The sequence below is a fragment of the Thunnus albacares genome, chromosome 19 (genome assembly GCF_914725855.1).
Source record: "Thunnus albacares chromosome 19, fThuAlb1.1, whole genome shotgun sequence".
NCBI lineage: Eukaryota > Metazoa > Chordata > Actinopteri > Scombriformes > Scombridae > Thunnus > Thunnus albacares.
This window is the reverse complement of record NC_058124.1, coordinates 6,243,631-6,354,763: the sequence shown is the minus strand read 5'-3', so window position 1 is coordinate 6,354,763 and position 111,133 is coordinate 6,243,631. Positions and strand designations below refer to the sequence as shown.

General features: G+C 39.4%; 4 protein-coding genes and 1 long non-coding RNA gene across 9 annotated transcripts; 1 reads left to right on the top strand and 4 right to left on the bottom strand.

The window, feature by feature from the left end:
• Window positions 1–7,524: 7,524 nt before the first annotated feature.
• Window positions 7,525–24,407, bottom strand: LOC122969873 (hippocalcin-like protein 4). Of its 2 annotated transcripts, none has more exons than XM_044335888.1 (4): window positions 24,327–24,407; window positions 9,596–9,771; window positions 7,859–8,074; window positions 7,525–7,722 (listed from the first exon to the last, which is right to left on the bottom strand). In XM_044335888.1, the coding sequence occupies exons 2-4, from the start codon at window positions 9,755–9,757 to the stop codon at window positions 7,525–7,527; spliced, it is 576 nt and encodes a 191-aa protein (XP_044191823.1). In that variant the 5' UTR covers window positions 9,758–9,771; window positions 24,327–24,407. The 2 variants fall into 2 exon arrangements, with proteins under 2 accessions (XP_044191823.1, XP_044191822.1); XM_044335887.1 differs by having other exon boundaries at window positions 24,187–24,377.
• Window positions 24,408–25,950: 1,543 nt separating this feature from the next.
• Window positions 25,951–36,625, bottom strand: LOC122969916. The gene is made up of 3 exons (XR_006399116.1): window positions 36,413–36,625; window positions 33,278–33,398; window positions 25,951–28,497 (listed from the first exon to the last, which is right to left on the bottom strand). It is a non-coding gene; the product is annotated as an uncharacterized LOC122969916 (long non-coding RNA).
• A 3,769-nt stretch (window positions 36,626–40,394) lies between these two features.
• Window positions 40,395–43,183, bottom strand: LOC122970502 (heat shock factor-binding protein 1). Its single transcript, XM_044336655.1, has 3 exons — window positions 42,937–43,183; window positions 42,791–42,857; window positions 40,395–41,603 (listed from the first exon to the last, which is right to left on the bottom strand). Exons 1-3 carry the CDS (start codon window positions 42,979–42,981, stop codon window positions 41,509–41,511), a joined length of 207 nt encoding a protein of 68 aa, XP_044192590.1. The 5' UTR covers window positions 42,982–43,183; the 3' UTR covers window positions 40,395–41,508.
• A 1,906-nt stretch (window positions 43,184–45,089) lies between these two features.
• On the top strand, window positions 45,090–79,945 carry LOC122969571 (solute carrier family 66 member 2). 3 transcript variants are annotated; one of them, XM_044335387.1, is made up of 6 exons: window positions 45,090–45,355; window positions 45,582–45,831; window positions 47,739–47,872; window positions 50,998–51,048; window positions 61,079–61,295; window positions 76,619–79,945. In XM_044335387.1, exons 2-6 carry the CDS (start codon window positions 45,629–45,631, stop codon window positions 76,827–76,829), a joined length of 816 nt encoding a protein of 271 aa, XP_044191322.1. In that variant the 5' UTR covers window positions 45,090–45,355; window positions 45,582–45,628; the 3' UTR covers window positions 76,830–79,945. The 3 variants fall into 3 exon arrangements, with proteins under 3 accessions (XP_044191322.1, XP_044191321.1, XP_044191323.1); XM_044335386.1 differs by having other exon boundaries at window positions 45,090–45,433; XM_044335388.1 differs by lacking the exon at window positions 50,998–51,048 and having other exon boundaries at window positions 45,092–45,831.
• A 2,186-nt stretch (window positions 79,946–82,131) lies between these two features.
• kcng2 (potassium voltage-gated channel, subfamily G, member 2) lies at window positions 82,132–108,746 on the bottom strand. Of its 2 annotated transcripts, XR_006399047.1 has the most exons (4): window positions 108,294–108,746; window positions 100,415–101,300; window positions 83,719–86,393; window positions 82,132–83,678 (listed from the first exon to the last, which is right to left on the bottom strand). XR_006399047.1 is itself a non-coding variant. In XM_044335385.1 (3 exons), the coding sequence occupies exons 2-3, from the start codon at window positions 101,186–101,188 to the stop codon at window positions 85,566–85,568; spliced, it is 1,602 nt and encodes a 533-aa protein (XP_044191320.1). In that variant the 5' UTR covers window positions 101,189–101,300; window positions 108,294–108,746; the 3' UTR covers window positions 82,132–85,565. The 2 variants fall into 2 exon arrangements, 1 of the variants encoding a protein (XP_044191320.1); XM_044335385.1 differs by having other exon boundaries at window positions 82,132–86,393.
• Between the last annotated feature and the right edge of the window lie 2,387 nt (window positions 108,747–111,133).

Sequence of the window (111,133 nt, the reverse complement as noted above, 5' to 3'; positions counted from 1 at the left end):
CTTTATATCTGACCCTTACCTGGTCTTTGCAAGGCTTTTACAGTTAAAAGGCCAGTAGCATGATGTTGTGATATAGTACAGGGACCTCCGAGTGTGACTGAGCATACAGCCCCACCCTGTGGCAGCTCTGCAAACTGCATGTCTTTAAAATGACCTCTATTGCTGCAGTGTGATTCACTGTTGTAAGCTTTCTCTCTTTCAGCCTCTGTGCACGCAAATGTGATGTTTGGTTTTCCACTGAGCTGAAGCCTGATACAGCGAGGCTCAGAATAGATTTATATTGATCCGTGGTGAACAGCTAGAGAAGGGGCATAGGGAAAAAATGGGTTTAGCCGAACACAGTTTAAACAGGAAACCAGGAAGCTAAGACCCAAAAATGAGGTGTAAAATCTGGATTTTATGATAAAGGTCAGTTGTAAACCTTCAAATAAACCTATGAAGTATTCAGTGTTTCTGGGGTGTCCTATGGTACCAACTTTTTGATGCTCATAAATATTGGCTGAGTCACACCAGAAAAAACAAAACATCAACTCATATGAGAGCTTAAACTGAGTGGTATTTTCCTTTGACAAATAATGTTTTTTCTGCACAAAATGTGTCTGATAGTTTCCATCTCTCATGAGAGGGCATTGTCTAAAAGTGAATGCCCATATTGATCCATAAAGTCAAAGCTCAATCTTCATGAGTCATTTCATTGTGTTCAATTATTTCTCCATCATTGTCCAGCTGAGTAAATGAGAGTCCGCAGATACCAGAGGCAAAATTAATTTCCGCAGTCATTAAATTTCCCTGTGGATTATGACTGTGTGTGTGTGTGTGTGTGTGTGTGTGTGCATGCTTATGTATAAATGTGTGTAGCTATGTAAGTGTGTGTATATGTTTATGTCCGAGTCTCCCTGCCTTGTGGCCTCAGCATGGTTACCATGAGAACAGCATGGTGACATCACTGCAGTAATGTGACATCATTGCTAGACGGTGACTCATAATCTTGGCTCACTCACTGTGTGTGTGTGTGTGCATGTGGGGTTTGACTGTGTGAAGACGCTATCAGAGGAAACACAGGAACTAGAAGCAAAACGACAACAACAGTCACTCCTGACATCCATGTGTTTTATTCTATGTAACAAAAATAATTACATTGTCTTTGTTCTAATAGCCTAACAATATTGAAATCAAAAAAACAAAAAAAAAAAAAACAAACAAAAAAAAAGCAAAATCATAAGACGGGACAAATAGACATTTACATGAATATCATAGAGAAATGTTGAAGAATAGAATTATATTGCACAACCGAGCACAAATGATTCCCTGTCCCAAAAAAACAACAACAACAAAAAAAAAAACAGAATATCCATGTTCATATTCATGTATTCATGTCACCCAGCTCAGTGCATCTGTCCAGAGCTTTCTGAAGACTGACGGCTGATGAACTGCATGATCAACACAGCATCACTTCATGTTCAGCTCAACCTGATACATCCATAGCAATCAAACATTTTAGGTTCCACACGTAACACAATCCTGTCTTTGGCACATAAAATCTACAGAGTAAATGTTAAATTCTGCCTATGTAATTTTGAATTGGATACAGTATAAAGAAAACATCACATGACAAAGCAATCCAAACAACAAAACAAAAACCATTTGTGTCTGGTATCTTGGGGAGCAAAGTCAAAGAGGCTCTTTTGTCTAAGCCGGCGCTAATTAGGATGGACACAATCTAATCAGCAGAGGAGTGTGGAGATCAACACATTGTGGAGCCACTTTGTGAGCCAATCTGTTCTAATCAAACTGTCTTACCGCATACCGCCCAGTATTATGATTAACCAAGCCTATGACAATATTATATTGAGTCAAAACAAGAGGCAACAAAACACATGGGGCTGTAAAATGTGACTGTTTGCAGATAATTTACATGATCTCAACTCTCTTAGTTTTTCTTAATATAAGAGCAAAATGTCTGCTAGTGAAGTGAGATAACTGTACTGTACAATTACCCCAAAGCCCCTGTGTGTAGATTTTCTTATGTTTATATGCATCTTTGAAAATACTCTGATTCTGGAGTAAGTTTTTGTTTTGACAAAAATGAGACAATCCCAGTCCAATTCAAAGTTGTTCTAGTGAATGTGTTAGCAAACAGTTGCCTATTTACACATCTAGCAGACAAGGTCTTATTTGTGGCCATATGACAAATTTAAGTCCAATACTCAGTGTACTTTTAGCTCTGTTCTGGTCTCCAAACTTTTCTGAGGGAAATTCTTAGCTTGTTATTGTGCCAATATGTTCACCAGCTAGTGGCTAACTTTGTCTGTCTTGTGTTTGGTGCAGAGCAGGTGGTGTTGGTGGGTTCATCAGAGCTCTCTGATTGATAACACCTGCTTGCTGCGGCTGGAAATGGAGCAAGCAGCTCCGTTTCCAGAGTGGAGTTATGGGCCGTAAAACCAAAACAATGCACGAAAAAAGGCTAAAAGCTCTGTAGAGCTGAGGGGGAAAACAGCATTAGGTGATAATGCTCTGTTGTCTCAGTTTGTCAAACAAAGTCATTTGATAAATTATTGTAAAAAAAAAAAAAGAAAGAAAAAAAACAGTTTTACATATTTTGGTTTATTCCAATAGTTCACTTAATAACATAACAAAACCTGCATAAAACAATTTGTTGAAAGTGACCAAGATGTCAAACACATTGAAGGCTTTTGTTTTTACTCCAAGATGCTGTTCTTCCTTAAATTTCGCTTTCACATCTCTATTTCAGCTTTCTGTACATTTATTCCAGTAACTTCAAGATGTCACAATATGACTTGATTCAAGAAAATCAATGAAACAAGCTCATGTACTCTAAAAAGTGAACATTTTCTCACACCACTTTCAGATCCTAGCACTTTTTTCTTGAGAAATGTAAGACTGTAAGACTGTCCTGATCAAGTCATTTGCATCCTATAACGTTGTCAGTTTTGATCTCCAGGCATGTTCATTACAGAAAGAACAAAAGGGAGCTGTACAGTAGTTGAGTTGTTGTGAGGTGTGACATTATGTTTCCATCCACTGGGTGACACTGTGACATAGGACAGCTGTTTTTCTTCTTCTTTTTTTTTTTTTTATATAATTTTCATCACTGACACCCTTCCACTCACACCTCAGACTTCCCCTGCCAACAACCTCTCAACATCAACCTCCATTTCAAAAGTCCCCCTCGCTGGCTACTGAACTGAACTGTCAACTCTGCCATTTTGTGAAAGCTAACCTCTATATGTGAGTATTACTTGTAGAACTGCAACAGTAGGCTACAGCAAACGAAACGACACGTCCCATATTGGAGACAGTACATACCGTATACCAGCGGACCACAAAAGCAAGTGTATGTGTGGGTAATAACACTCAGTGCTTCGGTGTGAGGGTTTACACTCAAATTTTACAAAGTTAAACTAGACTGAGGCATCTCCTGTTACACAAATGATACAAATACAAAACACATGTGAACACTTGCAAAAGTGTCCAGACATACAGCACACACTGACCTTTCACAAGCACTCACACTTATTCAGGCTCCACTCTCTCTCTCTCTCAAACACACACACACACACATACATACACACACACACACACACACTAGCTGTGTCATCATATGAAATTAGGTCTAAGCTAGTGGTACATTTACATTTACATAATATATTTGTTTATATCCATAAATACGATTACAGTCGTATTATAATGTACATACAGTTTTATCGTTACATTATCGCACAAAGGAGGCTCATTCTGTAGCTTTTAGGGAGGGAGCATGTTCATTGGCTGAGTGAGAAGAAGGATATTAATCTGATTCGCTGACAGGGGAGAAGCCACATGTTTTCTGCTGCTTTGAAGTCAGAAATTGATCTGTTGTGAAAAATGCAATGGTCTGGCTCCATTTGTCAGAATTCCTAATGCAAGTCTTGTGAGATAGAGTAAAAAGTATTTTCCTCACTGAGGTAAATTAACTAAAAGTATGTAGCAACTTATAAACTTATTCTCAAGGACAAATAAAGGTGCTTCATTGCCTCCTTTTCTAAATCCTAAATCCTTTTACCTATAGTACACAAGTACATTCTTCACAAAAGAAAGGAGATCTCATTATCCCTTACTCTAAAACATCATACACAGTCAAGGCTTTGCCGCCTGACAGTGTATGATTATGCAACCTCTTGTACTGTAACTTTAGCCAGATTCTCTTTGCACAGCAGTTATCTTGTAAATTCTCCATCATTTCTTTCCTTGACCTATCAATTTCTACCATCCAGGTCAAGAAACAGCAGTTTCTGAACATTTCTGAACCAGTCAGATGACTAGGTCTGTCCATTGTTCATTACCTTCTCCTGTACTCATAGTCAGAACATGACTGCAAGCAGAAAAAAAGTATTTTTTCAGTAAACACTGGGTTTATTTGAAACTTTTTTGCAGGCTAATAAAGGCAACATTCAAGACTGACGATGATTACAGTGAAATGGATGAAACTTCCATTAAAATGAATGTTTCGGCATTGTGGTAAAGGCATGTATTCACCTTTTTGCTGAGAGTTGAACTCTCATATCTGTCAGTTTAATATCAAGCTAGAGCTAGGAGAGTTTGCTTAGCACAAAGACTGGAAACAGCTAGCCTGGTTCTGTCCAAAGGGGGAAAAAATCCACCTACCAGTACCTCTACAGGTCACTAATTAACTTGTTATATCTGGTTTGTTTAATCCGTACAGCTTCCTGTCTTTGTGCTAAGCTAAGCTTACCATAAGTGAATTAACATATTTCCCAAAATGACAAATTATTCCTTTAAACACTGCATGATTATGAAATACCTGTGGCTAATGTTAAATATCTAAATTTGCAATGACATCTTACAAGCAACATTTACGTACATTTAATGAAAACTATAACTGACACAAATGTCAGTACAATATTTTATGAATTTTGTTCACCCTGATTGTTCATACTGATCTTCAGGAACACACAGAGGTTGTGATTCTAATATAAAAGTTGGGGACTTCTGACTTTTTTACTGTAATGTACAGGTGGTCTTCCACTTGCCAGTTATCTGCTTTCATTCACATTCACCAACAGGTGAGCGCACGTATATGCACACACGCCACCTGGGCTTCCTCTTCAACCTTTTGCTCTTTTTCGCATTGATTTTTAGATCTGAGCTGAGTTCAGCAAAGTTCCTCTCCCTCCACCTATTATCAAAGCGCTTCCTCTCTGACATTTAGGAAGGAAGAAGACAAAAAGGGGCGAGAGCAGGACAGTGGGAGAGGAAGAAGAGCGATGGCTATTTCAGCTTTTCATGTGAAACAACAATGAATCATAGAGGCAGGTTTGGCCTTTCCAAGCAATACCGTTTCTGTCATATGGTCTGTCATTACTGTTCTGAATATCCGCACTCCACACTGTTCTTGTGACTCCTTCTGTTGCTCAAATTGCTGGTCTTTGAGAAGCCAGAACACATTTTATATTATTGTGTATGTTTGCCCTATTTTTGATTCTGCTTAAATCACATACTACCAAAGCCAAGACTTGAATTGACTTGTGAAACGGCACAATTATAATAACTTTTGGTTAGTTTGGTTTCCTTTGAAATTTAAGCTGTTAATTAAATAAATTCCCAGCATAGGTAATAGCATAATTTTAGTAACCACTATTTGTTAAAACCATTAGATGTGATCTATAAGAGCAAATTCATTTCATGCAGTAAGTACTAATGGTAAAACTACTTGTTAGTGGTTGCATTAATATCAAGTCATATTGATGATCATCATTAATTACAAAGGTAACATCTCTAATATATTAAAGCCACTATGTGTAGGATTTTAAAAACCATCTTTGACGCCCCCTGGGAGGAGGAAACATACAGACCAAAGCAATACTGACAGACAGCAATGCAAAACACATAGCCTGCCACTGCCACTCATGCCATTATAAGCATTTGAAAGCTAATATAATCAAATAAAATTATACACACAGTGGCTTTGATAGTGGCCAAGTTGATGTAGTGATTCTAAGCTACTCTTCTTTATCAAATTATTGTCATATACTATCAGTAATGTGATGCTTTCTGTTGAATATCCACATTATCTGTTGCTTCAGACTACTGAATGCATGCAAATGTTACTTTATACAATCACTAAGACAGCCATGCAGGGAACACATTCACCTGCTGGAGAAGATCCAGATTACATTATGTGGAGGACAAGGCTCAGTTCTAACTTAATTACATGTCCTTTTAATAAAACACATGTAATCATTTGGATGAGATATTGATTTTGTTATTGATTTAGTATATGTGGAAAAAGCTTTAGGCGCAGCCTGAAGTCATTGAGCAGCCTCTGTGGTTCAGTATGCTTCACTATGCCGCCGCCTAACACGCTCATCACCTGCCTGCCTCATACCTGGAGAGTAAAGCATGTGGACATCAGGCTGTAATCTATTGGAAATGTTCTCTTTAAGTGCCGTATAACTGGGTGGGGATTTGGCTGAGGATAAACTAATAAGTACAACAGTACATACGCACAAACAAACACATGCAGAGGGGGCAGTGTATTAAATGTGTTTTCCCATTTCCACACACACACATTCTCACATTCATACCCACACAAACTCACACACACACGTCATGGTATTGTTCATTTACATAATTCTGTCTCATAACATTTGCTTCTCTCTCATCTCTCTAAATGGGCCATGTGGACCACACAGCAGCCCCTTGGTTGGTTTGATGTCATTCCTTTTTTCAAACTATCCCACAGTGCACAGAAAACTACTGCTGGGTTTGTTAAGAAATCGTCTTTCTGTGGTGGAGATATCTAGTGATTGTGCATGTTATATATTTTTTAAGAACCACTGAAATCAGGGATTCCATGTTAACTTACATAAATTGGAAAGAACCTGCTTTGCAATTACCGCTTATTTCAAGATCATGGAGAATGTGAACAAGTTATACTATATTATGCAAATAAGAAAGTTGGGTAAGATACACGTAAGAAGACTGTAAAAGCAATCTAGAAAGATAGCAGATGTTTGTACCCTGCAGGCTTTACAATCTCACATGCTAGGCACAGAGTCTGACAGTGTAAAAGTGCAAGTGACACATCTCATATTTCCTCTGTAAATCCCCACAATTTTTTTTTTGTTGGTCTGTGCCAAAGGAGGTGGAGCGATTTCCACTTCTTACACATGATCAGACAGGATTTATAAAGACACCCTGCTACGCTGAGGCAGAAGTGCTGCAGGAGTGTACTGTACAGCAGGGCTGCCTGGAAGAAAAGAATGGCATCAATCAGGGGTCCTGTGTGTTCCAAACATGGCTCATTCCCAGTCATCACTGCCTCAAAGAGAAAAAAAGAGACAAAGCTTCTCTACCTCTCTTCTCCTCCTCCTCCTCCTCCTAACAGCATCCCTCCCTTTCTTCCCCTGCCTTTCTTTTCTCTCATCCTCCTCCCTTCTCTAGTTTCAGTTCATCTCTTCCCCCATCCCTCCCCTCCCTCCCTCTGTCTCCACCCACCGCTCTCTACTTCTGCATGTCACACTGCAGCAGTAGGACGATGGAGGGGTCAGACTTGGCGGCCTCTTTAAACTCTTCCAGGGTGATCTCGTCGTTGTGGTCCTTGTCCATCTTGGAGAAGATCTTGTCCACGCGCTGCTGAGGGGTCAGCCCGTCCTCGTTCATACGCATCATGATCACGGTGCCGACCATTTTGTAGATGGCCTGCAGAGGGAAAAAGGAAAAAAATGTTAGATCTTGTTATAAAAATGTATATTAACATGAATCATTTCTATTTTCACAAGATGACTCCTTGGGCACACGCTGCTCTTTCTGACTCACTGCCGGCTCACAAACACACCTCGATGATCTCCAGCATCTCCATGCGTGTGATCTTGCCATCCCCGTCCAGATCATACATGTTGAAGGCCCAGTTGAGTTTCTGCTCGAAGCTGCCCCTGGAGGTGATGGACAGGGCGCAGATGAACTCCCTGAAGTCGATGGTCCCGTCACCATTCTTGTCAAATGTCCGAAACGCATGCTGGGCAAACTTGGAGGCATCACCATATGGGAAAAACTGGAAGATTAAAACATAAGGTGGCATAAACAATGCATCAGTTGCATCTTGCATCACTTCCTTCTTTTAAATGTTAGTAAACAGAGGACAAAGACCAAGATGGTTGATCATGTCTACATTTTATGACAGGAGTAGCAGTGAATCAATTACCTGCAAAGTACAAAGTGGAATTGTTGTTAATTTCCTGCATTTACCTACTATTTTGTATTATAATTGTATAATTTTATATACATTTTTGCATTTACATTGTGATGTAACATTACATTTTTGTAACTGTATTATTAACTGTTTAGCCCTAATGTTCAGTATTAATTGTGTGAGATTGATTCCCATTTTTAACCCTTTAGCGTATATACCGCTCTTCTATTTCTCAAAAAAGGTCATTTTCAGTCATTTGAACAATTTCACAAATTTCCGGTGTCAAAATGATTCTTTTTCTGTTTCTAATGTTTTTCTACATAAGTTTATAGGGTCTCAAAGTATATCATAGTTATCATAGCATAGCAATATCAGATAACGTTTTCTTTTTTTGCCTCATTTTTTGTCACTGATTATATGAATTAACGCAGACTCGAGGATGAAGAAGCTTCTTTATGTTAATTTTCTGTCACAGTAACATAATGGTGCAGAATTTGTGTCAGTTTCACCGCGAGGAAGAACATTCTGTGATATGGGAAGGCTGTGGTGACAATAACACATAATTATGACAGTGCTAGCTCAGAGGACATCAGCTTGACAGCAAAACAGTGGACTGCTACATGCAGCGCACACAGCCATCTTGCAGTGATCACAACACAGTGACTCATACTTGTGATAACTGTGCTGACTAATGTCTGTTTGGTTAGTACCAGTCAATGAGAAGTAAGTCTCTGTGTGTGTAAAACAATACAATATGTATATAAACATGAAATACAATGGGCTCTGTTGAAAGACATCAATAATTGCTGAAAACATTTTTTGGCATTGAAAAAACAAACAAACAGCAAATATGTGTTATCAGATTATCAGTGTCAATACCATGTTCTGAAAAGTTCACAACAATGCTATTTTAATTTGCAGTTTAATCTGTGTTACAAACAGTAACTATTTATGTAGGTGGAACTTTTAAAAGTAAAATAAAAGTTTACAAAGCTCAGTCAGCCTCTCTCTGGACCTGTGTGGCCTCTGAATGTTCTGATGGAGTTTCAGGCAGTAACAGAGACGCTGGCATTATTAGAGGCTTCAACTCCTCTCAGTGCCCCAATAATAGGACTATTAGTCAGCCACAGTAACATAAGCTTTCTACATAACAGCTCAATAATGTTGTGAATGAGTCATTAAAGAGGTAACTTTTTATTTTATGTAACTATGGAAAACTATAGAGTACATTTTCAACTGTAGGCAATCCAAGAAATGGAGATGAGAAAGATTATTTTATCCATGTCAGTAGACCCTACTCCTCCTCACTACTGCAAAATCAGTTGCCCACTGCACCTAAAGCTACCATTCGCTTTCTCCTGCCTTTCCTGTGCGCCACCTCACCTTAACATAGAGCTGCTGAAACTCCTCCAGGTTGAGGATGCCTGAGGGACAGTCTTTGAGGAAGCCTTTGTACCACTGCTTGAGCTCCGCCTCGTTGAATTCAGTGTTCTTGGTCAGATCATCCAGGACCTCTGGGGCCAGCTTGCTGTTGTGTTTCCCCATGATACTTCACCTCTCTAGGAGGGGGGGGGGGGGCAATACAGAGAGAGAGAGAGAGAGACAGGGTGAACACTTAGGTGAGGAGGTGCTAGACAAAAAACATCAGCAGCGGTAATGTCCTTGTGTTGTTGAAATAGCACAGGTCTCTGAGGGCCGATGCAAACAAGGAATTACCTACACATTTAAACACACAGATGCAAGCTGCATTGACTTTGAGTGTCTAAATATACAGTAAACTAATGACAGCTACTGTTGTTGTTACAATAGCTGCTAATGATGATCTAAATTAACAAACAAACAAATGTTTCTTCATAATTGTAGTGACATACTTTATCCCGGTAATTACAAACATATTTTGATTTTTTTTTTTGGTATTGCTGAAGTATTTTAAAAATGTATTTAAATTCCATCATCACTAATTATCATCTTAATTTCAAATTTATTTTGGATCAGTTTTTTTCCCCAACTACTGCACTTACAATTCAGTTATGATGTCATCTCAGTTATGATTGATCTCACTAAAACATTTAATCTACTGGATCACTGTCCCTTTTTTTTAGATAAGCTACATGCTGTTGGCTTTTCCCATTATACACTGTAACCAACCAGTATACCTTCATAACAGAAAGCAATGTGTTGTTGCCCATGGGTGTAAATCAGATTTGTTAACTCAACAAAAAGGTGTGCCTCAAGGTTCTACTTTAGGACCACTTCTGTTTTCTGTTTTATTAATGATCTCTCTTTAATTTCTTCTGATTGTTGTGTTCAATTAAATGCAGATGATACTATTATACACACACCAAAACTTTATTTATCATAAATTTAAGAGGCAAGTGCAAGTATGTGGAAGAGGACCCGCTCTTTTTGTAAGGTAATGAAAACACAACGATTCTTATTTTCAGGTGATTATACACTATTTAAAACATAATCCATATATCATATTCCATTTCTGCCAAGTCCATTCCACTAGATGTCACTAAATTCTGCATACTGCACCTTTAATATCAGAAAGAGACTTTGAGAAATTTGACTACAGTGTTGTAGTCAAATGTGTGACTTATTTTACTGTGATTTATTTTACTGGTAAGGTGAAATAATAATGCCTTAATTCAAACTCACAATAGTGTAGACACAAGTGTAAAATATTTAAACAGAGTAAAGCTGTTAAGCAGCACTGAACAAGTGGGATCTCCGAGTTAAATGAGTGGCTGAAATGAATAGTTTTACCTTTGTCCATTTATTATAGATAAAATGTCCACACCACAAAAGACTTTTCCATTTCCATAATGACTCATATCATTCTACCTCCATAATCACTATCTATAAGTAAAACCCTTGATAGCATTTGCTGCTATTTTGGCCATAAAATGGGCCATTACCCTGACTGATAAGCCAGTGACCTCACCACACACATATTCACATAGCTGAGGACCACTGCAGTGCCTTCGTGACGCCATCCCTGACTCATAGCCCCGTCTCACAGCTTTCGCACTTTGACACCAGGATACAGCCAACACATCTGAGCCAAGCGGCCACAAATCCTCCTCTGAATTGCAGGGAGAGTGTGAGGACAGTTTAGTGGCTGAAATATCATCCTGTCCAGCTTTATGGCGAGTGAGTCATGTAGAAAGAGCCAACAAAACGTGAAGTCACTGCAAACAGCACAAATATTCTAGACTTTGTGTTCCCATGACAAGGGGAAGGCACTGTAGGAGACCCAAGAGCTTAGAGGAAGACGCTAGGAAGAGCAATAAAGGATATCAATAGGAGACAGGCCATTCTAGCATTAACTTGCTTTGAAAAGGTCACCAGTGATCTTATCAAGTTGAAACACGAAAATGAATGTTTTCCCTTCTCAGAGAAGAGAAAGGGCACTGTTCAGGAAGAAAATGAAAAGAAATGTGCTTGTAAGATAGAAAAATATAAAAGCAACTACTATCAAAGTGTCAATGCTTTAACTCTTAGCGGGTCAGCTGGATGTTCATCTGTTCACTGCAGTCCTGTTACAACACAATTCAAACATATTTAACTTCTTTCAGTTGCTGCCGGAAAATAGCGTTAGCATGTTTATAATAGAACCCAGCATGTGTCAGCCATAAAAGACCAATTGTACGTGTTTCATTTCCACAAAAGTGTATTTGTGCGGCAACACAAATGAATCCATTCAGAAGTGACTCAGGGTTTTTGAGGTTAGAATGGCGTCTCATGCTTTGAGTGGCACACCACAATTTTTCGAAACCTTTTAAAGGTGAACCTAACGCATTATTTAGACAAACAAGCAATTGTCTTGGCACAGGCACGAATACGTGCTTAGGCACATGCACACACAGTCTCACAAGGTTAACTGCTACATGATGGATGCAGACAGATGCTAAGAACAACAGTGTGGAGAACGAGCACATAAGGGGAGTCTTGTCGTGGCAGCAACACCTCTAGCGCCATTTCCCCCTGAGGGGGAGAAGGTCAGTTTGGAGAGACCACCATTAAACAGAGATTTTAGACTCATAAATGTCCCCTCTCTTTCATTTGCCCATTCTTAAATCCATATGTCTCAAAGCATTGCACTGCAAGCAGACATTTATAGTGAGAGTTTAACTAATCTCTGAATTATTGACAGTGTCAACTCATGGAGCTCTGTAAATCCCTGACTCTATCAACTAACACTCCACAAACACACCAACTTGCGCCACAAACATTGAGTTTACCTCCGCTTCTACCCTCCTGGACACACACATATAAACACAAACTCCACAGAGTTGTAACGTTTCCCGCCTCCGACTGAGGCAGATGAGATTTTATCCCTCTGTTAGGGAAGCAAATCTAGCAGATAATGGAGTTTCCTGTGGAAGACAGTCAGAGGCGCAACTAGCCAAGCGAGCAAACACATCAGAAACTTATCCCATCTAAAGGAATCAAAATAAACACCCCTCACCCCGGCAAGATGGGCAACCTGTAGGTTAATTGTAATGGTTCCCGGGTCGGATGCTGTCTTCCAGTCAGGTGCTCAGGTCTCTGCCAGCACGTTTTACTGAGGCAGAAATCTGTTGTAATATTCAGATGTTGTAGGTAATCTGTAGATAACCTCCAACCTCCTTGCTGTTTCTCTTCTCTTTCTCTCTCTCTAAGATGTCTTTCAGAGCTAATAAGTCAAATCTCTGTGGAATAAATGAGATGGTTTCAATACCGTAATACAGATGAACCAGCTTCTATGCAATTTTCTCATTTTGGTTTCCTTTGAGAAAGGTGATGCTTATCTGAGTGCATGCACATGTGCATTTATGTGCCCATGTATGTGAACAGATGTCGACTTCCTGCACCTAAGCCAGAAAAATAGTGATAGAAAAGTGTGTGGATGTGATCGTCGCAGCTGTACAAGTTGTTGCCAGTCAACTTACAACAGAAATAGCAACTCTAAAACTGCACTAATCAATGTGAAAGGAGTCGCTCATATGCGCAAAACATACAGAGAATTACCTGAATCTGCAGTTCTCATCAGCATCCAGCACCAACCACAGACAGGCAATGTTAGAAACTGGTTTGAATATAGTGTATTGCTCTGTGTTTGACGATTGTGTAAAAAGGCAACTTTTTGCTAACAAATTAGCCACTTTACACAAGGATAATCTGTTAGTGCAAAACAAAACAACATGACCCCTTCTCCCAAACAGAAATTAGCCAACATGAGCACGATGTGAGGCTGAATAAATGTAGATCTCTAGAGATAGTGATGAGTTTGGAATGAAGAGAAGAAGAATTTGGAGGTTAGCAGGAGCAGGACAAGAAAATGGACAAAGAAAATAGTTCCACCTTCAGAAACTCAGAAAAGGAGGCCACGGTGTCACTCACATGGTTTCACACACACACACACACACACACACACACACACACACACACACACACACACACACACACACACACACACACACACACACCATTCAAACAACAAATACAAATATCAGTTGTGGCTTCCAGAAACCCTTAACAGCCTAACAAAGATCCCAAGAGGCACCCATTTATGTGCTGTAATCCCAGTGCATTTAAAATCACTCCCTCTGGTGCTAATATGAATAGCTTTATTCCCAAAATGCTGCAATTTCTCCCAAATTTACAGCCGTGAACACCTGCTCTGAACATCACGCCAAAGGGATCAATTGGTCTGACAGTGGCAACATGCTGTTGCTGTGCACGATGACGTCTTTGACAGTCCGTTCACGTCAACACACGATGGAGGCCTCAGCACACACATTCAGACACACATACAAACATGCTGGCTTCAACCAGCATATTAGTCCTTTCACAAACAGGCTGACATTCTTACACATATAGACACTTATACACTGAGATGAAAATGATTTTTTTTTTAAAAAGGAGAAAAAGCAGCAGGACAAGGTGAACAAGCTGTGTGTAGAAGAAAATAAAGAAGAAGATAAGAGAGAGGATGACTCAATCTGGATTCACACGTCTGAAGGGGAAGACAAACAGACAGGGAGTGAAAAGGCGATGAAGATGGAAGGATGAGGAGAGATGGGAGGTGGCGGGCAGATAAGCAGATCTTGTAGAAAAATTGCCCCAACAGGCGTTCAATAGAGAAAGACGTGTATCTTACCAAGTCTGAAGGGGCCTTAATGCATGTTCATTCCAGCTGTCAGACTGATAGTAAACACAAAGTCTAATCTGAGTTGTGGATGCGTGGGAGACTGTGTGGATGTGCGTGTGTGTGTGTTTGCCAACCCAGCTTGATCTAGCTGATTGAATAAGCTAATTAAACATGTTTGCATGCCAGAGTCAGCTGTAATAAAGCTTACATTTTGATGGCCGATTTCACAAACTCACGGCACTTGTTATTAGGCTGATGGATGGCATGGGTGTTACACATCAAAGGCAGTGGTTCTAATGACAGGATCTGAGGACCAACAAATACCAATTTGATTTCACTCTTATTTTACTCTCTTCAAGCTGGCACAATGCATGACATGTACACTACTGCATCACAGCAACAAGGTGAGAAATGAAACCACTTGTTTGTTCTTTAAAGGCCCTCAAAACAATAATTTCTCAATCAACCTCTTACTATGATTGATGGTTCCTACATTCCTACATTCATTAGTTCACATTAGGGATTTCTTTACTGCTTTTTTTTTCTGTGCTCCTCTCACTGGTTTTAGTGGGCGGGGCTCTGTTGGAAAAAGGCGATGTGGTGCACATACTCCAGTGCACTAATCAGGATTCAGCAATCTGACGACGCTTAATGTGGGTTGTTGGTACCTATCAATCAAAACAAACAGTCTTGACGAAGCAGATTGGCTAAGAGTTTGATAGTTAAACTCATGTTGAATAATTACAAAGGATGTAGTTTTAACTTTTATTTAGTCATGAATATTGAATGTTATGGAAAAGTACATATAGGTCCTTTAAAATGTGCCACATTCAGTATATATTCTTTGGTAATACTGTGAAATGTTTCCTGCTCATCATGGACACTGCTGATGGTGATGACAGCTGTACTGTTGTTATATTCATACTCACAGAAAAGTAAAAAATAAATAGTTGAAGACTAAATCAAAAGTAAGAGGCGGCTGTATTGGAAACATTTATTAACACATTTATGAATCAATTAATTACTGGTCATTTATTTACAAAAATGCAAAACATTTGCTGATTCTGGCTTCTCAAATGTGAAGATTTGTGATACTTCTATATTTTTGTCATAAATTAAATCTAGAAATTAATAAAGAGAGAAATGAGATGCAAGAGACTAAACAGCTTGCATTAATTACCACATTATTGAGTGATCTTCTGTACCAACTGCTTTAAAGTTTGGCTACTTTACATACATAAGACATTATACTGGTATACTCCCCCAACTTTACTGGAAGCATACTCAAACTAATATTTAGACAGATAGTTCAAAGGACATTATAATATGATAAAACTGTAAAACAATATAGTTATGTAACACAATCAGTGAATTCAGGATATCACCAAAAACTAGACATATCATGTACCATATTTCTGGCATAAAAATACATTGTTCCTTTATGGAGAGCTACTGTGAAAGGAGGAAAATGAGGTCTGAAAGCAGTGGGCTTCCACTGTCATTATTATGAGGCTCAGGAACTCTGGCTTGAACTGAACGTAGCCTGAAGGGGAAAATGTGTTGGTGTCCCCGTGACTGAAAATGATAAGCTGGCAAAAGCTGTAATTGAGTTGGAAAGAGCGCAAAAATGGGAAGCTGGGCCACCCATACAGTAGTCATTTCCTGTGTGCGTGCGTGTGTGTGTGCGTGAGTGTGTGTTGTGTGTTTGCAGTGGCAATAACCTTTGTGAGAGTGGAAAAAGTACAATGGACTGTAGCAGCAATAGGGGAACAATCAATAGGATACCAGTCCAATACCAGCCCTCTCCATGAACTACAATGTGAAGTGTGTGTGTATGTGTGTGTTTGTGTGTTAGATAGGGAAAGAACAGAGTATAAGAAGGTAGACTAATCTGATGAAAGGTATGAATGATAAACCAAACCCCGAATGGTCTCCATGGCAGCTCACCAAACCATCAAAAGTGAAATAGAACAATACATCGTCTTGACAACAGTTGCCCGGCACACTGCCAAAAAGCAATAGGGAAGGGGATGACGCTTTTAGCCAATCGAAACAGTCCCTCTGCCAACTGGGCCTGACCAATTGGCTGACTGATATATGAGCTTGGTGTCTGGGTTTTATTGGAAATCTAAATATCGGCCAGTGTCTCTCTCATCCTACACGATGCCATGTTTTTGATGAGATATTTATTGTTGAATTTAACAGTAGACTATTACACTTGTTGCCTGTTAGAAACCTGCAATTTAATTCAATGGTAGTGCAATTTCCACAAGCACAAGCATGCTTAATGTTATTGCTTTATTGCTTTATTGCGTTATTTTATAGCTGGAATATTTAACTATTAGACTTGTTCAATAAAAGGTCTCAGTGGTCGCAATTATTTAAAACCAATTACCGCAGCCTTGAGAGGATGCTGTCTCATTCTAATAGTCAGTGTAATAGTGCACGACCGGAAAGACATGATTTGATTCGTAAACGATTCTTGATACAAGATCTAGGGGAATTTTGTACTGAACAATTCACTCATGTTTTTAGTCCATGAAATGCAACATGAAACCGACAGAAAGAAAAAACAGAAAGAGAAAAGTTGAGTTAGCAGTAATTTGGAAGCATGTTTGCAGTCTTCTGCATGTATCAGAATAAAGAAATTAAAGTGTAATTTACTGATCAGCACCACTGGCTAAATGTCTATTGTAAAGCATTAACTCTGTGGAAAAAAAAGACAGTGCTCTGCTGTGCTGTTACTGTAAGAGCCTTTCTGCAGCAACGCTAGTCTCAGGGAACACCATCACTGTTCACAACGCTGTAGAGGTCTTGAATTATTGTCCTTTTTCCATTATTAAGATTTATTAAAGGTTATTAAATCCAAACTGCGCTCCACCGCTTGTCTTTTTGGAAGAATAACTTGCCCTTTTCTTTCTATAGTCTATCAGCTCTCACACACAGTCAGCACTAAAGGTAAATTATATTAATATTAAATAAATATGTTTCGATTAAGCCATCATCATCAGGTACTTTGTTCCTTTGTTGAAAAAATTGATTTTTGGAATCTGTGAACAGATTCACAGTCGTAGAATATAAGAATCAAAATGTTTATGTGAACAGTTTTTTTTCCTATTCATGCTGTTATGGACTTGAGAATTGACTTGGCCCAAAAGACTTCAACAGTTCTGTCTAATGCTGCACATCATGAGCAGTGCTACCAGAAAAACATTATAATATTAGTATCATGATATCAATTTCAACCATATCACCTAGCAGTAAGTTGGTAGTTGTAACAGTTCTAATTGAGTAGTAGAGGCCTATTAACAGAAACAGTATTAGCAGTATTGATCATGATCTGAATGCTAAAATTCTTTGACAAGAACAAAATGTAATTTATCAAAGTTTCAATCCAAAAATGTCAGTATATATACAGTGAAAGCCGAGTTAATATAAGGATGGTTATGTACATACTTACTCTACTGAGTTCTTACAGTACATGTTGGTGCTGAGGTGTTGACTCCTATCAGGGTGATCTCCATATTATTCTAATCTACATAAATCTCTCCAGTGACTGGAACAGAAAGGATGCATCGCTATAGAAACGCAGCTCACCTCGGTGCAGTTCAAACTCTAATTTAAGACCAGGCAGCATGTCGAGCCCGGGGAGAAACACGGGGGACAAACTGTGTGTGTATGTGCCCTTAGGAGCTAAATTTTATCTCCCATATCTCCAAAACATGATTTATTCACCTCAGTATTCATTAATTGCCACAATTGTTACACATTTGCTGAAGTCTGGCTGACTCATGTCTGAGTGCTGCTCTAATTGTCAGCTATTGTTTCCGTTTGCGCCCTATCAAACCTGCACAGCCTTGTACAATGTGGCTAATAATATTCCAGTGACACCTTTAAACGCAGGCAGAAGGGGAAAGATGCCAGCATGAGCACATACACACACACGCTCATATGTACAAACACACAAAAAACACACCTTCCTATATTACATAAGCCCTGGTGGAGAGTTGTTTGGTTGTAAGGCTCAGGTGTTTCAGCACCAGACAAAAACAGTTTCAAGAACAAATATACCCATGTCCCGTAAACGCACGCGCACACACACACACACACACACACACACACACACACACACACAAATGTATGGTGTTGAAAGGAGTGTAAGGGAACAAGGGGAAGCAGAGCATGGGATTAATGCCTGCAGCACTTAGCCTTGTTCCTGTACTGAAAGCTATCCTCTCATCACCATCCTTTGTTGACATGAACATAATGTGTTCTGAAACAAAGACTTGTGGCAGGTACTAATATGTTAAATGAATCATTTATAATTCGAACATTAACACCACCATATGTTTGCAATACTGTCTGTAATACATAAAAAATATGCATGATGCTGTGTATGAAATATGTGTACAAAGCACTATTTAATAAACTGTACTCTAGACAAACTACATGTTATATGTGCATTAAGTGGATGAATGTTAATAGAACTGTAGCACTCGGTAGATTACAGTTTTTTTTTAATTACAGACCCTTCAAGCATTATTTTCATATTCAAAAACTCACATTTTTGGTGTCTACAGCCTTGAGTTGGGACTGTTTTGCTAGTCTTGGCTGTGTGTCTTGTTTTGGATTTGGTTTTAACACTGATTTGACAGATATTGGCCCTGACTTAATTGGATTTCAACTTATCTGATTAAAAAAATGGTAATTTCAAATTTCTCAGCATAACACTGGCAGGAATGGATCAGCACAGAAATGTGACACTATTTAACACTTTTCAACTGCTGCAGCTGACTTCTCATGCAACGGATGCCTACGGTTTACAGACGCGTATGTTGTGATGGTTTAGGTCGTAATGAACAAAGGTGTTTGTGCCAAATGCAATGGGGGAAAAAAAACTGGAGGCACATGGTATTTTCAAAGAATGAAAATATAAAAACTAGGGCTGCAACTAACGATTATTTTAATTATCATTTATTCTGTTGATTATTTTCTTGATTCATTGATTAGTTGTTTGGTCCATAAAATGTCAGAAGATGGTGAAAAATGTTGATCATTGTTTCTCAAAGCCCCAATGTGACGTCCTCATATGTCTAGTTTTATCCCGACCAACAGTCCACAACCCAAAGATATTCAGTCATAAACAAATCAAAAGAAACTCAGAACAAAAGACAAAATTGACCCCCATACATATAGCATACAGACAAGCCTGAGAATGAGCGCTGAGCTCAAAACACTGCTTAATGTTTAAAAAGGCAATTGTTTGCTACCACGTAAGTCATACAAGTTTGTTTTGGAGTCTTTCTATCTCCTAGTCAATAATCACTTAATGCACTTAAAGGACCAGTGTGTAAGATTTAGGGGGATCTATTGCCAGAAATATTAGCAGAAATGGAATATAATATTCATAAGTATGTTTTAATTAGTATATAATAACCTAGAAATAAGAGTCGTGTTTTTGTTACCTTAGAATGAGCCCTTTATATTTACATGTGGAGTGGGTCCTCTTCCACGGAGCCTGCCATGTTGCACCACCACGTTTCTACAGTAGCCCAGAATGGACAAACCAAACACTGGTTCTAGAGAGGGCCTTTGTAATCTGCAATCTCACTGCTGCCACTAAATCCTACACACTACACCATCAAAAGGACAAAAAATATGTTATTGCACAGGAAAATTATAAAGTTCCAACTTTTTTGTACCATCACATAGAACAAACTGCTTCACTCATGTGGAAATCTGCTGACAAGAAAGTGGCAAAAATTACACCAGATTTAGAACCATTTCAAACCTGTTAAATACCTACACTAAGCACAGCTTGTTGCAGCTGTTTCCCAGTCAATCTTTACTAGAAAGCTTGTGCTGTGAAGCAAGGGTTGAGTTTCCATTAACAGCATACAGACAATGGAAACATGGTCATCTACAGGCACGTGCTTTTTGACAACTGTTGCTTGGTACAGGCTACAGTCCTATTCCAGTGGGTTGATATGCACCTACTGGTAGGTGAAACAAGCCTTTTCTAATCCATATCTATAAGGCTGATGACAACTGATAACGCCCATTCAATCAAGTGATAACATGCAAAATAGGTGGGTAAACAAGGAAACTCCAGTATACAAATAAATATCTGAATTACTGTAAAAATGAAATACTGCAAATTATCTACATCTCTTGTTCCATTTGCTCTGCCTCAATCTCTCTGTATCATACATTCATCCCATTCTCTGGAAAGAACACTTATCCTACACAGGGGAAGCTGGAGCCTATCCCAGAATGCACTGGGTGAGATGCAGGGTATACCGGTTAGGTGTGATAGACTTATAAGTTGCAAGTCTATCACATGGCTGACACATATAGTATAGACCGACAAACACGGTCACACTCACATTCACACCTATGGACAATTTTACAGTCACTGGTTCACCTAACCTGCACGTCTTTGGAGTGTAGGAGGAAACTGAAGCCCATGACCTTCCTGCTGTGAGGTGACAGTGCTAACCACTAAACCACTGTATTGTAAAGGGGGAAAAAAGGATTTGGCTTGAGAGGTTTCTCCTATAAAACCGGCCAATATGAGACAGAATAAATACCAAAATAACACTTTTTTCCCCAGTTCTAAGTTCTGAGATCAGTACCCACCCACAGCTGTTAGTGTGTGTTACCTCCTCATTGTACTAAAATTGTATCCATCAAGACACTCTGTCAATGGCGTCTACTGATAACTGTGGGTGTTCATTAGTTATCCACCAGTGATGCCAAACTCCTTCACTCAACATTCCTTTGTTGCTGCTCTACCACTCTCAGGGCTCCACACACACACACACCTTTATATTCCAACATGTCTCCCTGTGAAATAAAGCATGTGACAGGAATGGATGAATCAATCAGCAAAGAGAGACACACATGCAGCCGCTCATGCGAGCCGCCCCTCTTGCAAACAGAAATACACACACACACACGCACGCGTGGGCACACGCTCACAATGAGCCAGTGATGCGTGAGACAGATGTATAGTACACCTGGCCACGGGCTTAAGACAAAATGGAAGTGATACAAAGGGAGAGATAGAAAAGTGTGCGCTGGTTGTCGGTCTCATAGCATCATTCGTCTATTCCTGCTAACAGAAAAAAAAAGGAAAAAAGAAGAAACCGGAAAAATAAACAACACACACGCACACACACACATGCACAGAGACAGACAGGAAATTGTAGCCCAACACGCTGTTCCAAGCTGATATTATTGTACTCAACAGAATATGGATCAATAGGTCTTTCCAGAGCAGAGGAAGTAACTATAATCATGTGCTCTCCCATCCACTGATCTGTCAGTGAGCTGTTATGTGTAACTACAGTGTCTTTCCACCACCTATTGTAAATAACAGGGATACACTCGCATCATTGCAGAGACCAAGCTATCAACTTATTGCACCCTTAGGAAATAACCTGTTGCTGATCCTGCGAGTGAAATATCTGCAGGTGCCTTGTGTGGATTGTTGGCTTCAGGCGCGAACTCAAAATAGGGAAAATGACAATCCGTAGCAGCTCTTAATCTAAACAATAGACAGCACAGTCCAGCAGTTTTGTAAATGCTGCTAAGATTTATTGGAAATAATACAATGGCAATGGCAGAGTGTGTTCATATAAAAGCTTAGTTACTTTTCTCAATAAGAAAACACTAAAACATTTCAGTGAAAGCGCAGTCTTCTTTATTTACAGTTATCATTCAACAGAGCACTAGAGCTGACAATCAGGGATGATTATGCGGTCTACGCTCTCAACACTTAAGAGGCACAATCCCTGATTCAAGTGTAAACGAAGCGTCTCTCCACCACCAAAATTCAAAGCACAGGATTGAAACATTACATCGCTCCCAAACAGACTTTTAATATATGGACTCAAACTATGAGATAATGACAACAGAAAGTCTCAGTTAAGAATGTTTTGATGCTGTATTGTTAGGTTAACCCCAACTACATACAGTATGTGACAACTCCTGAAAGCAACTGTTTAAAGGTATTACAATAGAAGATATTAAAATAGCAGAAGATACTATACTCTGATGGATATTTTGGAAGAGCGGGTGGTACTAAATGCTACTTATTGACAGTGTAATAATAGTTCCTTTGTGTGATGTTCAGCACCACTTGAAACACTTTTTCCTTTTTCTTTCTCATCTCATTATTACTTGACGCTTTAGCAATACTGTCTTTGTTGCATTCATGCCAATAAACCGTACTGAATTGAAAATCGAATTGAAATTGACAGGCTGACTCTTGAGAAGTACACACTCAGAGAGTAAAAGTGGGTTGCAGTAGAAGTGAAGCAACAACTCTAAACTTGTGTGGATTAATACTTGATTAAAAGACAAAACTACGAATGACAAAGCAGCTCATCATACTGCTACAATTCTATTTGATCGATAACAGGAACACAAGACACAGACTTGGCTTCGAAAAGATAAAAAAAAAAAAAAAGTGACACAATACCCAATGTTTACCCCTCGGCTCAGAGAGCCTCCATGGACTAAAGAGCTGCTCCTGTTCAGTTAAAGCCTGGCAGCCAAAGGGCTACAGAGCCAAACCGAGCCGTCACCAGCTTGTCTGTCATGGATGTGCCCAATTCGTGAGTTTAGTGTATGTTTTTACAGAAGACTGCTATGCTGCTTTGTACCGTATATGAACACAATCAATGAACAGTATATCACATATAGACCCAGCAAGGCATACAAGTACATTACTCTGACGCAATAACTCATCTGATACAACCCCTTTGATGCACAGTCGCATGAAGGCCACCAATAATGTGCTCGCCCACAGCACACATGCAGCACATTTCAAAGCTGGTCCTATTGATTGTGCAGGTCCTGGTGTCATCCACAGAGGACTGGATTATGCAGATGGAACTAAACCACTTGTCCAGGCTGCAGTCTGTATTCTTCTGTCCGTCTCTCCTTCTCTCTTTACTCACACAGGTCAACTTGAAATGACTTTGAAGGTAAAACAGTGAGAGTTGCAGCTATAGGTTTCTTTTGCAAACTCTTCATTTATATGCACTTGTGAGGCCACTCAGAGCTTTCAACTGTATTTGCTTTCAAGACACAGACGTTTGTGTGTTTTGTAATAAACATGCATAAATATCCACATTTCTTTGGTTGACTTTGCATGCTCAAATAACGCTGATTTGTTCTCTGCATGTGCAAAAGACAGAGTTGTAATTTCATTGGTGCGACACATAGGTAGTCTCATTGTGTTCAACCGTTAATTGCTCCCAGAGCATGAAGGACATTCTAGCACTGGCTTCCCCCGGCTGCATTTTCAGATCCATGCGGAAGCAAACAGTTAACGCCTGCTTAATCCATCCAAGATGTTCAGAGCATTCACTGAAAATGACTCACCAAATGTAACACATACCAGCACAACACAAGCAGGATTATGTTTACTGACACCATGGCAGATACATGGTCACCAATGTGCCTCTTTTCTTTAAACAGGGAACCATGGTAGCAGTTTCAATTGCCTCTACAGCCCCAAGTGTCCTTGAGCAAGACCCCAACTGCTAGGTATAAGTGAAACCTTGCGTTGCCTCATTTGTACAGGTGTAACACACTATTACTGACAGGGTTAAAGGTTCAGTTCCCTCTTCTTGGTGCAACACCTTGGATAACAGACTAGTGAAATAATGTCCCTGGCTTTCACTCTCATTACTTATTGCTTCAGTTAGTTATGAATTAAAGATAAGTGAGGAAATATTTGACACACTGTGACAAACACTTGTACACATTAACATTATGGTGAAAGAGTCCATTTGCAAATAAAACAAAGCTCTCCTCCACCTACCTTGTAATGTTTGGTAGAAGAATGAGCTCCTTTCAGCTATAAAACAGAAGCTTCTTCTTTGCTTTCCAGCTATTCTCACGGCTGTGTTTTGGTCCAAAACAGTTCCTCCCTCATGTAAAATAACCTTCGCGTTAACTCACCTCTCTCTGGAAGAAGATGAATGAACCGCTGCGTCTCCCTTGCCAACACATTTGCATAAAGACCGCCCCCCTCGCGCGACGATTAGCCAGGACGCTGTTGAAAGGTGGACCCTCTTCATCTGATTCGACGGAGCCGCTTGTCAATAAAAAGCTCCAGCTCTGAACGCGCGCGCCTGTGCCCTCGCGTCCTCTGTGGCGCCGCCGTCCGCGCGCGCTGGAGAGAGACAGCGGGAGAGTGGGAGAGAGAGAGAGAGAGAGAGAGAGAGCGCGAGGGCGTCAGTGTAGTAAAAAGCTAAATAGGAAAATAACAACCGCAGTAAAAACTGAACAATACATATAATAATTGACAAATGTAAGATCTTTTTTTCTCGGTGCCATCGACCTTCCGCCTTCAAATTCATCTAATTTATATGAAAGATAGTTTGATAGTCTCCTGGAGATGTTATGACTTCAGTCTTTTGCTTATTTACATGCCAGAACTAGCTTATTTAACAGAACTAAACTGATTTAATTTAACTTTTACAGAGAGATAGTTTTGTGCAAGAGCTCTGAACTATAAAGAGCATTACTGGATAAACCTTCCCAAGACCCCCTTACACATTTCAAATAGGCTACATTTCGAATATGAATCATATAACAATAAAACTGAGATAATGAGGATCTTAAAACTTGATCAGCTACAGGTTAAGGTCAGAGACTTTTTATGGCAAATTACCTCCAATCAAAGAGAGTTGCTTAGGGAGGGGTTCTTCGATGTTGTTCAGCCATCCAACAAGCACTTTGATTGGGACATACAGTACAGTACATACATACAGTGCTCACTACTTCCTGCATTGACACTGAATGTTGGCAGTGGATGTAATTCATTAAGTGTGGGATCCTCCAATATGAATGTAATTCCTAGGATACAGTGATGCATTAATTTTTTGTAGTGATGAATATTTGTTGTTAACATCATACTGACTTTTTCTGATGTGTACTTGGTTCCAGTGCGTTGATTTATCTGATTCTGGATTATCAAAAGAGAGTTTGAAAAATATATTATATGGATGAACAAATACACTGTTGCATGAATGCTGATTGCATGAGTTATTAGCAACTTCACATTAAAGACTGTTAACCTGCAGGGAAGTTAGGAATTATTTGATAAAAAAAAAAGAAAGAATGCTCTAGACTTTATGACCATAGCTTCAAAATCAATATTTGCTTGCACCTTAGGTTAAACTGACTCAGCCTCACTGTCTGCTGTCCTACAGTGAATTCACTGAAGTCAAGCATACCCGCTCCAGGTGCTACCGAGAGACAAACAACATTGTCGGTTATTCTGCAAAATATGTCTCTTAATGGCACACGCACCATTATAAGGGAGAAATGTTTTGTACTTTTTGTCTTAAATGAGGGCAGACATCTCCAATAATGTCCCACATAGTTATGTAATGTTTTCAGCTGCAGTGCATGTATTGATTTCTTTTGCTAACATTGTTTTACAGTGGTGTTATTTGCAGAATCCATTGATTGCAGCAGCAATTATTATTTTATTATCTGAGTTTATAATCATAGCAATAAAGCAGATATGACTTGATTTACGTGTTGTCAACCTACTATTTGCACTCCTAAACAACGCTGAGATAACAAAGACAGTTTTATTATTGTCCTTATTTAACAATGCATGGTCAAGTCAATACTTAGGCTACTCATACCAATAAACTGCTAAAGAGTAAAAACAGAGAAATCCAAAGAGGTGGTAGAGTTATTGCATACATTGCATTTATCCTGTCTTCACACTTTTCAATCAGACAGGAAAAAAAGAAATCCTGCCCTCAGAGTTATCTGTCTCTGCAGCAGTCAGACATACAATATATGTTAGTGTGTACTGAGTTATAACAGAAAGATAACCTTTGTTTAGTGTTAAATGGCATAAAAAGAGGAAACGTGTTACAGTCTGATCATTCAAGGTCAGCCAGAGCCTCTCGTTGGGAGTGACATAACCTTTAGCACAAGGTAAACATCCATCACCCTGCAGGACCATTGCAACACACATTTACTGTAGTCTATGGTGTGTGTGTGTCCTTCAATCCAAGGGAAGCATTACTCACTTTGAAAGAGACTCCGATAACCCGATAAAACAGCCTGAATATATAGAATTACACCGCAATACGAGAAGTGAATGGTTTTGAAATCATGGAGGATACAATGATTCTTTCATTTTAAGTAATAATAGAAAAATCCCTTCCTCCTCCTCTCTCCAATCCATCTTTCTGTCTCTCCTCCTTCTAATTCAAATATGTATTATTGAAACGGCATTAATTGATATAAAATGAACCCCTCGCCCTCTAATTGAAATATGCTTTATTGAAAATGGCATGAATATAGTATGAATCTCTCTCCTTTTTACTTCTATGAATATTCATGGGTGTGTGTGCGTGTGTGTGTGTGTGTGTGTGCGTCCATTGGCAACACAGGGTTGCCACGGGAGACAACCCATCGAGCCTGCCCTCATCCTCTCATCCCTCTCTTCTCTCTTTCATCTCTCCTGTCCTCTGTCACCATCTGACCATTTATCCCCTCACTCTGGAGCTGTTCTGTGTTTTACTTTCCTCTTTTCCACTTTTGTTTTGATTCATTTTGCGTTGAAAACAAATGCAATCATCACTTCACTTTAGTTTTTGTAACATGAATGAATAAAGAAATAATTTGAGACTTGTTAACGTGGATATTTTTTTACAGTTCACTCTTATAATAATAAGGGCAGACTGTGTGTGTGGATCACCACACCTAGCTGTGATTTCAGGCCTATTCCCTCAGCGAGAAGTGATACAATCTTATTCATGCTAATTGATGGGCAAGTTGGCAGCTTGGTAATGAAATTCAAACCCCCATTCATGTCTGTGTGTGTGTGTGTGTGTGTGCGCGCGCGTGCATGTGTGTGTATGTGTGTGTGTTTGTGCGTGTGGTGTGTAATTCTGCGCGATGGCGGCCTGTAAACTGTCTAATTGACCTTTCCACGCTCCACAAAGGACGGCTCCTCTGCCCGCCTCCTTCCGGGTGCTGTTCCCTCCCTTCTCCTCTTTCCTCCATCCTCATTTTCCTTCTTTCTCCCCTGATGCATCCGCTCCCCCTGTCCTTCAGTTTCTCCTCTTCATTTTTACTCACCTTTGTCATTCATTTCTTTGTCATCACATACAGTATGTCTGACATCACTGATCTTATCTTAAGTTTAGAAATGTTGCATGTAACTTCGTCTTTGGGAAGCATGTGTCTTTATTTAAGAGGTTCTAGGCTACATATTTTGTTTATTTGTTTTTCTGTTCATCAGTCCATATTAATACAACTTTGGAGGGTCATGTTTTCAGTGGCATTTCTAAAGCCACTATGTGTAGAAATGTTATTTTTTAAATTATTTGTGCTCATCTTTGGTTGTCATGTCGTGTTATGTTATGTAATGTCATAAAATAGTGCTGGAGATGACAGGAAAAAAAGGAGAGAGAGCCAGATTCAAACAGGGGATGTTGCAGTTCACAGTCAGCATCTTAACCCCTAAGCCATAATTATGTAGATAATTATAGCATCTTTCAAATTTCTCAGATGGCATACGATTTTTTGTTTGCAGAAACATGAGACAATACCGTCATAACTTGGATAACTCCACCACAGAAGCTGTTTTTGAAACTACCACTGGGTGGCGCCATAGTCTGAAATTTTTTAATTCTCCACAGGGGCTTTAATGTTTTAAAATTTAACTTGTGAACATGACAAAATGAGTAAATTACCTCTCAAAGACTTCTTGGATAGCAGGTGATGCGAGATTGACCAGCAACATGACAAAATGCTTGAAAGTTGAAAATCTGTACATTTCTGTAAATGAGGGTAAAACTGTCCGATATGTCTCCTGATGATATGCCAAAAAACTGATTTTAACTTAAGAAAGTGATGCAGTGAGAGTTTAGTATTTACCAGATGTGGATAAAGTTCTGTGGAGGAGAATATCTGGTAAGTCCATTTCCTAGATAAAAACTAAACCAAAGTGTTGCTTGGAAGTCATGTAGATTCTTGGAGAAATTCTTGAGGAAAGTTTGCCTCCAGTCTTCATCTTTATGGAGGAAGTCGAGGTGGAGAGTTGGTGTACAAAGCATCTGACTTTGATACTCAAGGTCACTGTTGCATCCCAAACCTATGGCCAGACAAAAAAAATCATATTGGATGATTCTACAAAACCCCAGATTACATTCAATCACAATGTCTGGTTTTCTAAAATATCTGTACACAGCAACTACAGTATGGTCAACAATAGTTAACAGTTGTGGTTATTGGTTAATAAATATAAAAACGTTAATTGTAAGTTTGTAACAGGATGTGAACTGCAGTGAAAGTTTGATGGACTACACACCCACCCACTATCCTGACTTCTATATCTTTCCACTTTCTCCATATAGGGAACCCTTTGTCCTGCATCTGGCATTGGACATAAATCAGGAGGTACACAATCATCCAATGTGAACTGTTTTGGAAAACAAGCATTTTGTTCCTTGTAGTTGTGTTCCCTCCATATTTGGTCCATATTCCTTACTCCTCTTCTCTGTTCTTCCTCTCTGCCTCTCCTCCCTTCCTTCTCCTCTCTTCATTTCCCTTCTCACTGGCTGTCAAGGGTAGTGAAGTGTGTGTGAGGGAGAGAAATGATGAGTGAGTGTCTAGGAGACAGGAATGTTGTCCTAGCAGCTAATTAACAGCACTGATGACTAAACACAGTGAACGCTGTGTGTGTGTGTGTGTGTGTGTGTGTTTGTTTCAGTTTTGTCGATCGATCTGGTCATAAGGCTCAATCACTCTACTGTACACAATCAGTGTAAGACAACTTTTACTGTCACCTTTTCAGCTTTCTATCCTGCCTCTGACTGAAATGCAGTGACCTTTCAAAGAAGACTGATCAGATTCCTCTCATCTCTCCTTTTGATTGTAATGATTGTTCTTCTCTCCTCTTTTTACTCCTCCTCTCCTCCGTCTATAGCGATGTAATGAGATTAAGGAAAATGTCTTGTGATGACCTTGTCATCACGGGTCAACATCTGCCATTTGGTTTGATGGCACAGATTGAAACTGGAAGTCAGGCAGTGTGAGTCCAACCAGAAGAATCCAGAGTTTATATGCGTCATGAACTGACAAGCATGTGTCATGGGCATAATGGGTGTTTACTCATGATCATTTTACTCTGATTGAATTCAATGTTCTCGTTCCAGAAAGGCAGGGGGACAGGAGCAGTCATTTCACATAGATTAGCTGACAGAAAAGCTTGAGATAGAAAATTGGTTTGCTGATAAGAGAAACCATTCCTGAGTAGAAGTGTTTTTCTCAGTCTGCCAGATTTTAAAATCTGCAGTGAAACCTGCTTAAAGGAACTCATAATGTACTAAAGCCTGGGACACACAAGAGGATAATGAGGACAATTTTGTGCTCTTCCCTTTGTTCAACACATGTAATATTTATGTAGAGTGGAAAAACTCTCTCTTATACCCAAAGCATGTGAAAGACCAGTAACCAGTGTTCTGGGTGAAGTTCAGTCTTGTTCAAATCTTCTTGTGTGTGTTTTATTCAAAATAGCAACTGGTCTTTGTCTGGTGTTAACTATGGGTCTCACATTTTTAACCCTGAGTCCTCTACTGTGTGCCATAATACAACCGATAACATCATTTTGTTAGATAAATTCATATGCTTTTCAAGCTCCATGCCCGCATTTTGTAACACAGGCTTTCTGCCTTTAGTCTCCAAGCCCCACCCCATCAATGGAGCACCCCTTTAAATCCATAAACATGCAAAGCTCATAGTGTGTCCTTGAGAGCTCTGGATGTGACACCACAGTTGGACCTGTTTGTTCCGGTTCTCTTCTCATGTCACCAACATGCACCGGGCTCTACATTGGTTTCAGTTCATTTAGGTCAATAAATAGATGCAGACAGAAACTAAATCAAAATACTTCAGGGATGATGGTGATTGTTCATTATCCATCACAATTATCAGTATTCCTCTGACAAGCTCATATAAGGTGAGACCAGGGATCCGTTTTACTAGAAGCAATTTTTGAGTACTGCTTGCAACCATACAACAAAACAACCTGTTTGACAACCTGTAACAGTCACAATCAGCACTGACAAAAATGCTAACAGGACCTGCTTGTTGTTTGAAAAGGTGTCATCTAGGTAGTGTGTGATATTCTCACTGTGAGAAGAGAAGGTTATAGGCACTTTGTCACATCATCATCATCATCATCACCACCATTATTAAAGAGATATTTCCATCATCATCATCATCATCATCATCATCATCATCATCATCATCATCATCATCATCATCATCATCATCATCATCATCACCCCATCAGCAGCAGCAGCAGCAGCGCTACTGTTACTGCACCAAGCAGCACCAGTCTGCTGGCAGCAGGTACCTCTACCTGTTCACTTTATGCATTTCTTCAGTTTTGTATTTCTCTACCCTTGTTGAATAAATGTGTTTAATCTTTGTTATGAAACCTGCCGCACTGCACCTGCTACATCTTTCCTGGGGGCTTACTGACACATACAGATAAGTGGTCTTTTTGTTTATAAGTTATGTTTGGTTGTTTTTTGGCAGGGCATAAAGCAGTGAGGTGAGGCCCTGAACTTTTATGGACCATGAGCAAGTTCTCCACTGCATGAAAATCAAAGCTAAATATGTCATGAGTACAAAATACAGAATATTGGCAGCTTCAGTCGAAACATATTGACATCAGTACTAACCTAAGAATGCCATATTACCATAGACTTTCTTTGCTGGTTATTAATTTTACAGTTTGAACTTTTTTCTTTTTTCTTCTTTTCTTTTTTCCAGGCAACTATCGACTCTCACCTCTCTGTAGATGGAGTTTGCTGGTGGTAATGACCCTGTCTTTAAGCAGACCAATGGATGTACCACCTTGGGCACTGAACCACTTAATCATGTGGGGGACAAAAAAAGGGAGCAGACAGGGAAGAGATAAAGTGTGGGGAGGCAGGGAGGGGGCGGGTTAGGCAACCATGACGATCACCTCGAATTGGACAATGATTCCACTCCAGTGTCTTCACATGGAAAAGGAAGAAGGGGGTGATAAGAGAAAAAAAAGAGGAAAGGAGGGAGAGGAGAAGAAGGTAGTCTGACAGATCCTTAATTAGCTGTGGTAATGAGAAAGAGAGGAGAGGGGGAGGGAGGAAGGAGGGAAGAGATGAGGGGAAAAAGTGAGGAAACAGTAGGATCCTTAACATCTTACTGCATCCGCAAAACTTCATTATACATGATTCAAGCAGAGGTCATGTGTGCAATAACTGACCATTCACTAATCCTAGCCCGCCTTAGCCGCTACACCTGTCAATTTGCAATGATCACAGTGGTATCAAAAATGTGTTATTTTTGTAACAATGTCTTCTTGATTTCAGACAGAGGTAGACCAAAGCAAGCGTCTCATTTTTAGAAAAACAATTGTCAATTTTGTCAGCTGAAATGGTAACTGTCACTGGCAGATTTTAGCAGTGGTGGCTAGCTGATTAACAAACACTCCATGTAGAAGACAGTGAAATAAAGAAACAACATTGTTTTTGTATTGCAGTGTAAAGCTACTTAGTCCTACTGTCATAAGTGTGATAAGGAATAATATAAGACCACATTGTTGTTTTGTTCTAACATAAGCCTGATTCACTGTTGAGCTTAAATACTTGTTCATATTTTCAAACACTGTGTTTTCACACTTAACATTACGAGAGTAGGATTAGAACTGAACTATGTGTTTGGCACACGTACAATAACATTATCTCAACTCTCGCTGGCTGTAGCTGCTAGAGTGTAAAAGAGTGTAAAGCATTGGACTCCCATACAGTGGGGAAATAATGTTTTTTTTTTGTAATGTCGTTTGTTTTTATGCAAACTGTAACTGTTAGTTAAAGCCCCCCTGTGCTCAAAAATACATTTTTCTTCTTGTTCCTACAATTGGATGTTTGAGCTTCACCGTGCAGAATGATGTATGTGCAGAGTTTGTTTTCACATTCAGCTACTGAAAGTGGAAAGTTTCTCTGTTGAGAATATATTGAAAATATGATTTTTAGGGGCAGGCATACAAGCAGGATTTGTGACATCACAACTAGTTTGGAAGCTGATTGTGGCCCAGTATTCAACTTAAACAAGTGTGATGTGGAAACGTGATCTTTAATGATCTGCTCCTTGGCCCTGGAAGTAAAACTTGGGTATTAGCCAACTGTAAGGTAGTAAGATAGTTATCTGGACATGCTAACAATTGCACGTTAGCATGTCTCTGCCGCTTACAGCGCACATTTATGTTCTTGTGTTTTTGGTTTTAGAAAGGCTAAAAAAAGACATTACCCTCAAAACATTTGTGATATGGAGCATTTCTCATACTTCAGCTCCATGCACACTGCCTCAGAATGTAGACAAAGCCAAAACATGACAGACATGTTTTGCCTAGTTACAGATAATCACTGTTTAGGGGAGGGGTTTAGCAAACAGTCATTTACAGATTCTGCTTTCATTCAGGTCACTAATGTAACATTATTATAATGTCAATATTATCAATATAATGCAGGATTATGGCAATGTCAACACAGTATATTGATTATTTTTTCATTGTTTTTATAGGGCAATATTATTGTAATGAAATTATTCACGTCACCATTACAGTCACAGTAATGTGATGCCATATGATGACAATATCCTAAAAAAGTATTATATTATAAGGCAACATGTTCCTGTCTCATGGATTTACACATGAACACAAAATGCGCACACACCTGTTCACACACTTGCTTTCCATCTCCCTGGCTTGTCTATTTCCAGAATGCCCCCAACCTGCACACACATGTCACTGACACACACACACACACACACATATAAACCTATCTCATACTCAAACGCATGTGAGCACACTGGCACACACATACCTGTCACAGGAGAACACGTACATTTCACTGCCATGACTACCATGAAGCTGACCCAGTTTCCATGGCGACAGAGTCAGGGTTGGTTGCTGGCTGCTGATCCCCAGGACACACCCATGTTTCACTAATACACGGGGAGAGAGAGAGAGAGAGAGAGAGAGAGAGAGAGAGAGATGAGAAGTGAGACAGAAAGGTGCAGACAGAGGAATGGAGCGATGAAAGAGTTGGAGAGAGGCAAATGGAGAGAGGATGAGGGATGGAGAGAGAGTCATCAAAGTGTTTTTATGTGGTGAAGAAAAATAATCAGGTCATCCACTCATGAGTGGAGGGAGAAGTACCCAGTAGCAGTACACCATTAAAAGTAAAAATCCTGTGTTTTCAGTGAACCGTATCTAAAAAAAATTTACTTATTTAGACGAGTGGTTTCTAAAGCACCCTTAAAACTCCCCATGTCACCAACATTTGTATAAAACTCCCTTCTTAACCTAACCATGCAAAAGCTCCTGACATCTCAATATATTTGCATGAAAATTGTTCATGTCAAGTGGCAATTTGTTTGTTTTTGTGCAAATGCATGGTGGAACTCCCAAAGCTCCCAAGGTAACAGTATAATTGCATTAAAAACTCCCTACATCACCACACATTTGCATAAAAAACACCCAGTGTGACCACAATTAACTCTAGTTATCATCTACCTCAACACATTTGCATATAAGATAAAACAGCAAATGTGTGGTTACAGGGGAAGTCTGTGTGCAAGTATTCGTGACATCTGGAGTTTTACTGTAAAGCAGATTTCAATAGGGATTCACCAATCTGATTGGACGGATCAGTGCAGGCGCACATATTGATCCTTTTAAGCGCATCAGGTTTACAATAGTGATCTGTATTCAATAAACTTTCCTCATATATGTCGTTATAAAATTCAATGTCTCTGCTCTGCGGAGTTATATATATATTCAGACAGTTTTAGTACCACAGCAACCCCTGGCCTCATGCAACTTTACATTAAAATAATTCCACTGAGTTCCAAACGGTGAGATATACAGATTTTACTGAAAAGGTTGGACACCATATTGGACACATTACATTAGAACAACCAGAGAAAAGGCTGCTCTTTCATTTTCTTAAAAAAAGTAAATGTGTTCCTTCCTGTGTCACAGCTCATAAACCTGGTCTAATAATAATCTGATATGTTTTCAGCAACTCGCCACATTTTACATTAATGTTTTTTAAATTACATTACATTATTATTTTCATGGAGTACATATTTATTTGGTTTTCAGCGATCAGCCAATAGTCAATTTGCAGAAACCTACAATATATGTTGACACAATGTTTAAATTAATTGACTTGACTTAATATTGGCTCATAATCATGCATGACAGCTTGGCTAGCAAACTAAACAAAACGTATAACTTCCTATAAGTAATTAATGCAGTACAAAGAGCGAAAGAAATCTATTCCAGTCATTTCCTCTTTACCCAAACGTCTGTCTGCTCTTTTCTACTACAGCCATGAAACGGCTTCAGTGGCAGAACAAAGTTGGAAATCATTTTCTATTCTTGTAGATATAAATGTATTACAGCAGACAGAAGGTGATCTATGTTACAAAGGCCCTAAAATAACTGCTGGGGTAAAATTAGGCACAGATCGCCGCTGGCACCGTAGAATAGAACAGAATATATGAATGAGAGCGGGGCTCTCGGATGAGCAGCCAGTCTGCATTGACTATGACAAAGATAACAGGTGGTGGTCATTTGTGGTTTGTTTATGTGTGTGTGTGTGTGTGTGTGTGTGGATGGAGAGTGAATGAGAGAGAGCGAGAGGCGAAGGTGACAGGGATTTTCACTTCAAAGGCAGGCAGGAGCGCAGCACAGATTAAAGCACACCAGGAATCAAAGAGCCTCGGGTGGTAGGCAACACACAGGTGTCCCCCATATGTATGTGTGTGTGTTTGTGTGCTTGTGCATGATTGTGTGTTGTAGAAGTCCGTCTATTTTTACCACTTATCTCTCCCAACACCTCTGTTGGTTCTTGCTCTCCTCGCTTTGTGTGCGATTCAGGACTTTCAATGTGGAGCTGTTGTCGTCTGAGATGAAGGAATATCTCCCACAGACGAGAGCAGCTCTTTGTGTGTTTGACCTTGTAGATGTCCACAGGAGGAACAACAATTGAAGAACTCTTTACAGTGTGCAGCATCCTTTTGTGCACAAAGAAACACTACTGCCACTACTGGTGCTCACAGTCCAACTACTAGTACTATTACTCCCACTCCACTGGTGGAAGAAGTCTTAAGATCCTTTACTTAAGTCAAAGTACCAACACAGCAATACTTTAAAATGCTTTATCTGCAAGTTATTACAGTAATGCATTTGAAATAAAAATACTTCCTGATGAATTTAGATTCTATGTTTTCATTCTCAAATTATGTCCTTTGTATAAAAAAAAAATGTGTCTAACCGCAAAAAACTGGTTTGCTTTCATCCACAAATAATGCAAAGTGAGGATATTTTTTTTCATTATGTCTTGTCGTTGATGCCATTATGTCATCATGCACTTTACTACTGGATGAAAAGAGGGTGAAGAGAGAGAGAGAGAGAGAGAGAGAAGATTACAAGGAGTTTGAGATGAGGGGAAGATAAATACAGGGAGGAAAAAAATGTGAAAGGATGAAGGAGAGGCAGAGAGTCCTTAAACAACACACGTTTCAAATCAGTATTTTTCTCCACTCGCTCCTGACAGAGCTGACACGTCTCCTGCTGCAGTATGTGAATGTGTGTTTTCACACCAAGATAGAGATGTGGTGCGAAGGAGGGGACACCTCTAACACACAGTCAGACACAGATAGATAGATAGATAGATAGATAGATAGATAGATAGATAGATAGATAGATAGATAGATAGATAGATAGATAGATAGATAGATAGATAGATAGATAGATAGACAGTGCAAAGATCCATGGGTAATGACAGAAGAGAGGAAGCCACTTTAGACTATTGACATTTACTTTGTGTTTCACCTGGTAAGTGAAGTGTGCAAAAGTAGCATTAGGGTGAGGGAGAAATAGGGCGGACAAGTGTACACACCCACGTGCAATCACACACACACACGTACGCACACACACTCATACGCACTCTCTGAAGTGCTTCCCCCTATCCAGTGCAGAGTGGTAACCATGCAGACAGCCATTAGAGTCCCTCTGTCCCTCCCAGTGGAGAGTGCCCGGGCGTGGGCCACAGGGCTGAACCTCTCAGCCTCCCCTCGCTGTCGGCCACGGCTCTCCACACACCCACTCACCACTCCACCGCCGGGAGAAGAGTGTGTGAACTCCATTTACTGCCCCAACTGCTAAAGTAGTATCATGCAATGCTAAAAGTGTCCCCGTCGCTCACACTCACAAGGTGCTTGGCACTTGCCCCACCCCCTACTCCATCATCACCCCACCCTCCCTGTATTTCCCCCTTCTTGACTGTTTTTCAAGTATGCACACACATAGCCACACACACATGGGTAAACACACACACACACACACACACACACACACGCACACACATAAATACACTTACGCAAGCTGACAAGTGTCTGCTCCAGCACAGGTTGCTATAGCAACACGGTCAGCAGCGTTCTTGCTCTTTGGCTTCGCTGAGCATGATAGTGAGACTAGTCAGTGTTTGAAGGACACACTCACACATGCACACATGTATTCCCTCCCGACACACACACACACACACACATGAAATCGTGCAATCACATTCACAGAGTGTGCATGTTTCACCTCACACAAATACAAGAAAACTGTTTTCTTTTGCACATGTGACGTGTATGATGGTGTGAGTTTCAGTCATTCACTTATAATATTTCTGGTGGTCTCAGAGGTGATTTGGTGGCTGTAAATTGTTTTACCATGATGAGAGACCAGCAGTGCAAAATATCCCATTGATACATACTGACATCTACAGCACAAACACTGTAAATGCATCAACAACCTCAATGACTTCTTAACATGTGCATTATATGACCATAAGTATGTAGACACCTGAATATAAACCCATACAATACTGTGCAAAGGTTTTAAGCACTTTAGATGTTTAGATTCTTATCAATTATACAATACTATCGGTGAGTCATACAGAACTATCTTCAGCAAGAGGAAGAATAAAGAGTCCTGCAACAGATGGTTTGGCCCCCACAGCCTAAACATTTTGCACAGTACTGTATGTGATTGAGTGTCTCATTCCGAGTCAAGTTCTTCCACATCAAACACAGGCAAACATTTCTTTATGAACATCGCTTTGTGCATTGAGGCATTTTCATATTGAAGAAAAAGAAAGGAGCTTCTCCAAACTGTTGCCACAACGTTGGAAGCACACTATTGTCTGAAACAGGGGTCAGCAATTAAGTCCTACCATGGGCCAGTTTTTCTCAGCACTGTATATTGGGTGGCCGACCTTGCACAGACATGGGGCAAACAGCCAAATATGTTTTTAATATGTTAAGCTGTTTTGCTTCTTTATTTCTTTTAATTCATTCACGGATCAAATTAATTTCATAAAACAGTTTTAGGGTTTTATCTGACAACAGATGGCATAATTCCCATTAGTAAATGAGAGCTAACAGAGTTACAGCAGCTTATGTTAATACTCATTTGGCAAAAAAATGACTCATAAACATGAACATACATGAGATGAGACATGTAACTGAAACAGTGTCCTGTTTCATTTACAGTTGGAGCAAAGGGATTTACATGAGCTTTGTGTTTATCTACCTGTTAAAGATGTAATTTAATCCATAGAAGGGAAAACTTCTATGGCCTGTGGGTCATAGAAGGGCCACTATTTGCCTACCATTGATCTAAAATATCATTGTATTTTGTAGCATCAAGTTTTAGCTTAATTGGAAATAAGGTGTGTAGCCCAAACCATGAAAAACAGCCAAAAGTAGACAAAAGTTACAAATTCTTTTGGCCTGTAGCAACTTTTTCTTTATTTTATCTATAGTACATTAAAATTAATGAATATTTAATTTACACACATGAAAAGAAGATGTGTGTAAGTTGTACATGCACACACAGTCCCAGGGCAAAGAAAATTCAGCACCATGGTCAGTGACAGGCACACTAACTGTAATGAGCACATGTCACCACTAGAGGGAGATACAGCTTTATGTCAGAAGCACTATGACCATCAAGAAGTCTTCTCACAGTGGACATATTTTCTGTATATTTTCATGTTTTATAGCATCTATAGCTGACTCTGACCTCTGACAACAGTTAGGCCTCCCTATGAAGATAAATAAAATGTCACATGGAGATGAAGAAGGAATAAATTAAAAAAAAAAAAAAAAAAAAGGCTTTCAGTCACTGAATCGTCAAATACATGTTTACATTTTCCCATAACGCATCTTATACATGAGTGACATGCCTCAGTTTCAGGCACCCTTGTGAGATGAGTAGTGATCAATAACACATTGTAGGCTCAATGTATAAAAATGAGAAATTAAATCCACATTTTCTCATGTGAAATTCACAATAAGTTGGCAGGTTGGTTGGATTTCTTTTTTTCTGATGTCCTCTATCATGTGATGTATGCTTACTGGATGATTCATGTACCGTTGATGCTGCCAGAGCACTGAGCTTGAGAAGTGTTTTAACTAGCTGCCAGTCTGAGCCTATTTTTGTCTTCTTTATCCCTCTTAATGCCTGCACCTGTGAAATACATTGGGTAGAATCCAGTGTTTTTGTACAGTCTGTTTCTTTTGTTGACCATAAAAGGTATTACAATTCAAGATTTCCCAAGTGTTAAATCAGCCAAACGAATTTTTGCAGGAGCAAGGATCCTGTAAATGAAGGCTGACCACCTGATGAAGTGAGAGAATCGGGGAACTTGCCAGTCACTGCTAACACTTTTCAGTTTTTGGCACATGGCTGTGTTAATAATATTAATACGATGAAAGTGATAATTCTGTTTCCTTTGCCTACCGCCTCCTTTCTCAGCTTGATATGACTTAGCACTGCAGTCCATATTGCAGTAACATGTGCTCATTTTCATTCTGCTTAACATGCACCACATTTGTAAGGAGGGAGGACGTGTTTAACTGTCTTTGTATTTTCTTTGTGACTTTGACTTGTCTGATGGTCAAAACTATGTTAATTATATTGATTTTTTTTCAGGAAGAGATGCAAACCCATCAAGACATTATTTTATGAGCAACTTTTTAAGCTGTTAAAAAGTGCCTGAACACATGGATGTAGTATGATGTACCAGATCAGGTAATGTAATAAAAGAAAAACATCCTGAGAAAAATAAAAATTCAATCAAAAACATTTCAAGATGATGGATTTTAATGGTTCATGAAACAACTGTTAGATGAGAGGGGTTTACTACCAGTCTTAAAGGAAGGCTCTCCTCTTTTCTTTGGCTACTTACTATATATCAAACTTTCCTTGACCATTGATCTTTGTATTGTGAAACATTTCACACAGGAACAAAAGACCTGCTGCAACACGAACATCCATAAAAACATCTCACATATTGACACCACCTTGGCAATGTGTAGCTCACAAAAATCATAAATTATATATTCTTTGTGTTAGTGTAAGTATGTTTCAGTCAATAACAACAAACACTCGACTCCAACATGTGATAACAAAGTCAAGGTGAACTGTTCCATCACATATTGTATTATAGGAAACTACATCTGTGAAAAATCAAACCCATTTTCAATGAACAACAAGACATACATTATAAATAGAAGTATCTGAAGAAAACCAGAGAGCTCCAACAGAGGCCGGAGTGAAGACATATCCTCAGGTTTTCAGCTAAAACTAGCACACAAGTACAACATTTATTGAGTAAAATGTCAATTTACTTTACATTTATCTCAAACTTTTGGTACACTGAACTTAAAAACTTTGTCCAAAAGACCTTAGACAAACAAAGATTATGTCATTATGAGGTAAACTGATATAAAACTTCAGTGACTAAGTTCATTTTGTAAGTAAAAACAACAAAAAATTGTGGGAAACAAGAATACAATGTTGTCACCATGCAAATAGTAATGGAAAAGTAATCATTTTGCTGAAATACTGTACAATTTGTGCTCCATGGAAAACTCAACTTGTTTAAAAAAATCTTTATTTGGCTTAACTTTGGTGCACAGTGATAAACTGATAATCTGGCAGACAGTGGTTACACAGGTAAAAAGAAGGAAGACATACATGATATACAGTTGTACATTATATGATATACAGTAGTATTACACTTACAAATAAACTGCATAGATCAACAATATTCTCCCAGATATGAAGACAGAATAAATTCATCAATCAAATAATGAGATAATATAATCCTTCAGTTAGCATCTTTCTCAAGAGTATTTCAACCTTTAAATCCCCTGATAGTTCACTTTATACTTCATTTTCAAACTGCTGACTGCCACATGATATGCCATACTTTGTCTTTGGTGGGAAGATTATATCGCCCTTTTTCCATGTTTAAAGGTGTCCTGTGGAGTGTTTGACCACCGGTGGCGCTGTAGAGCAACAATGTTCTGACGAGCAGGTCCCTGTATTATTTGCATCAGTTGCTCAACCAGGACCACACGATGTGCACATATGGACATGCACATCGACAGTCGGTGGCGGTAAAAATTAGGAATGTGACAGTAAAAGTAAAAGACCACAACATGTAAACAAGGTTTCAAAAAAGGCCTGGAAAATGTTATATGAGGTAGTAAATGCATTCAATAGGTTTGTTAAGCCTTTGATACAAATAGGTTTTGGTAGAAAACATTGAATGTAAATAAAACCAAGTTTGTTTACAACAAAAACTCCACAAGGTACCTTTAAGCTTCTTGGTCAGCTGTAATCTGACTGTACATGCTTCCAAAACAAACAGTTCTCTTTTTTGCTGTGACAAAAAATAGACATATATATATATATTTCTATCAAAATAAATAATGTGTTAACTGTGATCCAAAGCCTCTCAGAGAGATTCAGGCATCAAGGAAAGAGCATCCACACGTTTGTTATCATATGGTAGCACCTTGGAAAAAGCGGACATTTGGCTAAAACTTTAAAGCGATATAAACTTGACGGGTACACTGATGTCAACACAGAAATCCCATTTGAAGATGTTTGATGAAAGTGTAGTGTGGAACTCTGGCAAAGCACCAGCAAGCCACAGTTTTTGGAGATTACATGGACAGAGCTCATCTGACAGTTGGCCTGCTGTCACTTTGAAATGGCCTGCTCCTCCATACCAGCTTGTGTCATGAGCTCAGCCACATTCTTCTCGAGGCCATCAATGCGTGTTCCCATCTCATCTAGTGTGAAAGTGAAGGAAACAACCTGAACATGTTGTCCAGTTAGAGCCAGACAGTGACAACAACAGAATGCAGAAACTGAGAAAATAATAGCACTACAGCTGTTTGGAGAAACTGGGCGGGCTTTTTTGTGGTTTTCACAGCTGTAAGAAGTACAATAGTAATATCACCAGTTAGCATGTATGTTAGGAGGGAACTACAGAGTCTAATTAACTGAGGTTTCAGCTGTCTTATTGACTTCAGTAGTAGATACAATTCTTAAATTGGGGGGTGTATTATCTAAGCAAAATTATTTATATCATTATTCTGTTTTGACCAACAATGTGATGACTTAAAGTCCCCCTCCTCTCAAAAATGTGTTTTGCTTATTATTGTTTCACTTGGATGTTTGACTGTACAGAATGATGTGTGTGCAGAGTTTGACACTGGAAGGCTGTTTTCACATTGATCTCCTGAAGGAAGAATGTTTCTCGTGCTCACCTTAATTCTGAGTTTCACATGAGTACATACCAACAGGATTTATGACATCACAGCTTGTTAGGAGCCAATCACGGTTCACTATGTAACTTACACAAGTGTGATGTGGAGACTTAAAACCTCCAGTGCACATACACACTGAGAATGAACTTTTCAGTGAAGTCAGAGACATCTTGTGTCCAGCTGTTAAACTTATTTACTTTGAAATTTTCATATTCATAGTTTCTGGATTTTTTTTAATGATGGCGAGGGAATATAGGTAATTTGAAGGGTTTTTTGACTAGGTACTTCAACTGTTTTGTAGAAACCCCATATCACATACACGTTATTATTCCAGCTAAGTGTTTTTACATATCCTAAAACATGTCTGCAGGGGGTATTTAATATGGAATATACAAATGGACAGCTGTATGTGTTTTACCATATTCCTGGTGAAGACAAAGCACTGTTAAACTATATCATTATGTCGAAGGGCCCCAGTAACAAGTGTATTGTAGTATTTAGTCTCGCCCTTTAAACAATTTTTGATTTTTTTTTCTTTTTTGGTTGCAGCTCACAACCAACTGAATTAACTGGATAGTTTAAGCAGATATTTGCTCTACAAAAATACCTTAGTTTAACCAAGATGCTGTCACTAAGTTTGTGTCATTTCCTATCACCACATAGGACAGGGTTTTAACAGTTACATGAGCAGCACAGTTATAAAAGGATATATTTTGTCTCCAGCTGTCCAGAGATTTCCTGGAATCTTCCTTGAAGTCGCTGCATTGTTTCCTCCATCTGTAAAGACAGGAAAACATCATAAAGTATCAAGTCTAATGTTCACTTTAACGTCACAGCTCACATTAAACCAACTTACCGCCTCTGTCATATCTTTAGCTGCCTTGCAGTCTGTTTTTGACATCGTTTATCCAACAATACACAAACCTCTGACGTCTGTCAGTGTGAGATATAAAGCTCCACCTCACAACCCGTCTATAGGTGAGTGAGAGAGAAAGTCAGTTATCTTTTTAACTCATCTAAATCCCAACTCTATTTCTCCCTTCACGACAGCTGGCTATGACTTCAGTATAACTTTGCAGTAAGTTGAGTTAATGACTAAAAATAGCACGACTTCCGCCTGTAGTATTCTTCATTTCAAAATAAAGGTGACTGTGCTTGCTACATGTTATTTCATCTTTCACAGAGAGAATAATAGAGCTTTGAAAAGTATTCAGTCCCAAGTTAAAAAAACTGTTGTGGCTGCTGCTGAACATAAACTCACTTAATATTCATATATTCACATGACATAAAAAGATTTTTCACTTTGTATGTGCGGCCCTTGTAATCTCATCTTTTTTTTAAATGTAGTTTAATTTGTTTATTTATCAGTGACTATACAGATAAACATTGTTACATACAGATCAGAAATGCCACAGATATAATGTATACAGCATCGATGTATTAGGTGTCTTGTTGAAGCTGATTCGCAGCCTTAAGTCTTGGAACTGTCTGATAAATGTTTGTTTACAATGCAAATGTAAAGTTCCCTTAACCAGACAATCCACCAGGCAGTGGCAATGATGACAGAATTGTTTGTAGTTACCCATTTGAGCCCACATGTTTCCCTACGCTTTTATTATGAAGGCACATTTTTCTGAATTTCCGGTCTTATGCCTGACGTTGACATCCGTAGTGATTTGCATGCATGGTCGCATATGGGAAGGGCATTGTTGTTAACCCTTTGTGATCTGGTTTAGCCTGTCAGACAGCTCACTGTGTGTTCAGTGAGATGAGCAGGAACACACTGAAGCTCTGCTCTTTATATAAGAGATTATCCTGCTTCACAGTGACAGATGACAGATGAGGAGCTGTCTGCCACGCTGCTTATATAACTTTCATTAAACCCTTACAAATCTTTATAATCTGGATTTTGCGACTGTGACGGTCACCGTTCATTCCTGCTGAATCTTTTGTGCACTGTGTGTATCATTAGAGATGGCCCTGCAAAATGCACTATGACGCCCAGTTCAAAAAATACTGATGTGTATTACCAGTGAATCGGATAAAATTAACCAAGGAAAGGAAAAAGGAAGGTTTGGCATATTGCCAAACTACTTTGTCATTAATCAAATGACTACAAAATCATTTCCAGGGCCTTCTGGGCACCTGAGGGCCTGGGTCAGTTGCCCACTTTTCCTAGTTGGTGATCTAGCTTTGGTCTACCAAAGCCTTTACCATTACCTTTTATTTTTAATAAAGCACTATCATTTTAAACTTTGAGCCACTGGAAAGTTTTGGTCCACACAGACAGAAACACTTTGCCTTGTCATAGCAGGAAAAGCACAGTGTGAATAACATTAACAATGGCTCTGTTGTATTCAATTTACCAGCAACAAATGACAGCGTGACAGTGGACCCTGAAACTCTAGAAGCTAAATGGAATTCAGCCTTCATTCATTTAACCATTTACACCTGTGCTTTTCCTACATGTCAAAATCTCTTCAAATTAAAAGGCATATTTTCGGCAGGATCAGGTATCAGTGGAGATACTGCACTCAGGAGATGCTGACAGATTCAGATTCAAGACTCAAGATGTCTATTGTCACTCTGGTTACACAAGTATAATCGTGTGAAATACTTTTGCTGGGAGGCTCCATTGCAATAAAAACAGTAAATAAATATATATAAAAACACATATAAAATATAATAACATATAAAAAGCAATATTTTTTAAAATATATATATAAAAGACAGAATTTAAACCTTATATAAAGTTATTATGCAGACATTTAGCTTACTACAAGAACATTATTTATGCACATATTCAATAATACGGTGTGCATCGCTGGTAATATATTATTCTTCAAACATAAAGCTAAAAACTAAGCATACTCTTCAAAACTGTTGACACAGAAGCTGTAGAGCTGTTAAACAGGCCGTATTAGGTAGTGTTTGTGTGTGTGTGTGTGTGTGTGTTTGTGTGTGTGTGTGTGTGTGTGTGTGTGAACTATCTTGACTGAGTCAAACAGCTTTGTTTTAACACGTGACGTCTGACGTTTCAGGAAATTTGGGCTAGCTAAACTGTAGAAATACACAAATATGGGCCGGTTAGTGGAGGGGGAAGTGTAAAACATAGAGACCTTGTGCTTCTCTTCTTTGTTTAATTTTTCTTGTCAATTTCAAGGGCTTTTTTTTAATACTAACGTTACTTCTGGAGTCTTGGGAGTTTCCGCTTTTGAGATAAGTGCAGCCTCCGCGCTAGCATCAACAGAAGTGTTGAATCAGAGAAATGGGAGGTAATGAACAGATTATCAGCTACAGACGGCTTCTCCGTTGCGAACACCACCGCTGCTTTTAGCTGCACAGTCGATACGGTGACTCATATATTCATGTTGTCTGTTGTTCTGAACTATAAAAGTAACGTTATCTCCCTGGCTGGTCGCTTGTGATGGCGTGGCATTAGCTGCTGCCTCTTTGTTTGTGATTACTACAAGAAATGTTACTCTGTTCACACTCTGAAAGTCATCACAAGGAAACCGAGGAGGATAAACAGCGTATAACAGCTCAACATGGAAGATGAAGTGTTTGACCAGATTGTGACCGTGGTCAACTCGCTGGTGTCGTGGGTGGCTGCTGGTGCCATGGTGTTTGGTGGGGTGGTGCCCTACATCCCCCAGTACAGAGACATCCGCCGCTCGCAGAATGCAGAGGGCTTCTCCACCTATGTGTGCCTGGTCCTCCTGGTGGCAAACATCCTGAGGATACTCTTCAGGTATCAAACTACTGTATTCCCTGTCTGTGCTTTCACACTAGATCAGCTTCTGCTGTGTGGTGACCGAACCCCGTTCAAAAATCTGCTCATTTAATGCTTTTCTCACTTATCAGTCATAGTATGTACTTTGTAGGACAAGACTAGGATGTTTAAATAATTAATGGGATATTATCTGAAATTCGGCTGAAATGACAAACCTCTTTAAAGGATAGGTTCGCAATTTTTCTAGTCTGTCTTAAAACAACAGTCAGGTGCCCAAATGAAGAGTGAAAGGTTTTCTTTGCTACAATCATTCCCCCTGTTCATACTGACTTTTAAAAGATCTTCAAATGTGCTTTCAATAAGTGATGGAGGCCAAAATCCACAGTGTGCCCTCATAGTCATTTAAAAGTGAATCTGAACCTTATAAGGCTTCAGCAGTCTTGAGTTAGTCATATCAAGTGGATATCTGCCATGTTTACAATCTTTTAGCATCAGATTCCCTCTTTGTGTTTCCTGGTTGAGCTGTGGTGGAATTATGGGAACAAAAAGAGGGACTTTGGCACTAAAAAGACTGTAATGTTGAAAGATTTCTACTTGATTTGACTCATTTGGATGACTGAAGCTTCATATTAGCTTCAGATAAACTTTTAAATACATTTCAGCACAGAAGGAGGACTGTTGATTTTGGTCCCCATCACTAACATTGTAAATGCATTATGAAGGGATCTTCTAATGGTCAGTATGACCATTAGTGGTACAACAGATCACCGAACTCACGATTTGGATCGTTTCACAGTTTTTGTGTCATGGATTGGATCATTTTTTGGATCAGCAAAAAAAAAAAAAGGAGACAAATATGACTTTGCTTTCCTTATCCCATGATCTTAAATGAAAACAACATTCAAGATGTCCAATGTTTTAATAAAATCTTGTATATAAAATATTAAATACTCCATTGTTAAATTAAAGTGCAATATGAGGTATGATACCTTCTTCCTTTGAACATGGTAGTAAGTGAAACAACAGTCTGTGTCCACATCATCAAAACTTGAAGGTAACTTACAAGCATGAACACACGTCTTGTCCTGCAGCTGAGCTTGTTGAATGAGCCAAACAAACATTCACCAGGGAAAAGTGCACCGCTAAAGTCAGTTAGATGCTGGTTTGGTCGTTGCTCTTCAAAATCCCTGTTAGTGATGTGCTGTCCGCCCATGACTTGTAGCTACAGCAGTTTGTTTACTTTGTCTCCAATGAATTAAATTTCGCAATAAATCCGCAGTTCACATGCGTGCCAAACCGTGGGGGGGGTGATCCGTTGGGATCACCGATCAACTAGGAATGATTATAGCAAGAAAAACCTATTTAGTTGTTCATTCAGGCACCTGACTGTTGTCTTAAGACAGATTTGAAAAATGGTGAACCTGTCATTTAAGAGCTTCCATAGGATTAAAACTTCAAATTTGGTTCTCATTACTTGCTGCTGCCTACTGTTGTGAATTGGATTATGAAGCAGGTATGCAATGGCTCGTGAGTCCCTGACAAAAAAGGAGTCTGAATAGCTGTTGCTGAAGTGTAGATTCTCTTCAACCAAGCTGCATCCTTCAGCTGTTTTTAAAGATTTTTACTATTGCTGGCAATCGGGTGGGTGCTTCAGAGAACAGAGGCACAATGGAACTCATGTTGGCCTTGGTGATCCTACTGGGATGATCCTGGCAGGGGTAAACAAAGAGTAATATTGTCTTAGAGGTTAAAAAACAAGACAGCCATCACAGCTAAGTACCATCATTTTACTGAGGCTGTGAGATAACTGGAAAAGCCAGCGCATGCTGTGTTCCTGGGGGCAAAGCTGTGACTGTATTTCATCAAATCATCACTGTGACACGTTACACAGTAAATTCACGCATTCTTCTGTTTTTCTCCGTCAGATTTGGCCGCTACTTCGAGACGCTGCTGCTGTGGCAGAGCATCATCATGATCGCCACCATGCTGATCATGCTCAACCTGTGCACCAACGTCCGCATGGCCACTGAACTCAACACCAAAAGACGCTCCTTCATAGGTCAGAAACCCTGTGCGGGGGCCTCTTTACAGATAAAGCCTAGTTACAACACTGTGTGTGTGTGTGTGTGTGTGTTGGCTTCAAGTGTAGTGTAGATCTGTGTGTGAAAGAATGAGTGTGTGTGGGCGTGTATGTGAGCAAAAGACAGTGCATGATAGAGATATGATGTGTTCATAAGAGTATGAAAATATCCGAGGGAGTGTGAGTGAATGTGTGTAGGCGGTCCAGTGCATGTGTGAATGTGTGTGAGCAAGGTGTGTGCAAATACGAGTGATGACAGAGCCACTCCTTATGTTTGCAATGTTTAAACACTTGAGTTAAACCTGCGTCAGTGCTTGAACAACTGTAAAGCATAATCAGAAGTGGAGCTTCGTCAGTTAACCACACTGAAGATTGTTGTCTGTGACAGCGTGTGCAGACTATTAATAGATCATTCAGAACGAACTCTTCAATTCTTCTAAAGAAAAAACATGATCATATCCATCTTAAGTTGAAGGCTGAAAGTATCAATGTTTTCCCTATTAAAAAAAAAAAAAAAGTTAAATTATTTTCAATGAGCTTACAGCTAACTGTCTGATATTTAATATGATAAATGCCAAGTATTAGCCCACTATTAATATTGATCATCAAACTTATCATAATACTAGAAGTCTTAAGGTTAGTAGGTTAAATATACTGTTATAAGTAGCGGAGCAGGTGGATCCGAACGTAGAGACCAAAAAGCAGGGCTGAAGAAAACTATTTCTGAGACTGGGCAGGCAAAAAACAAAAGCTGAGCAGAACTGAACACAAGACACAACTGAATGTGCTGAGCAGAGCAAACTCGACATAATAGAACAAAGGATCCAACAAAACTGAACTGCAAACCAAGACTTAAATACAAACTGAACCAATCAAACAGCAAGGAACAGGTGGCAAGACACAAGGGCAGGCTAGGAGCTAATAGGCTGAGGGAAACACTGAGAGCAGGGCAGGACTAACGAACATGATTCAGGGCAGGTATGGAGGGAAAAACGGGCTGGGGAGGAGTTCAGGAACACAAGAGGGAAACACAGAGCAAACAAAACCAAAACCCAGAAAACACAACGCTCAAAATATAACCCAGCATACATTAAACTGTCCGAGAATACACATGAACGCAAACCCAAGTAGACAACACCACAAGCTAACCAAGAATGCAAGAAAGTCCTTCAAACCAACAACCCAAATAATGTAAGCAAGCAAAACCAAACGACCAAAAGAACTGAACAACAGAAGTATAACACAGGAAACCAAGAGAACAAACCAAACATGACACGACATATACAATGAGTTGTTAAACAGTATAGCTATTGATAATAGATCCTGAATGTCTTTCACTGGTGGCTCCTTGTGTAGCTTATCAGATAAGAATCAGCTGAGAGAGAAACAAACATCTCCTCAGTTTAAAACATATTCCGCTTGCAATGAAGTTACTGAAACCATTGTGTCTTTACAGCCTCATAAAGTTACTCAGTAGCCTACATGTTGAAATGTTAGACCTTTTAATATTCAATGTACACAACTGATTGAGGAACACGAGGGTGTGTCATGCGTCTGAACCCTTCATCACGTGTTGTGTGCAGCGCCGGAGTTTCCCGTCTTTGCGTACAGTGTAATCCTCCTGCAGGACTTGATGCTGAGCTGTGTCTGAAGAGAGGAGAGGGGGGGAAAGCTGGACACTTAATAGGCACTAATGTCCAGCAGCTTAAAGTTAAATGACAAGTTTACCTGAATGAAAACTCTGGGATCGAAGGGTAACTAAAGCTAAATAAACCACAGAATATAAAGTGCTTTCTATTTGCAAACAACCAAACTCGGAGCCTTCTTGAGACTCAGGAAAAGAGTTCCAGACAGCTCTCATGTACTCTACAAATTTTTGAATGTATTAATACTGTTTTTCCACAAGCCCCGTTTAGCTCGCTTTAACCACACCGTGTTGCATCAAGCTGTGAACACATGCGTTTCCACTGTGTCCTCACAGCAGGGGAAACTGAGTCTAGTGCCAAACTGACTCTGAAAGTCATGTGTGGCCTTACTGGCGACCGGCCTTGTTTTTTAAAAACTCTTTCTGTGCTCAGCTCTCAGCACTTTTTTTTTTTGTAACTTGCAACTGAAACTCGGACTTTATGAGTATAGTTTCACTCCTGTCTTCCTGTTTGGATTTCCAGATAACAGCCGTTTAACCATGTTGTCAGCCGAATCAGAGCATTTCCTGTTGCTGCTGTCTTGATGTTGAAAGTTTTCAGCTGTTGATTTGAGGAAGCAATAAGAAACGCAATGTCTTCATCGCTGATTTAGTGGCGCTTTGTTAGCGGTGCTGCTATTTAGTAAAAAGGAGACTATAAACAACAAGACACATTCATTAGTTCAGGCTCTGCAGCAGTGTGTCAGCACCAACACATCAGCAATGCATTTACCTTGTCACGCTGTAGAAATAAACCCTACTTCATGCCAGCATGGCTTGAACGATTGAAGTCGCTCGCACATCAGATCCACTGAAAAACGGCATTATATTCAGCTGCATAAACTGTGTTCACTTTTTACAAACTGGTGTACTGTACGGCTGCACGAGTGAATCTCTACAGCATCAAGTAGCAATGCACAGAAATTTCAAAACTGTGTGAAACTGACTTTAAAACCCTTTATGTGTCAAGTTTATGTGATGTGATGGAAAAAAATAATTGGATAGTTCTGATCCGAAATGTTCAAATCCTACACACAGTACACATAGTGGCTTTAATATAGACTCTCATAAAGATTGAGGATGTTGCTCAGATGTGTTGTGAAAGCTCAATGAGATGCTGTGCCAATATAATTGAACAACCTCTGCCAGGGGAAACAACCTCCAACGTTCTATGTGCACCAAATGCTCTGTAATCGGTGATAAATACTAACCAAGGGGATCAGTAGTTTTACAGTATCGCTAATTATTTGGTACAGAATCATCTGTCACACCCAAGTTCATAAACCTGACAGATCAGGGGTCACCTCTGGCTAAGAAAACCAAAACCAAGCTCTTTTTTTTTTCTTTCCCTGTCCCTGTTTTTTTTGCCCCCCTTTCCCCCCCCCCTTTTTTTTTTTAAATTTATTTATTTCGTCTGTAGCAACAGACAGTAAGGACGAGGAGGTCAGAATCCCTAAGAGGCTCTTTCTGGGTATGTACAGAACTTCATGTGTCTGTCATGAAACATCAGTCGTAGTTCATCTGCCTCTCCCGCTCCCATCTCTGTGTCTCGTGCATGATGATGACCCAGTGTGGCTCTCTCCCTGTGCAGACGACTAACATCATTCACAACACGTTTGGATGAAGCATGAACCCATTTACACTCGCATGTAATCCTATTGTTACGTCCATGTTTGATCCACGGGACACATTCACTGTCCCGTCCGTTGTAGCCTCTGCTCTGATGCTTTCAATGCATGTTAAACTGCACCTCCTTAGTACAGATGAAGGATAAGATTTCATTTAAAAACTTGTGTGAATGTAATTTTTTTTGGCATGTGTTTGTGCATCAATCTGTCATTTAAATGAAATGATAGTCAGTAGTTAATAGTGATTTACAGCAGACTAACCTGTATTGACTTTATTTAATTAGCCTGATAGTCTAATTTAAGCCACTTACTGGCCTCTTGTAGTTTTCTTTGTTTCTAACTTTATGCTGATGTTTTTTTGCAGTTTGAGATGACATAATAATTTGATATTATCTCTCACTTCAGATGTGTTTTAGTGTGTGTTTAATGACTTTTAAAGAGGTGCATGTTCATCTAATCTGCTTGTTTTTTTTCTACAGGCCTGAAATGTACCTAAATGTTAAGCATCTTGCTGCTTTTGGCTGATTTATGCAAATGATTATGCTAATGACTTTTTGTCTTCTAACTGGCTTTTTGAAATTGTTCTCTGAACTACACTTTGTTTCGATGTAACAGCCCTTTTGTAGTTGATATGTTGAGAAATGTGTGGTGTGCGTGTTGCTGTGCATGAAGGCAGATTTTGTTCATCAATACTTTGAGCCTCTTGGAATTATCACCGCTTTGTTAAAAAATGAGAACGTACAGTATAATAAGCTTTAAACGTAACATTTTCTGGCGCACAATTTAATGCAACATGCACACCGTAAACGAGTTAATCACACGGGCTCACTATGGTTCCGAACTGTGAATCTTGTCACGCTCCTGTGGCTGCAGTGACGTCACAGCAGGTGCAGCTGTAATAGACCAAATATCAGCTATGACATTGCTCATTGAGGTATGGCCTGAAGTGCAGCACTCCGGAAAGTTTTATCATGTAAAAAGACTTGCTCTGTGATCTTGGTGAATCCCAAAGTGTTCAATATTAGATAAATAATTAAGACATTGTGAAATTTAATGATCACATAAATAAGTATAAAATATATAACCTCGAAATTGTATGATCCAATATATATTTTTAAAACTCAGCTCATCATTATGAAAGGTTATTTTTATTCCAGCAGATTTTATTTGAAAATGTCCCCTTTTCTCTTTTCTTTTTTATTTCAGTGTTATTTTCCCCAATGACTGTTTTATATCACTTTCCATCACAGTCACTGTCTGTGACTTATAATATAAGTCCTTAAAAAGATATTAGAATATTTCACAGTGCCATGGTTATACTACATATTTTGTCTGTTTATTCATATAATTATTTATTTCATAATGCCCTATGTTTATTATTTATGTATTTACATAATATTGAACACTTTAGGTCTCCAAATTTGAGAGTCTTTGTCACTTGTAGAGAAAGATGAAACCTCTGTAAGACTACATATTAAACCTAATTGCTCCTGTTTTACAGCTGCTAGGCATCACATGACCTGAATGACCAAAAGCACAGACGCCACACTAAGATGAAAGAATACTTGATGTCAAACTTGACTAAATGCTAAGCAGCTTTGGAGCATGTAGTGAGTTCACTCTGGCAAAGTACTGAAGTACATAAGTTTGCTCAAAAAGACAGCATGCATGCAAAAACAATTTTTTTTTTGAATGTGCTGTTTATCTACACTATTGTCCCGCAATGCAAAGGAAACATAGGCAGTACTTCACAGCTGCACAAACTAATTAAAATGTGCTTTTTTGTGAAGTTTAATTGACAGTAGTGTTCTAAAGTTAGTATGAAACAGTGAAGTATATTGATTTCTTGTATTCTAACTGCTATGACAGTATACTTGAAAGATCAATATATACCGTATTACATACTGTGTACAATGAATATGTGGTATAGAACTTGGACATAGTATTAGTGAAGAATGGGCTGTCATTCCCCCATATGGACACTAGATGGCAGTAGAAAACAACATTTGCGTGATGTGAAATGGGACAGAATAATACAAAATTCTCCTCTTAGGTGTAATTAATGCACACTAGATAATAGTGTTTTTAAAAAAAATAATTTTCATACTTTAAGAAAAACATGTGCAGAAAAACAGTTGTCATTAATCTGTCTGGTGTGTCTGTGGAGCAGGACATTTGCTTGTCTTCAGTGCCCAGGTGTGGTTCTGCTGGCTCAGTGTGCCCACATGTCGTAGCTGACTCCACAGCGCCAGAGGCTCAAACTTCTATGAATTCTCATCGATCAGTGAGCTCTGCTAAGCATCATTAGAACTGACAGAAAGCCATGTTCTTTGATTGCATCTTTGCTGGTCTGAGCCTGCCCATTGATCTGCTAGTGGAAATATCAAAGGTAAACATGTTTTAGTGCACTGTTAAAGAAAGTGTGAACACCCGGGTAGAGAAATGAAAAAACGAAGCGTATCTGTGGATTGGTTAGACACGCAGCTTCACTCTGAGACCCAAAGCATCTTTGGTCAATGTCAGGGCTGTGAGATGGATAAAGGATCAGAGATGCTGCAAAGCTCACTGACATTATAACATCAAGTACCAAACAGGTTTCAGTGTGCAGCCATCAGGTGGAACAGCTTCATATTGTAGCTCTCTGCAGTGACTCACCAGGGTGGTGTTTAATCAGCAGGACACATTCTCAACCTGTACATTTCTCTGGTTGTTCATTTTGTTCCCTTTATGTTCTCTAAGCCTTAATCATAGCACATATTTGTTGTCATAGCAGCACAGAGTCATTATCACACCAGGCACTTCCATCAAACAGCTGGACATTTGTACCGAGAAAACTGAATGTAGCTGACTCTTTATACAACTTCCTAGAATGTCCGTATAAGGCTTTGTTATCATAAATGAGACTGGCTGTGATCATAATTGGTACCTGAGATGACCTCTCAGGTACCTCAACCACAATCACACAACTGGCCACATCTGTGCAGTTTTTTGTTGTAGGCAGGGTGAGAAATAAACTTTTTTGTCCACTGACCCAACAGCCAGATGAATGTTCAAATTTTACCAGCCACTCAATAGATAACCATTGTTTTTTTTGGCCAGTGAGTGAAGCAAATCTCTCAGCCACTTGCATATTTTACCAGCATTTAGCTGGTGGCGAGTGTTAATTTTGTGCTCTAGTTGTAGGCTTCATAGGTTTAGTTTTCAGACTGTGGAGGAATCTGGGTGTCATAGCAGCTCAGTGTGATTTATATGGAAGAGTGCCTGCTGAAATCCTTTAAGGAGATTAAAAGATCAAATCATTTGGCTGTGTCAGAATCAGAAATGTTGGTGATCACTCACGTGGAGGTAAAAGGGTTTGGAAGGGAAAAAGTAAGATTGAAATATTAGTCGAAAAAGTTCAGACGGTCACAATGGGGAAAGTTGTATTCTTTCGCTGATGGGTGTGCATGAGTCAAGCTGTTACTTTTAGTGATTTTGAGGACCTAAAAGAGGAAACCTTGATTGGATTTATTCAGAATATTTTCAACATGAATTTAGGTCATCAAGCAAACAAGCAACAAAGGCTCTGCTCCATGATTGTAAATCCTATATGCAAATTTTAAGGCCTCTGTGGTTTCTGGATGTTTGGGTAGCTCCTCTGTTTGTTCCCAGATGCAGCAGCTTTGTTCATCACATCCAAATTCTCATTCACCTTCAGCTCAGTTCAGACTTAAAATTAGTTTGTGATATTTCAGCTGTAAAGGGTGTACATGGAAATCTCTGAATTTTTTGCATTTATTCCAGCCAGCACATCAATAGCGCTTATGAAGTAGGGACATGGAGACATGGAGGAAAGAATTTTCAATGGGAGTAGAAAAAACAGTTCTACTTCAGTGGGATCTTGCAAAATGTCACTTTACTCTATATATAATGACTAGGTTCGGTTGTTCTTCTACAAGCAGGGCAGTTATTAATAGTAACATTAGCTTATAGCCACCATAACATAATTTTTTTCAGTACACAGACAGCAATTGTGGACAAGCTAAGTCACACACCAAGATGCTGTGTTGCTACACTGTTGTAATTTAATAACGTTTGGGTGTAAAACATGCTCAAAATTGGATGCAAAAACTAAGCTGAATGAATTTTCAGCCCACTTTGTCTCTTTGCATGTCGACAGTGTCCTCTTCTGGGACTCTCTCGACCTCAAGAACTGTTGCAGTTTCTCCTCCATGACACGTCTTAATAGACTTGGATATAGCTAAACGTTAGCGTTTTATTCTATTGTCATCAAAAACAATGCATAATGATAGACGCCAAGCTCAGAATAAAATGATGAAATGCTCCTGTTGTTATGTCTGCACCATTGCTGTTTTCCAAATGGCCAAGTGGCTTGGAAGTAAATTGAACTAAGCAAAAGTTTTGTGCAAATTGTTCCTTTACTGTATGTCTCTTCCAAGGCTTGGTAGCAAATTTGTATGGCTCACTGCACCCTGAAGATGATCACAATTTGCAGACGTGAAGTACAACAGATTATTTGAAACCACACATTCAAGAACAAACACTTTTTGATAGCTGTCCCAGAAAACTGTGTAGAGAAATACGCTATCCCTGTGCTGGCCGTGGCTTTCTCAAAAACAAATCAGGAAGAATTTAATAAATTTTGCAATTATCTTGATTATGTCACAATGACTGAGTGATCCTGCACCACAGAGATGTTGGACTAACGATGTTAGAGAGGTACATGGCAATACAAGAGATTTCCATTTCTTTCCATTGTCTGGTTATGGCTCATTGCTCATTCTGGTCCCAGGGAGACTGTGGGGTACCTGTAGGTTCATTGGGTTTGGCAGCTTCGAATATATCACCTCATCCTGTAGGTGCAGTTATACCCTCCCTAAGGGCATGTAGAGGCCTAACTTTCAAGCTCAGTTCTTTTTATATAAGCGACATAGCATTTAGTTTAGGTGGCAGTGCAGAAATGTTGATGTGCTTTGGCTTGGCAGTGAACGCCTATTAGTCATTGTGGAAAAAGGTCTCAATTTCAGAAAATGAAACTCGTTGAAATCCGTGGTTCAATTTCTCGGGCCGTTATAACTGTCTTTTATAATAACGTTCCTGCTTCTCCCACGGGTGCTTCTGAGTGACAGCGAGCCATTATTTCAACTACCCCCGTGGACTTTTCCAGGGCCAGAGCTGAAGCTGGCAGTCAGTAAACAAGCGACTGAAATCGCCTAACTTTGACCCATGTCTTCCTACACATGTACCGCAACTCTGTGGGACTTCAAACAGAGCTGTGCACAAGATGTTTGGGAGTCCGCAGGGAGTCTATTGTTATGCAGTTCCAGTTTGTTCCCACACAGTGCCACCACAGCTGCCACTCAGCACAGGGATTAAAGAGGAAGAGGAGAATGCCCCGGGGTGCACAAGCGGCACAGCAAGCGAGGGTGTATGGCAGGGTATGGCTGAGGTACACTGCTGTGATAAATATACTGTAGTGGTCAGTGTGAAATGGTGCTCTTGTCGTACCTCTGTGTGACACTTCTCTGCCTACAAGGTATTGTTTTTACATGTGTTGCTGTCCAGTGTTGCAGGTAGATTTGTGTCTGCACATACATAAATAAGCAATGATGACAGTATAGCACTGGTATGAAGGAGTGTAATCACTGAGACAAATAACTGTAAAGCAGGTCATAATCACACGTTGCATTTTTTTGTTAGAGCCAAAGGTGTTACTGTTCTTTGCAGAATCCCTGGTCACCAAATTAAGTTGCAGAGTGGAGAGAAATATCTTTAATTTCTCCCCAGAGGAAATTTCATGCTTTGGCTCCCCTCTTAGTCCCCTTGACAGCAGTGACTGGGAGGAAAATTAAGAAAAGGATTTTAACCTTTTTATTTGAAGAACTAAAAAAGAAATTTGGCAGATAATGCTGTGCTAGGACTGGGCGATATGGATCAAATCCAATATCATGATATTTTTGACCAAATATCTCAATATCGATATTGCGACAATATTGTAGAGATGACTGTTGTTGCTTTCACAAAATATTCACATTTTTGATAAATGATCTTTAGTAAAGTCGATACAATGACTAAGTGGGTAAAGACAAATACTAGAACAGCTAGAACGGTCTGTTAAGTTCAGAAAATTACATCACTTGTATCACGAAATCAAATTAATATTGATATATTGCCCAGCCCTATGCTTTGCTCATGTATGGTATTACTGTATGGTATCATTAGTGCTATCATGGAGGTTCAGCTGAGATCAGACCATTCTTGAATTGATTTAAATCAAAGCCATATGACAAATTAAAGGGAGATATCAAACGTTTGGTGCTGTTTCAGTTCAGTAATGTATAGATAGAAGAGTGAGTGAGGTGGAACAAATTAGCAGTCATATACTTCAAAGACTGGACTTTTTTCGTGACTTTAAATTTTTATTCCACCGCATTTCTGTGGGAAACGGCACACTTGTCACCCTACTGCCTCTGTCTGACAGCTGTAGTTACAGTAGTAACTCACAAATTAAGGTTTTACAAGCAGAACATATAAGCTAAATTATGCATTGTTTTTTTAACTAGCTAATGTTATATGTAGTGACCAGACCACATGCAACATTTTAACGTTAATAATTTAACTTTCTGAAGGAAACCAGTTTTAACAGTGATGACTTGTTTTGTACATTTGGAACCAAATGTACAAAACAGGGTCTTTTACTTTCGGAGTGGTTTCCCATTATGATATCACAAATGTTAGCTGCATTTTTTAGCCACATAGGGGCAGACCAAGTACATAACAAGATAACAGACATATTATCACCTTAAACAGTTGTTTCGGCTCACATCTCAGCAAACAAATACTTATTTACATGTTCAGTAGAAACCGCAACATTAGCATTTATTGAGAGTCGTATTTTTCGCCACCTGATGTGTGTATGTATAATACAACCTGGCTCCTAGTCGTATCATCACTTGCAGCCATTCATCATGTATCGTGTGTTCAGTTCTGTGTTTAGGGTGAAGCTGTGCATGCCTTTAGCGGCCAGGTTGGCAGTGAACGCTGCACTATTGCCCCTGACTGCTTCCCTGTATGTTTGGCTTTTATCAGGCAGCACCAGCCTGGTGCTAGTTGGCCCAGATTCACAGTCCTCTGGCTGTGTTGCCAGCAGGGCTGCACAGCACCACCAGGCATCTGGAGCTGTAACACCTACAGAACAAACAATGCTATAGAGTACACACAGCAGCTCTCAAAGGATATTCTTAGTGTTGATTATACTCAGAACAGAGAGACATGACCCATTACCCCGTTTTTAAGAACTCCTGCCTACATGTCTTATGTTTATCATTGCACAACACACTGTGTTGTCATCCTACATGAATGGTTTTGCGGTGGTAAATCTTGGTGTAGGGGCTGTGTGGAGGGCTCACAGAAGGCTATGACCTGGTTTGAATGGCTCTTTGAGACTGATTCGGTTACCTTTTATTGGATTTGTTTAATTTGTCTGTCACAAAGGAACAATTGGATTGGCTCGGTATTAGAAAGCCAGGGTACATTGCTCACATACAGGCCGGCCATGTATATTCATGTAGAAATGCCATCTAAATGTCAGAATGGGTCATTGTTAATTCTCTAATGAAACAATATTTCATTCAATCATGAACTCAAATGTCATAAACGGTGGTATTTCTTCACTTCTGGTTTGCCAAGCCTCACAAAACAGCAGGGCTGTTTAATTTAGATGGTGAAGTTAAGCCAAGCAGTGCCTCATGTCTTTCTTATTTTTTTGTTTTCATCTCTCATCTACTGTACAGTATACAGTAAACCTCCTTAGAGTGTTTACATGTGAATTTTAGATAAGGAGAGTCTCATTTAAACATAATTAAACAAATCGGCTTTATTGCATTTGAGGCTTGTAGAAATCCCATTTAAGATACAGCAACGCAACAACATCATTCACTCTCAGCCATGATTACATTTTGATGATTAACTCTTTCAATCTCCTCTGCTAGCACATTAAAGCAGCAGCTGCGTATGTATTGTTTAACAGATCTAATTTTATTATGTCGAATGTGTTTTAGCATTGTAGAAAGAAGATGACATAGTATTGCTTATTGTAGCTTTTCCCTCATCAGCTACAGTCGAACTAGCACCCGAGGCAATGGACACTGTGTAGCCTTGAGATACTATCACAGTATGATTAGTATTGGCTGTGCTGCTTATTACAGAAAGCCGGTGTTGTTGTGCTCAGAATCTTTATCTAATCATTTCCTTGGAGAAAGGAAGCACATGAGAGGTGCTAGGGCAGAAGACAAGGTTTAAATCATTCATCAGTGTCCAGATTCCCACCCAGTCCATTACTACTGTGTGGACAATACTATAGGCTTGGCTAACTCCCACCCTCCCCTCAAGGCTTTTCACAAAGTATCCTCCCTGAAGACTCTCAAAAGCTTCTGTTTTACAAGACTCTGAATGAGAGCAAGTCCAGATCATGCGCAATTGAAACGTCCTATTTGTGGCTATGACATATAGTTTTTTTTTTTTCCTGAATACGAGAAAGGGATGGTGGGAGTCGTGTGAAAATTCGCAGCACAAGTGTGAAGTTAGTTCAATTTTTCACAATAAATGAGTTTTTGCTTCCTTTTTTATTAACTAGATACGGCTCAAAAAAGAACAGACAGAATTGGTAGATAATTATTTCCTCCAGTGCTGAAAAACGAGAAGTGAGGAAAGGGAGGAAAACTGATTGCACTCATGTACAAAGGAGGGAAGAAGTGTCTCACAACTGAATAAGCTGACTCAAATGAATTGTTTGGTGTTAAAAGACCCCTTCAGTCTCACTCACTCACAGGATAAACAACCACAGTTTACAAGGTGAAAGTAGAAGAGTTTCAGTCCCTATTAGGGTAGGTAGTACCAAAATGTTAAGTCTTTACTGAATGGTACTGATGTAACATCATGATCTTTTCATACAAAAAACATCTTTGATGACATCAAAAGATTTTTGCAAAATCTGGAGTTGTGGAGTTAGAGAGAAGTGAGGCTGTCAGACCTCTGCAGCCTGCTCTTCATCTCTGCTTGAGGTCAGCAGCTCCATTGTGAATCCACCAGTGTTCTAGGAGTTCAACACTAAATTCTCTTCTCTCTTCTCTTTTAAGGCTCCAAAGAGATATTCCAGTGATTTAGTATTATACTGCCGTGAGGTTGGGGAACTCAAGAGGAATGGTTAAAATTTAGATGAGTTATCCTGACTTTTAGTCCCTATGGGTAAACACTAGCTCATTTTTATATTTCCCATAATGAAACCAGCGGTATCATTTGGTTTGACCCTAATTACCTGGATAACACCCACATCTTTCAAACTCTATGCTTCCTGTTGGTAACAAAGGCTTTCTGTTATAAATTTTTAGCTTCCAAACTTTAGAAAGCTCTGACTTTTGTGGTTCTGGAAGGAGCTTTCTAAAGACATTATACAACTGTTTTCACTGGCTGAATAGTACTCACCATGACCCCTAAACTGTCTTTGCTATGTTGTTTGTCTTTTGGGACAACAGCACTTTAATATTTTGGGATGTAATGAACATTGAATCATCTTGAGGTCACTGTTGATATTTTTGACTCTTGTTTTCCCCTGAATGCTATCGGGATTTAAACTCAAAAAGTTTGTTTTTTTTGATTCAACCAGGAGCAGCATTAGTGTGGCTTGTCTCTTTTTTGAACAACTTTGCTTTACTGTCTTTATGTTTACAGGAACCATGCACATCAATTAATGTTTCTATTAATGTGCCAGTTGCTTCAGTTTTCAGCTGCACTCCCTTGTGTGTCTTGTTGTTAAAAAAAAAACATTCATTTCTGTGGACTCATTTCTGTTTTCCCTGTATTGTGCACCTTTAGACTTTGACTGGAACTACTTTTGGTCGTGGAGTTACTTCACGGACTACGTGCAGTGCGTGATGGCCTTCACGCTGGTGGCAGCCTACGTCACCTACCTCCTCCTGGACTCTGCATTGTTCGTGGAGTCCCTGGGCTTCCTGGCTGTTTTCACTGAAGCAATGCTGGGCACACCACAGCTCTACTGCAATTATCAGAACAAGTCCACAGAGGGCATGAGGTACGGATGCAATACTGAACATCCTAAGTGGTCACATTTACAAGCACATAGAATTCTATTCTTTTTTTGGTATTTTGCTTTTATTGGGTAGGTCACAGTAGAGACAGACAGAAGAGATGTTTTGGAATGGGGAGGGGGTGAAATTGATTTTGCAGTTAAACGGTACTTACCTTAGCTGACTGGGCTTTTAGAATAATCTGTTTCACTCACATGCTAAATGGGTTATCATTGCATTGAGACACTTTCCTTTTCCCTCCTTCACTTTTAGTTTTCATCATCTCAAACACAGACTCACGCAGCTCTGTGGGAGTATTTTGATGTCAAGAAACCCAGAAAGCAGTCCTTAATATTTAGATCTTTCCTTTTTCCACATATCAGAAGCAACCTAACAATGCTCATTCAAAGAGCAAACTCATATAATTATTGGTTCCTCATGAGATAAGTCATATTTATAGCCATTAAAGCAGTTATAATCAATATTTTTATATTAACAGTCGATTAAATGACTGTGTGTATGAAAAGGGATTCTCATAGTAATGAACCTAAGAATTATCACCTGAATCTGTAGTTCCCCTCATCTCTACAGTGTTTTTAGCGTCTTTCAGCTAATTGTTTTGGTTTTACAGCCTGCAGTAGAGTGAATATTGCATATATTGAGAGTGCATACAGAAAGTTTTCAGACCTGTTCAGGTTTTCCACATTTTGTTATGTTTCAGACTCATCTTAAAATTGATTTTTTTTTTCTCTTCAGTCTATGCACAATACTCTACAATGACAAAGCAAAAACAGGTTTTGGGAGTGTTTTATAAATCTATTAAAAATGAAAGACTGAAATATCCCATTTACATAAGTATTCAGACCCTTTGTTATGACACTCACAATTGAGCTCTGGTCCATCCTACTTCTATCAATCGTCCTTGAGATGCTTCTACAACTTGATTGGAGTCCACCTGTGCCTTATTGAATTCATTGGACATAACTAGGAAAGGCACACACCTCTCTATATAAGGTTCACAGTTGATGGTGTATGTCAGAGTGAAAAGCGAGCCATGAGGTTGAGAGAATTGTCTTTAGACTTGGGTGACAGGATTGTGTCAAGGCATAGATGTGGGGAAGGATACAATACAGAAAATTTCTGCAGCATTGAAAGTGCCCAAGGGCACGGTAGCCTCCATCATTCTCAAATGGAAGAAGTTTGGAACCACCAACAGTCTTCTTAGATCTGGCTGCACATGACAGCCTGCTGGGAGTTTGCCAAAAGGCACCTGAACAACTCTCAGACCATGAGAAGTAGAATCCTCTGGTGTGATGAAACGAACATTGAACTATTGGCCACAATTCCCAGCAGCATGTTTGGGGAAACCAGGCACTGAGCATCGCCTCATTAATACTATCCCTACAGTCAAACACGGTGGTTGCAGTGTCATGCTGTGAGGATGTTCTTCTGCCACAGCAGAAAAATATAGAACAATCCTGAGTGAAAACTTTTCCAGAGTGCTCAGGATCTCAGACTGCGGTGAAAGTTTACATTTAAACAAGACGACCCAAAGCATTCCGCCAAGAAAACAAAGGAGTGGCTTTGGAAAAACTCTGTGAAAGTCCTGGAGCGGCCCAGCCAGAGTCCGGACCAGAACCCAATAGAGCATTTCCTTACAGATCTGAATGTGGTTGTGCACCGACGCTCCCCCATCCAACCTAATTGAGCTTGAACAATTCTGCCAAGAACAATGGGAGAAACTTCCAAAAGGAAGGTGTGCCAAGCTTGTAGCATCATTTCCAAGAAGACTCAAAGCTGTCATTGCTGCCAAAGGTGTTTTCAACAAGTACTAAGTGAAGGGTCTGAATACTTATGTAAATGGAATATTGGAGTCTTTTATTTTTAATAAATTTACAAAACACTCCAAAAACCTGTTTTGCTTTGTTATTGTGGAGTATTGTGTGTAGATTGATGAGGGGAAAAAATGAATCGAATCCATTTAAAGATGTTCAGAAAAAAGATCTTTAGGTGTAATTTACTGGGAGTAAAACACTCAAAAACTCTTGAGCAATCAACCCCACAGCTGTCAGATTCTGATTCAAATATATTTCCTCAACTACCTGCACCTTAAGTATAATTTACCAAGTCAGTTACATGGAATTCAAAACAAAGCTTGTTGTATCCTTGATTAATGATGATGTCTTTATCCTGATGAGTACTGTTTTATGTATGAGTTCCACTTCCATCAGAGGCAGCTCTGAGGTTGTGTTATACTGTAGCACACCCTTGTGAGTAATGGCTCTAGATTATATTGTCTCACATACGATCATTAACACTGACATGTGCTTATTAAGTATTCCTGGCACCTGTCGAGCAGGAAGTAAGGACAGGGCTCCCGACAACTATTCATTATGCTAACATAACAATTGCCCCTCTGAAGTTTCTCCTAAAATCAATATGGTAATGAGGCATTCTGTCTTGCTGTATCTATTGCTAATGTATCATTTTGGCTCATTAATGTTGATTTGCATCAAGTCTGTAATTAAAGTCTTTGACGTATAATAGATTTCTGAAAGCATATACTGTTTCAAGATCAATCCGTGTAGCTTTCCAACGCTGTACCTAAGCCATGGAAATGGCTTTTCCAAATGTATGCACAACTTTAATTCTGCAGCACTTTTAAACAGTTTAAAACAGTCAATGAAAAGCAATGACGCATACACGGATTTAAAAAAGAACCATAGAGCACCACGCGATTAGCAGACAACAGATATCAGTATGTGAGAGAAATATTCAGGTTGTAAAAAAAGTAATTGAAAAGATGAAACTGATAATTTATCTATTAAAAGACTAGCAAGTTTGAGATGACCGCAGAGCACACAGGCCTGATAAAAAGCTTTCTCGCAGTGTGTGTCCTGCCTCAGAGCAGTATGTGCTCCTCTCTCTGCTGGTTGGCTTTCTGCAGCAGACAGATAACAGAGCTCCAGCAGGGCTGCCTGTCCACTTAACCGGCCATGACAGCTCCCACGCTGGGCTTCTCCATACTCTCTCTGTCCCATGCCTTATTTATTTTTGATTTTTTTTTTTTTTTTTTTTCATTTTGTACTTGCTACCCACCCTACATTTTGGGTACATCGCAAATCTAATTGCATCCACATTTCCCTCACTTGCGTTTTCTCCTTGCGTCTTAGTCCCTCCCACCCGGGATGCATAGAGAGACACCAGGAAATATGTTTTTAAAGAAATGAGACGTCCTTTCCTCTGAAGTGTCACATGAAGCGACGTCCGTTTCCGATAGTGGCTGCAGCTGATCACAGTTGGATCAGCTGTCAGTCGGCTTTAACAGCTCCAGAGACTTTTGATGGAGTTTTTGTCTGCACACGTACACTGTGCTAATACTAATAAAGGCGCACACTTATCACTGTCAGAGCAGCTGTTTTCTCTCTGCTGCCTGTTACCTGTCTGACAAACACCTGTAAATGAATAAAAACCTGCACTCTGTAATGCCGTGTACTGTGTCCTGCTCAGAGGCGCATGAACCATTTCTACTGACAGAATGCGTTTATATTATTTATTCATTATTTGCGTCCGTATTTATTCTGATTGTGAATTTATTATTTAATAACCCAGAATATGGTTAGTGTTCTTTTGAACACTGGAAATGATCTATCAGCCTAAATGTTTCAGGGAAAATGGAAATTATGTAACTCATATCAAACCCGACGCTCTGGAACTTTCAGCCTCACATGTGACTGAATGGAAACGACCATAAATAATGTAAAATATAAATGTATTTAAAATGTGTTTCTTGATGACAGACAGACTATCCCCGACTTTAATTTGAATTTGATTTTCCATAGTAAAAGTTAACAGGGGAAATAACAGATCATGAAAAGAAGAAACTTTCTAATAACTGAAGAAAGTTGTTTGTGGTTCTTTTGTTGATCAGACCTTCAGTTAACATAGATGCACTATTTTTTAACTAGATGGTGAATCAGAAAACAATTAAAATATAAAACTTGGGAGTGAGACACTAGAGTTGAATTTGTTATTTGTCTCCACTCAGTGATGTATCAGATCTATCTGATCAGCCGCAGCATCCAGTCAATAAGTGCTTTCCAATAAGGAAGCGTGTCGGCTCGTAAAAGACTTCCATGAAGGCTGCTCTTATGTATCCTCGCTCATGGCTCCTCAGAGATTTCCTCAGAACTGAAATAAGAGCTTTGAGATGGCCTAAAAAATGGCGGACCAGAACAACTTCTGGTTCAAGCGAGGATGGAGGAAATGTGTCTACCAGTGTCTACCACCCTCACTGTCCACCAAGCAGTCTATGTGCTTACAAGAAGAATCCACGCATGGTTTCTCTTTTGCTGATTCATCTCAAAAGTGTAGTGTATCTTTTTGGCCACAGTCTTCTCAGTCAGTTCTTCTTATATCTTTTCTCAGAATGCATTTCAACAAACGACCAGAGAATGCTTATAGACATGCTTTCAGTCAGGGTGCATAAATATAGCTAACAGACCAACTAGTTTGAGATCGTGTGAGAATGTGTGTGATCACAGCTTTACCATCAAAATGCTAAATGCTGTCCTGTGGCTGCAATGCATTCTGGTCAGTTTCCAGTTATTGTGGATGCACAGATTGGTACATGTGCCACTTCCTCCTCCTTGTTGAAAGTTGAAGCAAAATGGAGTCTAGAAAAAAGCTTTTATTCTAAAGGCCTGAAAATAAAACCCAATGATTAGCAGTAGGAAGTATCATGTTGTCTACATTTGACCAACTAACAGTGGGGATAAAATACATCTTCAAATTGTATAATGGATGCAGAGATGCAAGGCACGTTGCCAACAGCTTTTTTTTAATGTACAGTGTGTTTTTGTGTGGATTATTCCATGAACTCTTCATAGTTTTATTCTGATTTTTTTTTTCCAGTTGCTTAGGCCCAGATTCAGAGTTCCAATGTGCAAAACCTTTGATGTTTAGACCAAAGATTCACAATGAAACGGTTTTAGAACATTGTAGGGAAAAGTTGCAATGGTATAAACTGGCCCGTCTCAGCTTGACTCAAGCAGAGTCGCAGGTGTCTTCCTGGGCAATGCCTGCGACTCGTCAACTCTGCTTGTCAAGTCGCCAGCGGCTGCACTTTGCACTTTAAGGTACCTTCACATTGGGTTCAGCCTCAAGCTGTGGTAGTTGCTGCTTGGAGTAGACTTACAAGTGATTGAAATATGTTTGAAATGTTTTTAGTGTCCCGTGAAAAGAAGGGTTACAATCATCATTTTGTCTTGTATGAATGTACAGTAGGATTAAGTGTGGTGCATTATCTTAAATTCAACAAATAAAACATGAAAGTCATTCTGACTTAACAACTTCAAATACAGACTTCTGCATGAATTGCGCATTTTTCTCTCAATGCTATTTGATTAGAATTTGTTCCTGTTTAATGACAGATCACATTGAAATACTGATAAACTATAATTGAAAAAAATGTTTTCATGAACAAATTATTTTGAGGCCAAAATTACGACAACAGCGCTTTGCATTAGCAGTTCTGCAAAATGAAACTGTTGTGAAAAAGCCAAATCAGTTGTAAAATACTCGACCCAAGGCTGTTCGTTTCGTGACTTTTGCTCGCCACGTCTTTTGTCTCACCCTGAAACATGCTGTTCCAGCCATCAGTCAGTGCAGATAAAGCTGCCATAGAAGACAGAGGACATTGTTATTTCCAGTTCTGTTTATTGTTTGTGTCCTCTCATCCCTCTGTGCACAACCTGTTGAGTCTAGCAGGCTGTTGCTAGGTTACTTTACCTCAGCACTCCATTCAAGGCTTCTATGTGTGTGTGTGTGTGTGTGTTTGTGTGTGCAGGAGATAGCAAGATATGCAAAAAAGTGAGGACATTTAGCTTCCCTAGTCCTATTTCAGGGTTACAACTTGGGTGTAGGGTTAAAATCAGGTTAGTGTTTGTGTTGAGGCTGTTTCGATGTGCAGAAGTGAGAGTTAAGTGGGAATGAATGAATGTGTGTACGTGTGAATGAATAAGTGTGCTAAAGCATTCTGCAGAGACAAAAACAAACAGACAGGAGTGGTAAAGCAGAGTGCCCTTTCCTGTAAGTGCCTAGAATAGAAAAAAACAATCAAATCCCAGCACGTCCGTGTGGAAAAAAACATCACGCTGACTTCCTCTCAATTAATGGCCCAGCGAGTTTGCCCCCCCCCCCCCCCCCCCCCCCCCCGCTTCAACTGGAGTAACATTTTAGGAGTCAGACTACTTCCAGTATTTGCATATTCAGGCTCAGCTCACATTAGGAAGCTTCATCACTTTATTCATCCTCCCAACGAGTCAGGAGAGGGAGTCATAGCAGGGTAAAAGTTAGAATGAATCACACTGGATGTCCCCCTACGTGTATGCCCAGTACCGCTGCACCATCACACGCTGTCAGACAGGCAGTAGCAGACCCGTTTTTAGTAATGAAATATGGATGGAGCCAGCATTTGTCCCATGAGGACCTCCTTGAAGGCGTTTGCTATTTGTCTGATGTTAACTCAGCCCCAGGTGTTCTATTAACCTGGCTAATGCTGTTTGACAGCAGTAACTGCTCTGTTAACATAATGGATCCTTAGAGGTTTGGATTAATGCCGTCCATACATTGTGTATGTTATAATAGTGCTATTTTCCATCCCATCCAACCCTCTATATCCGACCCCAGTGTCATTTTTACCACTCTTTTTCCTTAACTTGCTACACCTGTCCAGCTTTCCAATTTCGCACTTCATGCATGCAGTTTACAATGATACAGTGGATGTATCAGTCCCGAAGAGGGTTTTTCCTAATGTATAGTAAACAGTAACTCCATGAAATAATGTAGTTCGCTAATGATATGCTAGCTCTTGGAGATAACACTAAGTTACTAGTGTTGGTAGGAAGGTAGTCAGTTGAACATTTGCAAATCATATTTTAGACCCAGAAAGCAGTTAAATCAGTTCTGTACACATTTAGTCTTGTGTTTTTAGTTTCAGAAACACAATAAATCACAACAACTCTTCAAATACTGAGCATTTCTCTCACTACAACCCCATGCACACCACTTCAACATATGAAGAAATATAAAGCTTGACAAGCCCGCTGCTAAATGTCATTGGTAATGATATTTAGAGGATGTTGTGAATGTTCCCCATTCTCCTTCTTAGCCTAAGCCTGTTTGTGTACTCTTTGGCTTAGGATAAACCTGTTTGATTTTGTTTATTGTCTTTTCACTCCTTCCACCAGTTGCAAATTACCACAAACCCAAAATTGCAGCCTAGTTGGACTGGAGGAATGGTACCCTCCATCCTGTTTGTGCCATAAAGCAATCCAGCTCTTCTGTTTTGTTCATCTACCCAAGCGCTGTCTCCTACTCACAGACTGCTCTGGTTATCACCAGGGTCCGAAATTGACACCCACCAAGCGCCAAATGCATGTCGATTTTCTGTGTGGCGAGTAAGTCTCGGAAGGCTATCTGCCACACCGGCGGGTAAATGTTTGTACCAAAATAGTCATGTAATAAAATATCTCATATGATGGCTCAGAGGAGGAGGAAATTACTCATGTTCATGCCTATACTGTGTTGACACAAGCAACATATGTGTTTTTTATGCATGTCTAAACTGTAGGAGCGCTCGAGACAGTCTGAGCGCCAGCCACAGAGTTATCAAGCTCAAACAGTTCCCGTACAGTGACTGGCAGCTCAGACCTCTCATTTTATAGCTCATCCAATCCTCAAGAAATGGAAAAATGGGCACAGTGGAACCTTTAAAAGAGCAAGGGTCATAGAGATATCCAAAGATCATAAATTATAGGTTGACAAAGCTACAGTAGCTGATGGTAAAAAAATATCAAATGCAGCTTAGAGGCCCAGAGAAGCTGCCAGTCTTGCTGGGAAAAGGGTTGTTTTCCTCCCATGATTAGCTGTAGTAATTTGTCTCAAACATTAACTTAACTTTTAAGAAGTTTAGTAGCATTAAAAATGAAGCATGACACTTAATTTGAGAATTTTCTTGAATCTTGGAACCAGTTGAAACTGGATTTGGCACCAAGTAGAAAGATCTCAGCCAGTGCTACTGTAAATGAAGACAGATACTCTTTGTGTGTGTGTGTGTGTGTGTGTATGTGTGTGAGATGGGGGGGATGAGAGGGTGTTGAAGTTTTTGTGTTAATAGTTTTCAGGCTGCTGCTATTATTAGATGGTCCTGAGCCTGCAGAGCCAGAGGTACATTCTGATACTCACCAGCCTGCCATAAAACAACTAAATTACAACAACACAAAGACCACACACACACACACACACACACACACACACACACACACACACACACACCACTCACACTCACATTCACATTCACATCCACACACAAACACAAAACAGAGGAGATGGGACATCCAGGAGGCCAACTGCAGCCTTATAAGGCTTGTGGTCTTGAGTTGCATCCCAGCATGCTAGATAACAGTGCCAGAGCCTTATTTAGCCTGCAGGCTGCTGTCTTCACACACACACACACACACACACACACACACACACACACACACATTCACAGGGGCAAAAGCAGCCACGACAAAGGCAGACTACTGATGCTGCCAGGCCGTCACCCGCGTGGCCGGGTGCTTGGTGCTGCTGTGTACAGGGCTGTAGGACAGAACAGCTCTGGCTCCCTGCAGCTGGAGACCCTTTAGATCATCTGTCCAACCCGTCACCCTCCATCTGCTCACATCACTCAGGGGGCTGCTTTTTCTTTTCTGGGCTAGATGAAAATGAGTTAATTTGTTTTTTCAGTCCTTCAGGGCGACAATCCTGTCGGGATGGAAGTGAAGTCTTATTTTGTGAGGCAGCTGTCTTTGCATTTGTATGCTGTTTATTTTGGCGCAACGCCAATTACACATAATTTAGATGACAAAGAACTGCAAAACGAGCTTCAAAATAGTGGTACCTATTGTCTTATAAAGACAGAGACAAAAATATTAAGTTTCTTGTTATTAGAATCTCACTGCCGCTGAAGTGCTTCGTAGACGAAATGATAATACTTTTACAGCCCAGATCCTGTATATTTGAAGAAAATTGAATTTGAGCGAAGGTATAGCAAGAGTTTCAAACCTCTGAACTCAGCAAATATTTCTACAATGACTCACAGTTTTCCCTCAGTATCACCAGTGCTGTGTGAAATGATGGAGATGATCATGATAACCCCTTTTAAAACATCCACATCTTTAAGTTTGGAGAAATCATCTTATTCCACACACAGTATCTCATATATATATATATATATATATATATATATATATATATATATATAATATATAATATATGTGTTCTGTATCAACTATGTATCAAAAAACATTTTAAAAGAATAAAATAAAAGTGAAGATGAAACAAAACGCTCATCTGAAATAAGCAGAATAAACCGAAGCATAAAAACTTCCAGTGCAGTTAAAAAGTGTTTTTATATTCGCTCCTTCTTTCATTTTGTATTCCTCTTCACAGTTCAACACTTTCTCCCCAAAAACTGATTCCCCACTGAGCTCCACAATAATTGCCTTGGTTATACTTTGTGATGATTTAGTTCTGGACTGATACTTGAAGCCAGACTCCCTCTTATGTCTGCATGTTCTCACTGCTGTCTCATAGTAGTGGTTTAGAAGCGAGCAGAATCCTCAGAGATAAACTGAAAGCATAAACGCTGGAGAGAAACGATCAGATAAAGAGAATTTAAAACATTATAGTGTCAGACTTCTCTGTCTGTTTAGATTACACATGAAGAAGTGACTCTTTATTCAATTAAATATTTATATACCAGATACCCACTATTTAATGAAGTAAATACTGGGTCCAAAGTTGGTGTTGGCTCTGTAGCAGTTCATCCAAAATGGCTGAGTGGCTACTGTGTCACTTCAAACATCTGTACAGCACTGTAGAAACCGTGTCAACAGCTACAGCTCCACTTGTCCTCTCTTGTCAGTATTTCTCTGTCTAATTCATTTTTGTACCATGAAGTTAAAAAATGCCTGTAGTTCTTCACCCATTCGTTCATCCTGGCGTAAAATCACCCAAAAATAAATGAGAAAATCTGTTCTTTAAAGCTGTAAGGCAGAACTTTTGTCTCCCCCTTCTGGCAGCGAGAATAATTACAAAAACACTGTCAACACATCAATATGTGCTGACGTCATAGGCTTCGCTGTAGCCTACTCAGTCGCTGCAGATGTAAAACAGTGGAGAAATTGCTGCGAGTGTCACTCAACCCCCACGAAATGACTCATTTCACTATCAGAATTTGATCCATTCTATCTGATAACATTTGGAAAGTCTAGAGGAGCCGTATGATTAAATTATTTGATCCCCGTTCAAGTCAGCAGAGAGCTAACCAGAACTTAACCGGCCCTCCCGACATGAGATTTAAAAACTGTGTATACTGTGAAATACAGAGAGATTAATCTGGCCGTGATAGGTTTAATCAGCATTTTGTGAACTCGTTTGGCAAGGGCTTGAATGTAATGGGCGTTCATTTATATGTAAACTGCAGGTTTAACCTTTTTAATGTGTCTTTTTTTTATATTCAAAGCCATTGTTGCTATACAGATCCCCCTGCAGCTCATCGTAGTAAGGGTCCAGTACAGCTCTACTTCACCATCACTGCCATTTCAGCCTGGATCTCAGCATGCTTTCTCTCCCTCCCTCTACATATATATATATATATATATGTTTCAGGGAAGGTGACAAATAAGTAGCCAGACATGTTCTCACCGTGTTCCCGGCCCTCCCTTGTTACCTCTTATTAGGGAGCCAGCGGAGGAATTGATCAAACACAATTCCTGCCTCTCTCATCATTACCTGCAGGTACACATCGTCATAACTCAGACAGCAGTCACCGAGGAACCAGGGGGGAGGAGGAGAGGGAGAGTAAGGGGAGGAGGAAGGGTCTCTTTCCACAGTGCTAACAAGCTCCTTACTCAGAGAGAAGAGGGCGAGGACGGAAGGCGGGGGGGGGGAGGCAAATGTAAACAGGTATAGAGAGGCGAGGTGGTGGGAAGATCAATGGACGAGGAGGAAGAGAGAAGTGCTGTAGAGAGCGGGCTTAAGAAAAGGGAAACGTAGAATGGAAGCCAGCGGGGACATTCAGACAGGCTGCAGGGAAAGAGAAGAAGAAGTAAGAAGGAAGTATGAGGAAAATAGCTAGGTTTGCACAAATTGGTTTTACAAATGTAAAGGGCTAAGGTGAAGTTGGGGGCATGAATAATGCAAAAGGAGATTTTGCTGCAAAGCTTTGCACCAACGAGACAGACAGACAGTTGGGGTTACACTCAGCCCAGCTGGGGAGGGAGAGACACTAGACTACCTCTTACTCTCTCCATCCTTTACATCTGTTAAGAGGCTTACAGAAAGGCAGGGAATCTGCTAACACAAAGGCTCTTGCTTTATCCTGTTTCCTTTATTGCCACATTACCATGTTCCACCTGCTGCTTGAATCAAAGCTTCACTCCATGACGTGTTTGTTTCAGTTCATCACAGAGCCAGTGACAGTTTTTACTTGTGAATTCGAAGGCGGTACTTGACCCTGTCGTGGATTAATGGTTATGAACCTATTATGAGATTACAGCTGTATATTGATCTCTGTTACATCAGTGGGATGTTGAGTTGAAAACATCAGATGTGATGAAATATGTCACAAACATCAGCTTCATGTCAAATGTCACTCTCAATCAATTTATTGGACATTTTATAAATACACCGCTGTTGAGAAAAATGGACTAGAAGGGTCTTTGCATCACTTTATCACTCATCCTGTTAATTCTTGTTCCTAAAGGGTCAAAACAAATGTATTTTCTCAGATTAGTGGTATCGGGTCATGCATATACACTGCGTAGCATAACTAAAGGTAGGTGGACACCTAAATATTATGTAATTATTAAAATGCCAGGCTCTAGTCTTCAGCTTTCCACCACATTTTGGCACTCAGCTGCAGGTATTCGCTCCCATTCAACCACAACAGCATCAGTGATGTTGCCACTAATGAAGGCCGATAAGGTCTGTCTCACAGTTGGCGTTCCAATTCATCCAAAACACGTTGGATGGGGTTGAGGTGGGTCATGCAAGTCGAGGCCTGTCACACCAAATACAGAAAACCATTTTTTATGCACTTGGTTTTGTACGAGTTGGCATTGTCATGTTGTAAGAGGAAAGGGCTTTACTCCAAACTGTTTCTACAAAACTGTAAGCACACTATTGTCCAAAAAAAAAAAACCCTTAATTGGAACTAAAAAACAAATCCCAAAACCATGAAAACTACAGTTTCGCTTTGGTTTCATCTGTGGAGGTTTTACATATCTGTCTGAGATATTCGCCTAAAACCCACCTCCTGTTTCATTTGTGGTGCTCACAGATTTGAAATATTCAGTATAAAACATTGTATAATGATGTGTTTTTTCCAGAAATGGTGTCCCAGTTACTTTTTAAGTTCCTGTAATTTTCTTCTTTCTTAGAACCACAAATGAAATGTCATTTGTCTCCATTGCAGCATATTACAATGGAGGCACACCTCACCTCCATTAACCTCAGATGGAATTATTACATTTTTATGAAAAATGTTATATTAGGTTTATTAAGCTTTAGAAAAAAAGAAACACAAGTCTACTACTACATCCAAGACCAGGTATTTCAGGAGTGGGGCGATTGTTCATCTAGTAACTACATTGATAGCAAGATAAGATGTGTCAGGATCTATCTGATTCAGCTCAGTGGGTAACAGCGACTGATCAATCACTCCACACATGTGCTTCACAATAATCAATCAGAGCAAGTTGCAATGGAGGGAAGTTTTTGCAAGTTACAAACAGCCCAATCAGTCACAATCAGGTGCTGATGAATGAGAAAAAAGCAAGCATTGGATTTGGGTGGAGGTAAAACTTAAGACAAATAAAAGCAAAACTATTTGCATGGCGGCGTACCACCAGTGAACCAACCCTTTAAATTCAGTGTAGCACTTAAATCTCTCTCCTGCAATCCTTATTTAAATAGTGCTGACCGACGAAAGCGACACGCTTGAGTGAAAGGATTTCAAATGTCCCAGCATGCATTTGTTTGTATTGTTGTAGGCAGGTTGCTTTAGGAAGCACATCTGAAGAGTCGTTTCCGTGTGTGTATGTGTGAACACGAGTGCATTGTAGACACATTGCTGGCTCAGTCCTGTCTTTGTCAGCATTGTGTGTGTGTGTATTCCTGCCTCCAGCAAAAAAAAAAAAAAAAAAAAGTTTATGGAAAAAAAGGAAAACCAAGTGAGCTCTGCAGAAGTTGATAGTTGTGTTGATGCTGTTGTAAGCTGGTGTGAAAAAACACACATAACCACCACCACCACCAGCACTTTTAATGGAACCTTGAAAAACTTTTAGAGGCGATGTCCCCACGTTCACAGCTTGTAGTTGTATCATTTTGAGAATATGACCTGTATATGAATGAGTTATTTGTTTGGACCCAGGGGCTTGGTTCTTTTCCTGTTTTTTTCCCTTCCTTTTCCATCTCATTAGTTGAGTTCACAGTGCTTCCCAGTGCCACAACGACAAACCTCACGCTTCAAGGAACTCTGCCATCTCAAATCACATGGGTGCTTTCCTCCAGTCTCTTCTAAAACAACAACTCTTTTATTTTAGTGTAACTCATCCTCTGGATTCTCTCATGAGCACCCTGTGGACAGCCAGCTAGCTCAGTGTGTACTGGAAACATTTACGAGTTTTATGGTTAGAAAAGTGCCACAGGATGTAGAGTTGATGAGAAACTTGCACCCTGAGAAGATTGTTTCAACTTTCCATGATTGTTATTGTGGCAAATTTACTCTTCCCTTTCTTGCCTTAACTGATGTTGCATTTCTCTGACCCCTTCCGTCATTATTATCATGCACTCGTGGTGGCCAAACTGAATTTAGACACAGTAAAAATATATCTAGGGGTAAATGAATCCAAGGTGCTTGGAAGTTCTGATTAACCACAGTCTGGTGACAAGATGTTAATGCTAAGTTAAAATGTACGGAGCCCCAAAGTATAATCACACAGACCCTGCCTATCTTAGCTAATAAACAGCTACTAAATTTAGCCAGCTAGCTCTTGTTTGCTACATCAACAATGTCAAAGTAATTCAGAATAAACCAACTAAAGGCTGCACAGAAACTAAACTATCCTGTAATTTAGCTTAACAGCTAACTGCTAAATTGGCTCTTCACTTTGACACTGAGTAATGATGCAAACTCACAAGCCAGCCAAGCTAGTTAGCTGGCAAAGTAAGTAGCAGTAGGTAGGTAATTATTTTAAAGGACAGGTTCACAATTTTTCAAGTCTGTCTTAAAACAACAGTCAGGTGCCCAAATGAACAGTGAAAAAGGTTTTTCTTATTGTAATCATTCCTCCTGTTCATTGTGGCCATTAGAAGATCCCTTCATAATGCACGTACAGTGTAAGTGATGGGGGCCAAAATTCACAATCCACAGTGCAAAAATTTATTTAAAAATTTATCCAAAGCTACTATGAATCTTCAGCCGTCCAAATTAGTCAAATCAAGAAGATATCTTTCAATGTTAGTTTTTTTAGTGCCAAAGCTCCTCTTTTTGTTACCATACTTCCACCACAGCTCAACAGGGAAACACAAAGAGGGAATTTGATGCTAAAAAGACTGTAAATGTGGCAGATATCCACTTGATATGACTGACTTAGACTGCTGAAGCCTCATATAAGCTTCAGATACACTTTTACATACATTTTTGCACAAAATGAAAATTTCAGTGCCCATCACTTACATTGAAAGCACATTTGAAGGGGATCTTTTAATAGCCAGTATGAACATGATATGGGCATCTGACTGTTGTTTTAAGACAGACTTGAAAAAATTTTAACCTATCTTTTAATTTCCAGCAGCCTCTAGTTGGTTGATTCAGAATTACTTTGACATTGTTGCTCTAACCAACAGGAGCTAGCTGGCTAAAATTGGTAGCCGTCATGTGATTGGTTGAAAAGTGAGGGGTCGGTGACTGGTGACAACACCGCTGTCATGAAAAGTGACATGAAATCAAAAGGGTCATTGAAATTTAGAATATTTGTATAATGAAATAAAAATGAACTCCATTAAAACTCATTGGAGATAACATTTTATAATAATGAGTTTTGGTAATTTGACAAATATTTGGTTCATTTAGATATGTTACACTATTTATTGATGATTAGTCTTTTTTTATTTATTTAATATTGAACATTGGGGTTCCTTAGGAAATGGGGTCTAAGAGCAAAAAATGCATTAGTCTCTTGTATTCATCACTCTTTCTCTTACTCTTTCCTTCCAGTATCAAGATGGTGCTGATGTGGACCAGCGGTGACACCTTTAAAACGGGCTACTTTCTGCTCACCCAGGCTCCCGTGCAGTTCTGGACATGCGGCCTGCTGCAGGTCGGCGTGGACTTTGCCATCCTGTTCCAGGTTTATTACTACAGCCGCTACCCACAGAAACCGCTGTCCCACACCGTCTCCCACACCACTAGTGCCAAAGCCCTCTGAAAGCCTCTGCAAGCTCTCAGTGGAAATGTCAACACTCAAAAGACACCAGTGAGGAAGCAATTTAACAGGAGCTGTGGACATGTATAAGCATACATGAGTACCAAAGCACCTTGAGATGATGCAGGCTGCTCACCCTCACTGCTATGTATACATAAAGACGCATACACACTCATAAATAAGGCATGAACATACATGGACACTCTGTATTGTTGGTGTCTGCGCCAATGCCTCAAGAACACTTGTTACAAAGAAACTTGACCTTTCTCTTTTATTTATTATCCTACTGACTTATTCTCAATGCGACAGTATGCTTGTCTTGAAATGCAGACTTCTCAGAGAATATATCCTTGAATCAATTTGTGCATGCAGAAATATGCACTGAAATCTGTGCTCAAGGAAACGTGGACCAGATTTTGTCGTCCACATACGCTGATTGTTGCATGGACCCTCTGCCTTAAAACACACTTTCAAACATGGCTTTGCTGTATTACCAGCAATACAAATGTATGAATCAATCAAAAATCATAGTATACATTACTGAATGTACAAAATGGCATTTGTTATTTTGTTGTTTTTTCCCAACACAGTGGAGAAATGCTGGTCTGCTACTTGTTGGGCAGATGGTCACCATGTGCTGTGACACACAGGCTCAATGTTGTAGGGTAATAAAGGAGTTGAACTGTAAGAAACTAGAGGCAATCAAATGTTACCAAAAGAAGAAAAATCCCAAAGGTTTGGAGATGCAGTGCGTTGGCTTTTAAAAAAAACAACCGGCCTTGAGACTAACAGAGTGATGAGAAAATCCAGAATTGTAAAAAGACATGAGTAGTTTTAGTTGTACGTGTGAAGCCAGTTTTGCTGGAAGAGAAAGTGAAACATCATGAAATACTGACACGATGAGATATTTTCAGCCTGTATGGTTGTTGAAGGCCAATGCCAAGATTTTTGTACTGAAGCTATAATGACATTTTGTATATTATTTTGATCATTTTCATGCAACAAATTCCAAAAATCTTAAAAGAATCAGTTTATCCCCCAGATCCTAGTATTCTTATGTTGTGTTCAGACTGAAAGTGAAGCACATTTTTTTTATACAGAGCAATCACACACAAAGTTAATGACACAAGTGGGCTGCAAATTTGCTCAGGGCAGTGCAAAGTGAGGCGCTGATATGTTGGCACATGTTTGAAATCTTATTATATCTTATATTGAGGGATTATGAAACTGCTTCATAAACATACAGACTGGAGGAAAATTACTGAAGTTAGTTACTGATGAGTTCTGAGATCAGTCAGATGCTGACCTGACTCACAAACACAACGTACTCAGTCAATGCTTACATTGCTAGATAGCTACGACAACATTCCAATGGTCAACACCAGATGAAATTTTCTTTTACCTTCAGTTTGAACAAACCTTTTGGATGAAAACAGCATTTATACCCATGATCATCATGGAATTGATTAAGCTAGGTTTGCAGCTCCTTAAAAGAGAATTCTGGTTTATTACAACTTGATGCTGCATACGTGCAATTCCAGTAGAATGGGGAAAAACCAAAAAACCTCCCAATATGGAAGTGTTTATGTATTGGTTTCTCAGCTGCTAGCCTTCTAGTCACTCTTTAAAAAAACAAAAATAAAACTAAATTAGCTACTTTTGTTGTGTTGTGTATTTATAGCACTTCAATAACAAGTGAAATCGGAAAGATGTATCTCCTAACGAATAAGTTAATATAAGTTGTTATGGAGGCTCTGCAGCAATTTTGCCACCAGTTTGTCGACACTTCTGTATTGCAGCTGTCAGAAACTCCTGATATCTTTAACTGGGTAATTATAACTAGGAGGCTGACGTGAACATTTTTTCCCACTTGGCTGTTCAGAATTATTGTCTAAACAGTATGGCGTGAATGCAGCATTATTTTTGTTTTAGCCATCATTCCTATCCATAAAAATGACATTATAGTCACCAAATTACAGGTAATTGCTTATTACCAATAAGAATGATAGCAGAAGACCCAAATTGTAATGAACTGAAATAATTCTTTATTGTAGGTTCACTGCAGGTTTTACAGACTGATACTTCTGAATATTCTCAGTAAAATCATATCTTCTCCTCCATCATGTTGTCAGTGGGTAACACTGACCGGCCAGTTTATTATTTTATATCACAAATCCAATAACATCCCCTGATATCCCTACTCATGACTCCACATCACTGTGTGGTACTGCTTTGAGCAGGCTGTACTCATCTCCATTTGTCTTGTGAAATTAATTTCCTGTTTAGGAGGAGTATGAGCCATTTAATGTACCCACAGTGAATCTTTTCTTTGTTATTGTTGCTGTTTTGTAATTTTTCTCTGGGGAGGGAGGAATGCCAAACTGCGAGGTGTACGACTGTCAGCCCTTCACTGAACTGTGTACCCGAGCAGACCTGATTCTGTCCTCCTCTTCTAAGCCTCAAGAAGTGGAAACCTCCCTTTTGTTGCAGTGGGACAGGCCAATAGTTTTCTATGAATATTTCTTTCACTGCTCTTAAGTACTAAAAATTTTGGAAAATGACTCTTTGGCTTCTTAGTAGTGGAGGTGGACTGTTTGTGTTCAAACCTGTTTAGCAGCCCAATGAATATTTATTTTGTTATCCTTATTATTTCTTCTATTCAAATGCCAGTGTGGGATAGTGTGTGTCTGTTCTTTATTCAGGCAGTGGTGAGGGTGGCTGTGTTGTATGGATAATGTGAGATACCTGACAGGTTCTTGTTACGCTCAACAGGATCAAAATGACCTCAGAGTTACACTTTGTTCACTGTTTCATTCCGTGTACCTGATTTTACTTCACTTTATGTAACATGTTTTGTATTACTTGTTCATTTATTTTGCTATGTGATGGTATTTTTCTGTTAAATGCCAAGTTTTGCATCGTCTCATCTGTGAAACACCTACTTTATGTACCAAAAATATCATTACCAGTATGTTTTTTATGTTGTGGTTTTATGTTATTTTTCTATTAAAGCACCAGTTATCCACCTCTGTCACTACTGTAATGACATCCATTAACAAAGTATTGGTAAATATCTATCATGGCATTGTTACCCAATAAAGAGGACACAGAGAGACTCATCTATCATGTTTTGTTTTGATGGAGATGTTTGTGTCAGTTATATTTCTTGTGGAGATATCTGCCATTTTCCCATCAGTAATGGCGCTCTGGCAGACATCAGTTGTCAAAGGCATATATCATCTAAAGCAGTAATTAGCACATAAATTGTAATGTGCTGAGCTTTCACATCAAGTTCTCCACAGGTAGTGTACAGAGAGGAAACAATACACAAATAATAGATGTACTAGCCCCAAAACGGGGTAAAAGGATCAATGTCAATTCAATGGATTCATCATTTTCTGCTTTTTGATTCTTTCACTGCTCCGTTAACAAAGACATGTCTGTCTCTCAAAGATAAGGCCTGAATAAAATTTTGCACTCGTTTTTCATTTTTGCTGATGTAAATAATTTCATCGCAATAATCTGTTAAACAAAATCATAAGATAATGAGAAAATCTGCACCAAACACAGAATACTGTGTGAATTGCATTCAACCAGATGGACCCTCACTAACAGACTTTATCTCTAATTTAAACTCTGGGTTAGGAGTTTTATAAAGTTCCTTAGAGTTGAGAGCTTCAGTTCCCTGCATGATAAATACTGTAAATGTCTGGTACCAGCTTTTCAAATCCTCCAGTGCCTTCTGCTGTGCACATATTAGTGATGTCAACTGAAAGTTCTTCAAATGTGCAATGCTGCATTGAGCCAGATGTGACGGTATAGATTACTGCACTCCTGTAAGATCACATTTGGTTGCAAGAGCTTTATATATTACTGCAGTGCTGCCTGGAGAGACTGTCCAGAGCTGCTTCATTGGAATCATTTTTTTGAGCTTATATGCATGAAGCCTCACTTATTCATATTTAAATATTTACAAAGGATTAAATGGCTATGTATAAGAAAAAAGAAAATTGTTGCGCAGATTTATGCATGCTTTATTGTTTGTATTTTCAAACTAGATGTTTTCACTTTTAGCCTTACAAGAGAAAAGGCTTTTAGGATGAGTACTAACCAAATGAGTTTGGCAAATGTAACATTATGTCAGATAACAGGCTGGGGTTGCAGGTGTTAACTTCCCCAAATCCTATGAAGCTACAAGGTGGGAAGGGCTGCTGTTTCGGGAAGTTTTCCCCATTCTGCATTCCCATATCAAATTTTTCATTAAGCAATATCCTTAGTGTTACTAAACATGGAAACACAGGACACCAGTTTTAATTATTAAAGTGTGTCCAAAAACATTTGACTGGTACTGTAGTTTCTGAGAAATCTCATTTTTGTCAGTCATCATGGCCATGAAGAGAGGGACAGAGTTGCTAACGTTACCTTAAACTCTGGTAGCATCCAAGACCAGCTTCTACACAGTGTGGAAATGCTGAACAGTGGATATGCTAGCTGTGAAGTAACCTGTAACCCCACAAAATAATGTAGTATGCAATTTTCCCTGGCCCTCATACACTGGTTAAGATTATAAATTGTAGCTACCTACCCAGAAATGCTAACCTTTGCAGCTTATGTTACAACAGATAAACACACTGTTTATTCCATACTTTTTTTCTTGGTTTTTGGTTCTGGACAGGCTTAAAAAAAGAGGACACCCTCCAAACTCTTTATATACACAGAGTATCTTCTTTCTTGAGCCACATGCACACTGATTCAATATGTGGAGAAATGCAAAGTAAGTTAAATTAGCGACTAGCTGGTAAACATGGCGGAGCATTTAGCAACCGAAGAAAAGATATTTTTCTCAGGAGTTGGTGGAGAACAAAACAGAGCTAAATGGAGAGTGAATAATGGACTTGGATTCGACAGGTGGACAGAAACACACTCCATATTAATGAAATGTTGCTTAATGTCTGCTGAATGTGTGGCAACTGTTTGCTAACATATTAACGCAAACGCCTCTTTGGACCATCACATTGGAACAAGCGTCTAATTTCTCTCGTCTGTGAAACCTCAAACATTGTCTGTCATTGTTATTCCAATATGTGGCTGTGGGAACATATTCTGAAGTGCGGTAATCTGAAGATCACAGCCATAAAGTGAATTTATTTCAGGGTGCATTTTTCCCTTTCACAGCCTGATCTTTAGCTTGATCTCGCAGGGCTGGCAACGTAGAGAACCCTTTCCATAAGCTTCTTTCTAAGTTGAACAATTTTGAAGCGCTGTCAGTATTCATCAAATTTACAGTGAAATGAGGCAACATCACCCCTGGAAACAGCATCCATTTATTATTGATAACAAATGTGGGGAAAAAAAAAAAAAAAAAAAAAAAACATGAACAAAGCCTCAGACAAACAAACCAAACCAAACAAACCAATTTAGGATGTTCTAAGTGCACAAGCACAGCATGCACTGTTGCAAATTTGAGAGTGTCCTTGTGTGTAATAAATTGTTAAATCAAAGCCTATCCACACGGGACTAAGTTCATTATAATCTTCATTACATTTTTCAAAAGAGGCTGTTCCTCAGGCTATGGATTCATGACGCAAAGCACAAATCCATTTAAGTTGGGTTTCTATTCAAATGATGTCGCACTGCACCATTTGCTCCTCAAAAAACAATATTTTCATTTCTTAAAACCTAAATATTGAATATATAATAATTTTAAGATTGTTCTGTGTTATATTTCCATGCTTTTTAATGACCCAGTTAATCCAGTGACTGCGATTCAGAGTTGGCAGACTAAACATGTCCGTGTGGCATATTAAAAATATCTAAGTCTGATTTGCACTCTAAAGCACTCAGCACTGCTCTTATTGGTTTCAACTTGAAAACAATTTGGTGAAATGGTTTTATAATGTGTCTTTTGTTTTCACAAGGCACTCAAGTCAAAGAAAATGAAGTTCTGCATTTGCAATTAGATGAGGAAATTATGTAAGACTGTGGAAAATATTTGCAACATCTGAAATGGGTCTCAGGTCTGTTGTTTTCACTCTCTGAAGGTGGATGTATAGTATTTGCCACAGTCTGTCAGCTGCTTTGAAGGGATTCAGCAAACTGTAATTATACCTTTTGGTAAGAGTTGCTTCTCTGACTGAAATAATTATTCACATGTTTGGTCCACCAGTCAATTTACACCAGTATGTGACAAGAGGATTGGCACCAACATCATCTTCATCTCTCCAACAGACAGCTATAACCAGTGCATCCTCAATACTTTTAGCATTGAGGATGGGAAGAAATCACAGGTGATATTATATCCAAAAAATGATAAAATAACAACTTGTAGTATTTCTAAGTTTGGGTGGTTATTTACTATATCACAAATATAAAGACTTCTAAGAATTGTGTACATGATTGATCAAAAAGACATAAAATTTTAACCAAAAGTTAGATAGCACAAAAAGTAAGTTAAAATATCTGCACAGTTTAAGTTTTTGCACTGTAAAATTATGAGGTCATCCAATGACTCATCCTCCTGCTAACTCACAGCAAATGAAAGCGTGGCCATTTTTAGTTACGAGGTTACAGGCCAAAGTGATGTGATGGATGGTGCTACACAAAAGTTTGGGAGGTCACCAAAACCAATAAGAGATACCCTTTTGGAGGTATGAGTAGCCATACCAGATTTCATGGCAATCTGACCAGTAGTTCTTGACCAAGTGTCATTTCATGGTCGTCATCAGTAATTGGAGCACTCCACAGTTGTAATATAATGTCATACACCACTCTAGTTTTCCTTTTTGGGCAGGTTCTGTCTGATGCGTAGGTCATATAATGATGACTGAGCTAAATGCATGACATTTGAGCAAACTCCATTCACTGTTGGAGACTGTGAGATGCGAATGAAAACTCTGGAAGTAAGCTAGTAAGTGGACCTTGAGAGAAGATGTACCCGATGACACAAATTAACTTTCACATTCAAAAGTAACTCTTATTTTTATGTAACTGATCACAGGTTGTCAGTGTGCCCCCCTTAGACAAAACTGAGACCACCCACCCAACACCTCTGCACCCCCTGGCCCCCCAATCCCCTCTCAATAGCACTGTACTGTTACCATCTTTACTATATCCCAGAACATACTTTATGAATGTTTTTGTCAATGCTTTCACAATGGTGTGGATCCCTCCTGCCTTTGCAGTGCGTGGTGCAGCTCGTTATGATACCTCAGTCGCCTTCATGTTCACCTTGCTAAACTCCTCCACCAGCCTCCTCTCTTCTTCACGCCTCCGGTCTCTGTATAAGGTGCAGTCAGTAAACTCAGCTCCAGGTACTGTTGATCATACTGTGTTTTAACATTTGGCTTTAGCTCTTGTAGTTTCAGACAGTGATGATCTTGGTATCAAAAAATCGCTTTTATTTGCTACTCTAAGTACCTTAATGGCATCCATGAGCTGTGTGTCACAGCCACAACTGCTCCTGCAACTGCTGACTGTCTTAGTAAGCGAACCAAATCAGCTGGCTAGACTACAATATCGCAACCTCCCAGCATGCACCTGTCCCTTTCACCTCACACAGTTTGAATATCTGCTGTGGATAATGCTAGTTGTTTATGATCGTTTAACATACCATATGTGGAAGGCATGCTTCAACATTTTGGGAAATATGATAATTTGCCTTTTTGCAGAGTTAGATGAGAAGATTGATGTTAGCTCATATACGCTAAATATGAAGCTAGGAAATGGTTAGCTTAGCTTAGCGTGAAGATGGAAGCAGGGGGAAACAGCTAACTTTGCTCACTCCATAACTAAAAAATTACGCCTCCAAGTACAAATTAGCAGTTGTTTAATACAAACCAAAATGAGTTGTGGTTTTATGCAGAGTTGTGTGCTGGAAATATTTCTTGGGCAGACTTTTTGAACAGAGACAGGCTAGCTGTTTCCCCATTTTTTCCAGTCTAAGCTATCCATCTCCTGGCTCCAATTCAAATTCAACAGACAGATATTTGAGTTTTATCAATCTTCCCATCTAACTCTCCGAATAAGTGTATTTTCCAAAATGTCAAACAGTTCTTTTAAAGCATCATAAGAAAGATCTATCTAGTCATATCAATCCTCTTGTCATTTACATGTCATGACAGACTGCATAGCCCTTTGATAAGTAAATTAATTTTGCGTTATTACATTGAAGATGAATTACTTCATTGCAAATAAATGCCCTGACATGATGATACTATACATATATGTTTTGGCCAAATATAATACAGAGTGAATGGAGATGATATTGCACATCAATAATACCTATAACTGCATGTCTGACATCTCAGCAAACACCTTTATTTCAGATAATCCTCTCCTTTCAAATGCAGCAACATGAGATTATTAGTCCAAGGTCTGAATAACACATGATTTTTTGATATTAGATTTCTCTTTTGCACAGACTTATCTCAAGTCTGAATCGCAGTCAGTGAGAGTATTGTCTTATTTGATGTCAGTTGTTTAATCATGAATATTATATTGTCACCCATCTTTTAAAGTCAAATTTGTAGAAAAAAGACCTCTGCAGCTCCTCTGTAAGACGTGGGAAACTCAGATACACTCTGGTGCACAAGCACTTCACACGATCAAAGCAGAAACCCAGAGCTCCACACGATAAAATCTCCTCCCTGTTCACAATCCTGCAGCTTCTCAACTTTGAAGTCCCAGCGCTGGGTGTCAGGGCCTCCCAGGCTGCCACTTGAACACAGACAGACAGAGCAGCTAAGTTTGCATGGACACTCTATTCTCTGCAGCCCTCTGAGCAGCCATAGACTTCCTTCGCTGCACGGATGAGGCTGCAGCTTCTGCAATACCATGGTAGCTGTCCGTCTCCTGAGAGTCTTCGCTGTTCTGGGACTTGGTGCTGTCTTGCGAGTCCAGCTTCTGCCTCATCGCCCGATTCTGCTCCTCCTTCAGCTCCACGTAAGAGCGAGAGAAGGTGTGAAAGATGGACGTGACGGGGAATGCCATGAGGAGGATGCCGCTCAAGATGCTGCTGAGCGCTACCACCTGGCCAGGGATGCTTCTGGGCACCATGTCTCCGTAGCCCACCGTGGTCATGGAGATCACAGCCCACCAGTAGCTCCCAGGGATGCTTGTGAACTCCTGCTTGGCGCCCATCTCGCTCTCAGCTAGGAACACCAGTGGGGAGAAAAGGGCCATGGCCACACACAGGAACAGCAGCAGCAAGCCGAACTCACGGGTACACCGCCTCACTGTCAGACCAAGCGTCTGCAAGCCTAAGGAATGGCGGGCCAGCCTCATCACGTAAAAGATCCGTAGAGCTCGGAGGACGCGGAGGACTAGCCCCACCTTCTCCAGGTAGTTGTTCCCTGAGCCTGCAGGTTTCCCTCCCACTGACAGAGAGTCCACAATGAGGGTGATGTAGTAGGGAAGGATGGCCACCACATCGATGACATTGAGAGGCGTCCGCAGGAACATACACTTGCTCTGAGTCTGAATGAAGCGCAGCAGGAACTCCAGGGAGAACCAGGCGACGCACACAGTCTCCAGCACAAAGATGTTATAACACCTCTGAGAACACTCACCCTGCAAGAAAAAAAAAGCACATGAAGACAGACATTAAGGGTTGTGTTACATTACGCAACAGACATAACACCCTTCCGTGAGGGAGATATGTGAACTCAAAAGGCACTTCAGATAGGGGTGACGTGAAGACGCAGCATGAAGTCAGTAATTAAGAATCTATTTCAAAGCCCGCTTGATTCATAGGTTTGTCATTGACAGGGGAGGTTGGCACGTTTGATCTCGCAACAAAAAGGTGATTCTGTTCTTTCACAGAACAAAACACGCCAGAAAAGGTGATGAAAGATTCATGAAGCGTAAAACAAAGGCTTTGATTATCTCATCTAGTAAACCTCACTAGACTGATACATCAAACCTGATGCGATCAAGAGGTGAAAGCTGTACGAGGTGTGGATGTGCAGACAATGTTACGTAAGAAATACAAGCAAACTGAAGCTATACTGTGGATTTTTACACTTACTCAGGCTGAAATATTCTCTCTTCTAATAATAATCTATTTTTTCAAGACTGATGAAATAGCGTTCATAAATATTTGAAAATGTAATTATAAGAAATTACTTGGTTATTAAATGAAATTCATCCCTGAAGGAGAGTGAAAAAAGAAAGTGTGCGAGTGTGCTTTCCATGTTAATGTTAAATATTCTTTGCTTCATTTTGTCCTTTTAACGTCTGTGTGCGGAATAATTAGAATATGCCGAAACAATCAAGAAGTTAAGAAAACTTTCTTCACATACTTTTAAAACTTTTAATTCTTTCTTCTTTGAAATGTCATGCAATGCTGTGAAATAGGTCTTTATAAAACATCCTGAATCCTTTCAGACTCAGTTGATATTATTAGGGGACACATGATGACATTAGTAACCCTTTAGATTTTAAGTAAATGCACTGTGGTTGTAAAAGTTATCACCGAGTTTGAATGTGCACAACTTTAAATGCTCAGTCAACAACTCTGTTCATTCCATCTGACTGCTCTCACACTGAGCCTCATGCATTTTTTAGAGTATACACTTCTTTTTGCATAAACCGTGTTTTTTTGCCCTTGGGATGTCAAATTTGCTAAACCCATTAAGGACCATGTAAATCACTGATGGGCAAAGCTGGAGTGGCAGTTTTTCAACACCGCCATCACTGTGGTGGCAGAACTTACAGTAAAAGCAGATGTTTGGGTTAAACACGGCTGGATAAAGATTAAGGCAGCCACTCTGAGTATACCCGGGTCTTTAGTGACTGTTAAAGTTATTCAAAATACTACTTTAAAATGAGTTCTGTTGCAGGCTTTGAGACAATAACATTAACGTTACTATTCGACCTCTACAGTCTGGATGTGAAAGTGCTGTATGATTTCTTGCATTGTAATCGGATGAGATACATCAGTTTTAAAAAAAAAATGTGACACATGAAATTTTAAAGGTGGAATGGATAGCTGACTGGCTGTCAAAACTGGACTAAATTTGTTGAAAAGTTCATGTTTTTTTACAGTAAAACCTTTTTTAATTTGCATTTAGATGACTATGGAACAGGATCTTCGGTACATTTTCTTAGCAAGAGCTGGTCAAAAGCAATTAGAAAGTACAATCCTTCACATACAACCACAGTAATGGAGGCTTTTTCATTTCCACCTGCTACCCAGATAAACTATATCTCCGGTACAGAGAGTTTAGTTTCACACAACGTGCTTACTGGGGAGTAAAAACACAGCATGTCATTTTCTGTTACTAAGAGTCACATCAAGTCTAAATTGGCTGAAGTCCACAGTGAAATTAAAATCAGTTCCCTGCCTCAGCACAGCTCCATAGGTACTTGGCCAGCTGCTAACAGGCATTTGGCTTTGTACACTTATTTTGAGATGTGAAATAATCCAATAAGCATGAGGTGAAGATTACAGATTGTCAGCCTTAATTTTGGGGCTTTCCAGCCAAATGGGACCAGAAATTTAAAAACAAAAGCACGTTTTGTTCATATTCCGTCTCTCCAGAATGCCAAAAAACCTTTGGACAGATTATACAGGCTACAGTATTTTATTATTATATGCTGTAAAACATATACATGCTTGTTATTTTGAGTCTAGATATATTATATCATCAGTATCATATTTTCTGTGTCTCTAACTCTTTTTCTGTGTCTCATTCTCTTATTATTCAGATGTAACTGCATGTGTCTGACTCTAATTGCTCTACGAACAGTAACAATGCATCACATTCTTGATGTTTCAGTTATCAATCCATCTGTTGAATCATCATGCTCCTGTGGCAGACCTTTTTGGGAACTACAAAAGTATTTTTCTTTCCACCAATTTTTACTTGACTGCTGGGAGATTAAAGGCAATCTTGAAGCTCGGCTGTTGCAGCACAGAGATTCAAATTCAAGCTGAAATCCGCCCTCTAACCACATGCTGTCATTTCACATCCAAAGTAATAAGAGTCTGAAGCCAAAACAAATAAATGTGCCACTGTCTAAATCCTTAAGGAGCTCGCTCATTTTCACATGCTAACCAGTATGTTTCACACTTCCTCTCAGAGTGTCTGCCTGTGACACATTTGCAACTGATACCTTCCCTTTCCTTGAATTTGACCAATGTATTTGTTTTGTTCTCTGTCAGAGGCTTTCTGGCTGAGTGCATTTTCCACTCCCTCAACACTGAAAAGCCTCTGATGTACGCAGAACCGCGCAGGATCAAATTAAAATCACACAATTATCCGGCTCACCGATCAGGGGACTCTGAACCTATCACAGCTCAAGACAAGCATGTAAACCAAGAAGCGACGGCTCACCTCTGATCTCCGCAGATAAACTTGAGTGGGTGTGATTCACAAACAGGCAGACCTCATATACTGCATCGGTCTTCGGCACACCCAGGCTTTTAATGGCTGTATTTATCACTCTCATTTGTTCACCTCACTGGGCTTGACTGTGTGTGACTGAGTGTCTGTGTGTTTGCTCTGTAGCCCAGATTGTGTTTCAACACTTCTTCCTCTCCTCCAGAGAGCATCTTTGTATGCATCTTCAAAAAATAGGAATCTTACCACAGAATAAGATTGTGTGTGAATCCTCAGGATTTTTCAGGTCAAAGCATTCTCCAACATGCAGGAAATTACCACTTCCATCCACAAGAGATGGCAGATTTATAATGGTATGCACTAAGAATCCTAAGTCAAGGTTTCATTTTCAGCACTACACTGTGTTTTTAATGTGTAAATGCAATATACACACAGCTAAGAGCAAGCTGAATATATATAAACAAGTATGTCTTATTTTGCTGTTGACATAATTGGATGTCCTGGGCTCTCTTCTACATTGTCTTGTTCCTCCTGCTTAAATGCTTCACACAAATATACCTGATTCATCCATGTGTGAATGAGCAGCGCTGGCGCTCCATGCAAAAAAAAAAAGGTACGCCACAAGCATTAGTGACATTCATTTGAATAAAAGTTGCTCACCCAACGCATTAGCCCAAAATGATTTCTCGCTTCCTGGTTTGCTGCCGCATTGTGTGGCCCACTGCACATGCACACTGGTTTAGCCCCCTCTGCTTGGTCCAAGTCATTAGACTTCACATTGGGATGATGTTACAAACATAAACATAGTTTTTCTTGGCTATGGAAATTTTTGGTGAATATAAAACTGTTATGACTGTTATTACAAAATTTTGTTCATTGTATGTATGTTCCTTATTTGGGAACATACATGTACACAGAAATACAAGAACACAAAAATAAGAATAATTTCACACTGCGACGTCCCCACAACCCACCCATCCAGCCTCATACCAAATCCAAACTAGGATCTACAATCCAATAGTTGAGGAATTTCACTTAAAACCACAATGTCATCCTATTGGTGTCACAACAGGGAAAGTCAGGGGATCATGAATGTCCGCGGGGTTTATCCTCTAGGGGCCTCAAATGCACAATATTTCATGGCAACCCATCCAATAATTGTCTGGACCAAAGTGGTCCAACCAACCAGTCGACCAAGCCAGGACTGTCCTATCCTTAGAGCCATGCTGCTACTATGGCTTAAAACCAGAAATATATTCCCTGTCAGAGGGTTATTGCAATGCTATAAGTAATAATAATAATAATAATAAACTTTAGTTGTATAGCACTTTTCAAAAACCAAGTTTACAAAGTGCTTCACAGACATAAAAACAGAAAATGCACAGTGCAATTACAAATTAGAATAAGTTCAATGCAATCAGAAATAGAAACACAGATTAAAGACCATGAAATAAAAATCTTAAGAATAAATAAATGAATGAAAGCATAAAACAAAAAGAAAAAACTCAAATTATAAAAATTTGTTTTTAAAGAGTTTTAAAAGAGGACACTGAGATAGCTTGTCTGATTCTCAATGGAAGGTTATTCAACAGTTGTGGGGCCATTACGTCAAATGCCCTATTACCCTCTGTCTAAAGCCTTGCCCTGGGGATAGAGAGCAACAGCTGATCTGCAGATCTGAGAGTATGAGCAGGGGTACAAGGGGTGAGAAGATCAATAATATAAGATGGGGCAAGGCTGATCAGTGATTTAAAAACAAGCAATAAAATTTTAAAATCAATTCTGAACACGACTGGTAACCGGTGCAGTGAGGCGAGAATAAGGGAAATACAATACTCCCTCATAGGTGTATTGCAAACCCAGTTTTCTAGTCCATCAATTAATATGCCATGACCAAACTGTATTAAACACAGCAGAGAGGTCTAACAACACCAAAACAGTACAACAGCCAGCATCTGAATTCATCCTTAATGTCATTTTATACTTTTAGAAGTGCATTTTCTGTACTATGATGAATTTAAAAACCGGACTGAAACTTTTCAAAAAGTGAGGGATCATTCATAAAAGATATGAGCTGAGAATATACCACTTCTCCTGTACTTTGGCAAGAAAGGGGAATTTGGATATAAAGGGTAATTTTGATATAACTTTTATTTCAAGACAATAATTGTGCATAGCAAAAAAAAAAAATCTGCAAATTTCAACACATTGTTTCAAAAATCAACCTGGCAACATAAATGGATAAACGGAGTTATTTCATTTCCACATGCAGGATTCTGGAAATTCTAATCTGACTATTTATATCCCTTACCTGTCCACAATGCACCATGCCACTCACCCAGTGCATGCTGGGATAGGCTTCAGCCTCCCTTTAGTCAGCAGGGGATTTAATAACCATTAGTGCTTATTTTTTACGTGCTACATTTCCCTGACCTCATGCCTGTCTACTGCAAATCTAAACCCCGTCAGTCAAGTACATTTTTCTGTCCTCATCTTAATTCTTTTCCCACAACCTAATGATGACTTTCATTCAGTATAAAACTGTGACATTGAATGCTGGTTTTGGGATTATTGTAGGTAACCAGGATGCCTGAGAAAGTGTACACAGCAAATCTGAGAAGAAGGATGGTATAGTAAAACCTGCCTGAGGGAGAAATGAGAGCAGATAGAAGCTTTCTGGTTTTCCATCAAAGTAATTTTACACAAATTATGACAAATAGACCAATGTTTCCACTAAGTCAATAGCTTAGTGAGCTGCTGTGTGTCTAATCATTTCTCAGAATGATCAAATAATAATATCTTATCAGTCATTGGTCCACTGTGTCACTACAAACCTGGCTGTGACTTATGGTTTGGTGATTTTCCCTATTTCTGTGTGTTTGTTTGCAAGAAAGAAAGTAACTCGAAACTATGATTTCGATGCTGAATCTTGATTAGCAGGCAAAATACTGTATTCCCCTCACACCCAGATTCAGTAATTACATAATGATGATTACTTTGTCTGGAACTTTTCAAAGATATTCATAAACATGGTCTTTGCCGAGAAGAGAACCATAATCCAGCCACAAAGATTGATCTTTTTTTTTAATCAGTTAGGAATAATTTATTTATTTTTCAATAGCTTGAAAACACCACTATAACTCACTCGCACGGGGCACAAAACCCAAGCAGTTTTGCTGCCTGTCAATATGTATTTATTACAGTCGTTTCTTAAGGCAGGGCAGCAGAACTTCATGGCCGATGTTTTCTGTTCGTTCCTGGACAAAAAAAACAAAACATCCTTTCAACCTGCAACCCAAAAACTTAAGCAGCTTTAAAACTTACATACAAAAGCCAACAATAGACATTTACTCATATTAATGCATGCATGTTACCTGCAACTACTACTCTGCTACTAGCTTGCAGTGTACATTTGCAAATCTAGACACATCAATGCATTGTTCCGTCTTGTACACCTGATAATGTGAAAAGCTGGCCATCCACTACAACCTTCAACAATAGGAACACTGTGTCTTTACACTTTATGCCCATACGCTATTATTTATATCTTATTCTCTTAGCAGTGACAATGAAATTCCCCATGGGGGTCATTACAGTTTCATCTAATCTAACCTTATCTTAAGTACCATAGATATTGATAGCTGTTGCCCTCATAGAGTGTATGCTCTCACTCTCTCTCTCTCTGTCCCCCCATGTTTAAATACACCACTAAGACTGATGGACATAAAGCGATGGAGAAAGAGACAGCTCATGTAAATGAGTAACAGTGGTCTAGTTTAACGTCTATTTTTTCAGCTTAAGTGCATACAGTGTGCTTTTGGTTTATTGTGATTAGAAAGGAGTCAACTCATTTGATCCAAACAGCTCTTACACTACTGTTCCAACATTACAGACAGAGTTTATTTGCATTAACATTTATGAGCAATGCTAATGCAACTCAATTGGGCTGAAAATTATTGTCTTATTGTAAAACACATACACACATTTTGAGTGATATTCCACTTGAGCAGAACACTTGGACATGGGCTGAAAGCTCAGTCTCCTGGGACTCAAAATCCTCTCCATGTTTTGATTAAATTTTGGCACAACTGTACCCTCATATCCCAGGAGGATCATCACTCAATATCCTTCATCTTTTCCACAAAGTAAAGTGCTTCCTGTGTGGTTACACTGGAGAAAAATATTTTTAAAATATTGGATATTACTGGACATCATTTCAGTTAATGGCAGACAGACTGCTCTATCTGCAAATGTTTCTAATGCAAATGCTTCTATGGTAACAGGAGAAGCATCTTCTAATACTTAGAGTCAATGGCTTTCCCTCTTCATGTGTTGAGAGGCTGTTCAGCTGGATGTGCCAGCAGCTCCACAGGGAGAAACAATTACAGCAAGCAGAACTGGAGTATTTTTCTGTCAGCAGTAACAATCAAGGGATAGGAGAAATACATTATTTAACCTCTTTTACTCTCAGTTTTTTGTATATTATCAATTAATCCTGAATCCAAATGGCAATGCACCAGCCTGATAAAACACATGTTAGCTACCTGTGGTGCTATCAGAATGGGGTGTAGATTTAAAGGCAGTAGTGGGGTAATATAATCAGAGTAATATCAATAAGCAATAATGTTTTCAAACCAGACTGAATCACATTACTGGCTAAAAACATCCACACTAAGGAAATACTCTCACATGAACCTGTCACAGCTGACCACTCGTGCTTACATTTAGGTGTTTCCCAATTTTCAAACTTTCAAAATCTCAAACGTGGGTGTGCTGCAACTCTTTTTGCGTTATTGTTGTACAACACATGATATTTCATAAATTATTTCTGTATGGCCACAGATTCTGCGGTTTTGTTTTTGTTACAGAGCAAATGGCACCAATTTTAGAAACAACATTATATAACTTAAAATTGTGAATTACTCAAATCAATGGTAATTTGACGATACTGTGCAGTTTACTTTTAATATGCCAATTTTAAGTGACATACTCTTCTGATTTTTGTGAAGTACAACTCTATACTTTTTATAGCTTCAAGATTGCATTCAGTTTCAATATGAATAGAATATTTTGGTTCTCTTCCTATCTCTACATCACAAAACTGACAGTTGAAAACAGTTTGCTAAAGTTCTTGCATTAAACATGCCCATGGGAATTTACAGTTTGTACTGTAGGAAAGAAATCACTGCTTGACTCACCAGGAATAATTCACAGAGCACTGGATGAGAAACACAAATCATCACCACCATGATGGATTGCACGTTTCTCTGAGCATGAACAGCAGTATGTCTAATTCACAGTCAGGAGGAATGAGTGATGTGACTTGCGTCTTTTCAGCACAGTCTATGACAAAATTCTCTCTATTTTCCTACAGTTTTTTTTACACATTTCTCTTTCACCCGTCCATACCCTCTGAGCTCTGCTGCCGGTTCCTCTGTGATGATATACAGTATAGCTATGGTTGGGGTGTACTTTAAAGTGGCTGGGATTTATATAAGAATGGAGTGAAAAGGGCTGTGAGGCATGAGCAGAGTCACTGGAAGGTTAGATCCACAACTGGGGCTCTTGCAGCAGATAAATGGGACAGGAACAGAGTTTCTAAAGATGCTTATGTGCACAGAGTAAGCAATTCTGAGGGAGGAAATTGACAAAACACTTGAGATGTTTAATCCCCTATGCATCTAGAGAGTGTGGAAGAGGGACTATAAAATGTGAAATACAATATAGCTTTTCTTTTTATTTGCTTGTGTGTGTATGTGTGTGTGTGAGAGAGAGAGAGAGAGGAAGAGAGAAAAGTCTCTCAGCCACTGAATTCTTCTCTAAAAGCCCTATTAGATTAGACAGACGGGCTAAGTGCGCCTTAAAAACTTCTAGTTTTAACTTTCTTCTCCAGCTCAAGTGACCAAGTGCATAAAGATGGCTGCTTCCTGGGTTTAGGTTGCATTGCCCTCCTGCTTCACAGTGTAATTTCATTTAGGCCAGAATCCACATGTCTGAGAGTTCACACTTCATTTACTGTCAAATAAAAATGTTTTTATTAGGCCAGGACTAATTTTTTATCAGGTAATCAAAACTCAATTTGTTAAAGTAGTTATAATCAATATTTTTATGTTATCAGTGGGTCACATAACTACCTGTACGTGAAAGGGATTGCTTGTAGTAATGAACCCACAGAAAATGATCATCTGACTCTGCAGTTCCCCTCAACTCTACACAGCGTTTTAGCGTCTTTTAGACATTTGTTTTGGTTTTTACAGTCCTCAACTTTACTATGTTGATCTCATAGTGTCATTTTCAAACACAGCAGGCAGCTGTTTTCAGTGAAAATGCTCTAAAAACAGTACACCTACACAGCATCAAACAGCAGACAGATGAAAATAGCGACTAGCTGGTGAACATAGTGGAACATTTAGCTCCTAAGGGCCAGATATATACCAAAGACAGAGCAAGAGTGAGAGTGAATGTTGCATTTTCATTCACTGGGTGGTTATAAACACTAGAAACTACAAATGAATGCTTAACAGTGAACTGTATCCAGTGGATTTGTAAATAAGCAACTGTTGCCAACATTTCAATGTAAAAGGTGATAATGTGTCAGTTTTGTGTTCGAAGCTTGTTTACACAAACAATTAATAAGGGTTAAGTCATACAATTATAGCTCAAGATAGTTACTAATACTGCCAGTTAGATGATAAATATAGCAGCCAAAGCAGATGAGAGTGGCAACAAATTGGTTTGGTATGAACATATGAATAGCGAAACTGTGTCCCTTCAAAAATATTGAATTCATGACACCACTGCCTCCAACTGTCCAAAAAATTATTATTATCGTAGGTTTAAATTAATATTAGGTTAACAAAATTAGTTTAATTTAGTTCAAATGGTGGAAGTAGCAGTATTAGTCAAACCAGAAGCTTTTGAATTTGCTGCCTTCATACTGACAACACTGGAGCAACAAGGTTTCAAAACACTGTACTTAACAAATACACAATATATTACAATCTAGACATAGCTGAGGAAATGATCATTTCATTAGCGTAGGGAGAATCTGTGCAGATGTAAATGGCCGGCTATCAATACTAATGGATATAAGGATGCTTTGTAATGGTGGAGGATGAGTGGGCGGACTTGTCAGAAAGCGATGTGGTAATCAGCGAAAGCAATTCACCAAGTCGAGGTGGATTCCATGAAAGCGTTCAGCTACGTAACCGCCATGCTTGTCATCGACGTGAATGAAGACGATGCAGGAAGTAAAGCCCACTCACGGCACACATGTGTATGTTTTTCAGAGTTGGCTGCCAGTTTCTTTCTCCTAACATGCTAACAAGGAGAGCTCACAGCCAGTGCTGTCTGACACCTCAGTACACACAGTAGCACATGATCACACCTTTATTTTTCTTTCTGAGCCACTGTGAGAAGGTTTACTTAATCTCTTTTTTTGTGTTCTATTCATTTATGTGTTTACCAGCAAGCCTGTAAACAAAAGTCATGCATTCGTAAAAAGTTTTAGCTATATGTCACCTCACATTAAGAGACTTTGGCGTTTTGGGAAGGTACTCTGTTTTAATTTACTTTCTCTAGTGTTCATGGCTGTTAATAATATTTGAATAAGTGGCAGAATGCGGTTTGTCCTTTCTTCATTTTGCTATGCTGGATTTTTCAAGAATGACAGCCACCTCATTATTCCCATAAACCCTTGCGTTTTGGGGTGGCTTCCTGTGGCTGGTTCGAATGAGGTTCTCACTCCTAATGAACCACACCACAGTTCTCACAGAGGAGGAGTGAGACTGACTTTTTTCAGGCATCTCTGGGTGGTTAATTGGTACCACTGTTTTCAGCTGTCCTGAGTTTGAAACATAGTGTGTCTCTAATCACACCTGTCGCTCCTCTGATTCAAATAATTAAAGCTGCAGATTCATACAAGCATGTAATGACAGATGACACTTAATTAGCGATACAGTAAGATGAGACAGTGTTTAGGCTGGTCTTCGTTCAGCTTTCATCTGCTTTGTTTTCCTGATTGATTTTCCCTTTGAAGCTTATGCACTTCATAGTAACACCCCATTCCCAGCCTGCTGATGGAGACATATCTTTGACAAGGGGTGAGGCTATGGGGCTTTTCTTTAATCACACTCTGGTTTTCTGATATCATTCAAGAGGTGAATTAGTGCGATAAGAAGACACTCTGGAGTGAGATCTCCAAGGCGTCTGAAGTCTCCGGGGAGAAAGGAGGCATGAAGAGGTTCAGGAGGGAGACATCATCAGCTTTCATATGCCTTTTTGCTCCGCTTGTCACAGACTGTGACAACATGTGTAATTAGTGGGAACAAAAGTCTGCGATAGCGATGTTTCTCTTCTCAAGATGAAAGCCAAACACAGCAACAAATGGTGAGACCCAATGAGAGACCAGGGACTGTAAGTTATGAGGATTGCCATTTTACTGAGATGTTTCTAAGGTTCAAGCATTGGAATTGGCATTGGCATGGGAATGTATTGCTATAAACATAATCTGATTCTTTTTTTCTTTGGGGTATGTTGTTACTATAATTAAAGGTACAGTATCAACATGTAGTCATATTATGACTCAATGGTCAGCTCAATTTCATTTTATGCTGCAGGGGTGTGGGGCTTTAAAGATGCCCCCGACAGTAATGCTACTACTAAGCGAGCTATTGAACATGGGATGGGAGTCGTGTCTTGTAAAGCAGAGAGTTGAAATGGTGAGATTGTGGAACTGCCTTATTCAGTTGCCAGAGGAAAGACTGACCAAAAAGATATTTAACTGAGATCGAGCACACAATTATCCTTGGTCGAAAGAGGTTGCTGCAACATTTTCTCTCTCTGACTTGAATTTTATTTTCTGGAATAACTTGCAGTGTAATATAAATACAGTCAAACAAAAATGACTAAAGATCTATAGGGAACAATTGAAGGAAGACATTTGTAGGAAGCCAAAGCTTAGAAACTACATTCAAATCAAAGACAATGACTAGATGACAGAACCATATATAAAGCTAAATTTACAGAGAAGGCAAAGGTCCCTGTGTGCTCAGTTAAGAGCTGGTACTTTGGCACTGGCAATTGAGGTAGGCAGATATAAAGGTATTCCCGAAGAGCAACGTTTAGAGCAACGTGTTTTTTGTGATCTTGGTGTTGTCGAGGATGAATTTTATTTTGTATTTCATTGCCCTTTGTACAATGACTTGAGGAATTGTTTGTTTGAAAAGATCCAATTGAAAACCCTTGATTTGTTTTGTTTGTCTGATGCTGATATATTGAGTTGGCTTTTTAATATGGAGATTTTCGTTCTATCAAGATTTATAGGAGATGCTTGGCAGCTAAGACAGAGAACATTGTATCCATCATAATGGGACATTTCTTCCATGTAAACTAAATGTTCCGAAATACTTTCTTTCTGAATTTGTGGAACTGTACATCATGATCAGTCATGTGGCCATCCTGGTTATAATAAATAAAATTGTGCATCAAGTCAGGAGCTAAAGCTCACTGAATAATATGCAGTTAATACGTTTTATCTTTGTTTCCATACACAAACTGAACAATGGTAATTTTTCTTGATAAACAACATTTTACTGTACACCTAGTTCATTTGTGTAATCAATAAGAACAGGTTTTGGTTTTGATCTCTGTATTGGTATGATGGTACCAAACCTGGCAACTGCATTGGGACAACACAACTCCAGGAAGCTGCCGGCTTTTTGCCAATTTAACAACCTTCTTCCTAAATTTTGTGAACGTATTTTCTTCAGCAGCAAATCAGACAAGATACAAAAGAGTTGTTGCTAGCTGTTTTTCACTAGCAAGGCTAGTTGTTACCCGTTGCCTCCAGTCTTTATGATAGGATAAACCGATCCTGGCTCTAGCTCTGTACTTAACGCACAGACATGAGATTGCTATCGATCTTCTCATTTTACACTCAGGAAAGTTAAATATTGAACTATTAACAATTTTCCCAACAGGAGAAATTAGGCTTGTCTTGTTTTTCATGGTAAAAATTTTGTGTATGTACAGAGTCTTTGGATTGTCAAAGGTGCATTCCAAAATGCTATAAACAGTCTACATAGCAGCTAAATCCATCTGTTCAAATGAAGCATCCAAGTGAAAATAAAACACAGTATGCATGTATGTTTTTTCCATTTGCAGCTCCCACTTTGTTTACTGGTCAGCTGGTCTAGATAAGGTTTTGGTAAACAAGCTTTAACTGTATGGATTAAGACTTCATGGCTACAATTTGCATAATTATCATGTTATGTAACAATGATGAGCTTATTTTATATTCACTTTGAGCTTTTTTCATATTCATTTTTGGAAGCAGGTCAACAGAAATGAACAGCATGGTGAGAATATCTGGGATTTTGCAAATACAGAACTGAAGCCCAAATTAAGAAAAGACTATTCATTCATTTAAAAATGTGTGAAGACATAGCCTTTTTCCCATCTGCAAGTTGTAAATGCTCCATCAATTACCGCATACATTTGGGAGAACATAAATCTTATGTTGCCACGAAGGAATGTATGCTGCAACAGTGAAAGGAACTACACAATAATCTGGTATTCAAGTGAAGGGAGAGGAAGCCTTGTTGTCCCTGAGCCTTCGCCTCTGTCTCTGTCACGCAATTTACAATAAAGCCCAGGAAGACTCTGTATGTGGGCTGCCGCATCAACCTAATCTGAATTTTACTGTAGCAGCTGTTAAGCACACATCCCTACGGCTGTTCTGGAAAAATAGGAATCCTGAGACCGTTGTTCCTTCTTCATAGAGCCATAACTACAGTGTTCCTCATGAAAATCTGTTCAGCATGTAATAGTTTTAACATTTGTTCTTCAGTTACAGTCCAGTGAGATCATTTATGAAATGCAAGGTCTTACTAAAAAAAGTTCATTTTACTTGCTGGGACCTATAATTCATGATATTACATTACTGTCTTCCTTATTACTTTTCTAACATCGGTAATTGGATCCTGTTCTACCTTTCATAGTTCAGAGATGCCTTGCTTTTGCACCTCTTTGTTTAATCATGGTTCTGCATGATTTTGCTGCACAATGCTGCGGCCATTGCTAAATGAAAATCCAATAACTCACAAGACTTCATTCCAGAAACTAAATATGGGGAACCAAAAACGAGTTTGGAATTTTTGGATGATTTTAATTGAATGTGTGGATAAGAAAGGCTCAGGAAAAAAGTTATTACTGAAACTGATTATGGACGAGACAAAGTGAACTCACCCTCTCCTCCTCCTCTCGGAGGTCTGGCATGGTGCTGACACACAGCGTCACAGCAGTGATGGCTACAAACAACACTGACAGACAGGCAAAGATCTTCCCCGGCAGGCCAGAGTGGGGGTTCTCCACCATGTCCCTCAGTCTCCGCATGCAGCCCCCCGTATGGCTCTCTTCCTGTAGACCTACTCCAGGAGGCTGCTGGCTCTCGTCGCAGGACTGTGGCAATGTGAGCTCGGTGTCCTCTTCCTCCAACCTCTGCTGCTCCTTGTACTCCTCCTGCCGGAGCCGCAGCTTCCTGAGGCAGCACCAGTCCAAGTTGTTCTCTTCCACGCCCCAGTACAGCAGCTCCTCTTGAAAGGACAGGGCACACATCTCCCTCAGGAGCCGCAACTTTCCTGCGGCCAGGAAAGTGACGATGGTGCGGAAAGCCGATGGACTTCGGTCAAAGAAATACTCGTTGCGGCTGCCGTCGTAGTCGTCACACACATCCATGATCTCGGCCTCATTGCTACAGCTGCGTAGCTTGCCCAGCCTCGTCAAGGGGAACTCATCCAGCGTGGACCAGGGGATACGGTACTTGATGCCCCCCACGTTAATAATGGCTGCCCCATCATCTCCATCCTGTTGGCGGGGCTGAGGCTGGAGCAGGAGCTGGGCTCGCTTGTAGAACAAACCCTTCTTGGAAGTGACTTCCAGTGGGTTCTCCACACGGTTGAAACGGAAGGTGGTGAACTGGTGCTCAGTGCTGCCTGCCAGGAAAGCCACCTCCTGGTACATCCCTAACACTCTGCTGGGGGACCCTGTCCTGCACAATGCGATGGGAGAGGAGCTTCACAGAGAATGTGAGGTGACCAGGAGCTTGTCACCCATTCAGCAACCCAGCACGTCTCTGTAGGACAGAAAACCAAATTCAAGTTTTGGTTACTTTACAACCTTCTTACTTTCAGGGATTGCATCATTAAATCCAAACGATCCAAATTATATCATAGCATGCATTGTGGAGAAAGCAGAGAAATGTCTCAGACAGGTTGTGAGACCATAACAGGTCTACAAGGGTCAGTATGCTTCAACTAAAAGCACTTCAGTTGAAGCATACTGCTACCTTTCCGATGTTGGATTTGTGGGGGCTACGTCCAACATGTTTTGAAACTGTCCAAAACTGAAAATCCAACACTTCACTTGGCTCACTTAATACAGCAATCAGCTGGGTGTGTGGAGGTAAAAAAGTAAGCAGGATTTGAACTTCACTCTTAAGTTTGTAAGTTTTTATCCCCACTTGAATGATTATCACGTCTTTCCCTTCTCTATGATGGCGGGTTTTCCACTCGCACCTTTAAGTGTGGCTTTTCAGAACAGGTAAGTAACCCTTTAGTTGTGTTTGACACATTGTACAAACTGGTTGATTTTGATCATACCCCGGCCTTCACTGTGTTTATAGTCTCTTACAGTAGTTGCATGTCTTCAGATTGTGAAAAGAAACTGCAAACACAGCATACAATCCCCACATGTGAAGAAATCATACACATTGTGTCTGATCTTTTAGCTTTTAAAAAAGGCATCAGCTATGGCTACAGAACCGGTGAAATAATTTACCGACTACTGGCAACAGGCTGTTGGTCCAGATTGGTTTTCCATGCCAATAGCAGTTTGTTGCTCCCTCTTGTAGACCACTAACTGGACATTTTTTATCATCATGTCAGGCATTTTAGTGCTGTTAAACAGGACATTTTTACTGCATTTTACTGTTTTAACCCAAACCATGATCTTTCTCTACCCTAACCAAATGGCTTTTGGGTCTAAACCAAACCATTTTAACCCAAACCATGGGAAGGATTGGCGTATCACCTACAAGCAAAAATGTTCTTGCATTTTGAAACTATTTGAATTAGAGCAGGTGATCTTGAATAATCAATACCAATTTCCATGCGTAATAATTCCATACCAACAATAGACAGATTAGTGACACAGAGGAATCTGTACCAAGAGCCACTTCCTTTAAAAAATACCTTTCCTATCAGACTCAGCACAGAAAAATACATTCTGTTAATGAAGACCCACAAGTCAAAACAGGTTGTGTTTTTTTACAAATACAATTAGTCTAATTGCTCAAAGAAGCTCAAAGAAAAGCAACCCGATGTCAAGCTTTGGCCTGAACTCTAAGCAGAGGAATTAATAATGTTGTTTTTTCTATTTACTGCATCAACGGGCTGTGGAACAAGACAATTGAAAGCATTGTTTCATTAATTGTTGGAAAACACAAAAACAGTGAAGACCTAATCACTGAGCCAGATATGGACTAAAGGAAAGCATACAACAAACCAGCTGATGTACAACAAATGTGGAATAAACACATGCTCAGTGTGTAATCCATGTAATGATTTATTTATTTCAGTTTTATGGCTAGAATTAAATAACTGATATCTAGTCCACATTTTCTTTCAAGGACCAAAATTCAAAATGAAACCATAACATGCACAGCTATTAAACCAAATCCACATAGTTGTGTTTCTTTCAGTGTATGGCACTGTACTAGGTATTTAAATAATAAAGCACTAGAGAGAGTTTTCAGTGAGATTTATGTGCTGCTTTTTTGCTGGTAGTGGTGAAAACCACTTTCAGCCACAACATCTGCAACTAACTAAAAATGTATGAAAAGAAAGAACTAATGGCACAAAATGACAAAGTAATAAGGAAAAAGGGAGAAACTTCACAGGAACATCAGAATGATTTCCCCTCGGATGTAGTTAATGGCAGTGTCAGAGTGAAATAAAAGAGCAAGAGGAGTAGGGTTGAACAACTGATCACACTATGCTGATGAAAGCCTCTTACGTCCAGCTTTGGTGTTTTTGCTTCTCTAGAGGTTGAGGAAACATTACCTTTGCACTTATAAAACCTTTCCAAACAAAAATTTAGAATCTAAAGAAGCTACAGACACTAAAATCAATGAAGATCAAGCATAAAAAGGCTCCATCACAGCAGTACACACTAACATGTCATCACTCCCTGATCAAACAGTAAAATGTGTCAGTCTGTGTGCATTGGCTCTTTGCACATCTTTTGAAACAAGCTCTTTAGATCCAATTACACATTTCTGAAGCCATGTTTTCTTTACAAGCTGAGACATTTCTTGTTTTATTTGACTCTGGCATCTGGATGCACAATCCAGACAGCAAGGGCTGTACTGTAAGTATAGCAACAGGCCAGTGATCCTTTACTCACTAAGGATGACTGTGCTGGACCTGAGGCAGTGGGGCTGATGTAGGGAGGTCAGGCACATCATCACAACAAATTAAGAGTGGGACCCCTCCGGATATCCTCAGTTTGCTTATCTATTGTGGGGCCAATCATTTTGAAACAGGCCACATTCACCAGGGGGGAGGGGGGGTTGATCAGAGAGCTGAACCTCTACAGCAACTCAGCAAAGTGCTTCTGACAGGAGCAGTTTATTGAGCATGACACTGCAGCCAGGGGTGGCTTCAGGAACACAGAGAGAATGAATTCAAGTTACATAGGAGGAGCTAAAACCACAGAGGGAGAACATGGCTATTAAGGCTTATGGAGCCATGGATATCTTACATTTATGATCAAATACATGCATGATAAAGGCTTTCACAAGAGGCCTGCAGTCTAGATGAGAAGAAGGTACAGTTCAGTTTTCATTAAAAAATACCTTTCAGAATTATTGGCATGTTTGACGAAGTTTAACAACAAAGAAAACTATACAGTTATTGACATGTAGTTTTTTCATGAATATTTAGGTTTATTTATTGCAACTGTTCATAAATGCAGCCAACAATTTCGATGATTGCTGTTCCAGCTTTTCATATGTGAAAATTATCTATTTTTCATATCATTGTAAACTGAATATCTTTAGGTTCTAAATGGTTTATAGGGCAAAACAATCAATTTGAAGATGTAACTTTGAGTAGTGAGGGAAATTTTCACCATTTTCTGTTATTGTGTAGACTAAACTATTAATTAATTAATTAATTAATTGACATATTAGTGATAATGAAAATAATCCTGGGTTGCAGCCCTGCTGTGTCCACAGTAATGTAATCTTGGACTGTTTGCAGAGGAACCCAGACATACATGAGCCCAAAGTAAAGACAATTTTCCTATTGCTTAGTGATGGAAATAACTGCCAATTGCTGTAAAATGTCTAGAAACATGGCATCAATTTATAACATTTTCAGAAAATAAGTTATTTGTATTGAATATGTTATCCCAGTAAATGTAAACTGAGATAATAATCTAGTACCAGAGCTCTTTTTATGATGCAGTTTATCTTTTTTATTCTGTTTTGCTTTATTCATTCTTTAGATTGTTTGTTTAGTGTCCGTTATCTGCATTTTTCTTCAATGTTATGCGTTTTGAAAGACAGTAAAAACAGAAGGCTTTGACAACACACACCTTTTAATTTAACAAACTAAGCTATGAATACAACATATAATCTATTAGGTGTGATTTTGCTTCTTTCTCAAGTACCTTAAATCCCTCTCATTCTGATTAGGCGAGGTGAGTACAGCATATGAGGTCATGTTCTTTGCTTTTCTCCTCAACACAAGAGGCTTTTGCCACAGACCTGTGACCCTAGATGCTTGTGTGTCAGAAGCTGAGTGTGGATCTGAGAGAAAACAATCGATTAAAAACATTCCCTGGACTTCTGTTTCCTCCTACAAACCTGCTTGAAGACATGTCTTTAAAGAAATGCTTCCAAGGTGGATTGAAATAAAACTGCAGCTGCTGATGTGTCAAAGTCACCTTCTCTCTTTCCTTCTTCAAAAAGAGTACCTGCAGAATAGCACTTTTAAATGCTGCATTGTTCTTTTACCACCAGTTGCTCGTGCACATTTTATTTTACTTGACTGTTTGCATAAATCTGCAACCCATGCATCACTAATACATCCGCCTTCCCACATCCACTCAATCTTCATCTCTGTAAATCGCCTGAGGCAGAGGTCTATTTTGGGACACAGTGATCTTGAGTGACACTCAACCATCACCTCACCGGCCGCTAAATGACACTGATTGGCCTCATCAGAGCAACTTTTTGTTGGGAACAGTAGGTCTGTACTCAAAAATATGAGGACAATTAAGTTTTTTTCCTGCAGAAGCAGTGCAGCAATCAGCGGAGAAAAATGATTTCATAATCCAAAGTGACGCAAAACATCTCTCTTGAATTGCAATAATCATGGAAAGAGTACTTCTCACAACACAATCACACACATAAGAGTCTGAGGGGCAGAGATGGAGAGCACCTTTAAGATTATGAGTCACCAGAACTGATGATTTTGTTGACCAGCTGGGTTTTATGGCACTAGAGAGATGCTTTATTATTGATTCAGTTCACAATGTCTGACATAGAATATAGCAAAAAAAAAGAGGTGGTCAATATCATTGAGTCCTATTTTGACTTATAAATGAACTGAATGGATTAATCAAAGTAGAGAATAATTTCCATACCCCAAAGACAACTCATTTACTTCTTAACAAGCATTAAAAGCTTTAGAAAAACACAACCAAACTTTTGAACTCTTAACTTGTTCACTTAAGAGCTGTACAATTCTTATTCAGAGCCAATTTATGTGCAATTGATCAACCACCTTCACAGACAAATCTGAAGATGTTTCCTTGCACATTCAGGAATGGAAAACTGTGATGCTTCTTCTCATCAAAGTGATATGGAAAGTTTTTCTTGGTTGGAATACAGCGTAACTAAGGACGCAGTTTTCTGTAAAATATACAGACCTTTTCCCTCCACGGAGCTCACTAACATTTTTGAGAGACATGTTTGTGTACAGGAAGCACCTGCAACAGATATCCGAAAAGCCTCACTCAGTTTCACTGGACAAGTTTCAAGGCTACAGGGCTGGCCAAAATGCGGGCAATGGAAAATGTGTTAAATCAGATGAAGCGTGATTCCACGGACTATTCCTGTATCCAGAGGAACAAGTGCGATTTCTGTTTTAAGCTGAAACCTTCTGTGTGTTCTGTTTGCATGTTTAATTGCTGGTTTGCAGAGTTTCAAATGCATCCTCTGCATTTTCTGCAGAGAAGTCAGCATATGATAACGACGCAAGAAACACAAGACTTGGCTGCTGTTGCAGCACATAAATAACAGGCTGGATAAGCTATAAAAGGTTTGTGTCTATAATCTTGTGCACAGCCTGTGTTTGACTGACACTCTGCTTGCTGGGCATGTTGCACTGGTTACTGCGTTTGTGATGTAAAATGTTACAAAGTAAAATTGTCGCTGTTATTTCAGCTTTTCTTCTTCAAATGAATACATCAAGTTTTCTTCTCTGGGAAAGTCAAGCTCAAAATACAATTTCTGTTCATGCCACTGCTGGGAACTTCAGACCCAAACATTCAGTCTCTCACACTTTACATGAGTACTGCTTTTCAGAAGTTTCAAAAGTACCATGACAATAATTGAAAATGAAACCTACGCTTCAAGCTTAACAGTCAGTGTCAATCAGCTGATTCAAAGGGTTGGATTTAACGAAGTGTGAGACAGGGAGGAGAAGATAATGGGCTGAATAAATTGCTGGAAGGGAAAGGATATATTTGATGGTGAGCCTGAAAGCGGAGAATGTGACGTTTGTGTGGAAGCACAGCTATTACGACAGAGAGTTTAAAGATCACAGAATACAAAAAATAAAAGAACAACAGCCACCTTCTTAGCAACATATCTTCTCTCTTCTCATTACTCTATTTTATGTTCTCATCTTTCTTATCTCTTTGCAAAAAGCAGAGGTACAGCAGCAGCTCTCTATCTTGTGTCCTCGTGGCCTGAGAGTCTGCAGGCTCTCTGCCCACCCAACGCTTTCCTCCCATCGGCTCACCTTCAGCTACAGAGGAGGAGGACTAATGAGTGAAATGAGCTGTTGTAGTGTTTGGTTTCAGGGCAAACCTGATGCACAACATGTTGAAAACCAAGGCGATACAGAACAGATTGCCATATTTGGCACAATCTGTTCTCATTAGATTGTTCTTAGTGGTTTCAAGGGCCGGCCGGTGTGTGCTTCTTCGGTACGTGTATATACAGCACAGGAGAAATACAAGCATCCGTCTCTATACGTCAACAGGTTAATGATCCCGGCACAGGGAGGGAGTGACATGTATATGGTCAATCCATACCAGAAAGTAAGAGGGGGATGCCGATGAAAAGCATGATGGCCGTTTTAAAAGCTTCTCATCTACTTTGGGTGTAACTCCTTTGCTCAAATATTGACGGGCAAATCCAATTAGCTGCGGACAATCTTCCAGAAAGGTAAGGTTTGTCTAATGAGAGGGGGAGGGGGTTCAGAGTCTGCTGCACAATGACAATGTAGTCTCAGACGAATTTGATCAGATTTGAGGACGATCACTGTTGCCAGTCAAAACATCTGAACCAAAGGTCAAGCTCATTAAACATGCATGGAAACCATCCTAAATGAGAGGAAACATGGTATATTAGCCCTGCAATGCTCCCCATAGGAATACTTTAATAATATCACAGCAAAATACCACAAGGACACTTCTAGAGGCACTGAGGGTCCCTTCAGGAACATTATAGAATTGTTATGGTAATGAATTAAAAGTACAATGAAGACATTATTAAAGCATTAATTAAGAACTAATAGTCATGTATCTGCTTTATTATAAGTTTGTCAAATAGTTATGAAATGGAAAAAAGGGAAATATCAGTGTACACGGATTGTGCCTCAGTTATAAAAGACTTGGATCCATTGTGTGCTCAATATTTGATAGTACTGATGTTTTTTCAAACGCATTTCACAAACCACAGCCACGTTACGTCATTTCGACTTATTTGTGGCTCTATTAAAGCAAAACGCGCCGGTAAAATGATTAGAAAAATCCTAGTTGTCAGACTTACCCAGTGTGTTGGGCTTGTGTCCATCTGTTTCAGCTTGCTCGCGCGTTCGCACCCCTCAATATGCAGCATGCCTTTAAGTTTTCCACGCAGATGGTCTGGGACATTGTAGTGCAATTAACGCGGAGCCCAATTTGCAGCGCGCACGGAGTTTCAATGCTTTTAAAGTCGCTGTTTAAACGTTCAAAATATAAGCTCGGCGTCTGGCAAGCCCCAAAACAATCACTTGCTCCATAGGAGACGCCAAAGAGGTAGAAATGTTATCCCACATCAACACAGACTCTGTCAGATTGCTCTTCTCTCCATCAGAGAAGACGTGGCAGATGTGCAGAGGTGCGTGTGTCGCTCAGAGCAGGTGAAAGGCTGTTTACAGCTCACTGATGGTCTCACCGCTCTGACTCTTCATGTGCGTCCGGAGCTGCGCTCCGCGGTGCGCTGCGCTCTGCCAAAACTGCGTTTCTGGGAAACCACGATTGCTTCAGTACAATGTTACAGCGTCAGGGGGAGTGTTTGTTATGTATTTCTCCTCACTGTTATTAGAGAAGCAGGAACTCTTTAATTGTTTTTGTTGCCTTGTAAATCATTTTCCCCAATTATGGAAAAGTCATTACTGGGCACCGAAATGTGCTTTTAATAGATTTAGAAGAGGATCAATGTGGGGCGACTAAAAAGTATTAGTCGATGTGGGTTACCAAGCTGTCATCTTACATCAGATGAATGATGATCTACTGGGATTTATTTTTTGGATAAAGATAATATATATATATATATATATGCTATATTATGCATTTTGGAAACATTTGTGCGTCATCTTGTGCTCGTCGAGATGAATTTTTGGAAAGCTTCCCAAACTGAGGGAGAAGTGAAAGAACTGGCCAATAAAATGGGACATGCACAGAATTTACAGCTTGCTCTTGTTAGCTGAATCAAAGATTCTCATCCACTCTGCTTGACATAAAGTCAGAGGCAGACACACCCAGCTGATACATTGGGTTTGGCTTTGCAGACCAGTAGGCTACCAGTTGAAAGCCTGACTCACTGGCTTATCTTTAATTTATCCCAGTCTGTCAACACGACGTCAGCTCAGCTGAGTCTATTCAAAATAAGCGACAGCAGAGAAACAATAATTGCATGAGTCTGATTGATGCTAAAGTAAACACTGGTGAAGGCAGTAGAAGCATCCATTTGCAGGATATCTGTTTTCCTAAATGCCTGCTAACAGCTCAGGGTTACAGCTGCAAATGTGGTGACATAAAAATGACTCTTTTAATGATAGGAACCGTTTTCACTGAGTAGAAATAGAAACATGGCCAGCTGATTGTGATTGGTTAGAGAAACTACCATTCATTCATCATTCAGAAGTGTCCTTGAGCAAACATTGAACATCCACCAGCGCCAGAGGTGCTGCTATGTGTCTGCCAGCCTGACCTCTGACCACCCTGACAATGAAAACAACAAGGCTTTCCCTGTGGAGAAAAAAAAATCAAACTTTTATTGACTTCACTTATTTAGCACAAAAAATTGGTACATCTTCTAAAATTTCACCAGGATATGCATTTAAAGAACAAATTCTACTCTGTCAAAGAGATACTCCAGCAATTTAGTATTGCGTTTCCATAAATTTTGGTGACTCATGGATTGAGAAATAATAGTCAAAATTGAGGCAGCAGAGGCTGAGATATCCTGAATTTCAGCCCCTTGTATGGGGTGTCAAAATACCTGGATCCTACATTTCCCATAATGCAACTCAATAGCATCTTTTCATTAGACTTTATCTGCCTAGTAAATGCATCTGTATTTAAACTGCATGCCTGCAGTTTTTTCAGGCTTTCTGTTATAAATCTGAATTCTTCAAACCCAGACTGAGATAACACTGATGACATCATATTTATTTTGTGAGACTTGACAATGGTCCTCCAGAGCCACAAGAGACATTATATAACTGTTTTGATAGGCTGGGTAGCACGCCCCATCACTAATAAACTGACCTTTATATGTAAATTTAATGGAGTTCCTGTTTAAACTCTCAGCCTGAACTTAATCTAAGCACATCTGCTTCAGTCATGTCCATACCACCCAGGGGCATTGAGGCCTATATGTTGCTTGATTGGACATGATGATGTATGGGTCATTAAAATAAGTCAATTAAAGCACCTACAGCAACCTATATAATTTGTACTCAGGTATTGGGAAGTGGCATCTCCCTTTAGTTTTACATTAATCATGCTTGAGAAGCATTGACATTAAAGTGAGCTTGTATAACCTTTGCTGAATGGCAGTTACAGGATGATGGTAACAAGCTGTGACACAAGTAGAGAAGCATCATGAATTCTACAAACTGACTCAGTAATGTCAGTTTGCTCTATCTATCTAAAGTCAGCTAACAATGGCAAGAGCGTAGATTTGGTTTTAACATTTTGACTTTTTTTTTTTAATCGGACGGCACTTGCCCTCTATCTCCCTTTTCTCTTTCATATGCACACATTCACACACATGCACACATTAAGAGCTCTGACTCTGCGAAAAGTTTACTTTATTCAATATTTATTGGCTGATATAACAGGCAAGACTTGTTCTCTTATTTCAGAGATATTTTACATTGTATTTCATTGATGTGAATCTCAGACTAAAATTAATATTTAAAACTGACAGATGATAGATGTTCACAAGAACTGCAATAAGAAAATAAATGTATAAAAGCCTGTAGGTAACGTGCTACTCTGTTTGAACCGATTCTCTGCTGTAAGGTTTCCAGACAGAAGCTCTGTGCTTCTTTCAGTTTGTTGACTGATATATCTTTAAATCATCTCAAAAACTTCTACTTGTATTATTTTTCATTCGAC

Excerpts from the sequence above, each read along its gene's own strand:
- LOC122969571 (XM_044335387.1), top strand. The coding sequence starts at position 45,629 with ATGGAAGATGAAGTGTTTGACCAGATTGTGACCGTGGTCAACTCGCTG. Across the intron at positions 51,049-61,078 it reads CCCTAAGAGGCTCTTTCTGG|ACTTTGACTGGAACTACTTT; the intron begins GTATGTACAGAA and ends GTGCACCTTTAG. Across the intron at positions 61,296-76,618 it reads AAGTCCACAGAGGGCATGAG|TATCAAGATGGTGCTGATGT; the intron begins GTACGGATGCAA and ends CTTTCCTTCCAG.
- kcng2 (XM_044335385.1), bottom strand. The coding sequence starts at position 101,188 with ATGTACCAGGAGGTGGCTTTCCTGGCAGGCAGCACTGAGCACCAGTTC. Across the intron at positions 86,394-100,414 it reads TCCGAGAGGAGGAGGAGAGG|GGTGAGTGTTCTCAGAGGTG; the intron begins GTGAGTTCACTT and ends TTTTTCTTGCAG.
- LOC122969873 (XM_044335888.1), bottom strand. The coding sequence starts at position 9,757 with ATGGGGAAACACAACAGCAAGCTGGCCCCAGAGGTCCTGGATGATCTG. Across the intron at positions 8,075-9,595 it reads TTCAGCAGCTCTATGTTAAG|TTTTTCCCATATGGTGATGC; the intron begins GTGAGGTGGCGC and ends TTAATCTTCCAG. Across the intron at positions 7,723-7,858 it reads AGATGCTGGAGATCATCGAG|GCCATCTACAAAATGGTCGG; the intron begins GTGTGTTTGTGA and ends TTCCCTCTGCAG.
- LOC122970502 (XM_044336655.1), bottom strand. The coding sequence starts at position 42,981 with ATGTCAAAAACAGACTGCAAGGCAGCTAAAGATATGACAGAGGCG. Across the intron at positions 42,858-42,936 it reads CTAAAGATATGACAGAGGCG|ATGGAGGAAACAATGCAGCG; the intron begins GTAAGTTGGTTT and ends CTGTCTTTACAG. Across the intron at positions 41,604-42,790 it reads TGGACAGCTGGAGACAAAAT|TAGATGAGATGGGAACACGC; the intron begins ATATCCTTTTAT and ends TCACTTTCACAC.